The sequence below is a fragment of the Rhinolophus sinicus genome, linkage group LG03 (assembly GCF_036562045.2).
Source record: "Rhinolophus sinicus isolate RSC01 linkage group LG03, ASM3656204v1, whole genome shotgun sequence".
Taxonomy (NCBI): Eukaryota; Metazoa; Chordata; class Mammalia; order Chiroptera; family Rhinolophidae; genus Rhinolophus; species Rhinolophus sinicus.
Window position 1 is genome coordinate 172421634 of NC_133753.1, and position 144179 is coordinate 172565812.

The 144179-nt window shown below is 38.8% G+C and overlaps 2 protein-coding genes and 2 non-coding genes across 4 annotated transcripts; 3 read left to right on the top strand and 1 right to left on the bottom strand.

Moving 5' to 3' along the window:
- Positions 1–12486: 12486 nt before the first annotated feature.
- On the top strand, positions 12487–75142 carry MROH2B (maestro heat like repeat family member 2B). Its single transcript, XM_074328967.1, has 43 exons — positions 12487–12642; positions 17221–17551; positions 18691–18752; positions 19814–19924; positions 21226–21385; positions 22091–22189; positions 24820–24974; positions 27773–27913; positions 28274–28366; positions 28459–28528; positions 30236–30349; positions 31234–31307; positions 32850–32972; positions 33683–33796; positions 34642–34798; positions 34945–34985; positions 35494–35635; positions 36216–36259; positions 38164–38271; positions 42070–42186; positions 44778–44885; positions 45389–45541; positions 47918–47944; positions 49070–49189; positions 49396–49475; positions 54542–54677; positions 54770–54865; positions 55147–55236; positions 56139–56259; positions 59075–59172; positions 61401–61553; positions 63920–64077; positions 64569–64695; positions 65227–65414; positions 66542–66682; positions 67084–67198; positions 67836–67982; positions 68208–68390; positions 72390–72545; positions 72878–73012; positions 73423–73525; positions 74515–74580; positions 75018–75142. Exons 2-43 carry the CDS (start codon positions 17524–17526, stop codon positions 75122–75124), a joined length of 4761 nt encoding a protein of 1586 aa, XP_074185068.1. The 5' UTR covers positions 12487–12642; positions 17221–17523; the 3' UTR covers positions 75125–75142.
- Positions 75143–86489: 11347 nt separating this feature from the next.
- Positions 86490–86595, top strand: LOC141570976 (U6 spliceosomal RNA). Its single transcript, XR_012495401.1, has one exon. It is a non-coding gene; the product is annotated as a U6 spliceosomal RNA (small nuclear RNA).
- Positions 86596–95462: 8867 nt separating this feature from the next.
- Positions 95463–140335, bottom strand: C7 (complement C7). The gene is made up of 18 exons (XM_019737256.2): positions 140202–140335; positions 137067–137122; positions 135070–135145; positions 131880–132021; positions 129858–130005; positions 128526–128664; positions 124569–124742; positions 123086–123329; positions 120789–120899; positions 117552–117718; positions 114979–115207; positions 112881–113058; positions 110340–110427; positions 107985–108117; positions 105014–105205; positions 101067–101157; positions 98247–98431; positions 95463–96757 (listed from the first exon to the last, which is right to left on the bottom strand). Exons 1-18 carry the CDS (start codon positions 140205–140207, stop codon positions 96576–96578), a joined length of 2541 nt encoding a protein of 846 aa, XP_019592815.2. The 5' UTR covers positions 140208–140335; the 3' UTR covers positions 95463–96575.
- On the top strand, positions 111893–111975 carry LOC141570920 (small nucleolar RNA SNORA1). The gene has a single exon (XR_012495362.1). It is a non-coding gene; the product is annotated as a small nucleolar RNA SNORA1 (small nucleolar RNA).
- Positions 140336–144179: the final 3844 nt, after the last annotated feature.

The window sequence follows — 144179 nt, forward strand, 5'->3', positions numbered from 1 at the left end:
AAGATGAAAAGATATGTGAAATGAAGCATGTGAAGAGAGAAGGCCTAGCACTCAATGAGTGCCCACCAAATTCCTTTCTTTCTTTCTTTCAAAGTACTTTCTACAGTATAAGAAGTAGGTATTGTTACCATATCATTCTAGAATTGACAAAATTAAGCAAATAAAGAGCAGAGACAAGATATGAATCCAAGTCTGTTTAAATTCCAAAACCATTGATTTTTTTTCCCCAGCCTTATGTACTATAGGACCCACATTGAATGAGAATGCAATCCAGATGTTAGTGGTAGATGGCATTAATGCCCCCAATTCTTCACTGCTTCCTGTATGTGTGCCCTTTGCCATTTAACTGTATAGGGCCCTCTCACTGTAAACAGAGTAACCCCCATATCTCAAGTCTTGTCTCAGCCATGTGACTTCCTTTGGCCATTGGGCTATTAATAGATATAATGCAACAGTTTCATGGTTACCAGAGGTAAGAAGAGGGATAAGGGGATCAAATATATGGTGATCTATTATAGAAATGTACACTTGAAACCTATACAATTTTACTTACCAATGTCACCCCAATAAATTTAATTTTAAAAAGTAGACATAATGCAAACTTGGGGCTGAAAGAATTTGCATGACTGGGCTTGCCCTCGTGCACCTCTGCCAGCACCATGAGAAAGATTCGTTGGTCCAGAAGGAGGATGAAAATACATGAAACAAATTCACCCTGCCTGGGTCATCTGGCCACAGCAAGTTGCAGACACATGAGTGAATGAAGCCAAGACCAGCAAAACCATCCAGTCACGCCCAGCCTAATTTAGCCACTCTCACGCAATCTACTACTGAGCTGCAAAAACAAATTCTGTTGTTTTAAGCCATGTAGTTTGGGGTGATTTGTTATACAACAGTTTTCTGGCAATAGTGACTAGTCTGCCCTCCATACGCTGATCCAGTGTGGTATAGGAATTGGGTTTTGTTTTTCTTTTTAATTCTATGGGTTAAAAACCTAATCAAAGATCGAATATTCCTTCTTTGCACAATAAAGGAAAAACTTTCAATCAAACATTTAATCCTAGAAATGTTCCCTAAGAGTTCTTAAAATATTGAAATGTCAGCCACACTACAGACACAGTTAAGCAACTGTAAAATAGTAAGTCCCAAGATCATCAGCTGTTTGACTTTAAAGAATGTAATTACATTTGAGAGACAAAGGTGACTTGCTTTTAAGAGACACTGGCAAGCTGTGACTCTGAAAGAAGAGGGTAGGTAAAAATTGCGACCTACAAAAATCACACTTTAACTGATAGGGCAAGTTTGACTAGTTTTGAATCTTGCATTTCTAGTTTCACATCGAGTTTCTCTACTCCCAGAAAACTTACTTAATTTTCATTTATGTAAGAGTAAAAAGACAATATGGAAATAAATAGATCAATTTTAAGTACATCTTCATGTTTTGCTTATTATTACCCTCATACTAACTCTCAGGGTGTGCTTCTACTTTGCATATTCTTTAGTGTCTGCAGACCACTTCTTAGAGTAAAATGTTTTTGCTACACAGCAAACTTTTACTCCTTAATAAAGAGTTCCATAAAGTGTTCTCTCTTTCTATCCTAATGACTTGCCACTAACCAAAATAATCTCTGTCCCACATTTCTCCCCTGGCAATTTATTTACACTTCTTTTTAATAGCCTCTTAACACTTTCCATCTGGGTTTTGACGTATTTTTGTGCATTTTCACCCATCTGCTATACTACAGGTCATAAACTGAATTGCCTCCAGAAGCCAAAAGGGTAATGATGAGTAAAGAGGGCTGACAAAGCAACTGTGGGTAGTGAAGATTCTGGCTAACTGAAAAAGCATATCCCATCTGAAGGGAGAGAGCTATACTCAGGTCCACCTAATTGTTGCCAATAGGAGAATATAAGCTTAGCGGTGACAAATCTACTCAATTTTAAGATTTAAGACTTCAGATTTTTATGTAAAATTTTCCAACTTTATGTGAAAATCCAGACTTTGAAACGTTGTGGTAGAAATTTCTTTCTTGTTCTGAGTTACACACCCACTGCCTTGAGGCAGAGTATAGTTCCCGGCCCCACTGAGGAGGGCTTGGCTGTGTGGCTTGCTTCACTGAGTGATCACTGTGCTCTGTGTCTAACCAGAGCTTTAAACGCGCCACTGGGGCCTCAGATCCCAAAATGAGACACATGGAGCAGACGTCAGCCATGACCCGCAAGCTGAAGCAGAGCCACTCCAGCTGAACTGCAGACCCAGGAGGTGGTTCTGTCCGTGTTGGAGGGGTGGTAGATTGTGGGGTGGGGGGTTGTCACTTAGTGAAGGGTGTAAATGTCCAACTATTACATTGTTTTGCACACCTGAAACTAATAAGAAGAAGAAGAAAAAAAGAAAGAAAGAAAAATAGATGTTTGTTGTTGCATGCCACTGAGATTTCCAGGGTTGTATTTTATGTGGTGTTATTGTATCTGAACTCTGACTAAAACATTTGGCCATAAATTTAAAGAAAAAACTTAAAGCAGAAAAACTCAGGTAACGAAGCTTGGCTCGTAGTCCTATAAGGTTTCCACCTCCATTACTGGGAGTTTTTTGAGGGTAATTCATGAGTCTATTTCCATTTAAATTACCTGTCCCCCATCATTACAACATCTAATATCATCCATCACAGAGTAAACACACACACACACACACACAAAAAAAAAAAAAAAAAAAAAAAAAACCTAATATTTTACTTGGTAATAATCTGCCATTTTACATCAAATCTCTTAGGATTACAAGTCATCATTAAAAATAAACTAACTCCTGTTTCCATACACTGTTTCCCACACATAAACCCAACAAAAGTAGATAGCAGCCTGAAGGGAAATTTGAAAACATTCCTCCCAGCACTGACTTAACTCTATTGATTATTCTGAGCCACAAAGGAGCAGTTTCATTTAGCAACAAGTTGACAATTCAAAGTCAGATGCAATCCTAAACCTGCATAGCTAAAGATGTTATGCACAGAGTTTATTTCCCTCCATATAGGTTTTGTTTGGCTGTACTAGTTGGTACATGGACTCAACAATGCCTGGAACAGGCTCTTCTACAACGTTTTTCTGCCATCCCTAGGTGACACCCTTAGCCTCAAACTTAAAAAAGACTCCTCACAATAACCTATGTTCCAGCCCAAAGGGAGGAAAAAGAAAAGAGGTCAGCCTCCTTTCTTTCTAAAAGTATAACCTAGAAGTTGTACACAGCACGTCTGCTCGCATTCTATTGGCCAGAGCATTACCTCATAATTCTCCAGTGATAAGGAAAGCTGGGAAGTGTAGTCTTTACAGGCATATTGCTACCCAGCTAAAGCGTCAATGACTACAGAAGAAGAGAAAATGTATTGAAGAGAAAATTAGGAGTCTCTGTAATATGACAGCAAAGAAGGAACATTTTGACAATTTTTTAAACATTGATTCTGCTTTGGTCAGTACATGTGAATTTATAAGTAAATCTGTCTCTATACATGTTTCTTTAATAAAAACAGCCTTTACCCCTTATTTCCACTAGGTGAACATTGAGGAAAGCTAGTTAAAGAAATAAATTTAAAACAGGAACCATGATTTTAGACTGCCTGAAATGTCCAAAGGATTTGATCTAGCCTTTTCCTTGCTTATCACAGGATTGCTATTGGGTAAACTTCATTTTGAAATGAAAGGGGTGAATTTCACAAAGGATTCTTAGGTAGATGAACTGTGTTTATTCATGAAGTGGTTAGTGGTTATCTATTGAAGGACAACCATGGCAAGGCACTTTGCTAGGCATGAGGGGATACAAATGGATAGGCTAGACATTGATCACATAACCACACAAACAGGAGTATGATCACAAATGGATTTAAGTGTAATTAAAGTTGATACAGAGTACAGGGCAGTATGCAGTCAATAGGGACATGAGGACAAATAAGCCCTGAGAAAACAGAAAAGCTTCTTTTTTTAACATTCATGCTCCAACTAGCTCTCTTTTTATATCTTTTGTTTTGAGGGGAAGCCTAAGGGATTCCTGAAGAATATGCCTCCTAGAAATGTAGCTATTAGCCTCCAGGCACCCCAGTTATGTCTTTTAGGAGCTATTAATATAGCAATTAATTTTTACTCTAGTCTAGTTTTCTATAAAAAAAAAAAAGCTGAATAGTCTGTATAAATAATAGATCATAGCTCAGGGATGTGTTTGTCTCAAGCCATACTCTCTGCTTCTCTCACGGAAGCCTTGCTGAGCTGCCAAAATGGTAATCAAACTTATTAAAAGCATCCCAACAGTCAGTGCTCAGCAGAAATTGAGGAGGATGCTAGGAGATTACCATTGCTGTGCCAAGATGCTAGATCTCAGTTAAAAGGAACAGGTTTTCCCTGACAGGAGAGTAAGGTCCAAAATAAAGTCACATCTTGCAATTATATATGATCCAGGATATTTTAGAGAACTGTGGTTTTTATTTTTAGGGGTTTCCATTGTGCACGCTGGTAGTTTATTATTTATTGTTTTATTATTACTGTCTTATGACTATTGCTCTTACAAAATTCTACTCAACAGCCCCTGCTTCCTGGGCTAGTTGCCCCCTTTCTGCACCACTGCCTCCTCCATGACTCCCAGAGGCTCCAGGATGACATTCACTCGACTCGCATCTCTGCATTTAAACCCCCAGAAATGCCCTGATCCTGTGCAGCAAACTAACAAAATTTCCAAACACTCAATAGTTCCGTTTTCTAAAACACATTGAGCATCTGCTACTTCAACAAGGAAAATAGGAAAGAAGATTATTCCTGAAGTCAGGAGATGTAAGCACGCTGCCTGTGGAAATCTTCTCTTCAACAGTAAAATATAGTTAAGAATAGCTGCCCGCCTTTACTTTGTGGGGCTTTGATGAGATGAAATATATGAAAACATTTTGAAGATGACAACATATACTACATAAGCCAAAGGCATGAGAACCAGTGTCCCCTGAACACAGTGGATGCGGGATGTTTCAAAGACTGAAAATCTTGCTGTCTTCATGACTTCACTCCTCCCTTAAATATCGATAATCCTTTAATCCCTATAATTCATTTTACAATACATGAAATTTGCACACTAATATCTAAATTTGCACAATAATATCTAAAAGAATGATATTATTCTTTTAGATTGGGTCACAGGTCTCCAGAAGTCCCTCTGAAAATACACAGATCTACCAAATATTGGTAACAAATGAATCTAAGGGCAGACACAGAGAAGTTTATCAGATTACTTTATTTTGGTCTTACCAAATGGATGAGGTATCTTAGAGTATGGGATACAACATGAGTAAATTGGGACTGAATGGAAAAAAACATAACTTTGGCCGAACTACATATGTGATTGGGTAGGATACCAAGAAGATAAAAACTAGGATTGACCTCAATAAGGGAAATGCAATAGTAAGTACTCTAGAGAACTTTATCTACTTAAGTACTTGACTCGAATCGAGCCAATCAGGACCAAGTTTGGCTGTGAAAACTAATTATCTTTCTTTCTAAGTCCCTTTTGTCACAACCTCTGTGAGCATGTTTTACTCATTTTTGAAATAATAATAGTAACATTCATCTTATAGTTTTGTTGGAGGATTAGATATTAAAATAATGAAAATCACTAATATACAGTATCCACAATAAAGTATGTACTCAATAAGAGACTTTCCTCACCTTGTACTATCTGTGAAATTTTATTGTATGAAGTTTTTATTAGGGGTTCAGAAGGAAGAATTGTAACAGGGAGAAGAAAAAGACTTGGCTCATATAAAGACACTTTAATGAATATAATAATAAATAAATGTATAATCTCAATAAAAATATTAGGAGTGCAATAAAAAGCATGTTTTGATTTCAACCAAGCACTTAACAAAAACTCTTATGACTGTGTAGTCAAGAGAGAGAGCTATATGAAAAATACAGAAAGAAAAATTTGTAGACTTATTGGAAATCAATCAATTGATATCTGGATCATCATTGTCAATAGGGACAGAATAATCTAGGGTCCAGCTACAGATTTCAATTCCTGCTTGATTTTCTTTGCCTCTGTCTGCCCCATCTCTAGAAACCGACTCTCCAAATTTTCCCTATAAGCAGACTGAAAACAGTGCCCTTTCCCAAGTCAATCTTGACAGAGCATTATATACACTGACTTCTTGTTATGGCCTCACATGGTGGAAAGAGGGCTAGAGAGCTCTTTGGAGTCTCTTTCACAAGGGTACTAATTCCATTCATGAGGGCTCCACCCTTATGACCTAATCACCTCCCAAGGGTTCCACCTCTTAATACCATCACATTGGGGTTAGGATTTCAACATATGAATTTTGGGAGGACACAAACATTCAATTCAGTCCATCACACTGATACGCCTATCCTTCAAGGTTTTCTTCAACGTCAGTTAGACCCAGATCTGAAAAACCAAGGAGCAAATCTTGAACACCTGAGAAGTAGTCCTCAAATTGCAGTGGTAGTCCCACTCCCTTCCCCACTTAGATTACACTGGTCCATCTGAAAACTTACATGATCCGAAATGTTTGACCATTAATTGTTATTCTGCCCTGTTCCTTCTAGTAGCTGAGTTTTCCCCATTGAGTTGGGGCTGTGGGAGGCCACCTCCAACACCTGCCTGTACCTTCTGCTGAGCTCCTCTCTGGTACAGTCCCTGGTGCTCACACACTCACCTCTCCTACCCACAGACAAGGATCTTCCTCCCCATGTCATCCATAGTTATGACTTGTTTTATATTTGTCTGCCACCTGAAATCCCGAGATCCAGAACTCTGCTCACCTTCCTGAGTAAGTATATTTCTTAGTTCCTCTAAAAACATTTATCTTTCTTCTCAAAACACATGTCTCTGGTCTCCTGCTAATCTCTCCCTACCGGCTGGCCAGTGTTACCAATTCCTAAATATTCCTATGACTGAGACCACGTAGTTCACAGCCTCTAAACTATTTTAAAATGTTTATTTTTAAATTTTATTTATTCAGCAAATATTTATTGAGCACCTAGTATATGCCTACCACTATTCTAGGAACTAGGAACGGAGAAATTAATAAACAAGGAAAATTCCCTGCTCATTTGAGATAGATACATTTAATTTGAGTTTTTTCTAAAAACTAGGAAGCACATTCAATAAGTTAGGAGACAAAACAATTAAAATAAAGTATAATGATCAACCTAAACAAATAAGGCTAAATTTAGCAGAATAATATATCTTTTTAATTGGCTTTAAAAACTCCTTTGCTAAAATGTAAGTTGGGGAAGATCTGATGTGCTGGCAGTTCAAGCAAAAAAATCTGTGAGTTAAGTAGAGCATAGAAACCCAATATGATGGAGCTGTTAAGAACAACAACAACAAGACAAAAACATAAATCTTAGGCTGATGTAAGAGAAGTTCAATGTCAACATTAGTATGGAATATTGTAATCAGTTATTGACAACATAGAGGGGCTTTTAAACACTAAGAGGAAAATGAGAAAGTTGCTAAGAGACGTGGAAACCACATTACTGGGAGAACTATTAAAAGATCATGTAGAGACTTCTTCCTAGAAAACAGAAAAATCTGTGAGGTGTAGAATGGCCCTGAAATTCTTTCCAAATATTTAAAGTACTGTCATAGATAATGAGAATAGTTTTCCTACTACAAAGGACAGATCTTCAACCAATCAGAGGCTTTCAAAAATCAAAGAAATTGGCTCATAAACTGGGCTTTCTAATAATTTGAGTGAGTCAAAATGGAATAGTCTCACTGTGTAAAAGCAGTAAAGCCCCTGTCTCTGGAAGTTTTCCAATAGAGGCCAAGGTGCCACCTGCTGAGAAGGGGAGGGGGAGTGAGGAAGAAGGTAGGAGTCCTACAGTAGGACATAGATGACTGTACGACCATCTAATATGCCCCCCAATTTTAAGGTTCTCTCAGCCATCCATACCACTCCACTGATACCAAAGGAAAGAGAGGTACTTTCCAGGCATTAGAAAAATATTCTGACAAGCTTGTTGATCCTCCTGCAGTGAAGAAAACTATATGTAACAACACATTCAGCACAAATTGAGGCAAAATGGCCCTTGTGAGAATTGCTAATTCAATTATTTAAAAGCTGTCTAAATTTACATATGCATATGGCACTCATTTAATAAATCTTAAAAGTGACACTTCTGGATGGAAGGAGAATTAACTCTGGGTGATGAACACAGAATGTGATATATAGATGATATATTACAGAATTTTACACTTGAAACCTATTAATTTTACTAACCATTGTCACCCCAATAAATTTTAATTAAAAAAAAAAAAGTGACACTTCTCGACAGGCAAGGGAAATATTTAAGTGCCAACAGATTTAAGAACCACAAATCTGTCTAAATACTATAACTTTTGAATGAGATACTTTGTCAATTCATAGTGCAAATAAGGCACACGTACAAGACACACACATGCTTTTTAAAGTATTCTTTCTTATATTGTATATTTTTGTCTTTATAAGGCAAGTGTATAGCTGAAATTATACAGCACTGCTGTTTTTAAGCTTATTTTCTCTTTTTTCTTAAAATTTTTTATTTGACACCAATGTTTTATAATTAAGGAAAACAATTATTCTGATGCAGCCCACATATTAAATCACAGTAGGCAGTAGATTTCATGTTAACCTTAAAACCATATGCAGTATTGTGATATATACATATATATCAGATGACCAAAATATATTTACCATATAAATTTGGTCTTCATCCATGGTTCCTGGCTCACAGCTTCCAAAATCCTTGGAATTTTCTAGTGTTAGGAGTGATAAATATGTCTTATGTTATGTTAATGAGGTGACTTTGGAAAACACATAAGCATAGGGGCTGGTTGCCAGGGGAGCTGAGCAGGTTATTAGAGGGTTGGAATTTTCAGTCCTACCCCTGACCTTCACTTTCCAGAAGGGGAAAGGGGCTGGGTACTGAGTTCAATCACCAGTGGTCAATGATTTAATCAGTCATGACTATATAATGAAGCTTCCATAAAAAAAAATAATAATAATAATAACAGGATTTGGAAAGCTTCCATGTTGGTGAACACGTGGAGATTGGGAAAAAGTGGAGTGTCTGGAGAGGTCATGGATGCTCCATGCCCTTTTCCCATACCTTGCCCTGCCATCTCTTCCATTTGGCTACTGCTGAATTATATTCTTTCATAATAAACTGGTAGTCTAGTAAATAGAATATTTTTCTGAGTTCTGTAAGCAAATTAATCAGACATGAGGAAGGTTTCATAGGAACCTCTGATCTATAGCTGATCTTTATAGCCAGTAGGTGATTACCTAGACTATTGACTGGTATCTGAAGTAGGAGAGAAGGGGCAATCTTGTGATACTAAGTCCTTCACCTGTGGAATCTGATTCTATCTCTGGGTAGATGGTGTTAGAAGTGAGTTAATTTCTCAGACACTATTGGTGTCCAAGAATTGCTTATTGGTGTTTGGCAACCACCTGTCCACACACCTACATAAGAATTTGGTGATCAGTCCACCGGAAGACCATATTCAGCATTTGTTTCATTCCACCAAAAACATGTTCCAAATAGTACAAGTAAACTATGTAGATTTTATTGATTGTTTAGTTAGGAAATTGGAAGAATTTATATCATTCTTTATATAGATATCAAATTTTTAAAATCAAAATCTACAGATTAAAAGAGGCTTAAGAGGCATATCAACTAATTGCAATGAAGGGATTATAATTGGGTCATACTCAAACAAATGAACTTTACAAAATATAATGATAGTATGAGGAAATTGAACTAAATATTTAATAATATTAAGAAATTATTGTTAAGTTTTTTAAATAATGGTATTATGCTTACATTTTCTTTGAGGACTCTTTTGAATCCTTAACTTGTAGAGAAACATTCTAAAATATTTGTGAATTAAATCATATGCTGTCTGGAATTTGCTTCAAAACAATCCATTAATGGAAGAAAGAGTAGGGGACATAGATGAAACATGATGGGCTATGACTTAATTATTGAAAGTGGTGATAGAAATATATGAGTATATGAGCATTCATTATGCAATCATTTCTACTTTTGTAAATGTTTGATATTTGCTATATTTTTAAAAATCAAATCTAATCTCACTTAGACATTTTTCTTCTCTCCCAAAGTCTTTCTTCAACAACCAGCCATGAAAATTTCCTATTTCACTACATTTTCTCTCAAACTCCTGTGTTTTCTCAAGCAATTCAACTCTCACCTTACACTTACAATCCTCAAACAGAGAAACAAAAGCCTTGAAGCTAATCATGCCCAGTCTATAAAGGACACATTAAAGATTATTAATTATGTGTAGAGTCTATCCTTGGGATCTTGCTTCTTATGCCAAAACAGCTGTTAAATCATGTAATCTAATTGCAATTCTCTTTGTATACCATTACACTGAAGGTTTTAAAACAAAGGACATGTATTATCATAAATGTTGTCATCTCAACAGCACCAAAATTCACGTGTGTGCGCATATGTATGCATCTCTGTCCACGTGTGTGATGGAGAAGCACAGAAGCTTAAGTAAGAGTTGAAAAATTAATTTTGAGAGCTTCTGAATTAAATAAAATAACAAACAAGTCAAAATGGAGTAAACATACAAATTAGGATAATGATATGAGGTATAGTCTCCATTTGAATCTATCTTTTATACCCTAAACTAATTTTATCATCTAGCCTTTACTCTCATTCACTATTTATGATTTACATAAGGCCAACTGCTAAACAAACACAGAAGGAAAATGATATCAAACATAGGAACTAAGTGGCTATATCTGGCTCTCACAGATTTAGGCTTAGGGCAATTTTGTGTACCTTAAATGTTTGGAACATAATAGGATTATTGTTCTGGCAGACACTCCGGACTATCTATCCAAAAAAATCCCCATAACTGTTTTCTTTCTTACCTCCCTCTATTGAGAGGCATGGAAGCCAAAATACATGATTTCCCAGACTCCATTCCAGTGAAGAGCCGCCAATTCTTACTAATAAAATGTGAATGAAATTCACTGTGGATATCTCCTTTCCCAAATTAAAAATGCTAATATCTCACATGGAGAAAGTTTTGTACTCTTCTACCTTCATTCTTCCTTGAATGCAAATATGAGTTCTACATGAAGGTATAGCAATTTTCTGGCAACTAAGAGGTCAAACACACACTAAAGATAGTAAAGCAAAAAATGAGAACGAGCCTAGATCCATAGCAGCATTGCTGAATGGCTGCTTTAGCTCTGGCTACCTGTTCCAGATGGATTTTTATATTTGAACAATAAAACACTATGTTTAAGCCACTGTGAAGAGTGTTTTCTTGCAGCAGGGGGGTGGGAGGTGGTGTTTATTTGCAAGGAAACATATTTCTATCTTACACACTCGTATTCCTAAGAGCAAAATAGGAGGCAGCAATTCACAAGATAGACACAACAGAAATACATATAAAAGAATGCTGGCAGACTTCTGCTTCTCGCAAAAATGAAGTAACAGGAATTGAATTTACCCTTCCACCTAAAATAACTGAAAAAACAGGCACGATATAAGAAATGACAGTTTTCAGATATGGAACACCTGTTAATGCAGAACATTGATTTCTAAGAGTGGAGGAAAATATAGGTTAGCCCCAGTGATTACCCAACCTTACTTCCTGAAGAACGTTTCTAAGCCCCCGAACAGGGTAGAGGAAGTCAAGTGGAGTTTGGAGGTCTCCCTGACTTTACGGTACAGTGTTGGGGGTCCAGCAAGCAGAATACTAAGAGAGGGGAGCTTCAAAAGGTGAAAGCTCTAGAGATTTGCAGAATATTCCCCTCCAGTCTTCAGTTGAGTGAATAGGGCATGTATATGAGGAAAATTGTGACTAGGAAATAAACCATGCAAAAGGAGAATAATCCCCAAAGCTCACACAGGCCTGGGAGTAATCCACATTTTCAACCAGCCAGAATGGAAAACTTCATAACTCAGGGAACATCAGGTAAGTATTCAGAAAGACATCACCTCATATTGGGGCCAAATTAGCTATATATTTAAGGCTGTCTGGTCCTTACACGTTACAAAACTTAAAATCAAGCTTGGAAAGAATCAAATTATTTCCAAGTAAATTAGCCATATCACAGAAGAAAGCTCAAAAAGATTCAACACCTGACAAGAAAAAAAATCTCGATGTCTGCCATCCAGTGAAAATATATATATATACAACCAATAAGAGGAAGAAAAAGAATCAATAAATAGAAACAGATTAAAAAATTGCATACTTTAGGTTGTAAAAAGCAAGGAAAATGATTGGTATGTTTGCTTTTGTAGAATTAATATACCATCAAGAAGCAGTAAGAATTTAAGGAATACTATTTTATAAAATAAAATAAAAAGAGAAATGCTTAAGAAGTAGTTAACATGTGAATAATTAATAATTAAGTAATTAACAATTAGACTGATTATGTTATAAGTATGGTTATTTCACAGAGTCCTGGAAGAACACTTTCTCTTAAAATCAGAAACCATACTCTTAAGACCGCAATACACATAATGCTGATGTAGGTGATGTTGGATCTGCCGGCAGTTTCTGAGTGTGGGCCAGGATCATATCTTGTGAAGCCGAAGAATGGAAACACGGACCAGGGAGAGGTAAAAAGTTTTAAAAAGAGTTTAGTTTATTGAGACAGGAGAAGAGGTTGCAGCTCCCGAGCGGGAGGGGGTGCGGAATGGGAGGTGCCCCATGACTGAGGCAAAAGCTCTTACTTTTATACCTTCCCTTGCCTGTTTGGGGAAGGGGAGCTGTTTGGAGAAAGGAACTTGTTTGAAGAAGGGAACTGGCACCTTCTAATGAAATTCCTCTACCAGGTTTGTTCTGCTTGCCCATCCTGGAGGAATTAGCAAAGTAACCCACTGTTTATCAGATCAGCTCCATTTGTCAGGCCAAAATGAATTTTATGATTAACCTCAAGGCCTTGTCACATTATGTCCTGGAGCAAAGGAGTGATTTCAAAACCTGAAGTTTTAGGGTATGGCTGTCTTTTGTTTATTCCACCAGGGACCTCCCTATCTACCTAGGGACATGCTAACTCTCCCGTATCAATGCTGCTGGAATGATGTGGTCTGCTTAGTCTGATTTTTGGTTAAGTAATAAATACGACAAGAACAACAAAAACAAATAGCAGATAACAATAAGTTACTGATAACTCAGTGCAACATCTTTCCCTTGCATTACTCATTTAATCTACACAGCTAACCATTATATAAGATGGAACTGAGGCTTAGGGTAAGTAACTTGATTACTAACATCTCTAATATTTATTAATGGATAGATTTACTTTTCTGCTTTATAAAGCACAAAATGGTGACATGGGCTCCAGGTTCATCTCCTCGAACTTCTCATCTTGGTGCACTAGAGAAGCAGATGAAGAGTGACATGTACTAACACAAGGACCAGCCAGGAAATTTACGTTAACCCAGAGCATGGTTTTGTGATGTGCCACCTTTCCAACAAAAACCGCTACTCGTATTTGAATGCTACTGGTAACCAGAAGTTGTATTATTTAAAATTTTATTTAATATTATACCATGGCTTCTTGACTCAGATGTTTTTGAAGAGTTTCATTTAATAAGTTGTTTTTATAGAACTCATTGAACAGCTGTAGGATTTTAATAGTTTCTATGTATAACATAAAAATATGCACATTTTAGGTTCCTCAAAAAATGAGGAAAAGAATTACCATATGACCCTGCAATCCCTCTCCTGAGTATCTACCCAAAAAATCTGAAAACATTTATACATAAAGACACGTGTGCTCCAATGTTCATTGCAGCTTTGTTTACGGTGGCCAAGACATGGAAACAACCAAAATGTCCTTCGATAGAGGAATGGATAAAGAAGTTGTGGTATATATACACAATGGAATACTATTCGGCAGTAAGAAAAGATGATATAGGACCATTTGTGACAACATGGATGGATCTTGAGATTATAATGCTAAGCGAAATAAGTCAGACAAAAAAAAGCAGAGAACCATATGATTTCACGGATATGTGGTATATAAACCAAAAACAACAAAAGAACAAGACAAACAAATGAGAAACAAAAACTCATAGACACAGACAATAGTTTAGTGGTTACCAGAGGGTAAGGGGGTTGGGGGGTGGGAGATGAGGGTAAGGGGGATCAAATATATGGTGATGGAAGGAGAACTGAGTCTGGGTGGTGAACACACAGTGGGATTTATAGATGATGTAATACAGAATTGTACACCTGAACTCTATGTAATTTTACTAACAATTGTCACCCCAATAAATTAAAAAAAAAAATCCACATTTTCATGGTACATCTAGAGACCACTGAAACTACCAAAATCATAAATTGGAAATGAGTTCTTAAAATTATTAAAGTAATCAAAAGACAACAGAGATATGTTTGTTTCTCTAAAAATTAAAAAAAATAGAAAGAAAAGTAAGAGGGTTTTTTTTTTTTATTTCTAAATATAAGATAGTAACCTAGAGGTAATAAAATTGTCTTTTAATCCTTAAAAATATAACACTAATGACTGTTTCTTTTAAGAGTTATTTACTTAGGAATTTACAGGACCACCCAAGTAATGCATTATGAAAAGCTGAAATTATGAAAGGATCCGACTTTAAATTATCTAGCAACTATAAAAGCTGAATTCCTCAGTCAAAAATATGATGTTTCATTTCACATTAACAGGACCTGATGGTTAAAACTTAGTCCTTCTAAAAGCTCTGGCCAAGGTCGAATGAGCTCCAGAAAGCAGAAAGCCAATTCTGATTCCAGGCCTCTAGGCAAAATCTTCAGAGATAAAAGGTTTCCTCTCTTCAAATTATAAAGTCAGGCTGTATTCTTCTCCTGGCACCTGTTAGTAACAAAGCTAGAAATGGCTGATATGAGAGGCATTTGAAAAACAATTTACTAGGAAATTACTTACTTATCTGCAGGGGCTTGAATTATCTGTCACTTGAGGGTGAAACCATTATATAAATCCATCTGCAAATTCTCAGCCCTGGGTTAAATTCTTAAGAACCTTCTGAATTCCTGAAGGGATGACTTTAAAAACATAATCTCAATTTTCAAATGCAGCCTGCTTAATAATATGTAGAACAGTAACTGCTGTTTACATGTGTTTCAGATTAGCAATTCATGGTTAATATCCCTTGAGGCTTATTAATCAAGAAACATTAATGAGGCTCAGGCATTATATTAGGCTTTGAGGTTACTCATGTGTCTTACTTTGCTGTCCACAGTGACAGGTGTCTTGCATTCAGTCCCTAGAAACTTCTCTGACCTCCTCTCCCTATAGTACTGGCTGCTGCTATCAGTGCAAGGAAGAAGGAGATCTCCATCCAGGGTGAATATATGGGTAAAAGTGTAAGAAATACCCTATCTACAAAAGATCCCAACACATAAAAATTCATTTATAAGTTTATCATTTAGGAATTAAAAACAACATTACAAATGATTTGGGTATTACCAAGAAAGTGAAAACAAAGTTACTTCATGCGGGAGATAATAATCCTTAGGTCAACTAATCTGATCTTCTCATTTTGCCATTGAGAATACAAACCTCTCAAAAGTCCAGAGAGGTTGACTTTTCCAGAGTAATACTACAACTAGTTTGAGGCAGAATTTAGATACAGTTCAAGTTTCTGAACTCCAAGTCTTACGTTGTTTTTTTCTCTTCCCTTTTACTTCATACATAAATCCTTCTCTGGAAAAGATTTCAGTATATATTTTGTCATAAGAACATAACTGAACACTACATACGTGCACTGAAAATAACAACTGTCTAACTCTTGACAAATAAGTAAAAATTCGATCATCTCCTAACTTCCCTAATCTCTATGAAGTCAAGCAAATCTTCATGCACAGAAATTCAGAAAAATGATTTGCCACCACTTACAAAAAGAGTAGTAAATTGATTATAACAATTACTTAAATGGCTAACTTTCTTCTTATTGATTCTATTGCACATTGTTCTTTAAGTTTCTAACAGCACAAAATTTCCAACATCTTAAATTTAATCCAAGAGTTTTAGGTTGTTTCTCATCACCTCATTACCTCTCCAACCCACTGATTCTTGGCCTAGGGTGAGGGAGTCGTGGTGCTGGAGATGAGCCACTGCAATTCTTGCCCAACCACAATGTAGACCCTTCAAATAACTGCTAAATTTTCAATTGTCCACTGATGGGTGATTGGGGAAGAATCTTTGCTTTTCTGACTTTAGTAAACCAAAGAATCACCAGCGATACTTGTTAAAAATACATATTTCTCTTCCTCATTCTAATTTACCAGGTCTGAGGTGGGCCTGGGAAAAGACATTTTAAATAAGGACACTGGGTGATTCTGTTACAAGGCACTGTGGACACACGAGAAAATAGTGATGCTGACTGAGGAAGCTGAAAATGTTCTTAACACCAGCGTACTGAGAAACTACAGTAAATGCAGTGCAAAATGTCTATGGAAAGAATGATGAATTCAAAGATTTAGTTGGAAACATTTGGCCTTTGAATCTGAAATAAATTATTGAAGGGAAGATAGCCAGAGAAGCAGCAGCATCTGAGAATTGTCCTGAGACCCTCCCCTCAGTCCCTTTCACACCCATCCTATAGCCTGCTAGTACCCCCTTCCCACTCCCTCTAACAACTGCCCCTTAATATATACCATCTGGACACACACTGGAAATTGTGGTCATATAGATTTAGGGTTAGGGAGGCATTGAGACCAGATGTAGGTTCATACTAACAAAATTAAAAGCATTATAACCAATACCAGGTCAGATAAAAAATGATTTGAAAACCAGAAGAGAAAATGGAGTCAGAGAAAAAGCCTGAGCCTGGACTGAGGCCAACTCAATGATGGGGATTGGACTGCGGGGGCGGGGGGGGGGGGGGGGGGGGGCGGGGCAGGGAGGGAAGCAGAGAAGACTTTGCTTTGCTGCTGTCAGTTGGACATTCCATTCAACTGCCCCTGGCAGCGATTCCAGTCCACTGAGCATGCCCAGTTTGTGCGACTGACTTTCACCAAGTAGAACAATCAACAAGATCACCATAAAGGCTTTACCAACACCAGGCCAGTGAAGTGACCACTGAAAATCATTCCCAAATTTGTGATCAATGGACCCAAGTTTAGGGAAAGGAGCGCCTTTGGTCTACAAAAATGGTTTGAGTTCCAGTCTCTAATTTCTACCTTCTCAGACAGATACTCTGGTCTCCACCCAAGGAACAATATTCAGTGAGATGCAGCCATTTTGTTGGTCAGCAGGAACTCAGAAGCAAGAAAATGTCATAGTGGTAGAATACAGCATCATCCTCCTCAACAGCAGCCCATCACTGGAAGCTTCCAGATCATTGTGCCGATCAAGTGGAAGACGGACTTTCATTTAGAGAACCTTATGTGAACTTTATATGAGAAACCTGCCAACCTGCTTCTTCAATCTTTAGCCTTACTATTTCTGATACTTAGGTGCTATCTCTTAGAAAGCCTGAAATAGCCAAGATATGACTCAGGGCACGGAAGAATCTGTAGGTAAGCACCATGGTACCCTGAGGAGTTAGGTGTTTTGTGTGTGTGTGTCACTATATGCATATGTGGGGTGGGGGGTGGTGTGCGTCACTTGGGAGGTCTGTACACCTTAAAGGTTTTATGAAAAGCTGTGCTAAAGTAAGATTGTCTCTCTCCACTCCCCTTATTCCAAAATAATAAAATCACACTGATTATAAACAACCAATAATAGACTAGGAGCCTGAGAGATGATTGTGCCTTACCTTCTATCTGAGGAGAAGTAGCTGCAACACAAAAAAAGACAGCTTCTTGTTTAATCTTAAATACTGGAAGAAACCTTTGGAAATATTTTCTCCCAATTTTCAAGTATGGTTGCCTTTCTGCTTTGCCAAAACGACAGCGCTAAAGGACTACATTGTTTGATTTGGAGGCTTGTGGGAAATCACCACCTCCAAAAGTAGCTCTCCTACCAAGTTGCCAAACGGCCTAAAATTGCTCCATTTCTTGACTCACATATTTTTTTTTCACTTTTCCAGAATACTTTATTCAAATACAAATACTCCTTGAGAATGCTCCTGAAAATGACCTAAAAGTTAAAATCTTTTAGGTCATTATCAGAAAAGAGTAAGTTTCCATGGACTTGGAACTATAAGAGGGACCTGGCAGGGCCAGAAGGGAAAGCAGAGGGAGACAGGCTATGAAAAAAGAAGACGGAGGGTATATTGAGGGAAGAGCACAGTACCACACCATTACCTTGCCATGCTGAGGCCAGGTTTAAAGGATTCAGCACATGGAACCTGAGGGCTGACCCTTGCCAGAGGGGCTGTAAGGCGATGCTTACATAACTGGAGAGATAAATAGGAATCTAACATCTTTTATCTTCCCCTCCACATATAATTTAGGTTTTGAAAAAATACTAAGCATCAGCTATTTTCAAGTATGTCAAGTATGTGAAATATGAATAAGACATAGATCCTGACAAGAAAGAGCTGGCAGTTAAGAAGAAGAGGGGGAGAGCAAGACAGAGGGAGAGGGGATAAGGGAAGAGAAAGAAAAGGGGAGAGAAAGAGAAATCGAGAAAGAAAAATTTCCTGTGACTCTTGCATAATAATGAACAGGAGAACATTTTGGCACATACTTAATTTTTTTTCTGTGCATTTTAGAGACTTTTGGAGATATTAACCTCACTCTCGGCATGCTGAACAAGGAAGATAATATTAGCAAGGTAAGGAAAATAGAGAAACATCTCAAAAGTCCCTAAAAATCTCCCTTACTCATCTGTAATGCTATTTCACAACTGGAGATTTTTTCCCTCTATTTGAAGGCTATTCCAGCTTCATTAACGTTTCATAAAATAACAATAGCTACGTTTCATTGAACACATCTACGAGGTAGAGAGCTAGATGCTTTCCAAACAATAGTGAATTGTATTATAGTCACTCCTCAAAACTTTATGAGGTAGGTATCAAGATTTCCACTTGACAACTAAGAAAAGTGAAGCATAGAGAAGCTACATGACTTGTCTAAGGATAGCAGGGCTCCATCCACGCACAAGTCTGTCTGACTCCAGAAGAATGCTCCTAATCATTATTTAATGTAGCTTCCCTGTGAAGGGCAGTGTCTACACATTTATCTCAATCCAGTTGACATACCTTACTACATATTAAAATCCTTTATGCAGAGGGAGTTATTCACATTTCAAACCTGGGTATAGTACCTCGAGGTGGCATGTTTGCAGTTGTTGGAGATTTCAGAACACCAGTTTTTCATCTTCCAAAGGCCACATCGCTACCTAAGCAATTTAGAAGAGCCCTCACACACAACATCCGGTCAAGCCGTACAATTCCCAGAGGCTGCAGCGCTATCAAAAAAGATCTCCCTTAGGAACAAGCTTCTTAGCTTAGCAGACCCGTTGGGAATCACACTGCATTCCTTAGCACCACAGTCACAACCTAAACAATTAGGTTGATGGACATTTCCATTCCCGAGTGCCCTACAACAGTGATTTTCAAGAGACTTTGATGAGTCAGGTAGCCTACCCCGGCAGTCAATTTGATTTTGGATAGAAATGTAGTCACGTTAAAGGTTTTAGAATGAACTTTGCTCAACATAAAAGCCTTTGTCTCCTAAAGAAGCATATTACACTCCGGAAGTCCCAATTAAGATACATTAAATCCATTGTGTAGTAGAAACACATTGTTTATTTTAATGGTGTTACTCATTGGACTTCATCTGATTCCTTTAGTTTTCAACTCAAATTTCTGTGCATCCTTTGTAACTTCACAGGAAGAGATTTATAGTCATCTCACTCCCATTATTCAGAATGCTGACATCTTGGATGACGCCATTGTCCACAGGTTGATTTACTATGCTTCTAAGGACATGAGAGATGACAATGTAAGTTTGATTGCTGATAATGAATCAGTGTCAGAACTAGCAACAAGTCTTTAAGTGGCCCAACTGCACCCATATAGACATATATTAGCTTTTTCTATATCACTGCAGAACCACAAATCACTTTCATTTGTTCTTCATGATAACTTGGATACAGTACCTATTATTTACCTTTTCACAGATGAGGAAACTGAGGCAAAGCTAAGATAGCCTTTAGAGATAATATTATCCAATCCACTTTTAGATGAGGAAATTGATGCTTAGAGAGATTTTTTTTTCAAAGTAACACAGTTATCTATTCACAGAAATAATAACTAGAAATTAGTTTTCATGTGCCTACTTATCTATGCACACCAGGCATTGAATCTGACAAATTAATTGTAGAAATAGTTTGAGCCCTAGGAAAATGGTATTTTCTTCCAGAAAGGATGTTTATTTGTTTATCTGCCAAGTGCAGTTACAAGCCACGATTAATTTCAGAGCTTGAGATTTTCTGGGCAAGTTCTGTGACTCAAAGTTGGACTACAGTCCTTGAAGGACCAATTTAACCTTTCTTCTGAATGCAGCCTGTGGGGTCTTATCCCAAAAGATGGGAGGTGGGATGACCAGGGTCTCACCATTGGTTGGTCCTGAATTCTGATTATTGTCCCAAAATGCTGCAATGCAGCCTTAAACAAAGGGCTTATCTCTCTGGATTCCCAATTTTTTCCAGATCTCAACTCAGTAACTTATTCCACACCAAAATGTGAGGTCTCTGACATTTTTCTGAGTATATGTTTTTAAATATCTTGTCCAGCTCTTTTTATTCTCCTCAGGAGTAGGGTTGATCAAATATACCTACTTCATTATTACCAAAAGCAGAAGTCCCTCCACTCATCTCCAATACCAGAAGTATTATTAGGTCAGGACAGTACTAAAACCCAACGCTCTAGACTCCTAGCCCCGCTTTTGTTGTAGTTGTTGTTTTCACCATAGCCTTAAGACTTTCAACCATAGTAATTCATGTCACTCAAAACATAAAACATAAATTCTATGTTCATGGTACCTGACCCTTTAGCAAGAAAACGTGTACTGACCCCAAGCTTATAAGAACCCTATTAAAATCTGGTTTTAAAGTGCATAAAAATTACCTCTGCTTTCCCAGCTACTGACATCTACCCTAGGTACTCTAGGTTTGTAAACAGCCCATTCTCCCTCTATTCCAAAATGAGGGGAACTTATAATATTAAGTATTCTACTTCCTGTCTGCAGACTCACTCTGCTCTTTCTCTAGTTGTTATTGTTATTTTTCTTTTCTTCCTCAGATCCTCAGGGAAATCAGAATGCTAGCTGGCGAGGTTTTGGTGTCTCTTGCTGCACATGATTTCAACTCTGTGATGTATGAAGTACAAAGTAACTTCAGGATCCTCGAGCTACCAAATGAATTTGTTGTGCTTGCCCTGGCCGAACTGGCAACCAGCTATGGTATGGAGGGAATACTCTCCACGTACTCCTGGGAAACAACTACCCCAACTAATTGTTGAAAACCCCAATGCAAGCAAATGGCAAAAGGGAGAGCATCTCTACCTTGTGCCAAACTATAGAATATATAGGTAAAGGGATTTGGGCAGTTGTTTATGAGCATAAACAACTCTGCAGACTGCCATTGGTTTATGCTGCTCGGAATTTGGCTGGACTCTCTCCCATCCTCACCTTCCCTTTCATCCCACTTTGTGTTTGTAGAAGCACATTTTCCACAAGGTATATTCTGCAAACCACTGAACACTTGCATGAAGTAAGGGTTCCTTATGATTTTTTTTTCTACACCACTTTATTTGACAGATATTCATTGAGCACCAATTGCCTTTGCTGGGCCCTAGGGATACAGGAAAGTTCTGGTGGGAGGGATGAACACTAATAACATAATTATCCAGGTAAAAAATTGCTACTGAACATAGGTAAAGGTACTTGTATATACCAAATGTACCTTGTTACACCAAATCATTCCTTGATTCCTTAACGATAGCCCGGAATTATGGCAGGGGAGGGACAGAGGAGAATGTGTTCCTACTGCACCTTACCTACCTCCCCCACACAGCTGTGCATTGCTTGTTGGTGACATGAGGAGCAGTCCCAGAATCTGCAGAGTGAGAAGATAATGCTTCTCTCCTCTCGTGCTCCTCACTGCAGTGTCCCAGAGTATTCCCTTCATGATGATGACCCTGCTTACCATGCAAACCATGCTCAGGCTGGCCGAGGAGGAAATGATGAAGGGAGCCTTCTGTATCGGTGGGTATCCCTGTTAGTTTCCTCTTGGTTAACACCAGACTATGATTTTTTCTTTTATCTTATTTTTCGTTTTACTCTAGTCTTGTCCTTTCTAATAATAATGGCTACCATTTATCGAGTGTTTACCCCACAGAAGATTCTCTGCTGGGAGTTATCTCTCTCAGTCCTCACAACTCTACAAAGCAAGTACTTATTAGACCATTTTACAGCCAAGAAACTGAGGGTCATGGAAATTAAGCAATTTTCCCAAGGTGTGACACAGTCAGCGAGATGTAGAGGTGGCATTCAAACCCAGGCCTATATAACCACCCAGTCTATATTCTTTCCACTGCCATATACGGGCTCCATTTCTATTAGCCTCCTTCTTTCATTGGATCACAGTTTCTCCACAATCATTATGAAAGCTTACCTGCTCTTACCAGTTGGGTAAAATTTAGCATCTCTTTATAATGTAACATTGTAATAATAAGTAAACAATCTAATCAAAATATAAGCAATCATAAAATCAAGAAAAATAGGTAAACAAATTATAGTCATAAATCCCCTCCACCCGAAACTGAAATGTATCTACAGTAATCAAGAGTCTACAGAGAACATTCCTAGGAAAATGTATTTATAGTACATGAGGGGCTTCCTGGATGAATCTGGAGACCTGGATTCTTGTCTCTGATCTGCCAGTGAGCCATCAGCTGCCTCTGCCCTCTCTCAATCTCAGTTTCTCCCCTACAAACATCAAATAAAGTGAGTTCTAAGATTCCTTCTACCCCTAACATGCCCAATACTACCATTTATATACTATTTAAAAGCCCATGCTGTCAGGAATGTCTTCTTTACCCATCAACCAAGTTCTTCCTGTTTTACTTTGTTCATTTCCTCTTGTTCTGTCCTCAATGAAGGTAATATTTGTATCTGACATATATTGAGAATTAATTATGTGCCTGGGCACTGCCTTGGGTATTTCATTTAATCGTCACAGCAACCTCATTAGGTAGATAACATTTTTCCTTCATTTTAAAGATGAGAATATTAAGTCTTAGAAAGGTTAAACAGCTTGCTTGAAGTTGCTCAGCTAGCATGTGGCAAAGCCAAGGATTGAACTACAATGGTCTGATTTGAACAACTAGACTAGATTAGCACACTTTTCAATACTTTTTACTATCCCTACTTTCAATCACAGCTAACATTGTGTTCTGCAGATAAACTTTGGCACTTCTAATAGCATTTTTACTGCAAAATTAACAACTGAAAAAGTAGAAGGAAATAAAATCAGAAATGATCATAGCAATGAATAAGGGAATTCTCTGTCTTTGTATTATAAAGTTATCTGGTGTCCTTGGGTCCTAAAGCAACTTTTGTCTTGCTTCCACTAAAGAAAAAGTAAAAAATTTAATAGCCATCATTCCACTCATCTATCTATTCATTCCATCAATCAGCAAATAAGCAGATATTGTACTCATTGCTTCGTATACCATCAATGGACAAGACATCATTCCTTCTCTCATGTTCCTTATAGGCCAGGGCAAGACATACACAAACACAAAACATGCACAAAAGATTATGTTTAAATGTAGCAGAAGATGATGAGAAAGAGTTTAGAGGGAATGTGAATGAACCAAAAAGTGGCCAGATTTAAAGGTAAGATACTTGACTTCTTTTCTAGAGTTTTCTTTGCATGTGAGATATCTTTGAGAGAGCAAACTATGAATTTTTTTATCATCAATAAAAACAGTAGAATGAGGGCTAAAGCAAAACATAGTATTATTTGATGCATTTGATACAAATATATAGGGGTTAGTGGCCCAATTTTTGTAGGCCCCAGCTCTTGTTAAATGTTATTGAAGGAAAACAGACTCATAGGAAGATATACAAATCAGAAGTATACAAGTTGATGAACTGTCACAAAGTAAGTTTATCCATTTGACCACCACTCAGGTCAAGAAGTGGGACCTTAATAAAACCCTAGAAGCCCCCCTCATCTTTTTCTTCTAATCATCACCTTCTCTATCCTCTCAATCTTGACTTCTAATACCACAGATTAGATTCAAGCATGTTGTTTTATGTAGCTGTAGTCTATTTTCATTTCTATATACTATTACATGTCTACACTATAATTTATTTTTCCATTCTGCCTATCAGCAGATATTTGGGCTGTTTTCTGTTTGAGGTTCTTATTTAAAAACAACAACGTAATATGGATATTCTTGAACAAGTATTTTAGTGCCTATATGTATGCATATCTAATGATGTAGGAGTGGAATTTCTGGGCCACCGAGAACACATACTCAACTTTGGTATATAATGTCAAACAGTTTTCCTAAGTGTTTGTATCTAGTCATACTCCCAAGAGCAGTACATAAAAATCCAACTATACCTTAATCCTGCCAACACTTGACATTGACTGTCTTAAATTTTAGCCATTCTGGATGGTATGTAGTAGTATCTCATTATGGTTTTATTTTACATTTCACTAATGTGGCTGCACACATTTTTTATGTTTATTTGGTATAGTCATAAGATTTTATAGAAACTATTACACTATATACTAATTATTAGTACTCTCATCTCAAATTATTTTATGGTCCTTCCCATCTTTATATTTTTCTCAGTCTATGGTTGTTTTTAAAATGCAGCCCTTGAGAAGTTCAGCAAGGCCATTTACAAGTATATCAACCACTGGAGAGATTTTCCCTATCCTAGATTGGATGCCAACCGACTATCTGACAAGATCTTCATGCTGTTCCGATATATAATGGACAAGTGGGCCCCCATGATCTCACCCACGCAAGTGAGTGGGGGCCTCATCATGCCTCTAATGAGCTCTCCTTCCATGCTTGTTGAACTTCTTCTTTTCTTTTCACATGATTATTTATTTCAGTTCTTTTGGAAAGCTATGGGTTGTATTTCATCAAGTTTATCAACTCTTTGGTTTTTCCTATTTCAAAACACTATTGATTCTTTCAACTAATATTTATTGAGTCTCCATGACATGCCAGATGCTATTCTACATGTTGGTGGTGCAGCAGAGATTAAACAGACCAAAATTCCCACTCTTATGGAACTGGCATTCCAGTATGTGGAGAGCACAATAAACAAGATAAGATGAGTAAAATACATAGAGTGTTAGCTATTTCATGTCTTATACATAATAACCCACACTTGGGCTGAGTCCTGATTTGGAAAAACAGTATAACAATTAAATGAAATAACATCTAAAGAATATACTTGGCTGTTTGAAAATATTGTAATGCCTTACCGAGAATAGATCACAAAGTGCATATATACATATATCTATATATCTATATAGATAGATGATGGATAGATAGATAGATAGATAGATAGATAGATAGATAGATAGATAGATATAAGCCTATCCTTAACTTGCTTATTTGCTATAATTTTTTAAAGTAGGCTAAATTATATCCTATTAAGATCTCTTTATTGCTATGTTATAAAAGATTTAACACTTAGCTACCTTCTCTAGTTCAGTTTCTTTTCTATACTTTAAGCTATTAAAGCATTTATTTTTTAACATGCTTGGGTAGTTAAATCATTAGCAAACATGGAACTTTTAAAATATCCTGTAGAAGTCTTTTCTTCAAGACACTTGGAAAATAAAATTTAATACACATTTGATGACAACATTCCTAGGTTTTCACAAGAAGAGTTAGGCAAGTGACAAGAAGGTACACAAAGTGATAAGAGAGCACAGAGAGAAAAGCTCTTAACTCCCATGGTGAGCACTCTAAAGGCTATAACATTGGAAGTGAGCTTGCAGCCCATGAATTCATTTACTACAGGGAAGGTGCATTCCCTAAAGAGGGAATAAAAGCTACTGAAGTACAGGTAGGAGATGGGATTACATGCACACTTGAATGAGAAAGGGAAGGGGACACAGGATAGAGGATATAGAAGCAGAAAGAAATGAAACCAGAAAGGTCTTAGCCACGTAATGAAGAACCTTGGATGCTACTCAGGAACTTGAATTTCCTTTTTAAGAAATGAGACACCTTTAACAGATTTTAAACCAGGATTTGAGTGACAGAAAAAACATTGTTATATCAATGTTAAAGATGGATTGAGTATAGAGATGGAGTAAGACAATACTATTGGAAGGCTATAGAAATATTCCAGGTCATAAATGCTAAGGGAATCAATTAATGTAATATCAATAGTTCAGATCAAAGGAGTCAGATGCTGAAAAATAAAATCAACAGGACATGGCCATTAATTGGCTATGTATAATGAGGGAAATGGAGGCACCTATGATGATTTTTAGATTTCCAACTTGAGTGATTTCTGGAGCCATTAATCAAGATGAGAAAAATAGGAGAAATAACACATTTGGAGCAATAAAAACATGGGTTTAATTTTAGACATTTTGACTTGAACATCTATGGGACATCCAAGTGGAGATATTAGTACATTTGGAGACAGTCAGAATTGACATTAAAACGAAAAGCAAAAATTGGATATACAAATTTGTATGTCATCTTTATATAAATGACAACTGAATAAATGATTGTGGATAGAGTTATTCAAGAAGAGTAGATAGTGTGGAAAAGTGTCAAAAATAGAGTTCAAGGAATGGGCATCAATATTTAAGGGAAAGGCGAACAGAGAACTCTTGATAGAATTGAGAATGTGCTGGTAAAGGTGGAGGAAAACCAAGTAGAACAAGATCTTACTAACTTAGAGAAGAGGAATTTTTAAGAAGCAAAGAGAGATCTAGAATCCATTGACATAGTGCTCAAGCAAGAAAAATCTTGAGAAGTGTTAATTTCATGGAAATGTGCTAGAAGAACCATATAGCTGACACACAGTCTTGAGTGAAATAAATGGTTGTCATTATTAGCCACTCAGTTTTGAAGTGGTTTACTATACAGCAAAATTTAGCTGGTAGAAAACAATTCATCACATAATACAAGGTAGAAAAAGCAGAATACAGAACTATATATTAAAGAACTATGTCAATTTTTAAGAAATTAAAATGTATAGAAAAGAATAAGTCAAATAAAAAACATATTAAAAATAGACCAAGCAGTGGTTGTCTATGAGTACTGTGGGTACTACGTTTTTTTCTTCATCATTCATTATTACGTTTGTATTTTACGCTTCTTCATTTTTTTATGTCAATGCAAGCCAGATTATAGTGGATTGAGGGAAGTGGAAACAACAAATGTAAATCACTCCTTCAAAAAGCTTTGCTCTGAAAGAAAAGAGAAACAGCAGTGGGTGAGGATAATAGTGGGGTCAAAGTGATACGAAATCAAAGAATTTTTTTAATATAAAAGAAAATTTAAGTTTGCTAATATAATGAAAGAAAAAAGGAGCAAATATTGAAATGAGTATTAACATAGATATAAATATAAATACAAATATAAATATCTCTGCCTTATGCAATGATCTTAACCTAAACATTTTTTAGTTTTTTAAAGAAATCTTTCTTAGTTGAAAGCAGTGAGGAAAGTTTTTCTTTTTTTTTTCGGTGGTGGGGGGGGTGGGTCTAAAGCTCCTGGTACTCTAGGAAATGTACAAAAAGCATAATGAAGTACTAAAAACAGTATTTGTTTGCTGCCTTTACAGACTTTGTCCATCATTAAGGCCCATGGTCCCGCAGTGAGTCTGCTGCTCCATAGGGAAGACCTCTGTGAATACGCCCTGGGCCAGGTACCCTGGCTCCTGAACCAGTATAAAGGCAAAGAGATTGATTTCCATGTCACTCAGGTACGAGCCACACTCTAAAGGAGTGTCAACTGCCAACCATCCTAAGAATATTAAGTCCCAAGAAGGCTTAAAAACTTAAATACCTGTTTGGGCAGGTGAACTGTAGTAGCTCTTGGGGAATATGAGGTAGACAAGAGGGTGGCCTAGCTGGATGATAGAAATTCCAAAAAGAGATCATTTATTTTATTTTCAAGCTGCTGAGGCACTGAACAAGGTAGAGGGGCCAGAATCATTAAAGAAAACATAACTGCAGGAAGGTGATCGGTTTGTTCTCACAAAATATAATCATTTGCCTTTCACATCCTGTGCTTGCCGCTTCACGGGCCGCCTCCAACTAACCTGTGAGAGCTTTCATTCTAGAGTCTAAAACAAATACTGACTGCAGCAGTCCTTTATGACATTGGCCTTCCAAAGGGCTTGAAAAGAGCCATCTTCATCAATTTACTCGACCAGGTGAGAAAGCTACACTGTCCAACCTGATTGTTTCTTTTTCACTGGTTTTCTGTTTTTAACAATCTACAACCTAGTTTTTCCTTCTCATTCAGGTGTGCAGAGTTCAAGAGCCTCCAGTCAAGGAAAATGAAATTGAAGCTTCAAGTTGTTTCCTCATTTTAGGTAGGAGCAAGCATCAGGAGGGCACTTAGGAAAAATTTCTTAAAGTGATGACGACGACAATGATGACGGGTTTGCAAACTCTCCCAGTAGGTGCTTTCACACATATGCACAGTATGTGTTTCAACGCATAGTATTCTGTGCCTGTCCCTTCCTACCTGTTCCCAAGAGGAGCACAATATATAAGGTGACCAATCATTTCAGGACTAAAGGACTTCCGAGCAGATAAAACTTTCATTTCTAAAACCAGGAAAGTCCCAAGTATATTTTGGATATTAACCCCTTATTGGATATATCATTAGCAGTTATTTTTTCCATTCCATATTTTACCTTTTCATTTTGTTGATGGTTTCCTTTGCTGAGCTGAAGCTTTTTAGTAGTCCCATTTGCTTATTTTTTGCTTTGGTTGCCTCTGCTTTGGGTGTCAAATCCAAAAAATAAAATAAAATAAAAAATAATTGCCAAGACCAACGTCAAGGAGCTTGCTCCCTATGTTTTCTTCTAGGAGTTTTATGGTTTCAGATCTTCTGTTCAAGTCTTTAATCCATTTTTATTTTACTTTTGTGTATGGCGTAAGGTAGGGATTCAGTTTTGTTTTTTTGCATGTAGCTATCCAGTTTTCCCAGGATGATTTACTAAAGAAACTATCCTTTCCCCATTGAATATTCTTTGCTCCTTTGTAAAAAATTAATTAAACATATGTGCATGGGTTTATTTCCAGGCAAACCAAGGGGAACTGGTAACCCTATGAATAGGCAATGTGTTTTTTCTTTGTATTTGAGATTATTTCAAAATGTGCAAAGCCCAAAATCACGCTTTTTTCTCCTGATCATCTCTTAGTATCTATTTCTTGTCTGTCTGTCTGTCTGTCTGTGTCTGTCTGTCTGTCTGTCTCTCTCTCTCTCCTTCACTCTTTCCCTTTTCCTCTTGCTCTCACATCACAATCTCATCCATTGCCTGGTTAGAATACTTGGCAGAGGTTGTAGAGAAGGCACTGAGGTCTCAGGGTCAGGATACAAAACTATGTTCCAACATAGTCCCTGAGGATGAAAGACAAGAGCAATCCTATACCTCCTCCCACACTGCCACGCTCCCCAAAATATGTCATTTCTACCACTTCATTGCAGAGTTTTCTCCTAAGTGACATCTCTTTTTCTATACTTTCCTCTGCTCTATGCCGCAGCCTAATGAACTGCTTCACTTTATCTCTGACAATTTCCAACCCAAACTGCTTTACTCTAGCCAGGCCTTTCCCACCCTTCTTTACTTCCTGCAGGGGACCCATGTTTCTTTTTATCTCCACAGCTGGTAAAGCATCACTCCAATCTCTGTCTCTGTGTTCACAAGGGGCTCTCCTTGTGTCTCTGTGTCTCCTCTCCTTTTCTTATAAAGATACCAGCCATATTGAATTAGGACCCACCCTAATGACTTCTGTCAATTAATCTTAATTTGATTGTATCTGCAAAGAACCTATTTTCTAAATAAAATCAAATTCACAGGTATGAACAGAGGTGGGCCTAAGTATAAAAAGCTCTCTTAGGTGACCAAACTGCTTAGTTTTGTGATACTAAAGAAGCAAGGATGTAGTAAAAACTATTACCAACCTAAAAGTGACTTTGAGAATCCTCATGAAATTCCCCTCTTCTCCACAAGTATTTTACTTAAAGTGAAAATGAGTTCTTATGACCTCTGTATTTCTTAAACCTGCAGCTCATTCCAACCCTGCAGACCTGATGGAATTTTTTGATGAACAAATGAGAAGTAATAATGAAGTCATTCGAAGGGGAATCTTGATTTTGTTAAGATCAGCTATCAGTGCTGAAGGTAAGCAATAGGGATAAAGCCAGAGGGCTTGCTTTGTACCAAGGAGAAAACCAAAGCTTATGCATGTTCTAACCCTGTCCTATGTCTTTGGGATATTTACAGAACATACTCGAGTGAAGTTCTACCTTCTTGGTTGCCTACAGTCTATTTTTAAACAGGCATTTTCAGTTACTTCTCTTCTTTCATGACATTTATGGAGGCATTGAGTTGACAATGACAAGTAGAATATTTGAGAATTGAATTCAGAATTTAGAAGATCTAGTAAGCTGGATAAGTGGCCTAGTAAATAGGGGGTGGGTGAGAGGAATGCATACTATTCTAGAGATTGGTACATTTAGAAAAGAGCAGAATTTAATAAACTATGATACTTCATTAATTCCAAGAAGCACATATTTTCATGATAGTTAAATGAATCTTATAATTGATAGCATTTTTAATTATAATCAGCCACTATGGTTTTTCTTTTCTGATGCAATATGAAATAATAGTGCCTCATAAAATTGATGGTAGATTAATAAAATATGATAATTTCTTTTTGCATTGCATTATAATAACTTTTAAAATTCTGTTAGCACTGGGACTTACTGAAGAATCAAGTAAGAAATATTGAAGCAGAAATTTAAATCTGATGCATTGGGCATGACGTGTTGAATCCACTTTGGACCTTAACATTTTAAACAAGATGAAACCAATATAATAGGGAGCAAAAAAAGCAATCAACATCTTTAAAGAGTTGGAAAAGAAAAGGACAGGAGGGAATTGAACGACATAAAATGTTACAACTTTGCAGTTATGTATTTTAACTCTAATGGGTTTTCATCAGTACTAGAACATACTATACTCCTACAGAATCATGCCTCCCAATTCTTCTGTCTGTCTTTCAGAGCCCAATTTGAGGGATCACATCACTTCAATTGAAAGAATAGTCAAAGTCGTCATGGGTGACCTCAGTATAAAAGTAAGAGAATTAATGAGAACTTTTACTTGGTTGATGGTAGTTTTAGGAGTAAACAAAATAGTTTTGTCTGTTTAAGGATCTACTTCTCAAATTGCTTAATGACGAACTCGGTGAACAATTCTGTTTTTAAAAGAACTCCATCCTTCCCCAAAAGATAAACCAAATCAAGGTAAAGTTCTTAAAGTACATTCAGTTCAAGGGCTTCTCAGTAGAAAAAATATTTTTGCCCAGAGTATCACTATGCCATGCTCTTCAAATATAGGATTTAAAAATTAATTATTCATTATGAAGATAATATATCTTTCTCCAAAAAATAATAACCCCTGCATCTTGTTCTGAGCACAGACATCCAATTTTCCAACCCGGGAGCACCCAGAGCAAGTCTTGCCCATAATAGATATAGAACTGATGCAGGAACAAATTTTTTAAATTAGCAATGGTATTTTTTGTACAAAAGCCCTATTTTGTTTGGATCAAAGCCCTATACAGAAGCCAATGAAAACGAAATTCTTGTAAGAAGTTTTCATTGCCAGTGACTGTGTTAAAAAAACGAAAGCTATGCAATGAAAAACAACAAAGTGATTATACAGAAAAGTCTGATCCAGCAACTGGCCAAGCCAGGTGAAGAATTGCTAGAAGATTTTAGTGTAGAATAAAAGAACACAAAATCTCTAAGGAAGGCCAGATCCTCAGGCAAAAATAGAGAGATGTGTACCTCTTCTTCCTCACTCAGGGAAAGTACTGGGTGACCTTATGCTACTTGCCAATTGCCACCATGTAGCTCTGCCACCCTGTTCCAAGACATTCTGTTCTTCCTACCCTCCGTTAAAAGACCCATTCACTAAGGAATTGAATCTGAGCTTTCTATCTCCCAAGGAAGCAATCCAATAAACTAATTGAAGCCAAATTACTAAAAACTTGTAACACGGGTTCATAATCCTTGTTTCCAACCCCTAGGGCCAGATATATTTCAGAATTCACAATGTTTCAGATTTTAGAAAAACGTAACTGTGACAGTAGCCAACAATCAGATCCATTAATATACCTTCGAGAAAATGTATGGCTAGACTAAGTAAAGAATACAAATAGCTTTAAAACCGCTCAGTTTGGGTTTTGCCACCAATGAGCTGGCACCAAATTTAATAAACAAAATCCTAGTTTTCAGAGTTGTTTGGATTTTGAATTGGTAGGTAGGGATTGTGGAACTTTACCTCAGTGTGCTATCTTTTTTCATTGAAGATTTTAAAAGTGAAGCAGTGATTTAGCCCAAAGTTACCAATATTTCATAATATATAATTCTAGAGGATATATCCTGAGAGCTAGGGAGAAAGATTTTGGCCAAAGGTAGTTTTTCTAAGGACCTTTTAATCATAATCTATGGATTATTTCCTGTTCCATCTATTATAGTAACATCATTCAATATAAACTCTTTTTTTAAAAGATTCCCAATAATGATCTGTGATGGTTAAAAAAATAGGTGAAGCTAAATTTCCATTCTGCCCAACATAGTAAAATGTCGTAAATGCACTTTGCTTACTCTAGGTAAGGAATTCCACCCTCCTCCTCATCCAAACCATGTGTGAAAAATGCTACATTGAAGCCGGAGAAGGATGGCCACTGATTGATTATGTCTTCTCCCAGTTTGCAATGTCCAACAAGAACCTGGTATGAAGAGAGTGTGGTTTTGAGTGCTGAGTGGTAACAATGGCAGCTGACTCAACTGGGTTTTAAAAGAAATGGGTGGGGTTCGATTTAATAACGGATGTAAATGTTATATTTCAGTCTTACCACTTTTACTGATCAATTTTTGAACCTCTGGTGCCCTCAGTTCCTTTTCACTGATGTCACTTCTAACTTATAATACACACAATGTAGATTAAATCATAGTTTTCGCTAAGGAGGAGGAAACCTGGCCTCCCAGGCTTGGGGGTGATTTAGAGAGGGGAGGAGAAAGTAAATAGTTCAGAGAAAATAAGGGACACGAGGACCTGCAGCCCTAGAGTTGGCTCCCATTGGATGAATAGCCTGGAAAGCATCAGGGATCAAGTTTGTCACAACTGAAATCACAGTCCACTCCACTAGGAAGCAATGTCTTTGAAAATTTTTGCCCCAGAGAAAATGGCAAAGGCCTGAGGGAGAGAGAGAATATCTACAGTTCAAGGATCCTCAGAATTTTTGCTTTCCTGCTTCAGCCATCCCTCCAAGGAGCATTTTAAAACAAGGATTAGACGTTGAAAACCAAGATTATTGGGTTCCACGAGCCCCTTAAATTGACTACATTCTTCACCCCAGGGTCTGAGGACACACCCAAGTACAGTCAGAGGGGACCAACAGGAGGGATTATTAACAGGGTACCTGTTTCATCTTTCTTAAAGGAGAAACCAGTGAAGCCTAACTCCCATGACTATGAAAATGGAGAAAAATCTGTCCGAGAAACAAGTCTTGAGGTCTTAAAAACTCTGGACCCGCTGGTCATTGGAATGCCTCAGGTAAGGGGTTTTTTGTCACCACTTACAGTTACTTTGATCGCCTTCCTGAAGCTCTGCTTGTTTAGGAGTAAAGACACGAGTTTGTACGTTATGTGCCATCGACTATTGATGATCTGACTAGAGGAAATTTATTGTGATGCGCCGTGCCCAGCATATAGTAGCTTCTCAAAAATAGGTGTGAATTAATTAAATAATCTCTTACATCTGGATAGCAAATCACAGTTCATAAAGACCTTAATATATTATTTCTCTTCTTCTCCTAACATACCTAGATATATTGTTAAGTGGTGAAAGGCGATTCTGCCACAGTGAGTGCTAAAATCTCCCCATTCATCTGGGAAGGTGTTAAAAATATAATCTGACCCTCAAAGGGAGGAGCCTTGGAATCTCTATTATCCTTAAGCAAAACAACCTGAGAAAGGATTTAGTGGCCAGAAATACAAAGCACAACCAGCAGACAATCAAAGACCAATTTAATTTAAAGAAAGCAATTTAAATGGATCAGAGGCTTTATCTAGATGGGGTCAATTACTAAGTGGAGCCCAGGGATGCCAAGACTTCTTGCAGTGCCTAGAACACTTCCTCAGGATGAAGAATTGTCCTGCCCCAAATCCCAGCAACAACCCCATGGAGAAACACCGACCAATACTCACTACAACAAGCACCTGAAAATAAATGTGCTGTGCAGAGGTTTTATTTGATGATTTCTTTTGGATTTGGCCAGCAGAGCATAATAACAAGTGAGAAAAAATGTTCTGCATCAGAGGTAAACACACAGTGAGGACCGAGGAGAAATAATGGAAAAGAATAAGCAATCCTTGCAGCTTGCCCTATGTTTTCCACAGGTGCTGTGGCCAAGAATTTTGACTTTCGTGCTACCTGCTGAATACACGGGAACGCTGGAATACCTGTTTAATATCATCAGAATCCTGATTATGGCAGAAGAGAGAAAGAAAAAGAATGCCACAGAGTCAACAGCACTTGTCATCTCTACAGGAGCTGGTTTGTACATTCAAAAACAAAGCAAAACATTTTTCTTATGAGAGACTCATTTCCAGAAAGGCTACAGTGTTCTGATCATATGCCCAACCCCAATCTGAATTTTGCTCGCCCCCTCAGCAATAATGAAAATTGCTTTTTCTTTCTAGTGAAACTTCCTTCACCACAACAGCTACTGGCCAGACTTCTGGTGAGTGAGTTGCAAAAAAAACAGTGTGGGATAAATTTAAGCTAATATAGCTCATTCAGTTCTAAATAAACCAAAAGAAACACTGAAGGAATAATAAAAGTTCTGCTGTACTAATGACACTCATGAAAATGTATAATTGGCAAGATTATTTTCTCACTCTAAAATGCATGTTAAGCTTCATGATTTTAAAATAAGCATGGACGGAATTTGATCCATAAATACCATTCAAACAACTTCCACATGTATGATTAGGTTTCCCTCTCTCCTCTTTGCTCCATATGTGTCATTTACTCAAGCATTATTTCCCAATGCCCTTATTTAATTAATACATATTTCTAAGTGTCGGTACCTTTATTTTTGCTCTAGAATAAGTAAGAATAGACTGTGATGATTTGTTAAAAGATTAGCTAATGTAGGAATCAATGGAATCCAGGACAATAGGGAAAAGGAACATGTATGTGGCCTTTTAAATACTCCTAATCATAGCAATTTCTCTTCTATTCTTCAGGTAATATCTACGCTTGCGAGTTCAGGGAAATTATGTGGGGCTGGTGCAATAGGGCTTTTGAAGATATTGCCTGAGATAATTCACCCCAAATTGATAAACCTATGGAAAGCCCGCTTACCTGAACTCCTGCAGCCACTAGAAGGTACAAGGTAGTAGGATCAGGTCTTTATCCAAGGAGTCAAGAACACAAAGAAATGAGGCACCATTTCTCTGTTTAAAGTCATTATTGTTTATTATAGGCAATAAAAACAATGAACTTGGTATGCAAGGAAGACAGCTATACTTTTTTTCTTGATTCCGTATGTTCTATTTCTCTACCAAATACTTGTACGACAAGAGGCCCTGGTGGGTAACATCCTTAGCAGGATGTTTTACTTTGTGGAAACATGTTTTGCCCTGGTCTTTTTCTTGTATTTAGAGGAACTCTCTTTCAGTATTGTCTTAAAAAGTTATACTTAGCCATGTAAGAGTATTGAAATGTGATCATTTCAGAAGTTATTGTTAAAATTAGCAAAAAGCTTAGATTTTATCATGGACTGAAGACCCTCTGTCCACCTGACCATCACTTTAAAGTTGGCAACATAATAAATTTCATCTGAAATAATCATCCTGTGTAAGGACAAAAGTTGAAATAGAACACCAGTATCCACTGGTGACCAGGCAAGGGAAAAACTGAGTCTTGATTTTTTGGGGGCAGTTATTGCATTAATTTCTTTTTCTAGGAAAGAACACTACTATCACGCTATGGGAAACCATGCTGCTTCAGGTAAGGATAGCTTCCAGGTTAATTGTTGATGATGGGGTGTTGAAATCAGCTAAAGTTACCCATCTTAACTGAAAAGAACTGGATTCCAAACAGCAGTAAAGCACATTTCCTTTTCTTAGGAAAACGACTAGAATGTTAGAAGTGATCACTTAAGAAGTATGCTCTTTATTTTTTAAAGATTTTTATTAAAATATAGCTAACATACAACATTATATTAGTTTCAGGGGTACACCACAGTTATTCAAGTGTACCCACCTGGCACTATGCAGAGTTATTACCATATTACTGATTATATTCCCTATGCTACAGAAGTAATCACCATGAAAAATTATGCTCTTTAAATTACGGTAATTTGAGCAACAATCTTTAGTCTCCAATTTAAGTTTAAGACAGTTTTGAAGATTTTGGTTACTAATACTTTTCTCTGTGTGTTTCTTAAATCTTCTTCAATTTTCAGAAGTCTTTTCTCTCTTCGCTGTTGCATTCGTTTACCATTCATATAAAGACACGCAGAGTTACATAATTTCCAATTCTATGGTCTTAAATACAACTCCATTTCCTCCTCTATCTGCTTTTCCCTGTCTTTTCCCTGATTCCTAAAAGCCAAAGGGCCACATTGTAGCCCTTCTCCAGAAAAGAATTTCCTTCTTTCATCCAAAACCTTTTTGGACTTTCACAACTAAACAGTGCCCCAGGCAATGCCAAATCCCCAAAACAGTAATTTGCAGACAAGAATTGGACATTGGCTTTCTAGGGGGGGGGATTTTGATTTCAAGAGCCTACAGGTCAAGGAACCCATCAGGAGGGAGCTTTTAATCTAGCAGGGTTTCAGTTCATAAACCACCTACATAGGAATTCCCTATGACTTCTTTTAAAGTGTCATTTTTCAGTGACCTCTCCACAGCATCTCCACCTCCCATCATCACCCTTTCCCAAATCAGAATCTCTGGGAGTGGTGGAATGGTACCTGAGAACTGACATGTTTCAAAGACTCCCACGGGTTATCCCTGCTACCATTTTAAAATAACTGTTTTTCTTAGGAAGGAAGGTTCTTTCTCAGAAAGAAGCTTTGAGAACGGTTTCCCTCTTCCAATTTGAGTATGTTTCTAGCCTCCTTCTTCCAAAACCGTTCACATGTGCCCTCTTCCCTTAAATTTCCAAGGCTGTTTAATTTCTTCTCTTTAAAGGACCCACTCATTGAATGAGTTCTTAGTAAGAAAATGCATGCAAATATTTTCATTTGCTTTAATATTAAGTGTCCTTTTCTAAGCTTAAAATAGAGAAAATATAAGAGAAATAATAGATTTTAGAAATTGCAATAGAGTTTTGACCTCCAAAAAGATAAAAACACCTTTTTATGTATTGTTCAATGAAGAAGGACATGGGTCCAGATGATGGATTGTGGCTTTGGCTCAAAACAGTGGGTGAAACTAATAATATTTAGTTAGTAAAAAGTGTCTGTACATCTAATTGGTTCTTCAAGACATTTAATTCTTTATTCCAAAAATATCCCTTCTTTTAGTACATAATAAAACAAACATTGACAAATGGAGTTTTTCCCAATCTACTCACAACTTGAAAAACATTAACTTCAATTTGAGTCTCAGAATGGATTAGTTTCTATTTTAGGTCTTTAAGCAATTTTTATTTAAGAAGAAAAAGGAAGGCACTTGTATGGAGTTACTTCCACATTCTGTGTAACCTATTCTTAATGGAATTCAGAGCATAACAGAAGATGGCTTTTAAAGTAAATTAAAATGAAAAGTTCAAAAGTTTTTTAAATGGTAAAAGGAATAATCCCATTTAATACATATTTATACTTTTTGAAAAATATGTAACAAAAAAGTACCAAGAAAGCATATTAAGTAGTCACATTCATATTTAAATTCCACTTCCTACCACAGTTGCTCAAAGAAAGTTTATGGAAGATCAGTGATGTAGCCTGGACCATTCAACTGAGTCGGGATTTCAACCAGCAAATGGGCAGTTACAGCAACACCTCCATTGAGAAGGTTGGTTTTCAGCTAAGTGACCTTAGCGCTATCTCATGACCTAAAATGGCTGCTCAAATTCCAGCTTGTCTGCACTGCAATCAAAAGGAGGGAGGAATTGTTAGAAAGATGCTACCTTCTCTTCACCTCACATTTGACGAAAAGTTACTCACAGAGCCACAGCTGTCTGTGAGGAAAACTGAGAAGTATAGTGCCTTCAAGATAGATATATAACTGACTAAAATGTAGGGGTTCTGCTCTAGAAAAGGAAGAAAAATGAACATTGGAAGGCAAAAAACTAGCAGCCCCTGCCATAGCACTGGTTTAATGTCAGCTCATGTGTTGGTTTCCACACAGCCAGCTGTTCGAGGCAAACTACAAGAAAAAATATCTACTACAATTTAACAAAACACTTAGAGCTAAAAGAATGCTCAAAGGCCAGTTCTTTCATTGCTCTGTCTCCAACTGGCCTCTACCTAACATTGTAGCCATCCATTCCTAATGGGAATTGAATCCACTTTCTGCTACTTAGAACTTATGTAGCTTTAAGTAAATTACTTAATCTCTCTGGAGCCTCAGTATACTCACCAAGAAAATGGAAAAGTACCCACCTCTGAAGGTTGTAGTTTTGTGAGTGTTGAATGAGGTAAAGTATATAAAGCCCCCATATGAAGTGCCTGGCACAAGGCATAAACTCAATAAAAAGTAGATCAAGGTTGTCATTATGTCATTATGATTCCTAAATTTCTTTTCCTGGAAAAACATTTCCTAAGTCATCCATTCTAGTATTAAGTGTCTCTTCCCACAAATTATTTATTATTAACTTTCAATTCTCCTACGTAATATTCAAAATTTCCCTCACTGATTGACTTTCTAAGTTGGTACAGACTACTGATTCTCTAAATTGGTCTATCAAGCCTGCAGACGTACCCATCAGGAAGATTTGGTGAGCAATGCCTTATCTTCTTACACACAAACTAGCCTTGTGCATCTCATGTAATGCTATTCACCCAATAGCTTCCAGACTCACAAGATTAGTCCAGGATAATTGTCACATGGGTAGGCAGTGTAATTCAAGCAATGAGCTGCCTAGATGGCTCTCAACTGTTAAATTTAAGAAAGTAAGAGCAGATCAATTAGCTTTAGCTACATAACTACCTCTAGTGGATTAAAATAATCACCATCTATTTAGCTTACAACTTTGCAGGTTGTCAATTTGGGATGGGCTCAGCTAGGCAGTGGTCTGATCTCAACTAGTCTCACTGGCATATACTGGGGATTGGCCAGTCTGGGATGATCTTAACTAGGATGGCTAGTTTCTGTTCCTTGCGGTCTACAGTTCACCAGCAGGCTAGCCCAGGCTTGTTCTCATGGTTGTGGCAATGAAATATGCAAGGTCTCTTGAGGTCTAGGCTCAGAACAGGCACACTACTACTCTGCCACATTCTATTGGCCAAAGCAAGTCACATGACCAGTCCAGATTTGAAGAGTGTTGAAAGAGACTTTCTGATGGAAGTTCCTGAAAACTCCCATTGCAAAGAGGAATTGCGAAGAGGCATGGACAGAGGTGGAATGGAAAGGTTGTGGCTATTTTTGCAATCAACCATATTTTTTTTCCCCATTTCTGGGTTTCTGATTTCTGGTATTCCTTGCCAAGTCACAAAACAGGAAGGTACTACACACTGAATCTGACCAAATTTGGCAGAGAAGCACCAGGTCCTCAGTACTGGGAGGCACGGAGGCTAACTGCCTAACATACAAGTCATATTTTCCCCTTCATAACATCAATTTTTTCTGCAGCACAAGACTTCCAGATTCTTTCTTATCCTTCCTCCAAGGTAAAATTAAATAGACTCTAGCAGTTTGGACCCTAAGTAATATTTACTCCTGTGCTTTACACAGTATTTCTCATTATAATTCCATTATCATAGGGGCCTTTTGCCTAAGCAACCCGGAGTGCAGTGGGTGCTACCTCATCAGATTCTCACTATGACTGAGGCTACTCTCACTCTCGTAGCTGTTTCACCTGTTTTATCACTTTATGTCCCCCTCAGATCCCAAGTCAGACTGATCTGTACAATTTCTCCTGAATGTGCTAACTCCATGTATTACTATTAGTTTTTCCTTTTCTCCTGTGTTATAGATCTCTTCTAGTAATAAGCTGTAACTTAATAGCTATAATCCTTTGAGCCTACAGAGTCCTTGGGATGCAACTCCCACTGGCCAGTTTTCATTCTTATATGTGACAAGACGGACATTCTTAATAAGGAGATACCCATCTGACACTTTATAGCTGTAAATGATTCTAACCCTACAAAACAAATCAAGTCTTCATGACCTAATTTTTCTAGCCATATGAGTACCTCCTCTTGTGAATTTTTTCCTTGTATCTTAACTCCATGAGAATATAGATATGTCGATTTATATGTACCCACGTACACACACATACACACACACACACACACACACACACATACATATTTATATTCAGGCATGTGCTGTAATGTTCAAACAAGCCACTGCTGGGCTGCCCCACTCTCCCAGCCCTAGTTCTAATGTTTGTATGGCTTTAAAAAAACAAAGGAACAGGAAGCCATGTCTGTCCTTTTCTCCATCATGACACTGCAGAAGTATCGAGGATAGGACTAGCATAATGAAGCCAACATTCTCACCAACTGTAAAGGATATGGAAGCCACAGAATGATTCCCCCATGCTCCCTCACCAATGTTCCTCCATTTAAGAGCTTTCCTTTCCCAATTCACTAAGAGTTTCTTACAGCCACAATGTGGGTGGAAAACTTCCTACATGACTTTTCTCCTTCACCCTTGACACCATTCTGACAGCATTTCTGGACAACTCACCTTACTCCTGAGATAATAGCAGAGCTGACAAAATATTGCTTTCCAAACTATTATAGGTTAAATCTCCTAAACTATAAAGTAAGTTAATATACTTTGAAAATTGAGAATATCTGATGACACCATCTTCAAATAACCCTATTTTCATTGAACATGTTGTCATGCGGGAGACCCTGCTCATTGCGCCATTTGTCTTGCAGGAGACCCTGCTCGCTGCGCCATTTTTCAGGCGGGGCGGCCTGCGGGGTCTCTGCTCCCGCTCCCCACACAAGAACACAGGATATGGTGAGGCCAAAAAGGAACACCCACGGAGCCATAGGTAGGGGAGTCATACCACTATGGTCTCACTGGAGGCTGGGCCCACTGGACGCACGACCTGCTGTCCGCTCCTCCGCCAACCGACCGACGACTCTCCTCCGTAGCCGCAGCAGTTATACCAGCAGCCAATCGGCTAACCGGCCACAGCCGACGGCCAATCAGCCACAGCCGACGGCCATCCACCACCCGAGCCAGCACCTTTCCACGTGAGGCCGAGAGCCTGTAAACTACTTTCTGGGGCTCTGTCCCCACACATGCTTATTCAATAAGCATTTATTGAGCATTTATTAGCTGCCAGGGACTGTACACTGAAAGCAATCAATCGGTAAGACCATCTGTTACCAAGAACTAAAATTCTGAGCACAGAGACAAAGAAAAAAATTAAAGATTACCCTAGGGAGTGAAAGGTTGGAATGACAGTGCACAAGGCACAGAGGAGTGCAGAAAAAGAGCATAGGCAGAGGACAGCCTGGTGCGGGAGGAACACTCTCAAGCAGAGGTAACACTTGAAGTGCAAGGTTACTAAGCCATCATTTAGTCACACAAGTTTCTTTCCTTCGAAAACTGTTTTCACTCTGTCCACTTTTCATCAGTCCTGCTTTTCAACCTTTAACATTCTGTTGCTTGTCCTTTGTTTTCCAGAAATTCCTTTGGAAAGCATTGGGAACCACCTTAGCATGTTGCCAAGACACAAACTTTGTAAGCTCACAAATTAAGGAATTTCTGACGGCTCCCAGCCAACTGGGGGATCAACGACAGGTGGGACCCCTTTCTCTCAATTTCCTCTTAAGATGATGATAATTAATTCCATCTAGAGAACCTGTGGCAGACTGATGATAATGTCTTACTTATCCACAATTATCTGTGAACACATTCAGAATAGTCCAACAGAATTTTTCAGAAAAAATGAGGTTCCCCTGTTTAAATATCAATGCTTCTTTATTTAACCAGGTTTATGAAAATATTGAAAAATGAATTTTAATCATTCTTACTTAACAAGAGTATCTTTAATATATGTTGACATGGGCTTTATATTAATAACTTAAATATGATCGCAAACATCAAAATCATTGAGTTTACAAGCTGAAAGCAACTTTGTATACCATTGGTTTTCAACCTAGAGAGAATGTGAGTATAATCTGGAGAGCTTTTGCAAAGCACTTTTACCTGTTTCATACCCTAGCCTAGGCTGGAGCGCATATATGAATGTGGAGGAAGGAAAGGATATATACTGGAGAGAGAGAGAGAGAGAGAGAGAGAGAGAGAGAGAGAGAGAGAGAGAGAGAGAGAGAGAGAGAGAAAGAGAGAGAACTTCCCCACCTAGTACATCTAGTATAAAATAAATTATGGGGTTGTGTTATATACTCTCCTCAGAAATTCTGAGGTGTTTAGGGTGCTTTGTCCCATATTAAATGGCCAGATAACCATAAGACTTACTGAACTTTTAAAACTGCTTTTTTTTCCTTTTTGCTATTCTTTTATTCTTGTCATATATTCAGTTATCATATACTGCTCTTGGTATTATTTCTAACACCATTTTCCCTATCTTAGTTGTCCTTTTAGTTCTGCTTTGTCTAGAAAACAAAGTAAGTTTATTTTAGATATAAGCATACCATAAGGCTCTCATTCAAAGCCTGAGGATTTTGCAAACTGTAAAAGATAAATTTTGTGACATCTATTTGAACTTCTCAGATTCCTTTGTCTTACTTCAAGTTGTTGAGTGTGTTCCACACACTCGAGTCACTTAGTAACTGACCTCTGGGTACGTAAAGTATTGATACATAACTTTCTTAATCCTATGAGCCTGTTGACTTTCCATCTCCTAAGCATGACTCTTTCACCCACATAACACCAAAACTTGGATTCTGGTGTCAGATCAACTGGATTAAAATCTTGGCTCCATAGTATACTATCTATGAAATTCCTCAGTTTCTCCAAAGTAAAATACGGGAAAACAGAACTCTTCTCAAAGCTCCTGTTCATGGAGAGGGCTTGCTGAGCAGTTTCAGGACAGAGAAGATTTGAGACCATTGCTACTGTGAGAAACTGGAGAGAGAAGTTGGACTAAGGAAAGGTAGTAGAGCATTTGTGTAGACTTAAGGGTCCAAGTGAGGTTGCAATCATCTTCCACTGCCACCGATTGCCTCTGTGGTGTTACTTTTTTTCAGCAGCATCCAGCAGACTGGGTGTAGGTACAGATGGTAGGTAAGTTGGAGAGTCAGATTTACCCAGTGCTTGGGTTTTGCCAGACTTAAATGACAGAAGGACAATGGGACATAGGAAAGCTAGGGAAGGAGACAAGTTAGGAAGATGGGCTGGGAGCGGAGAAGAAACACAGAGAGCATTATGGTGTGAAAGCACAAAGAGGATAAAAGACACGGAGAAGTATACATTAGGCCATGACCAAGGAACACAACAATGTCAAGCTACAAGCCTTTGAGGGATTTTTCTTAGCATTTCTGGTGATAGAGGGTGTGGCCTGGTATCTGAGGACTAAGAACCGTGCTGATTGAGACCTTGGTGACAATGGCTAGTCCCTGGGTTCTCATGGTGGCTCTAGCAGGGTTATGCAACCAAACAAAATATAACAAGATTCGTGAGCAAATTACCATGAAGGGACTGCAGTGAAATCAGCCTGGGGCAAGAGACGTGGGGAGGGGAGAATGGGTAGCATAACCTTAGAGTGTGGAACACGAGCCACCAGCTTTCAAAAATTCAACCCCTTAAGATATAATAAAGTTTCAGGGTGCTCTTTTAAAAATGTCAGTCAACTCAAGCTCAACACACCCATCAATCTAAGATTAAAAATCCAAAATCTTGAGTATGAACTGAAAAGTTCTACTTGAACCAGCCTAGACCTCCCCTCTACCTCCTCTTGCATTGCTCTCCTCCTTCATCATTAACTCGGCCTTCCTCAGTGGACCACAAAGCCTTTGCACTTAACTTCTCTCTGTTTGGAACTCTCCTTCCCAGGTAGTCCAACAGCTCAGTCCCTCACTTATTTTAGGGGTCTGTTTGATGTCATCCTGTTAATGTGGCCTTCTCTGGCCATCCTATTTAAATTGCAAATTCCCCCCGCAATCTGGAGCAGTTATGCTCTCTTCTTGTTCTTCTTATCTCCATAACACTTATCACCATCAAAATATTAATATTTTTACTGAATTTATGTGTTTATTTAATGTCACTTCTCCTGGTTATATGCTCCACAGGGATGGGGAGTTTGGTGTGTTCTGTTTACTATTGTATCCCCAGCACTCAGAAGAGTGCCTGACACATAACAGGTGCTCAATAAATATTTGTTGAATAAGTGAATGATTAAACTCAAAATCTCATATCTTTTCTGATTTTAGGGAATAACATCTATTTTAGGATACTGTGCTGAGGACCACTTGAATATTGTTTTAAAAGTTCTTAAAACATTCCAAGATCGGGAAAAGTTTTTCATGAATCGCTGTAAGGTAAAAAAAAAAAAAGAAGAAGCACTTCACCTCCAAAGCCTTTGGTCATTGTAAGGGCAAATGACAATGATTCCTTCAATGAGTACCGTTTCTCTGTGCTATACTTAGTTCTGTCCCCAGGCCTTTCTTCCAAGTCAGAACTGTGTGAGCCCAGGCCCTGTAGAACGACCAGCTAGCTAACAAGGCTACTCCATCTTCTGTCACTAATGCTGATCTAAAGTGTTCCAAGAGCTCTTTGTGCGCCTGGGTTTGTCCCTCTGCCAGGTTTTCAGGCCTTGTATATAATTTTCGTTGTATACACTTCCCCTGAAGGAGAGGGATTTAGTTAGTAAGTAAAAATTAACACAAGTGTTCTCACAGGTACCTCTGTTAAGTCCTGATAGATCCACAACACAGTCCTGGGTGTTTAAATTTGGACAAACAACAGTACCAGTTATAGACTAATTTTAATCATCCCAGTCTCATTTCTTAACCCCTTCAGTCATATTTTTCATTGCCTTCAGGGTCTTTTTTCTGGGAAAAAGAGCCTGAGCAAGACTGACATCATCGTAATCTACGGAGCCGTGGCCCTCCATGCTCCTAAGGACCAACTCCTCGCCAGGCTTGATCAAGACATCGTATCCCAAGTCCTGTTTCTTTATGGCCAATGCTCTCAGGTAACGGCCACGACACAGCTGCCTCCATTTGCAGGCTAGGGTCCTCATACGTTGGAGGAGCTCAGTCCTTGGGAATCTTTATGTTCAAAGGACATGGGCCAAGGCAAGATAGGATCTCATATTTTTTAAAAATGAGAACATGTGGGAACAGAAAAATGTATTATGAATCAGGGTCAGGACACTTATTTCTTGCTGAAGGCCATGGGCAGTTCAGATCTTGCCACATCCATGATGTCTTCCCAGATCAATTGAACTCACAGTGGTCTCACCCTCATTTGAACTTCAAATAATTACTACCGTTCTACTTTAGGGTAGCTGGCTTATTAGTTCCTTACAATACTCTCTGAAGTGTTACTAATGATAGTTGCCTAATCTTCTGCAGGGTAACGTTGATAAACCATGTATAACAGTGCCTCACAAATAATAGGAGCCATATGTGTATTTTTTTCAAATGCAGTTGACATTCAATATTATATTAGTTTCAGGTGTACAGTACAGTTTTTAGACATTTATATAATTTATGAAGTGATCTCCCTGATAAGTGTAGTACCCACCTGGCACCACGCAGTTAGGTAAAGTACTTTAAAGTGAATAAAATACGTCATTCATCAATCTAATCAATCTACTTCATGTTGTACTATTTTCCCCCTCCACATTCACCCCAGCCACCCTGACTGACCATCCTCGACGCTCCTCAAACATGCCAAGAATGTTCCACCTCAGAGACACCAAACTGAGTTAGAATTCATCCGACCATTTCTAACCCCCATAGCCCTTTTTGTATCTTTAATAAAGTGCTTTATACATACTGTCAGTTCAGCCATCTTGCTGACGAGTACCAGGTTAGCCACCTAAGAATTACCTAGGGATCAAATTTAAAACATAGCTCCCCAGAGCCATTTTCCAGAGAGGTTGATTCTGTAGGTGTGGGTTGAAAAACACATCTGTATTTTTTTGAAGGTTTATGAATGATTGTCATCCACAGCTTTCATTGACTATGTGCACATCTTCTCCTAGTAGATTGTCGGCACCTTGATATTAGGGATTGTACTTTATGCTCCTTTATCTCCTCTTCCATACTCTTCTATAAACCAACTACCTGTTTGATAAACCTGTGCTCTTGACATTTATTCATATGTGTATGTGAGGAGAATGGAATCTCAGATTGCTCATGATAGCATAGAATCAAGTAGCATATGCTAGTGGAAGAATATAGGGCAGTGATCCTCACACCTCAGTTTCATGAGCATTACCTGGAAAGCCTGCTAAAAATAGAAATCCCTTAATGAATCATCAGTCTTCAGGGAGGGATCACTGAATCTGTATTTTTAAAATGCTCCTCAAAAGATGATTTTGACAGACCCAAAATTTGATATGCAATGACTAGAACAGAAAACATAGTCCATCCTTGAGGAAAATTATGATAAAAATAAAAAGAAAGGGAAATAAAGATGTTTTAGATAATGATGACGGTACACTTTCAAGGTACAACAATTCTGCTATAATGCAATACATGCGCAAAATTGTACAAGAAAAACCACAGGGATTATGGGAGAAATGGATTAAGGAGCACAACATTAAAAAACAAACAAACCATCCATGACACATTTTTAAAAATCAGGAATCTAATTTTTTTAAAAAGCAGCTAAGAAATATATAAATACTACAAAAAATTATGGCACTTTTCCTTGAAAAACACCCACCGTCAACTTTGAAAGTTTTGAAATATTATGAAATAGTGGCAAAGGAGGGGTATCTGAAATTTGAAGGACAGTTATGATGCCAGATTTGGATGGGGAGCAGCTCGTAACACAGCAAACTGAGGCAGCTAGCAGATGTTTGAGGTGTGTGTGTGTGCGCGTGCGTACGTGCGTGTATTTCTACGCAGCTCGGTTTAACTGGTGCACTCTTGTGCTCTCACGGATGAAACTGCGCATGAGCAAACACAAATCTCAGAATATGCTACAATTATTGCCTCATATATTGATTTCATTAGAAGAAATTTTCACTTTCAGCAAAAGCATTATAGCAGAACTGTATTTCAGTTCCAAAGTGAGCTGCTCTATTAACTTTCATTTTAGAACCCTTTACTGCTCGGGTAGAGCCTCTTTAAATTGATTGTGAAATCTGAAAACCCAAAAGCCTGATATCTTGATGCAGCCTTCTGTAGCTTAGTCATGACTCATTTGAAGGAAAGAATCTGCCAATGTCCATGGTCTCACTTTGAAAATAGGGAGGAAGAGATCAGCCCCCGCCCTTTGTCAAGACTAAACGTCCTGCTTCACTGTTGAACTTAAGCTTGATGGTGGGTTTTTTGTTGGGGTGAGGGAACTCTAACTGCTTCTCTAGTATCTGTTTTTGCCTTTAAATTTTCAGATTCTGGGCATGTCTGTGGTGAACAAGGTATGTGATACTTTTGAATACATATATTTGAACGTAAGTCATGCTCCTTTGAAGTGCAGTAAGCATAGGTATCCTCTTGATTTGATTCCAGAGGAAAGGATCGTAATGTAGAGGGTGCCAAAAAAAAAAAAAAAAAAATGCATACACATTTTAAGAAAAGAAAACTGTACTAAAATTATAATACTCAAAATATACCAACAACAAAAGATGAACACAAGTCATGTTTGACTTCTGCAATTACAAGAGGTGCTCAAAGCGGTTGCCATCAGCATCCAGACACTTCTGATTATGGCAAACTACTGCTTGAGCAACGTTGATCAAACTGTCCACTTATACACACTTTTTGGCACCCCCAGTATAACTAATTAATCCAATTCTGAAGCCAGGATCCTGGAGCCTAATCTAGGACAGAACAAAGAGATGTATTTGGTTCCATGTGGCTTGGAAGTTAGGCTGTAAACAACAGCAGTGTTTTTAGAACTGTGGTTTGGAACCCACAAATAGACCATGAAATCAATTTAATAGATCAGCAAAATTTTTGTAATAAAATAAAAGAGTACATTGCATATAGCAATAAGTATCATAAAATTTTTATTTCAGTTATATATGTGTGTGTATATACATGTATATATATACATATATACGTGTATATATACATACATATATGTGTGTGTGTATACATACACCGGGGGGGGGGGTCCAAAAAAAAAATATGACTTGTATTCATCTTTTGTCATCGGTATATATTGAGTATTACGATTTTAATACAGTTTTTTCCTTTCTTAAAATGTGTATACATTTTTTGGCACCCTCTGTATGTAGCATATAAATACTGAGTGGAATTGAAAACTTTTCTACTGTGGTTTATAGTCAAAATGTTTGAAAACCACTGCTCTAGAGAAACCTCAATCTATTAGGCGGGGTGGGGGTAGGAGGGGGGAGTGGAGATTGACCTTTGTTTTTCAACTTCCCTGAAACTTACATCCTAGACTGAGGTAGAGATGGCAAAAGGAGCAGAGATTCTCGCTCCTGTCTGGACACACATTTCAACTCTAGATCACATGTTTATAGAACCAGGAGCGCTGCCTAACACGCTGGCTTGTACTGTGAATTGCTCCGCTTTAGGACATGGATCTGCAAATGAGTTTCACAAGAAGTATCACTGAGATTGGCATTGCTGTCCAAGATGCTGAGCATGAGGGGTTCAAGTTTTCCTACAAGGAGGTGCTACTGGGTCACATGCTGGTGAGTGAGCAGAGAGGACTCAGGCAAGTCTGTTACCAAAGGTGCAGGGTAGTCTTTTTTTAAATGGGTAAAATTCACCAGTCCCAAGGAACAGATCTCTGTCATATTTGTATCTGAGGGCACCCAAGGGTCCATGTGGTTGTGTCTGCATCTGGAAAATCCCCAGATCCTTTCTGAAACGTTTCACCTCCTCATTTGTGTGGCAGGACTTCATCAGGGACGAGCCCCTGGATTCCTTAGCTAGCCCTGTTCGGTGGAAAGCCTTAATCGCCATCAGATACCTCAGGTAGAGAATTTTTTGTTATTCTCGTTGGAAAATTATTTCCTCCCCTATATCCTCCTTCTGTCAACTGATGTGTCAATCAGTGCACTCTCCCTAACATGAACACAGTTATTTCAAACAGGGGTTTCTTCTCTTTCCAGAGTTACAAAACTGAGAGATTGATCATTTGACAACTGACAGGAACTAAAGAGCTACTTAGAGTGAGATTTATTATGAGGAGTGAAATTTCTGTGCAAAAGGAAATTTCTCTTTTGAGATCTGGTCCTGTAGGCAAATTTTAATCTTCCTGTTAAAAATTTATTAAAGCTCTAATCACATTCCAGTTGGTTGTTAGCAGTATACCTGAAGAAGAAAATAATTTTAAGCAAATTTTTAAAATAATATTTCCCCCTGCAATAAAAGAAATAGATGTTCATTGTTAAAACTTGGAAACTATAGAAAGTTTTTAAAAACAGTGAAAATCACTCATTTCCCCCACCTATCCCGCCCCCCATTTTCAACTTTTTGTATTTTTCCTTCAAGTCTTTATATTTAGTGCTTCATTTTGGTTACAGAGTTGAGATCCTAACTTGCGTATGATTTTTTATCCTGCTTTTTGTCAATTCTCCTTATATATTCCCACATTATTACCAATTCTTTACAGACATCATTCTCTTTTCATTAAAAAAATTGTTTTAAATTTTTAACTGTGGTAAAATACATATAACATAATATTTATCATCTTAGCTATTTTTAAGTATGTGGTTCAGTATTGTTAAGTACAATCACGTTGTCGTGCAATCTATCTCCAGAACTCTTTTTATTTTGCAAAACTGAAACTCTCTCCATTCCCTCCTCCCACCAACCCTGGCAACCACCATTCTACTTTCTGTCTCTATGAATTTTGTACATTAGGTACCTCATATAAGTGGAATCATACAGTATTTATCTTTTGTACCTTGCTTATTTCACTTAGAATAATGTCCTCTAGGCCCATCCACATTAAAGCATGTAACAAAATTTCATTATTTTGTAAGGCTGAATAATATTTGATATTATATATACATCATATGTCTTTAATCCATCCATCCAATGGACACTTGGGTTGTTTTCATGGTTTGGTTATTGTGAATAATGCTGCTAGGAACATGGATGGGCAAACCTCTCTTCCAGACCCTGCTTTCAATTCTTTAGGTTATATACCCAAAACTAGGATTGCTGAGTCATATGGTAATCGTTTTTAATTTTTTGAGGAACCACCATACTGTTTTCTATAGCAGTGGCACCATTTTACGTTCCCACCAACATTGCACAAGTATTCTAATTTTTCCATATCCTTACTAATACTTGTTACATTTTTTAATTAGATAGTATCCATCCTAATGGGTATGAGGTGGTACCTCATAGTGGTTTTGAGTTGCATTTCCCTAATGATTAGCAACTTTGAGCATCTTTTAATATGCTCATTGCCTACTTATGTATCTTCTTTGGAGAAATGTCTATTCAACTCCTTTGCCCATTTTTTATTGGTTTTCATTGTTGAGTTGTAGGAGTTCTTTTTATATTCTGGTTATTAACCCTTTATCAGATACATGATTTGCAAATATTTTCTCCCATTCCACAAGTTGGTTTTTCACCCTATTAATTGTGTGCTTTGATGCCCAGAATTTCTTAATTTTGATGTAGAACCATTTCTCTATTTTTACTTTTATTAGCTCTGCTTTTAGTGTCATATCTTTAAAAATCATTGCCAAATCCAATATCATGAAGCTTCCCCCTGTGTTTTCTCTTAGAAATTTGATATTTTTAGCTCTTACATTTAGGTCTTTAATTCATTTTGAGCTGACTTTTGTATATGGTATAAGGTAAGACTCCAACTTCATTCTTTTGCATGTGGATATCCAGTTTTCCCAACACCATATGTTGGAAAAACTATACTTTCCCCCATTGAATGGTCTTGGAACCCTTGATGAAAATCGTTTGAACATAGGCTGGAATCTATTTCTGGCTCTCTATTCTATTCCATTGGCCTATACGTCTGTCTCTTTATGTCTATACTGCACGGGTTTGATTACTGTGGTTTAGTAATAAGTTTTGAAACGAGTAAGTGTGAGACCTCCAACTTAGTTCTTTTTAAAATTATTTTAGCTATTTGAGTTCACTTGAGACTCTATATGAATTTTAGGATGCATTTTTCTATTTCCACAAAAAGTGCCATTAGGATTTGATAGGAATTGCATTAAATCACTAGACTACTTTGGATAGTATGGACTCTTAACAATAGTAAACCTTCCAATCCATGAACATGAGATACCTTTCCATTTATTTGTGTCTTCTTTAATTTTCTTCAGCAACATTTTGTGGTTTTCACTGTACAAGTCTTTCACTTCCTTGGCTAATTTATTTCAAAGTATTTTATTTTTTTGATGCTATTGTAAATGTGATTGTTAATTTCCTTTTGGACGGTTCATTGTTGGTGCATAGAAACACAACTTATTGTTGTGTATTGATTTTGTATCTGCAACTTTGAAGAATATATTTATTAGTTCTAATAGTTATTTTGTAGAGTCTTTGAAGTTTCTATATATAATATCATGGCATCTGCAAAAAGGTAATTTTACTTCTTCCTTTCCAATCTGGATGGCTTTTATTTCTTTTTCTTGCTTAACTGCTCTGGCTAAGTCTTCTAGTACTATATTAAATAGAAGTGGCCAAAGCAGGCATCCTTGTTTTTTTCATTATCTTAGAGGGAATATTTTCAATCTTTCATTATTGAATATGATGTTAGCTGTAGGGTTTTTATATATGGTCTTTATTATGTTGAGGTAACAAATATCATTTTTAATGCCTTCCTAATAGCTTATTATATAGATATGCCCTATGTTACTTAACCACCCTCCTCTTGCTATATCTAATTGTTGCCTGTTTTTAAAAACTATAAATAATACTTTAGTGAACACCTTTATGCAAAAAGTGTTCTCTGAACCTCTAATTATAAAAGTTGACAATTTGGTTCAATAAATATTGTCATTTATGTATCAGGCATTCAAGTAGGTTCTAAAAGAATAATTATGAACAAAGTATGATTTTGCCCTGAAAGAATATAGTCTACTGAAGAATACAGATGCAAAACACACCCATATAAATTCTCTAGGGGCCGGCACGGTGGCTCAGGCGGTTGGAGCTCTGTGCTCCTAACTCCGAAGGCTGCCAGTTTGATTCCCATGTGGGTCAGTGGGCTCTCAACCGCAAGGTTGCTGGTTCAGCTCCTTGAGTCCCGCAATGGATGGTGGCCTCTGCACCCTGCAACTAAGATTGAACACAGCACCTTGAGCTGAGCTGCCACTGAGCTCCCAGATGGCTCAGTTGGTTGGAGGGCAGGCTCTCAACCACAAGGTTGCCAGTTCAATTCCTCGATTCCTGCAAGGGATGGTGGGCTGCACCCCCTGCAACTAGCAATGGCAACGGGACCTGGAGCTGAGCTGTGCCCTCCACAACTAAGACTGAAAGGACAACAACTTGACTTGGAAAAAAGTCCTGGAAGTACACACTCTTCCCCAATAAAGTCCTGTTCCCCTTCCCCAATAAAATAAAAATAAAAATAAATTATCTAAAATATGGTAAGAAGAAGACAAGGGAGGCATAGTTTGCCATGTTTACAAAGATGAGGAAAGTTTGAAGAAAGCTTGAATAAATAATTCTTGATCATGAAGTAAGAATTAACCAGGCTCTAGAACAGTGCTGTGAAGTAGAAATGTAATGCAAATCACATATGTCATTTAAAGTTTTCTAGTAGCCACTTTCAAAAGAGTAACAGGAAATAAGTTAATTTTAATAATTATTATTTAATAATTATTATTTAATTCAGTATATTCAATATATTATCATTTCAACATGTATTCAGTACAAACATATAGTAATTAGATAATCTACATAATTTTTAATACTAAAGATTCAAAATCCAGTGTGTCTTAGAATTGCATCATATCTTAATTCAGACTAAGCACAACTCAAGTGTTCAATAACCACATGTTGCTAGTAGCTGCCCTCATTTGGACTGGACACTTGCAAACTAATTTCAAATGACAGAAAGCAAATCAGTGTTTGCATGGGGCCAGGGTGGAGGAAGAGATGAAATGCAAAGGCGCATAAGGAAAAATTTGGGAGTGATAGGGAATGTTTCATATTGATTATAATGGTGGTTTCATGGGTATAAAACTCATTTAATTGCCCCCTTTGAATGGATGCAGCTTGTTGTGCATAAGTTGTACTTTAATAAGTTGATTTTTTTTTAAATCAGCAGGACAATAAAGATGAGAAGACTATTCAGCATATATCAATACATTTAGCCTTTCAATAGAGCTGTCCCAGCTGGTAATTTTACTTCCCTGTGAGAGAACAAATTTCACTCTGCCCTGAAAGTGTCATCATTTTTTTCTTTGCTCATTTGGTCACTGACAAACGGTATTATATTGTATTGTCTTAATTTACATTTATTTAATAACAAATGGGGTTTTTCATGTTTTATTGAACATTTGCATTTTCCCAAGATATGTCCAGGTTTGTTCATATCCTCATGATGTCTATAGTAAATGTAAGAGAGAGAGAAGAAGAAGAAGAAAAGAGAGAGGAAGGGATTGTTTTTTCACTTGTGCATTTATAAGAACCTATAGTATGTGTGACACTACATATAACATGAGAGGACAGATGAAACTGATAAAACTCACTGCTCCGAACTTAGAATCAATCTGTATGTGTGTGTGTCTCTTTCTCTCACATACACACACAAGCACTAACTAAAACATGTTATCACAGATGTTAATGTTATCACAGATCATATAATAAAGGGTTAAGTAACTCAAAGCAAATGATTTGTTTATCACTAATAAATTCGAATTGAGGCACGTTGATTACACTCACCGGGACAGTCTGATCTGTCCGTACTCCTGTTCCCGCTTCCTTCAACATCCCACCACATCAGAAAATATATCTGACCCCCTCAGGAGCAATTGTCAGTTCTTGGGAACTCTACTGGGTCATGTTTTGTTTGTCACCATAATATCCACTCCTCTATGTGGTTCTCGTTTCAGTAAACTGAAACCTCGGCTCTCACTCAATGACCATCTTAATATTCTTGAAGAGAATATTCAGAGGCTGCTGCCCCTTCCACCTCTGGAAAAACTCAGAAATGAAGGCGAGACGGACAAGGACCAGGAGCACATTACTGTACGTGGGGAGAGGCCTGAAGAGAATGAAGAACTCAGTGGGGCTTTCCTCTCTCACCTCAGCATTACACTCCCACTCACGTTTCATTTCAGTTTCTCTATGAACGATCCATGGATGCTCTAGGAAAGCTGCTGAAGACCATGATGTGGGATAATGTGACAGCAGAGGACTGTCAAGAAATGTTCAATGTGAGTAAGGCCTCCACTCAAGCTGATTCCCATATCCGCTAATCTGTGCTCCAATACACCACTCCAAACTCTTCCTCATCCTGTTCACACGGAGACGTCCAGCCTGATCCACTTACCCCACCACATAGGGCCAATTAATTTAAAAATTGTTTGTGGGGAGGTAAGCACCTGTTACATAAGAGGCAGAGAGAGAGAATGAGAGTGAAAGCAAGAGTGAGAGAATGCAAATGAGTGAATTATGAAGAATACTAAGGAAAGGACACTTACTGTTTGACCAACAGCTTCTCCGAATGTGGCTAGTTTCACAAAAAGAGTGGGAAAGAGAAAGAGCCTTCCAGATCACTGCAAAAGTGCTGACAAACGACATTGATGTAAGTAATCCCCTAGAATCAATAGGTTTCACTGCTTGCTAACAACCAGGATCTCTGGAGGCATACTCCTACATGATGGATCTCCAATCCCCTGATGGAGTGTTTTCCAGAGAGCCACCTGAGAGGTCTAACTCCAGAGTGTGGCAACTACACTAGGATTTAGCTCTTTGGTTCTCTTTATGTGATTGCTTATTTATTTTTCCACCGCCCTTAAAAGGAAAGTTCAAGATTCAATTTCATGAATATTAAATGTTGACTACAATTTAAATATATATATATATATATATATATATATATATATATATATATGTATGTATATATATGTGTGTGTGTGAGTATATGTATATACGTATATGTATACATATACGTATATATATATATATACGTATATATATATATGTATGTATATATATACAGAGGTGCCAAAAAAAATGTTTACAAGTGGACACTTTGGTCAGTGTTACTCAAGCAGTAGTTCACCAGAATCAGAAGTGTCTGGATGCTGAATGTAACCACTTTGAGCACCTCTCGTAATTGCAGAAGTTAAACGTAACTTGTATTTATCTTTTGTTACCAGTATATATTGAGTATTAACAATTTTAATACAGTTTTCCTTTCTTAAAAATTTTTTTGGCACCCTCTTATATATCGTCACGGGACATAAAGTAGAGCATAGGGAAGATAGTGGTATTGTAACAGCTATATACGATGTCAGAGGAGTAGTAGATAGGGGTGTGTAAATGTCTATTATGTTGCTTTGCATACATGAAACTAACACAAAAAGATTCAATTTTGTTCTAAAGATTTGCAGGGAGAAAACAGGGACTTAATATCCAGTGTTGGGAATATTCTGGTATATCATTAAGCCACTCCATCACCTTGGGGTCTCCTTTATCTTGCAGGCACCAGTGAACTTTAAAATTGGCTCACTCCTAGGCCTCCTGGCTCCTCACTCCTGTGACACCCTGCCCACCATCCGTCAGGCCGCAGCTAGCTCGGCCATTGGTCTGTTTTGTATAAAAGGTGAGTAAAAGATGAGAAACCCACAAATGAAGAGAAAATATCTATTTTCTTTTGTTTTTAGTTTTTCTCCTTGTACGTCTATGTCTCCGTCTCCTTTCTTCCTTCCTCTCTCCCTCCCTTCCCATGCCCCTCCCTTTCTGCCTCCCTCCTTCCCCAATTCAGCCATTTCTGAGTTCTAATATCTTCATTATGTCACAGAATTTGTCTCTTGGATCTTTTTTCCTCAGTGGCTCTGTTTTTCTGTTTTTTAAAAAATAAAGATAATAACACCAAAACATCTTAAAGAGCCATTAAAGTGGATAAAATAAACATTTTGAGAGTGTCTGATTTAAATCACTGAGCAATTGGGCATATTAGCAATGCTTCCTCTATTACATGGTTTTCTTCAGGAGGAAATTGCACTGTTATTATGGTGCTAAGTGACTTTCAAAGTTCTCTAAGAGAGATAACTTTGTGGAGGTTTTCCTAGCTTGCATAACAAGAACTCTCTCTGCTCACGTGAATGACTGTCAATATCTGTAAATGTAAAGAATTTTAAAACCGGCCGACCAGATGGCTCAGTTAGTTAGAGAGGGAGCTCTGAACAACTGGGTTGCCGGTTCAATTCCCACATGGGCCAGTGAGCTGCACCGTCCACAGCTAGATTGAAGACAGTGAGCTGCAGCTGAGCTCGCAGAGGGGCTTTGTTGATTGGAGCATGAGCTCTCAACAACAAGGTTGCTGGTTCAATTCCCACATGGGATGGTGGGCTGTGGCCCCTGCAACTAAAGATTGAAAAACAGCCACTGGACTTGGAGCTGGGCTGTGCCTTCCACAGCTAGATTGAGGGACAGTGACTTGGAACTGATGGGCCCTGGAGAAACACACTGTTCCTCAATATTCCCCCAATAAAAAAATTTTAAAAAAAAAGAATTTTAAAACCTCAGTCTTGAGCTGAAACCGACAAACAGGGCCTTCTGCCCAGGTTAAATCAGGTTAAATCAACAAGTGTTTCATGGAGCCCTGCAGTGTGTGTGTGCAGTTCTATGTAGACCAGGGACAGCCAGAAACACTTGGTGTTGGTTTAGTGCCTGCTATGCCTGCGTTCCACTCTTCACTCTGTTAGGTGCTCAGAAAATATTTACTGAGTGCCTTCCCACATGTCAAGCACTGTTCTGATGCTGGAGACACAGAGATATTACAAGATTCACATAAGAAAAGTGTGTTAAATCCAAAAGGCAAGATTTGGATTTGGGGTGGGGGAGTAGTCAGTCAAAAAGAAAAAAATATATATATTCAGCAGAGCCAGAATAGGTATGAAAGTCCCTTGGGATACGGAGAGATTGTTCATTAAGGATATACTCATATGCTTTTACTGAACCAGGAGGGAAAAAAAAAGTGAATTAGGGAAATAAAAACTAAGGGACCATTTCAGTAAGAGAAGTAATGTGCCAGAACGGGACCTCATAGGAAGAAAGGAATTTGAATTCTATTATTGTTGTACCTATTCTTCCTTTAGCCGACTTTATTTCCCTGAAATGAGCAAACTTCAGGTCCTCAAATACTCCTTGTTAACAAGAAATTCCATACTTCATTAATCACTTTAACTCCTTTTCTTGATTGATCAAATAAGCATGGTAAAGAGAGAAAGAACATGATTGTTAAACACCCACTACATACAAGTCACTAATGTGATATTAAATTAAATACCCATTTAATATTCATGGATGTTGCTCAGTCAGTTTTGAGATGAGGGATCAGAGGTTAAGAAATGTACCAGTTGCTTGGATCGCTGAAAATTGTGCAGCTGGGCTTTGAGCTCAGGTCTGTGTGACTCCAGAGTCCATGTGTTTTGTTGGGCGAGGCTGCCGTCCACCAAATGGCTCCGGTGGGAGTTTCCACAGTTACTATACATACCCACAGCAAACAGAAAATCATTACTATTTAGGTCTACGTTTATAAATTGTTATCAATAATCACGCATGTGATGTTCCTATTGTAATAGTTACCTTTCCATTTCCCCAAAAGTGGCTCACCGCAGAGTGGAATTCCAACAGAGACAGCAGGGTAACAAAGTAGTGAGAGCCTGGGCATTGGTCTCAGACAGACCAGAGTTCAAGATCTGACTTTCCTATTTTTACTCACAGTCATGTGGCCAAATGGTTTCACATGTCGGCCTCAGCGCTCTCATCAGCAAGATAGGGGCAGTGACGGAGAGTCTACCTCAGATGATCTTTCTCAGTAGTAAATGAGCTCATTATATGCAGAGGATTTAACGTGGTGCCTGGCAGGTATAAATTACTCAATATATGTTTGCTCTTATGCTCACCATCTCATCAGACAGTCTTTAGTGCGTTTGTTAAAGGCATCCAGCAGCTGAATTAGTGTCTTATTAAAATATAGCCAGCCAGATGTTAAGAGCCTCGGGATGGCTCTTAACAAGGTTGCCAGTTCAATTCCCACATGGGATAGTGGGTTGCGTCCCCTGCAATTAAGATTGAAAACGGCGACTGGTGAACACACAATATGAGATATAGATAATGTATTACAGAATTGTACACCTGAAATCTATATAACTTTACTAACAATTGTCACCCCAATAAACTTTAAGTTAAAAAAAATAAAAAAGAAAATGGTGACTGGACTTAGAGCTGAGCTGCACCCTCCACAACTAGATTGAAAGCAATGACTTGACTTAGAGCTGATGGGCCCTGGAGAAACACGTTGTTCCCCAATATTCCCCAATTTAAAAAAAATGTAATATATATATAGCCAGCCTCTTCAACTCCAATCATGTCTTTGAACTCTTACCTATGTCTCCCTTTGTTGATTTTAGGTATTCACCTGGAAATGGAAAGACTGCAGGGTTTGCAGGAAGGACTTCAATGTGATGATGTACAGGTCCAGATCAAGATTTCTTCTAAAATAGCAAAGGTAATAGACATGGAAGACTGGCCAAGGGAAATAAATATGATTTTGGATTGGTTTCCAAATGAGTAAGCTGTGTACACCCCACTACCAAGGAGGAGAATAATCTAGCCAGCCATTCAAGCTGAATGAAGACCTTTGTCCTATCATTTATGAACTCTGGGTGCAGGTGCCCAGTCAATGCCTGCTGCTGATCATTTCATACTGTGAGAAATCTTGTGAATCAAGCAGCCCTCTCCAGGTTGAGGGAGGCAGTCAGGTGAAGTAGAAGGACAGGCTCTGGAGCCAATCAGACAGACTCTGTGGGCACTACTTGAAGCTCAGAATCCTCATCTTCAAAAAAAAAAAGGTACCTAACCTATCTCTCAGAGTTGTTATGAGGATTGGTCAATCAATTCACTCATTTATTCAATCATTCATTTACTCATTTAATATGCCCTGTGCACCTACCATATGCCAGACTTTATTCTAAGCTCTAAGAATAGAAAAAGACAAAATGCCTGCCCTCGTTGAGCTTCCATTCTAGTGGACAGAATCAGTCAAAAAAATATCAAAGCCCCTGAGGTGGACAAAGAACTGGGTAATGAGATCCAAGAGGTAGCCTGGGGCTGATCAGGTACCCTCCAGACCTTGTGAAGGACCTTGGTTTTTACTCCAAATGAAATCCAAAGCCAGCAGAGGGTTTTGAGCAGAAGAGTCGGGGCCACTACATACAACTGTGCTGGTTTTGAAATGCATAAGTGGCATCTTTCCTAAAGTAGACGTTGTAGATTTATGTGTACAAGTATTATGGTAACTATCCACAGATGACAGTAAAAGGTCCAACAAAATCCGTCATTATGACAATATACTTACAGAGAGAAATGAACTATCTTAACAGAACGCCTTTCCCTAACTTGCAAAACCCCCCTATGGGGTGTTGATGGTTCTGCAAGGAGAACCATGATTAGACTTATATTTCTAAAGGGTCATCTGGAAACTGTTTTTAAACTAGAATATAAACTGGCAAGAGGGAAATTAGTGAGGCCACTTTGGAGAAAACTACAAGAATCCAGCTGTGAGATTACGTGACATAGACTAAGGTGGCAGCAGCGGTGATGAGAAACTGATCAGAATATGGGAGAGAAGCAAGTTGGAAAACTGGGGAGAACATATGTCAAATGCCTAAGAAAGTGTCAGACACATCATAGATGCTTCCTTCCTTCCTTTATCCCTAAACCAACATCTATCCCAGTGTGATTAAGGAGAAAAAAAAAAAAAACAGGTTACCATTCCATTGAACTTGAACTCCAGGCAGGCAGTTGGTGTCACACAGAAGAGACAGGCTAGTCTAGTCCTTTGATCTTGGAAACGCGATAAATTACAAACTGGCTGGGACATGCAACTGCTCATGAAAAGAAACTCAGAACTCTACCAAACATCATCAGGCCATTTAATACAGGGAGAAGTCGGTTGTGAATAGGAATGTCTTCATACCTACAAACTCTTGGTTAAAACCCATGATCACCTTGCTTAGTTAAAGCTCCAGGTAATACTCCTGGAATTCATTCAAACTGCTAACTTTTCACCTTCCTGCCTGCCTTTTCATTAGCACACACACGCACACACACACACACACACACACACACACACTGCTATCAACCAAACAATCTGTATAGTTCTTGTATGTACAGACCAAAATTGCAAAGTTTTTATTTTTCTCAACTTCTTATTGACTGCTTTCAATACTGAAACATGGAAGAGCAAAAGACAGAGCTAAATAATTCATATGTACCAAGACACCAGTATTTACCATAGCACTTAGTACAGGGTGATAGATTTTCCTGGATTCTTAAGCCTTAGCTATGCTTTGGCAAACACAAGACATTTCAATGTTACATGAAATGTGTGTGAAGTACTTTGCAATAAATTACTATATAAGCATTATGCATCATTTTTTCCTTATGGAGTATACTATAACTTTAGTTTGGAGAGGAAAATGCCTCAGCAAGCCTGGGGTTTGATAAATATGAAATGATAAAAAGGCTATCCCAGGGAAAGTTTGCCTAGAGTTAAAAGGTCATGTCTATGTCTTATTTCAGCATTTCCTCTAGTTTCTATGGCTCCAGTCATATAGTCACTCTTTGGCACTCTTTGGTCTCTAATATCCTAAAACAAATAGTCACAGCATGTTGTAGGTGTCCAGATATGAAGGGAGGTGGTTGATAACATGCATTTTTCTGGTATGTTCTCAGATTGTCTGCAAACTCATCCCAAGTGAAGAAATTCTCACATTCCTGGAGGAAACCCTGGATGGTCTGGAGACCCTCAACTCCACATGTATAACAGCCTGTGGCACATGGATGATTGCCGCCCTGAAGGAACAGGGAGCTGCTCTGGAAGAGCAGGTGAACTGACAGCCAGTTTGACACCTGAGCAGAATTTTAACACTTCTGAAACACCAAGTCAGTCGCCCTTTCTCCCTTCACCCTCTGATGGGCAATAGGCAGGAGAATGCACAACCCCAAGAGACCTCAGCAGAGACCCAAGTTGTGTATTAACAGCCAGGCTCATGTTGAGTGTCTGTCTCAAGCAATCTCAGTGTGAATCTCTAGTCTGTGATCATAAAAAATTTCCCAACTATCTATCACTCACTGGCCAGAGGAAGCAGCTCTGAACCAAGGACATTTGGATTATGGAAAACTGGGTTGTTAGATCTGCGAGGATGAGAGTGATTGTGGGAATGCCTCTGAGATGGCCATCTATGGCCAATAGAGTCTCTAATCCACTGCCACTCTTCACTGCTCTTCCACACATCTTAGAATTCTGGTAAGGAAGGCTGTCATTGGGAAACTGATTGCAGGGAAAGTCCTCAATCCTTCTCCCAACCGGAAAGGGAAGCAGAATGAACAGGATTTAAATTAAGGAAGCTTGGTTAAGCACTCCAAATGGAGATGCTCTATCTATCCTCTCTCTTGAATCAGAAACAGAATACAAACAAGTCAAAGATTAATAAAGAGGAAAAGAATCTTTAACTCAATGAAGGTATCTCAAGGAGAAAGAAGTTTTTGTCCCCACTGCCCAGAGTCAACCACCCTAAATTAAAGAATTCTCCAAAGCATGACTTTTAGAAATGACCTCTGTGCTAATTACTTTCCAATCAGTTTTTTTAAAAGACATGTATTTAGTACATACAATTGGCAGGCACTGGGTTAGGCATGGGACAGTGAAGGGTAATAAATTTAGAATGTTCATTTATTTGTGTGTGTAGCATAAAAGGGAGTTACTCACACAATAGATAAAGGCTTACAAAATGGACTTAAATCCTCTCCAAGAATCACTGAAATGAGGCTCTATAGTAATCATGTTATGCTTACCCTAAAAATGTCTATCCAGAGAAAGCAAGAGAAACATCTACAAGAAGGAAAGTTACTGTAGCATAGAGACACGCTCTTCTCCATGCAAATATTCTAATATATAATATCCTTCTATGCTAGCCACAGATTTAACATCCAAATACCGTGTTTCCCCAAAAATAAGACCTACCCGGACCATCAGCTCTAATGCGTCTTTTGGAGCTAAAATTAATATAAGACCGGGTATTATATTATATAAAACCTAGTATTATATTATACGTGTTAGAGCTGATGGCCCGGCTAGGTCTTATTTTCGGGGAAACACCGTATATTGTGATGGAAAGAGAACTGATTCTGGGTGGTGAACACAAAATGCAATATATAAATGATGTATTATAGAATTATACACTTGAAACCTATATAATTTACTAATCAAATTTAATAGAAATTTTAAAAATATCCAAATCCAGAAAAATGGCCTTCAGTGCCCTCTAGGATCTGGCTTCATCTTTTCTATCAAACTATCTTCCCTTTTTCACCCACATTCTCTCTGTGCTCCAAACTGGACTATGCTCTGATTCCAGAAATCTTTTATGCATTTGCTTGTGATCATGCTTTCATACTATTTTTTTTATATAGGATTTTAATTCTTAGAGCCATTTTAGGCTCATAGCAAAATTAAGCAGAAGGTACAGAGTTCCCATATACCTCCTCTCCCCCCCAACACACACACCCTCTTCCACTATCAACATCCCCGCCACAGTGGTATATTTATTACAATCGATGACCCTACACTAACACACGGTATAATGGCCCCAAGTCCATAGTTTACATTAGGGTTCACTCTTGATGCTGACAAATGTATAATGACATGGGCCCACCGTTGTTGTATCATACAAAATAGTTTCACTGCCTTAAAAATGCTATGCTCCACCTGGTCTCTTTGCATCTGTACCTGTGTTCTTTCTGATGAGGATGCGTTTTCCCACCATCTCCAACTTGTCTTTTGAAGTTGCTATATATCCTTCCAGACCCAGGCCAGATGTCCCTCCAAGTGACCTCAGTTACTTCTGGATTCCCCTGTCAGTTCTGCATACCACTTGTATACCATACACAGTCATGTGCACAGGCCTTTGACTATATGCCTAATATCCTTTATTAGTCTACCCATTTCTTTTGAGAAAGGGCTTATTCATCTTATTCATCTCACGTAAATTCCCCCACAGTACCTCGCACAATACCTGGCATAATGCAACCTTTCACTACATACTCACTAAATTGATTTAAGAATAAATACCCAACTAGACAATAATTCTCTTGAATAAGAGATAGGCCATACATGCCCGAAGGCTTTCATGTAGAGGGAAAATGACAACTTAATGCTTGATTTGGCTTTTTTTGTTTTTGTTTTTTTTTAGTTGTTGGAGATCTTGGGCATGATTTACTATCACATGCCAGTCCTCAGACAAAAGGAGGAAAGTTTTCAGTTTATGCTGGAAGCCGTTTCCCAGATAGCCAGCTTTCACATGAATGCAGTTGTCACCAATCTTCTACAGAAGACTCTGCCCCTTGACAGGTAGATTCTAACTGAACTGGTTCCTTCCTTCCCCTAGGAAAGACCACTCTGCAAGGCATCGGGGAAGGATTACTGTTTGAAAAAACAGCAAATAAAGGTTGAAAACAAGCCACCTCAATAATAACTTAAAAATTGGTATTGAATCATACGTACTGTCTTTCCAAGTGGTTTTCATGTGTGTATGTATGTGTGCGCTCATTGAATGGTAATAAGATTTTTTTATTTAAAAAATATACTATAGGAATAATTCTCTTTCTGGTTGCCTAAAATACACCTATTTGAGAGATTTCTACCTTGATGGACATAAACAAACCTCAGTAACCCAAGGCCAGAATTCTGGATTATTAAATAAAATAAAAACATCCCATGTTAGTATGTCCATCTGTCCTTGAAATTTTAATTCGTCATAATGTGGCTTGAAAGTGAATCAGATGGAAAAGCTCATATTCCAAGGAGCTGTGCCTCACCCGTTTCCTGCCTTGCCACCCTAGGGACTCAAAGACACTGTGGAAGGCTTTGGCTGAGAACCCGGCCTCCAGTGGAAAACTCTTGCGAGCCTTAATAGACAAACTGGAGAACAGTTTAGAAGATGACCTAGCCAGCCTGGATGCGATTTCAGTGAGTTGGACAACCCATCAGATGCCTGAAATTGGGCCCCATTCCATGATTGTTCCCACCGGGAACTTGGTGATGTGGCATTAATCACATTTCTTCTCCCCTCATGCCCTGATTTTAGATCAACTCCAGTTTATAGAGAAAGATGGCAGTAATTTTGTCTGTGGCTGATGATTTTTAGAAGCAAATTTCTCATCAGCTCAAAGAAAATCTGTGTGTCTGTATTTCCAAATTAGTCTTCAAGATACCCAAGTAGCCTTTCTTGTTGAAAGACCCCAGTGTTGGAAAAAGATTTCACTTTACCTGACTGGTGCCCCCTGGAGTTTGGAGTCACTTAACATAGCAGGCCTGAGACTCCCAGTCTGAATTGAGAAGTTTCCAGACAAACCCTCCCTTTTCTATGTGTTTTTACCATGTGTGGTCAACTTGGAAAGCAATCATATGGGGAGAAAACAAACTTGAAGATCAGCCCAGTGCGATGATGTCCTTGGAGGAAAGGAGCCTGCCTGACCACAAGGTCCTCTCTCCCCTCAGGTGGCGTGTGCTATCCATGAAGTGGTATCAACAGGCATCCCTGTTACAGGCTTGTACCCAGAGCTGTTCACCCTTCTCCTGAAGCTGGTCAGCTGCACACTAGGCCAGAAGATGCCAACTTCTAGCTTGAGCCACAGGAGGCGCGTGATGCAGCAGGGAGAACGGCAGCAAATCGCAGACCCCTGCAGGTGAATGGCCAGGCAGGGGGGGCCTTCCAGAGCTAGCCTGATCCCAGACTTTAGACGAGGGTCTGCGGAACTCAAGGCCTACACCTTCTAGCATGGCCTCAACTAGGAAGAAATCAGGCTCCACCGTCCTTAATTCTTGGAGCAATTCTTCCCTGAACCAATACCCAGAATGGTCACATAACAAATAAGTCTTCTTCCCTTGAGGGCCCATTCTATTTCCCTTTTTTCTTTCTATGAGACCTTTCAAGGAAAGCTGGAATTTAGTGATAGTCAAGGTCACCAGGGAAAGAAGAGAAATAAAAATATCATATTTCATCAAATCTAAGACCAATTGAAGGAAGCAACCTTATTTTGTGTACCACTGAGAAAGAAAAAAAGACTCCCAACTAAGCCATGAATCAATACTTCTAAATTTTTATTGTATATTTACCCAAAGAGTTTTTTTAGGGTTATTAGGTATACATTTTTATCCAATATCACATTGCTGTTTCCCTGCCCTTTTGCATAACTTTTCAATCCAATGTCAAATCAACCTTTTAAAATAGATGATGTAATACAGAATTGTACGCCTGAAATCCGTGTAAATTTTACTAACAATTGTCACCCCAATAAATTTAAAAAATAAATTGAAAAAAAACAGTTTAAATAACAGTTGGTGCAACACATATCGTTTCCATAATATGTGTAACTTTACTAAAATGACAACAGTATAAAGAAGTCATACTGATGTTCATGCATGGACATTCACAGGGCCACAGTGACTATGTCACCACTACTGTCTGGTCAACAACTATACACACTACCCATTGCAAGATGCACCCTGATTTCCAAGGTGCTGTTTCAGAATCAGTGAAACACGATATTTTGCCCTTTCCATCCTTAGGGCTTTATTTTCTCATGAGAAGTTGACAATATTCTGAGGCATTATTCACCAGCTCAAATCATCTCAATGCCTCCTTTGGCCTCAGAACTAAAGTGTGAGGTCAGGCTGCCTGTTTTTTCCTTGCACAACATCCATTAATCCAGGCGTGAGGGAGAATTGTGGGAAACAGAAAGCGTGAACTTGGGAATTCACAATTCCCTGTATGGGGTTGACTTACTTTTGTGATGGTGACTGTCTCCTTCAGGCTCTCAACTACAACTCTGAAGTGCGTGCAAGCCCAAGCCATGAAAGAAGGCCTTGCCAAAGAATCTGACGAGGGGGACAACTTATGGATGCTACTCAACAATCCCAGTACCCACCACACAGGAGTATGCGCACTGGCCAGGTAATGTGCAGATATTCTAGAACTGGATACAAAGGAGAAAACTAGAAACAGTGAAAATGCAATACAGGCAACCTCACTGAGAGCAACTGACCCACCAAAGACTGACAGTCAAGGAGAAGAAACAAGGAACAAAGAGCAAATGAGGTTGAGAAGAGGTGGTAGGATCAGCCCCAAATTCACCACCCCCTCAAAAAAATAGTGATACAATGAACAGTTTTAGGTAAACTGCACTTAAATTGGGCAGTTTGTTGCCAATTTTAAAGTTTAAGCCGTGTTGCTCTTTTCTTGAACATTCCTTTTTTAGAGAAGTGATTTTCCTGATAGAGAAATAGACTAAAATTTGCTCCATTGTTTAGAAAGAAAAGAGTCTCTGCTACAATCTGGAGCCTTGCATTTTCTAGGAGCATGGCAGTGTGGCAACATGGCGTCATACTGGACATCATGGAGCACCTATTCTCATCTCTCACCTCCTCATCAGAGAACTACCGGATAACTGGCACAGCTTTCTTCTCTGAGGCAAGGGAGAGCAGCCACCACAGCAGGCTTGCTGGGTCCCCTGGGGGTGTTTCTCTCAGGGTCAAGAGTTTAGTGGGAGCCAGAACCACAAAAGAGGTGGGACCTCCAAAGGGAGCTTTGGTAGTGGAAAGATGCTGGTACTGCCGGAAACATGGTACGTGAGCAAAGAGTGAGAAAGGAGAAAGAACCCACTCTCAACCTCCTCCTTCCCTCTGGTCTGCAAAAGTCAACCTCCCAGGACAGAGAAGGTGGAGAATAAACATGAGAGGGAGAAAACAAAAAGTAACTAACAAATATATCACTGCCTCTTCACTCTTGGACAAAGGCAGTCCCAGCTGATCCAGAGAAGGAACACTGTCAGTCATTCCCTGTTTTCCCTGCCCATTTTTTTCCCATTTAGATTAGAAGCATCTTCTTAGGTAGGTAGTTTGTTCTCATCACCCCGTAACCTTGATCTGTGAGCTGCTTACACCTAGCGCTTAGTTTCTGCAAGACTTGCTCATTCACCAGCAGGCTTCTTGCTCCTCCACTCCAAAAGCAGCTGGGCCCTACTCTTTAAGTGTAGTTCTGGTGCCCTTGGCACTCTCCCGAAGGGAGGCTACTCCTTGACTAAAGGAGAGGAGTGTCTTGATTTCAGCTTATGAAGGAGCCAATCCTCTGGAAGCATGGGAATCTGCGCGAAGTGCTCATCTTGATGGATCAGAGCGCCTGGGACCCCAACGCCACTTTGAGACAAATGGCCATCCGAGGCCTCGGGAATGCAGCTTCTGGGGCCCCTCACAAGGTAAAAGGAGTTTAAAGTGGAGTTTGAAATCCTTCTTTACCAACCCACACTTCATAGTTGCATAGAAATTAAGTAGAAATCCAAATAAATTGTAGTGATGGCACTTGAGTTAAAGTACATGTGACCTTAACAGAATCTCAGGACCCTTGTCCTGAGGGTCTCTTACCCTATTCCAGATACACATACAACAACTTTTGAGATTAAGAGAACTTATCTTCAAAATAGGTGAAGAAGCATAAGCAGATAATACTAGAATCTACCATCAGAGGTCTGTATCATCTGGCCCGCACTGAAGTCGTCTGTGAAAGCCTGAAAGCTCTAAAAAAGATCCTGGAGCTGCTCACAGACCGAGATGTGAGCTTCTATTTCAAAGAAATAGTGCTGCAAACAAGAACCTTCTTTGAAGACGTAAGTGAGCCTGTTCAGGAATCTTCCCTCCCCAGAAAAAGTGAGCAAACAGGAAGAGGTGCAGGTAGATGATACCCGTGTCCCATCCATATTCTCTGGCCTACCCCAGAGGTCACCTGCCCCAGAGGTCACCTGCACAGAGGTCACTTGAATAATTCCTGTGCAGGCTATTGGCTTCCTGTGTGTTTCTGTGGGTACTCTCTGGCCCTGGAATCATCTTTGGTGTGAGCAGGGTGAGCCAGACTTATTGGGGCAGGACCTTCAAATGATAAGAAACAAGAGTTTATAGATAAACTCCCCAGCTTCCTCATCCCTCAGAGGAGTGAGCTCCACTTCCCTACAGGGTAACATACTCATTAATATTCTCTTTTGTAACGTTCTTCTCTTTCCTATCTCATTCCCACTCCCAAGATGCTTCCTGGGCTCACCTCCCAAATACATTATGTATGCCTAAATCCTCATCTCAAAGTTTGCTTTGGGAGGAACACAAATTATGACAGTAAAGACATTGCCACTTCTAACACTATCATTTTCACATCCAAGATTCAAAGACTCAAAGCGTTTGTGTGGGTCATTTCATCCAGAAGTCAGTATAAACTACAGCTCATGGGCCAAATCCAGCCCAGAACATCGTTTTGTAAATTAAGTTTCATTAGAACATAGCCATGCCCATTGGTTGTGTATTGTTTATGGCTGCTTTCACACTTCATCTGCAAAGTTGATTAGTTGTTAGAGAACCTAGATGGCCCACAAAGTCTAAATGATTTACTGTGTCAACTGGCAAAAAATAACTCTCCAGAAAATCCACCAAAACTGCAATTTATTCGGGAAAAGAAAAAGAAAAGAGGTCACCCCAGGAGTGTGCAAATGCACACACACACCCCCTCCCGCATTCCAAGCAGCTGCCCACGTGAAGGAGAAAAAAAACCCAACCCCAAAATGGCTATTCTATTTATTAGCATCCCTCCCCCAGAAGTTACCACAAAGTTTTAACAGGAAGTCAGAACTAGAGAGTTAACAAGGGGGCCCAGCTCCACCCATAGTCCTCCCAGCTCTATGGTTAAGCATCTTAAGATGCCAGTTCACTTTTATCAACTGTCTGGCCTTTTAAGGGAAAAGGTTGTTAACCCTCTGATCCAGTTGGTAGCCCTAATCTCAGAAAATATCCGTCAGCAGTCCTGGGCAAGGGAAGGTCATTTTCCTTTATAATTTCTGGGAAACTAGATTTTATTATTTTCGGTTTATTCACTGTCTGTGTAAAAGTCTATTTCATGTCTAACTTGAATCTTTTTTTTTTTTTTAATCTAAAACTGTTTTGTCATGTTGTGTTGTCAGAGGGGATAGGAAACTGCTACTTGCTTCCTCTAGGGCAGGGGTGTCCAAACTTTTTTCAATGTTTTTTACCAAGGGCCATATCTGGTAAAATACACAAACAGCCGGGCCACTCACTCGAGGTGAAGTACGTATTGCCTCACCTGGTTTATTTAAGTAAATTAAACATATTTTTGGAATTTGCTGCGGGCCAATTAAAAATGGATTGAGAGTCGCAGTTGGCCCGCGGGGTGCAGTTTGGACACCCCTGCTCTAGGGTATCCTTCTAGAACATTAAAGCTTTATTAAATTACCTATTTACCCCCATCTCCAGACTGGAAAGTCTTCATTTCCTTCATTATTCATCATAAACCTAATTTTTCAGCTCTTTAAGTATTTAGCAACCCAGTGACTGTGTTATATCTCTAAATGAGGCCTAAGAGTATTGAATAGATCTAAAGAACATTACCTTTCAGATCCACTCTTTTCCTGTTCATTCACTCCAATTTAGTTTAATCTTGCTCTTTCTTCATGACTCTGCAGCAATTTATTACCCATACAGACCTCTAGATTTTAGCCTACAATATATGCCCACAGTCAATAATTCTCCAGTTTTGTAATTTTCAGTTGCCCTAGTTCACGTGCTAACCTAAACCTGACCTTTGACAGCAGCTTTCTGCTTGTTTCCAGCTACTTTCTCCAATATATCAATATTACTTTTTCTTCTCATTTTATCCTCAAAAGTGCTTAGTTGGCTCCCATTCAATTTAGTATCTTCTATAAAATAACAAATATGTGTGTTTTTTTTCATCACACAGATAAGTTGATGACAATCTTTAACAACGGGCTGAAGTTACCCTGACAAAGCTCCGTCCGTTTGTTAGGTTTTCCTGGGTTGTTGTTGATATAGTAATAATAATTCTTTTGGATCGGAGCCTTCAATAATCACAAGTTCACCTACTTGTGGTCAAGATAATGCTTCTCAGTCTATTGAAGAAGAAAACGATCCAATGTCTTGCTGGTTGTTAGGGTAGACCTTTCTCCTTCCTAATAGGTATCAATTCTATCACATTTTCGTAAAAGTAGAGTTTGATAAACTTGGGTCTTAGCAATGACATGCTATTTATTCTCCAGTAATGCTTTGTTTCTGCAAATATATTTAACTATATTTTATGATACTTTGCCCCTATAGTTTTTTATAGATTAAGCGTACAATTCTGTAATCTCTAAATTCTCCCACCTATTTTTTCAATGTTTAAGTACTTTCTTGGAATTCTCAAATATATGGCAATACTTTGATGAAATGGTAAAACAGAAAATATGGCTGCCGTCCCTTGCTCCAGGCCCCATTCACCACTATTTCCCATGCTGTCATGCGGAGCAATCACTTTACTCCCTGTGACTCCATTTTCTCAACTCAAAACAAGGACATGAAACTCTAATGTCTCTCCCAGTACCTAAAACATTTTTGTCACTTCTGTTTTCTGCTTTTTCTTTTTCATCATCCCAATTGCTTGATTCTTCTTTAACCTATTGTTAGGTCATTAATTTTGGAAATTCAAAAGACTTTTTTTCTAACTACATATGTCTCTACTTTGTGGGTACTTTATTATTGCTTTCTTTTTCTTAAAAAAAAATCACCTTTTAAAATATATGTCCTGACCTCATTCCTAATATATTTAAAGAATGTTTGTACTTCCATTTCTACTATATGAGGTCACATTTCATTTAACTTTTCTGGGCTTTTCCCAAAAAGCATTCTTTATTTTTTCTAGATCTTTATTAACTTCTTTATGGCATTTTTGTTTATATGCCCACTTCTTATACATTTAACTTGCCATGAAAATTAACTGCTCTATCTTCTCCATTGTTGGCCCTTGTTTATTGCTAATCTAAATAATATTCTGCTACTCAGGATGAATTTCCCCTTCATCCTTGTGCCTTCATATGAGTATTTTAAACTAGTATTTTAAATTAGACCTGTAAAAAACAAAAAACCTCCAGAAAATTCATCAGAGTTTGTTAGAACTCTGAACCATATCAGCAAAGTATCTGAGATAATAGAAGGCCATCTTTCTCCGCAACATACCCTTTGGTTTTTTAAATCATTGCCTATCATCCAGGACAAAAAAGGAAGTTCCAGAATTTCACATAGCCAAGAATAGGGATAAGTATTTGTGTGCTTATTCTTTCCCTCTGAGACCCAAAGCCCACATTTCTGAGCTGCCAGTCATCCCTTTAGAAAGTGTTTAGGATCTTTGACAAGAGTCCGAGGCCTTGGGCGATTTAGATTAGAGACCGCATAACTCTAAGCTAATGATACAATCAGGCTAGTTTGAGTAAAACAAGTAGGAACCCTCCCTGGCCTTCTGCTGCCAGCACTCCCTGTTTATCACTCCTGTGGTCAGGTTTCCCCATTAGCTACTCAAAGACAGAAACCAGTCTCCAGTTCTTTGGTATCACTTAAACCCTAGACCCATAGTCATTTAAACATGTATAGAGTGTGTTAGAGAGCTGCTCGGAAAGGAAAAGCCTGCTTGGATCACATAGGGGCTGTAACCAAAGCGCACCTGCTCCTGGGTTCCAACCTTCCTTTGCTGAAGTGGGGCGAACATGGTGGGGGGGTGGGGAGGTGCTGCAGAATGACCTGAAAGGAGACTCAACCAAGACATGCATCTGTTACCACAGGAGCAGGATGATGTGAGACTGACTGCCATCTTCTTATTTAAGAATCTGGCATCCCTAACAGGAAGAAGGTGGAAGATTTTTTTTGCTGAAGAAATTAAAAAGAGCATGATTTCATTCCTTCTCCACCTCTGGGATCCCAATCCCAAAATTGGAACTGTGAGTGGTCCTTGCGCAGACACCGGCCCCGCCTCCTCTCCCCGTGGCTGAGAAGTGCCAGGACACCTGGTCTGGCTGGACTAGAAGCCAGAACTGAAGTCGCCACACTCAGTTGAACCTGAAAATCACTTCTCCAATCCTGGGTTCTTTCTTGCCATCTCTTCCCGATTTTGCTCTTCAGCCCTTGAAACTGGGAAGATGTCATCCCTGACTATAAAACCCTTTAAATCACTGGCTTTCCCTGCGCCTTTCCCAACACTAGTCAGCATTTCTTCCCTTTTGGAAGGGAATCCAGCACTACACACTATGACACAGAAATCTCTGCTTTTTAGGCTTGCCGTGATGTCCTGACCATCTCCATTCCTTTTCTGGGCCTCCAGGAACTCTATGGGGTGTTAGACCATCTCCTTGATGCTCAGGACCTGCCAAGGGCCAGGGATTTCTATAGGCAATTCTGTGTGAAACTGGTGAGTGTGCAGTAAATGCTGCCTGAAAAAAAATGCAGGCAAGAGTCCTGGCAAATCCCAGAAAAGCAGGCAGCATGACAGGGGATCTCTGGCTACATGCAGAGCTGTCTTGGAAGGAAAGCAGTGATTCTTGGTGATTCTGTCACATAACCCTCTGCTCTTTTCCCAAATCCTGACTAGAATCTGTTCTCCTAGATTCCTGAAATACATCTGTTGATTAGTCCTGTAAGCCTAGTACCTTTCTGATTAAATTTAGGTTAGAATAGCTATAAGACATACTCCAACAGAATAATTAATGACTGTGTGAGTGTTCACTGGCCTTTAGACTTCCCTCTTAGGACCTATAGGATGCTGAATTTCATAAAAGGTCATTTTCCAGGTGCCCTCTTTGTAACACATATGTCTTCTAGGCCAAGAAAAACCAGGAAATCCTGTGGATCCTTCACACACACTCATTCACCTTCTTCAGCAGCAACTGGGAGGTGATCAGGAGTGCAGCTGTCAAACTCACAGGTGAGGGCACATGCACATTCCCTGCTCAGGTATGTCCCCTCTTTGCCACCTATTTCTGCTCTGACTGGAAGCTATTCCAGTGTGAACACTGGAATGACTGGTATGACCAAAAACAAAAAAGAAAGAAAATGTTATGGCTTGCAACCTCTTCCCTCAAAGGAACATGTTCTCTTTTGCAAATGAAAACTTACATCTTACTTTCCAACACTCACTCTCTTGCCATCAGACCATTCTCCATACTGGGCCCTCTGTGCTTCTTCTGGTTCCAAGTTCCGGATCCTTCTTTTCCCCAAGTCTTTGCTCCAAGCCTGCTGCCCCTGCCTAAATGTTTTCCTTTGCATCATCCCTTAATATAAACTATAGTAAACCTTCTAAGCTCAGGTCAAACAGACAGCTTTCGCAGCAGCATGACTAAGTGGAAAGTGTGTGGGTCTGGGGGCCAGCAGACCTTGTCTTTGCTATGTGATTCTGGACAATTAATTCACTTAACTTCTCTGTGTTGCTCCTTCATCTGAGACATAAAATAAAAGAGGAGAGTAAGTGAATCTCTGAGGATCCTTCCATTATGATATTCTAAGTCTCATCATGATGCCCGTGCCAACTGAGCAAGCCCACAGTGAACAGGCCCACTAGCTTGGCCACTTTTTAGACTGAAGATTGCTTGTTGGATCATGTGTGTGATCCCTCAACTACGCTGTAAACTTTTTGAAGGCAGGGACCATATTTTACACACTTTTGAAACCCTGACAGCCACTGGCAGTACATTTTCAAGTACTCATCGGGTGAGCAACCGCTACCAGACATGGCACTCAAGACGCAAAAGACAAGATCCTCACATCACCCTGGGGGTGCAAGGGGAGTCATGTAGTTTGCTCATTCACTAGCTAGACCATTTAACCTCTGACCAGGTACAGAGTCTGACCTGAATCGTTTTCCACAGCCTCTTCCTCTATAATGAAATCAGTACCTTTTTCTCCTGTTGATTTTAGAGGCCATTGTTCTCAATTTGACTAACCAATATGTGGAGCTATTAGACAGAGAACAACTGACTACACGTAAGTACCAAGCCTAGTGTTTGCCCAGTCTATTGTGATAGTCGTAGAGAAAGAGCAACTAATGCTGCTCCTAGTTCCATGTTAGTCCAGCGATTGAAAATTGTAGAGCCCTGTTGTCGTCTCTGGTGTTCCCTAGACACTGGAATTTTTCCGTAGAATAAAGTGAGCCCCAGCTCCTCCTCTTTGTGGGTATCATGCCTCAGAGACTACAGTTTTCCAATTGTTTATTGATCACGAGGTCAGAATTTTCTCTTCCCTTATGTCAGCGTTAAAGTCAATTCTCTGTGTGCAGCTCCCAATCCTACCCATCAGGGTAAGATGTGAGCGTGGGGGCCTACCCCACCTAGGGCTCACCCTCCATGTGGCGCCTCACAATGCTGCACAGCCTGGGCCTGGGCTTTCCTCACTTACTGGCTTTGCTGTTCTTTCCCTTTCAGGGCTCCAAGCACTTCTGAAAGACCCCTGTATGAGTGTCCAGAGGGCAGCCGGAGCTGCTTTGCAAACCCTCCTGAGAAGATGTAAAGAGATAAGCATCCCTCTGTAAACCATCAGGAAATAAACTGCTAGGCTTTTTCTATAACTGACTCCTGTTTTCATTCTCATAACTCACAAACTTGCAGGATACTAAGGAAAGAGATGGTGCCTGGGATGGGGACCTTGAAGTGGTGGTATATTTCTTACCAGGGTCTCCCTGGTGGTTTCCACCAGTAAAAAGTAAATCCCACAAATTCACTTGAGGGATAACCTGTGATTTGAGTGGTGACGGCCACGTGGCTTTGCACAGGTTAGCCCTCTATCTTGGGAAACTCATATCCCAACAGATACCAACAAATGACAGAACTTGAAACAATTCTGCTGCCATTAAGAAGAGAGCCACTGCTTTCTTTCCACTCACAGCCCTTTCCTCACATATTTTTGCCAACTTTGAATGACTACCCACACTCTTTCTAACAAGCAATCTTATGATAAATTTTAACCTGTCTATTCTTTCTCAGGTTGTAATTTACATGTCAAGACTATGCCAGCTACTTTTCTATATAAGACCCTTTCTAACATTCTATTAAATCTCATGGTTTCCTCTCCATTTTTATCCCAGGGCATTCCTCCCTTGGAATTGTATGTGTGCATACGCATGTATGTGTGCGTATATGCGTTTACCTTCTTCATAGCATCATAGAATAACTCCTTACTCTTGTCCAAAATGCATACCTGAAAATTTACATACATGAAATTATATGCAAAGAAATTTCTAACGTAGAACCTGGCACTCATTTAACAGCACCACCATCACTGCTATTCATTAGCAACATTATTAAGTTGATGTATCCCTTTACAAATTTCTATTCCCTATATCCTAATCTCTTAATCCTCAGACTCTTTGGGGAAGCATCTTTTGTTCCTATAAAATCTTCTAAGGACCAAAGGAATATTTTAGGTTAAAGATTTTTTAGGCCGGAGTCCATTTATTTATTCATGACACTGTTATAACCACTTGGGCTACAATTATCAGGGAAAAAAATTTATTCTACCCTCTTTGAGTTTATATTCTATGAAATTTGTGTATAAATTCCAGAGGATGGAACCAACCTCCAGGATGGTCCTCAGTGATTTTTGGCTCCTGGGATTAATTTAATCCCCTCTTACAGTGAATAGAAAAACAAAAATCACCAGCACAATCAATACAATATTTCAGAAATGACAAAATGTAACTTCCAAGGCAAGGTCATAAATGATATTGCACTCTCTTGAATCACTCACACTGGGGGAAGTCAGCTGCCATGTCATAAGGCTGCTTAAGCAGCCCAAAAAGAGTTACAGGACAAAGAACTAATGTCTCCTGCAAACAACCAGAGCTAACTTTCTAGGCATGTTAATGTGTTATCTTGGAAATGGATCCATGGGCACCAGTTAAACTATTCAGATGATTGACACTTCAGCTGACACATTGACTGGATTATAAAATAAAATACAGAATGCCAATTAAATGTGAAATCCAGATAAATAATGTTTTTTCAGTAAAAGTATGTCCTGATTATTGCATGGAACACACATATACTAAAGAATTATTTATTCTTTATCTAAAATTCAAATTAAACTGAGAGTTTTATAGTTTTACTTGCTAAATCTGACAACCCTACTGCAACCTAATCCTGAGAGTCCTGAGCCAGAATCACTAAGCTAAGCTACTCCTGAATTCCAGGAGATCCAAGATGGCAGAGAAGCTAAACACTGTGCCTGCTTCCTTCCATGAACACATCAAAATTACAACTAAATTATAGAACAATCAACCTGAAGAACCATCTGAAGTCTAGCTGAACAGAGGTTTTATAACTAAAGATATAAAGAAGAAGCCACATGGAGACTGGCAGGAGGAACAGAGACATGAAAAAGGCTGCCCCAAACCTCTGTGTGGTGGTTGAAAATCAGGAAAAATATCTTGGTGACAGAGGTTCCCTACAAAGAAGCAAGGGACCCCAGCCCCTCATACTAGGTTTCCCAGCCTGGAGTACTGCTGCAGGGAAGAAGAGCCCCCACAACATCTGGCTATGAGAAACAGTGGGGATTCCAACCATCCAACTGGGATGGAAAGTGATGGGAAACCCAAATATCCTTTTAAAAGACCTGTGCAGGCACTCACCCTGAGCTCTTATGGAAGGACAGAGACATTGGGACATCAGAGATACATGGGAAGAGACTGCGCTGTGTAACTTTGGGTCGAGTACTAGAAAGACATTCCCCATTTTCCCTGTGTGAGGACCCTTTACCCATGCAGCCCACAGGCAAGCACCAACTTTCCTGTGTTGAGCCCACCCCAACAGGCCAAATCTGAATCTGACTGGTCTCGTGAACTCTGTTGCTCCAACCCGCTGATTCACTGAGACCCTGCATATTGCAGGCTTTATCAGCAGCTGAAACTTATAGGAGCCAGCAGGTGGCAGCAAGTCTCAGACTGTCCTGGCTTTTTGCAGAGTTAACCCACACCTGGTACTGGTAGCAGCCACCCTCCGTTCACAGCGTGTCCTTTCCCACACACCTCCAGGTACAGTACAGGCAGCAACCATTCTATAGCTCCTACCAGGTAGTCCCCAGCTGATCACAGGTAGTAGCTGACCGAGGCCTGCACCAGAGCTCCTCCTAAGAGACCCCAGAACCAACATACTTGGAGGTTGGCTTCAAACCACAGCAGAGCACCACCCAATTAGCCCCATAAGTGGCACACACAATGGGTGGTCTTAACAAGCACTAGAGCTCATTGGGATGAATCTTTCTCCATGGGGTAAACTCACCAGACAACAGTCGGTAAGTTGTGGATGTGACCCACAGCCAGTCAGCCTGAGGGTCAATCCTATCTGCTGACATGCCAACAGCAATCAAGGCTCAACTATAACAGGGGGGCACACACAACCCACACAAAGAACACTCTAGAGCACCCGACTCAGGTGCCACTGGGCCCCACAGGTCACCGAATACATAAGGCCACCCGACAAGACTGGGAGACATAGCAGCCCTACCTAATACATAGAAATAAACACAGAGAGGCAGCCCAAATGAGGAAACAAAGAAATACATCCCAAATGAAAGAACAGTAGAAAACTCCAGAAAAAGAACTAAACAAAATGGAGGCAAGCAACATACCAGATACAGTTAAAAACAATGGTTATAAGGATGCTCAAGGAACTTAGTGAGAACTTCAACAATAAGATAGCAAGAATAAAAAAGGACAAAGAAACCATAAAAAAATAACTAGTCAGAAGTGAAGAATACAATAACTGAAATGAAGAATGCACTAGGAGGAATCACCAGCAGACTAGATGAAGCAGAGGATTGAATCAATGATTTAGAGGACAAGGTAGCAGAAAACACCCAATCAGAACAGCAAAAAGAAAAAAGAATCCAAAAAATGAGACTAGTTTAAGAGACCCCTGGGACCGCATCAAGCATAATAACATTCACATCATAGGGGAACCAGAAGGAGAAAAGAGAAAGCAAGGGATTGAGAATCTATTTCAAGAAATAATGACTGAAAACTTTCCTAACCTGGTGAAGGAAATAGACATGCAAGCTCAGGAAGCACAGAGTCCCAAAAAAGATGAACCCATACAGGCCCACACAAAGACACATCATAAATAAAAATGCCAAAGGTTAAAGACAATGAGGGAATCCTAAAAGCAGCAAGAAAAAGCAGTTGGTTAACTACAAGAGAGCTCTGAAGACTGCCGGCTGATTTCCCAACAAAAAACTGCAGGCCAGAGGGATTGGCACAAAATATTCAAAGTGATGGAAAGCAAGGATCTATACCAAGGGTACTCTACTCAGCAAGGCTATCATTTAAAATCAAAGGACAGATAAAGAGCTTCCCAGACAAGAAAAAGCTAAAGGAGTTCATCACCACCAAATGAGTATTACAAGGAATGTTAGAGGGACTTCTTTAAGATGGAAAAAAACAACAACAACAAGACTACAAATAATAAAATGGCGATAACTATGTATCTATCAACAATTTCTTTCAATGTAAGTGAATTAAACGCTCCGATCAAAAACAGGGTGGCTGAATGAATAAGAAAATAAAACCCTTACATATGCTCCCTACAAAAGAATGAAAAAACACACACAGACTGAAAGTAAAGGGATGGAAAAATTATTTCACAAAAATGGAAACAAAAACAAAAAAATGGGGTAGCAATACTTATACCAATTAAAATGGACTTTAAAACAAAGGCTATAACAAGAGACAAAGAAGACCCAGTAATCCCATTTCCTGCTATTTATCTGAAGAAACCCAAAACAGTACTTTGGGGTGACATTCACATCCATCTGTTCATTGCAGCATTGTTTACAATGGCCAAGATGTGGAAGCAGCCTGGGTGTCTGTCCATGAATGGATAGAGAGTAGGAGGTACATTATAAACAATGAAATATTGGTCAGCCATGAAAGGAAATGTGTGCTTGCCATCTGTGGTGGCATGGATGGAGCTGGAGGGTACTGTGCTGAGTGGAGAAAGACACACGCAATGTGATTTCACTTACATGTGGAATCTAAAGAAATAAACAAACAAACAAAACAGAAACAAACTCATACAACATTTTGATGGTTGTCAGATGAGAAGGGGGTTGGGGGAGCTGGGTGAAAAAGGGGAAGGGATTAAGAAGTACAAATCAAATCGGTAGTTATAAAATAATCATGGGGCTGTAAAGCATAGGGAATATAGTCAATGATTTGGTAACAACTATGTATAGTGCCAGGTGGATACTAGACTAGTCAGACATATCACTTCTTAAATTACATAAATGTCTAACCACTATGCTGTACACCTGAAATTAATGTAAAACAATACTGAATGTCAACTGTAATTGAAAATTTTTAAAAGGTGGGGAAAGTAAAGGGGAATAAGAGGTTCAAATTTCCAGGTATAAAACAAATAAGTCATGGGGACATAATGTACAGCATGGGGAATACAGTCGATAATATTGTGATATCATGGTACAGTGTCAGATGGTTGCTAGACTTACCATGGTGAGCAGTTCTTTAGGTATATAAATGTTGAATAACTATGGTGTACCCCTGAAACTAATATAATATTGTATGTTAGCTGTATTTCAATAAAAGTTTCTTAAAAATTAAAAAATAAACTACTTCTGAATTCCTGAACCACAAAAGTGTATGAGATAATAAATCTTTGTTGTTTTAAGCCACTAAGTTTTGAGGTAATTTATATGCACCAGTGGGTAACTATTACACAGAAGGTTCGTGATCCTACCAAAGTTGTATGCAAATTTATGTGTATAATTGCACAGGTGCATTTTCTGGGTAATGGCTTTCATTAAATTCTTAATGGAGTCAGAAGTTATTCCCAAGCCTAACATATGAAGTAGAGCAAGAAAACAAGGCAAGAAATATGGGTTTAGTTGGCTTCTTTTTGCAGGTTAAGTGAAATGACTTTTCAAAATAGCTCTGTCCAAAAGAACTTTCTGCAATGATGGAAATAGTCTATATCTGCACTGGCAAATATGGTAGCTATCAGCCACACGTGGCAACTGAGCACTTGAAATGTGGCTAATCTAATTGAGGAATCAAATTTTTAGTTTTAAGTTTAATCCAATTTGTAGCTAGCAACTACAATATTTCACAAGACATTTTCAGAGCATGGAGCAAAGCATCGTAATAGAATTTGGGGGGAAAAAAGAAAAGAATTTAGGCTGAGCCACTCAAGCACTATAGGACATTGTGAACAGGAGTACAAATTCACTGACACAGGACTTTGTCTGATACCTCTTTATAAGTCCCTAATATTACTCTCTACCCCTCTGAGCATTCAAAGATTCTTCCTCGTCATTAATTGATGGAAATTAGGTAGAATAGCCACGTGAAACACACATTGTCCCTGAAGTTTTATCTGCCTAAACCCTAATCTTAAAAGGATTCAGCCTGACAAGTATTTCCGAGACTTTTTTTTAGTCACGTTGCAGTTCCACCCCCTATAGCCATGTTACTTGGGAAAATCATTTGACCTCTCTGTGCTTCGATTTCCACATCTGTAAAATTAGGTTAATAATTATCTCCCTCAAGGTTCCATCGTGATGATTAAATGTATTAATGGACACATAAAGTATTTACAAACCTGGCACAGAATCAAGGTTAAGTAAATGTTAACTATACAACATAAATATAATACTGTTAACTAATGTATCATGAGAATCACATATAACAACACAAACGCAGTGATTGGTATAAAACGCCAGCTGACCATCCGATCCCCATGTGGCCATGTCCGTGGCCCTGTAATGTTGCTGCCCTTGTTGGGAGGCTGAAGATGAGGCAAACCCTCTAATCAGAAAACCCCAGCTCAGCAACTCGGACTCCTGCTCTGGCTGCCTCTTGGTCGCTGCAAAACCCACCAGAACCTTCTTAGTTGCTCTCATATCATACAGAATAAACCACAGTCAGGCTGTGTGACAGGAGAAATTTAGATCTATCTGCTCTCCCAAACAATTATTTCTATGAATCCCAACAACTATTATTCACTCTCAGAGTGTTACCACCAGCCCTCTTAGATGCCTGTCTTCCGCGGCCCTCTGTGGTTCATCAAATTAACCAAGTGAGAAAGACTTCTTGAGGGTCTCAGGGAAATAGAGTTACTGAGGAAAAGCACATCCAAGTACTATTGAAGAAATTACAGATTCCATTTAGTCTCACGCCTGTTGCTTGCCTCACTATTGTTAGCACATGTAACCATTTTTCAACTCGTGTTTACTTTAGATTAGAGATTCTGTGATGTTCACAGACTGCTTAATGGGCTAGCACTGTTTTTCAGGGCTTTGCATCATGTTATTTTGCAATTCAGTACTCTACCCTTTAACCCAACAATGAGAGCCAGTGTTCTTCTGGTAAATCAGGGACATTTAGCTTGGCTGACCCTGCTAAGAATGCAGTTTCTTCAGAAAAGAGGAGAGCAAAGATCACAGATGGGGAGAAAGAAATAGGCTTCCAGAGAAAAAAAGCCAGGGAATTGCTTAATTGTAACTTTCCCTGCAAGACCATAGTTTTAAAGGATAAAATGCACGACCAGCACTTGCTCTGAAGCCCTCAAGATACCCCCAAGATTATAGCAAATATTTTCTAATAGTGTCTTATTATTACTTAATTTAGGCCCAACCCCATCATTATCCTTCGTATTACCTGAGTATAGGAGCAGACTGAGAGTACATGGTCAGACATGGTAGTAACCTGTGAGTTAATCAGGAGATCTAATCTAGGCCCCTGACAGAGAGCAACTTTCTTTTCTGTTTTCTTTTTCTTTTTTTTTTTAAGGAGGGCACCACTCACAGTGGCGCCCATGTGGGGATCAAACCAACAACCTTGTTCCTACCAGCACCATGCCCTAACCAACTGAGCTAACTGACCACCCAGAGAGCAACTTTCTGACAACCAATTTTCTATCACTGTAGTCTGGGCATTATTGTTTCTTGCAATTTCTCTTTTTTACTCATTTATTGCAGGTATCCTTAAACTGGGACAGTACAAAACATGGATCCAAGAGCAACATGACGGAAGGACCAGTAGGCTTCATTACAAAAAGTGTGTGTGTGTGTGTGTGTGTGTGTGTGTGTGTGTGTAAAATCACCAAGTCGTGGCCTGAGAAATGGAATTTGCTTCTTTCCTCTACTTTGTCAAACTTTATTTATCCAACAAAGCATCCTTACTTATTTGTATTCCTTTCGGACAAACTGTCCTGGATTTTATTTATTGAATTATGTGGTTATCCTGAAAGCAAGATAAATTTGAAGAACACAATTTTATAAATACTCATGACTCATAGCTTCCTTTTCAATTTGAACGCCATGAAAAACCATATGATTTCACTGATATGTGGTATATAAACCAAAAACAACAAAAGAACAAGACAAACAAATGAGAAACAGAAACTCATAGACACAGACAATAGTTTGTTTAGTGGTTACCAGAGGGTAAGGAGGGTGGGGGCTGGGAGATGAGGGTAAGGGGGATCAAATATATGGTGATGGAAGGAGAACTGACTCTGGGTGGTGAACACACAATGGGATTTATAGATGATGTAATAATACAGAATTGTACACCTGAAATCTATGTAATTTCACTAACAATTGTCAGCCCAATAAATTTAAAAAAAGAAAAAGAAAGAAATCTGACTAAATTCAGGGGCCTCTTCCTCACTGAAATTTCTAGGGGTCCAATGGTGTGGGGGCATGTTGAGATATCCCATTTAAGGTGAAGATTAAGTTGTTGCATCTGTCTCCCCGCCCCGAATCAAGAAAGGGACAATGTCTAATTGGCCTTTTTGGATTTTAGAGGCAACATGTTTCTCAATTGGGTATACTATTCCAGCCCATTTACTGACCCGAAAGCTGCTAGTTTTGAGCAGGGCCCAGAATAAGAAAAAGTTCTGCAAAAGATCAGGGCTGCTATACAAGCCACTGTGCCACCTGGGCCATATGATCTAGCAGACCCAATGGTGCCTGAAGTGCTGGTGACAGATAGGAATGCTCTTGGCAGGTCCCTGTAGAAGTCTATACCCTCAAGATCAAACCTGAGTAGTCCCATTTTCAGGTGGGGTACACCTAGACCCGTTTAAATACACACACACACACACACACACACACACACACACACACAAAACGCATGCACGCACACACACACTATAGGTTCATGGAACACTAGAGCACCAAAAATTTATTTCAATCCATTTTATAAGATCAGTTTGAGAAATTCATCAATGTTATATAGCTGAATCTTTTTTAAAAGAGTTACAGAGATTAACTACGGTGTTTTTATTTCAGTAACCAAATCTTATCCTGAATGTTGTCTTATTTTGAACAGGACCAAGCATAGCAAAAGATTTAGACCCTGTTAAGGTCTTATGTGAATAAGAAGTGTTATTACCAGCTGCAACATATCAGAATAGGGGTTAAGAGTATTTACTGAACTAAAGGGGGTGGATTTGAATCCTGATTTTTGCGTTTGCTATCTGCATGAAGTTGGGTAAACTTCTTAGCTTCTCTAGGCCTCCCTTTCCTCATTAGTAAAAAGAGATAAATTATAGTACTTACTCATAGTGTTTCTGAGCTGATTAAATTAGTTAACATAATCCCCAATGTGATGGTATTTGGAGATGGAACCTTTCTTTGGGAGGTAATTAGGTTTAGGTGAGGTCAAAGGTCACAAGGGAAGAACCACCATGATGGGATTAGTGCCCTCATAAGAAGAGGAAGAGGCCAGAGCACCCGCTCTTTCCACCATCTAAGGACACAGAAAAAAGGCAGCCATCTGCAAACAAGGAAGAGGGACCACACCAGACAACCAATCTGCCAGGATCTTGACCTTAAACTTCCTAGGCTTCAGAACTGTGAAAAATAAATGTTTTTCTGTTTGTTTTCTAGAGATTATTACCTATTTCAGAATCATCTTTTTAGTTTCTGCCCCCCTCCCCAAAAAAATGCCTAAGCAAACAAAAACAAACAAAATTTAAAAAGCAAATTCCAATTCTGTTGATATTTGCAGGGCGAGGTTACATTGAATCTATACATTAACATAAGTGGAGTGTTCATATTTTTGACGTTAAAACTTCGTATTAAAGACTTCTATTGGTTCCTCACAGTGTTTTCATGTATTTTTCTCCTAGATCTTCAATGTTTCTTGGTCTAATTCTATGTATCTGCTCTTCTGTTGCTATTATAAAATGGAGTTTTCCCATTATATCTTCTAACTGGTTATTATATATATATATTATAACCAGTTATAAAAATAGCTAATTTTATAACCAGCCAGCTCTATCTTATTGTTTGTAACATTTTTCAGTCGATTGAGTTTTTCAAGTAAACAATCACATCATACAGGCAGGACTATGATGGCGGATTAGGTAAACTCTATGCCTGCTGCCTGCCAGGATCATATCAAAATTACAACTAAATAATAGAACAATCAACCTCAAGAATCATTTGAAGATTAGCTGAACAGAACCCCTGTAACTAAGGCTAGAAAGAAGAAGCCACACTGAGACCGGTAGGAGGGGCAGAGATGCAAAACGGGCTGATCCCAAACCCACAGATAGTGGTTGAACATTGGGAGGAACATCTTGGTGGCTGAGGTTCCCCCTAAAGAAAGAGGGGTCCCAGTCTGACTCTAAGCTGCCCAGCCCAGGGGTCCTGTGCCAGGAAGAGGAGTCCCCACAACATCTGGCAGTGAAAAGTAGCAAGGACTCTGTCTGTCCAGCCTGGTGAGGTGGAAGGTGGCTGGAAACCCAGATGTCCTCTTAAAGGGCCTGCACATAGTCTCACTTGGAAACACCTACTTGGGCTCCAGTGGAGGGGCAGCAACTTGAGAGGTACTAGAAACATGGGGAAAGACTGAGTTGTGCGTGTGGCTTTGGAGGGAGAGCTAAATGGACAGCCACCATTGTCCCTGAGTATACCCTGCCTGACATGTAGCCTACAGGAGAGCACCATCTTTTCTATGTTGAACCCTCCCCCAAAGGGCCAAATCTGAAATTGCTTTGGTCTGGTAAAATACACACATAGGCACCACCTTGGTGACGCCCTGGGTCTCCACCCCACCCAGCTAATGCTGCATCACCTGGGACACTCTCGGCTACTGGGCAGCTGGCCCTGCCCACAAGCTGTGCAAGCCTTGTGCAGCAGTTGGATGGCCCGTGGCAGCCTACAGAAATTTCAGTGGTTGGCAGTCAACCACAACTCGAACTGCAACCTCTCTTGGGTGCCTCTCAAGTGTCTGTAGGCCCAAGGTGAGCAGTGGCTGGCTACGGTGTTCTCAGGGCATTTTATGAAGTTTGTCACAGGCCTGGCACTGGAGCAAGAACTGAATCTGTATTAGTGTTGTAAAAACCACCAACTACGCCTCGTGACTCCCTGGGACCCTGCCCAGCTAGTTGCTGCATCACCAGGGACACCGTCAATACCAGGTAAACCAACCCGCACATGCACCTAAGAAGGCCCTTTCAATGGCTGAGACTTTACGGGCAGCCAGCAAGTGGCAGCTGGGCCTTTTGCTAAGATGCCCTAAGCCCAATAGCAATGGCAACTGGCCTCAGTTAACAGTGAGGCCACCCACACACACTGCCAGTCCAGCATAAGCAGCAACCAGCCACAAATAGTTTGGTGTCTCCTACCAGGTAGCCCTGGCCCAGTCACAGGCAAGGCTGAAATTGGCCCACATGGGAGCCCCTCCCAAGAGACACCAGAAAAAACATATCCAGAGGCCAGCTTTGGACAACACCAGAGCCCTATCTGGTTAGACCCACAAGTAGCAAACCCAAAGGGTGGTCTCAACAGGCCTAAGAGCCAGAATGAGGAAATAAAGAAACATGACCCAAATAAAAGAACAGGAGAAACCTCTAGAAATAGAACAAAATGAAATGGTGCTCACTTCAGCAGCACTTCTACTAAAATTGGAATGATACAGAGAAGATTAGCATGGCCCCTGTGAAAGGATGACACACAAATTCATAAGTAGTCCATATTTTTAGAACAATCAACTTGGAGAACCGTCTAAAATCTAGCCAAACAGAAGTCCTACAACTAAAAATATAAAGAAGCCACATTGAGACCGGTAGGATGGCCGGAGAAGCAGAACAGGCTCCACACCTGCATATGGTTGAGAATCAGGAGGGATGTCTCAGCTGCTTTAGTTCCGCCGAGAGGAACTAATCCCAGCCCCCACCACCAGACCCCCCAAACACAAGTACCGGTGCCAAGAAGAGAAGCCCCCACAACATCTGGCTGAGAAAAACAGTGGGTATTCTGACTGTTAAGGTGGGCCAGAAAGCTGTGGGAAACCCAGATGTTCTTTTAAACAGCCCACGCACGGACTCCCTCGTTCGCAGGCACTCACCTTGGGCTCCAGCGGACGGATGGTGATTCGGGGTCCTCGGAGACATGGGGGGAGCAGGGGGGGCTGACTGAGGTATGTGAGTGACTTTGAGGGAAGGGCTGGAGGATAGTTGAAATTTGCAGCCGGCAGACAGGCGCCATCTTCCCTGTGTTGAGCCTGCCCTTCTGAACAAATCTGAACTGTTTGACTTAATGAGCTCTGCTGCTCTTTGCTGCTGATTCACTGAGAACCCATCCCACCCAACTCGCACACCGCCAGAGGCCTTTCTCCCTCAGCAGCCTGCCCCACCCGCACTGCACTCTTTCTTGGAAAACTACTGGAGTCTGGCAGGCCCCAGGCAGGTGTCAACTGGACTCAATGTTCTCTGAGACTTTTGCTGAGTTGCTCCAGGTTCAGCACTGGCACCAAACCAGAATTTACATTAACCTGGTGGCCACAGTTCTTCCCACTCTAGTAACTCCCTGAGACCCTGTGTCACCCAAATCATGTACCACACAAGGCATTATCAGTGGCTGAAACTTAAGGGAGCTGGCAAGTGGCAGCAGGCCTCAGGGCGTCCTGGCTTTTTGCTACCTCAGACCCAGCACTGGTGGCAGCCATCCTCAGTTCACAGCATCACATCTCCTATGCACCTCCAGGTCTAGCACAGGCAGCAAATAACTTTGGATCGTATTGTAGCTCCTACCAGGTAGCACTGGGCCTGCACGAGAGCCCCTCCCAAGAGGTCCCAGAACCAACATACTTGGAGGTTGGCTTTAGACACAGCAGAGCATGGCTCAATTAGCTCCATAAGCGGCACACACAAAGAGCAGTCTCAACAGGCACCAGAGCCCACTGGGGCGAATCCCACTCAGTGGGGTAAGCCTCCCACAGAGTAGCCCATAATCTGTGGATGTGACCAAACCCCACAGCCATCAGAAGCAGTATGGATGGACCTGGAAGGTGCTGAGTGGAGTATATCAGACAGAGAAATACAGGTGCAATGTGATTTCACTTATATGTGGAATATAAGAACAAAATTAACAAAACAGAAACAAACTTAGAGATATAGAAAACGTTTTGATGTGATCAGATGGGAAGGGGATTGGGGGTGTGGGTGAAAAAAGGAGAAAGAATTAAGAAGTACAAAGTAGTTATGGAGATGTGGGGTATAGCATAAGGAATATAGTCAATAACATTGTAATAACTATGTATCAGATGTACAGATTTGTTGGGGTGATAGATGAGAGGGTGTTGGGGGTCAGGGTGAAAAAGGTGAAGGGATTGAAAAAGTACAAATTCGTAGTTACCAAATAGTCATGGGGATATAAAGTAGAGCACAGGGAATATAGTCAATGATATGATAGTAACTATGAATAGTGCCAGGTGGGTACTAGACTAGTGAGGGGAATCAGTTCTTAAATTATATAAATGTCTAACCACTATGCTGTATACCTGAGATTAATATAAATAATACTAAACGTTAACTGTAATTAATAAATTTTAAAAGGGGGGGAGGTAAAGGGGAGTAAGAGATCCAAATTTCCAGGTATAAAACAAACAAGTCATGGGAATGTAACATACAATATGGAAAATATTGTCAATAATATTGTGATAGGATAGTATAATGTCAGAGGGTTGCTGGGTTTATCACAGAGATCACTTCTTTAGGTATATAAATGTTGAATAATTATGGTGTACCCCTGAAACTAATATAATATTGTATGTTAGCTATATTTTTAATAAAAATCTTAAATTAAAAAAATGAAATGGAGGCAACCAACCTACTAGCGACAGAGTTTAAAACACTTGATATAAGAATGCTTAAGGAACTTAGTGAGAACTTCAGCAAAGATATAGTAAGTATAAAGAAGGACATAAAAACCATTAAAAAGAACCAGTCAGAAATAAAGAATACAGTAACTGAAATGAAGAATCCACTAGGAGGAATCAACAGCAGATTAGATGACGAAGAGGATCAAATCAGCAATTTACAAGACAATGTAGCAGAAAACACCCAATCAGAACAACACCAAAAAAAAAAAGGATAAAGAAAAATGAAGATAGTTTAAGGGACCTGTGGACAACATCAAGCATAACAACAGTCACATCATAGGAGTACCAGAAGGAGAAGAGAGGGAGCGAGGGATCAAGAACCTATTTGAAACACAAACACGTGGAGGCTAAATAACATGCTACTATATAATGAATGGGTCAACAATGAGACCAAGGAAGAAATCAAAAACACCTTGAGACAAAAGAAAGTGAGAGCACAATGACCCAAAATCTATGGGACACAGCAATAGCAGTCCTAAGAGTGAAATTCATAGCAATGCACGCCGACATCAGGAAACAAGAAAAATCTCAAAAAACAGTCTACCTTTACACCTAAGGGAACTGGAAAAAGAACAGCAAACAAAGCCCAAAGTGAATACAAGGAAGGAAATAATAGAGATCAGATGAGAAATAAATGAAATAGAAGCTTAAAAAAAAAAAAAATCAATGAAACCAAGAGTTGGTTTTTTTGAAAAGATAAACAAAATTGACAAACATTTAACCAGACTCATCAAAAAAATAAAATAAAATAAAAGAGAGAGAGAGAGAGAGAGAGAGAGAAGGGACCCAAATAAATAAAATCAGAAATGAAAGGGGAGAAGTGACAACCAACACCAGAGAAATAAAAACATTTTAAGAAAATACTACAAGAAATTATATGCCAACAAATTGGACAGCCTGGAAGAAATGGATAAATTCATAGAAGCATACAATCTTCCAGGGCTGAATCAAGAAGAAACAGAAAATCTGAACTAACTGATTACTGCTAACAAAATCAAATCACTAATCAACAAGATCCCAACAAGCAAAAGTCCTGGACCAGATGGCTTCACAGGTGAATTTTACCAAACATTCAAAAAAGAATTAACACCCATCCCATCCTTCTCAAACTATTCCAAAAAATTCAAGAGGAGGGGAGGCTCCCAGGTTAATTTTATCAGACCACAATTACCCTGATTCCAAACCAGACCCTGCCCATCAATAGACGACTGAATAAAGAAATAGTGGTACATATATACGATGGAATATTACTCTACCATAAAAAAAAAAGAATGAAATCTTACCATTTGGAACAACATGGATGGACCTATAGGATATTAGGCTAAATTAAACAAGTCAGACTGAGAAAGACAAATACCATACGATTTCACTTATATATGAAATCTAAAGAACAGAATAGACAAACAAAACAGAAATAGACTCATAGATACAGAGAACAAACTAATGGTTGCTAGAAGGGAAAGGGGTTGAGGGGATGGGTGAGAAAGGTGAAGGGATTAGGAAGTACAAATTGGTAGTTATAAAATAGTCACAGGGATGTGAAAACAGTATGGAGAATATAGTCAATAATGTAAAAACTATGTATGGTGTCAGATGGGTACTAGACTTAGTAGGGGGATCACTTCATAAATTATATAAATGCCTAACCACTGTGCTGCACACATGAAACTGATATTAAATAATATTGAACGTCAATTATAATTTTAAAAACTATAGTCATAGAATGTAAAGTACAGCATAGGGAATATAGTCAATGGTATAGTAACAGCCATGTACGATGTCAGAGGGGTAGTAGACATGTTGGGGTTATCACTTTGTGAGGGGTGTAAATGTCTAATCATTATGTTGTTTTGTACACCTGAAACTAATGACTTTTTAAAAATTACATCAATTGAAAATGATAATTTTACCTTCTCCTTTCTAATCCTCACAAAATGAATGTTTGCTGTTCAAACTACCCAGTGTATAGTATTTTGTTATAGCAGCCAGAACTGACTAAGACAGTCTTGTTCTTTCTCCCACTAAAATGGGAAAGAATGTTCATCACAGGATCATAATTCCCTGTCTGCATCCAAAGGAATTGTCAGCTGCAGCCACCTCTACTGTTAGAAATAGGAGCAGCAGTGTTTTAGGGGCAACTCTCCCAGAACTTCAGCTTGTTTGTCCATATTGTTTAGATCTCAGGAATTGCTAAGTTTCCTCTAAGTCCTCTGTCCATTCTCTATCCTGGTTCTCAACAACCAACTTCCTCACCTCAATCAATCCTCCACAGGAAATGTGAGAGGACATCCCCTAACTATATTCAAAAGAAAAACAGCAGAAAATTAGGAGGGACATACTTCCATGGCACAAAAGACAAAGCATACCTATTTAAGTCCAAGTTAGTATTTTGGAATACCAGCCCTGTAAATGTAGCGAGAGACCCCACCCCCAACCCCCACCACACACACACACACACACACACACACACACACACACACACACCTCATTAACTCTGCCCCTGTCTGGCAAGACAGCTCAAACATGACGTCCACAGGTCCACAGGACAGGAAAGGGGACAGTGCTGTAGTGAAACAGGTTAAGCACTTCCCTGGGAGATACAAGAGCCATTTTCAGATTAGGTCTTCTGCTAACTAGCTAGGTGACTATGGAAAACAGACATTCTGTTGATTATATACAAACAGTGTGCTGAGCAACAGGGGGCACAGAACTACATGAGAGAAGTCATGACCCTCACTAGTCTAGAGAAGGTTTGGGGGCCATATCATCTAAACAGTGCCTTTCTCTCACATTTAGTGAATCTGTACCCCATGTCCATGGTAAACAGTCAATCATGGCATTTTTCAGAGACTCAGGGTGCTTTGGAAGGCTCCCTATATCATCATACCAAAGTACTTAATCCTATAGGACCACAGTCATCCAATTAGTGAGCTTGTCCACAGTTTTCTATCATGCCTGACATGATGAGTTCCTCTTGATGCTCAATATCTATGCAGAGAGAAATTTCTGAACTTAGAGTGTAGTTGGGGCCTTTTATTAAATACTGTCATAATGCACTCTTGGGTTGCAGGTGGTCTAACATTACACCAATCTGGAGCCTTTTGTGTTAATCACTTTCTCTTGAGGATGTCAGGTAAATTTTTCCTTTGCTGAAAAACTTTCATTTCACTGTTACAACAAATTCCTTTGACCTCTCTGTGTTCCCAGCTGATCTGGCTAGGTGGTGACAACATAATAGACCCTCATTCGGTGTCACATATGCTTTACTCTTCCAGCCAAAGCTTCTCTGCCTTGAACCTCATTGATCTGTTATGTACCTAATGCACCTCCCCTGGAATTGAGTACAAATCTCCTCTCCTCGGGAATGCATAGAAATAAGTCATAGCAAAGCAGTTCTTTATGTTTGTCCTTTCACAGGAAATTGACCTCAGCCTGTGAATCAAAAAGAACATTTGATTGTTTTTCTTCTTCTGCCCACCTTATTGTCACCGTCAGCCCATTTTTTGTGAAACAACGACAATCTTTCCATCTGGTCTTGTTAACCCTTGGCTGCAAAAGCAAATTTTTTCTATGTGATTGATGCTTTGGGTGTAAATCTGGAGTTTTGCCTAACAGGAATAAATAAAAAGACAAAAGTAGGCGCTTTGGTTGTCACAGCAGGGACTCCTATCATGCCATCAGCTTTCTTGTGTCGCCGGTGTGAACTGACTCAAAGGCCATGATAATCGAAAGGCATACATACACCTCTGGTTTCTCAGGTATTAACGGAAATTGCCTCCTGCTGTGGTTGCTTTCAGGCTCAGTGTTCTGAAAGAGAAGCAGGTCATTCTGTTTCTGGAATAAGTATTGAATACACTTTAACCAGTTCATTGAGGAAGAAAATACTTGGGCCAGTCAGCAGTAGGACTGGGGCTGCTCAAGTTTGCTAATCCAACACTAAGAATGGTTCTCTTTCACTCTCTTTCTCTCTCCCTCCCTCCCTCCTCCTTCTCCCCCCCTCTTCTTTTCATTTTTATTCTTTTCTCTTGCCTCTCCCCCTCCTCTCTCTCTCCTACTGCAGAGAAAGAGTCGTAGATACACTTGAACACACAGTTCATCTTGTACCCAAAGTATGTAGCATCTTAGTTTATTTTCAAGTTTATGACGATCACCTCCAAGAACTATTATGTTTGTCTTACAAGGAATTCTAATGCTATGGTGGATTAGGGTGTTTGTGAGTTTGTAAATGTAAGAAACTCTGGTAGTTAAAAAAATACATATATAAAACAAATGATAAACCGTAGGGTTCAAAAATTTTGATTAATACACATACTTATCTTAACCAAAAAGAAAAGTGATTAATGATTGATGTTCAGGAATATAATAAGCTGTTTCAGGGAATGCTGGTTAGACCAGCTGCCCAGCACCTGCAGCTCTGAGTGGTTGCCTTACAATACGACAGGTTCACAATTCCCATACGAAGCTGAGATTAGTCATGACCTGATCAGCAGAGAGGGGAGCCCTCAATCAAACTAGTTGCTTGGTAACTCAGAGTTCCAGGGGCCATTTGTCAGATACTACCGCTTGCCCTCCTCAACCCCACTGTACCCCACATGAAAACAAAGAACCTTCCATTGTTTCAAGGGGATTACAAGTGCCCTGGACTAGTGGGGGGGGGGGGGTGGAGCTTACATGCAGAGCCATTGGATGGGGCTCACTAAATCTCAGGGTATTGATAAGCAGCACTTCCGTTGGTCAATTATTAGGAAGTGTGTGGAGCATCACAAGAAAGCACTCTCCAATGCAATTAGGGTATCTTCCAAAGCAGCTTTTCAGCCCAGGTGACTTGCAGTGTCCAGCAAAATTGTGAGTGATGGTCTGTAGGATGTGGCTTGGCTCCCATGTCGCTCTCTGAAGCTAATGATGGTTAATGAAGCAGCCAACCCCTCCTCTCCTTCTGTGCCCCTGTAGGTCCAGATGGCTTTGATCTCAGTATTTTCTGCCTTCTCCTCCAAGGTTCCTTCCATCCTTGCTCAAGTGACCCTCACTTAGTTTGAGGCAGAGGAAAGGGCAAGCTAGGAAATTCTCACTCCCTCTATTTTCTTTGCAATCAATTTTCATGGTATAAACAGTCCTTCTAACTTTCTTCAAGGCCCTCTCTTTCGCTATTCAAGAACTTATTTAATAAATTTCAAACCTTTTTGAAGATTTTGTGTTAAAAGTTACTTTCTCCTGCTGCAACAATCCTAAGTCTCTTATAGACAATTGTGAATGTCTCTGTCAAACTAGAAGAAAGGTCAAATATAACAATGATCAGAAAAGGAAACAAGGCACAAAATTTAGTATTTCAAGACAGCGCCTCTCTACAACCTCATTCACGGCTCCTCTCCTTCTCCACCAACTAGTCACCAGTCTCTTACTTATTCTTCACTGTGCGAAACTTCTTTCTCAACCCTCAGTTGTCAAATCTGCTGGTTGATCTTCTCCAGACCTTTTTCTCCTGTAGCATTTGATAATGCTGACGGTATCCTCTGCATTCGTTAGGAAAGGGGGGCGGTGGTACATCAGGAATAGGCATCTAACTCCATAATAGCTTAAGACAAAGGGAGAAACTTTTGGAAGGATACTGATTTATCTCCTCCCAAATAAATTACCTGTTCAACTATTTGTTTGGGAATCTGTATCTGGGCCTGGCATTTTCAAATTTATCCCCCTACCCAGGATAGAAATTAACTCCATGATAACCTCTAACAAATGCAATTGGCCTCAATTAAACCTTTCTGAATATTATTGTTTTCAATTAACTTAAACCTACCTCCTTGTAACTTCCACAAATTATATCTGAATCTTCACTCAAGGGACAATTTTGTATGTAAAGCTGGACATGGATCAGACCTAGATTTCAGATAAGAACACATTGGTACAGCCATTGTGGAAAACAGTATGGAAGTTCCTCAAAAAAATATAAACAAAACCACTATATGAAACAGCAATTCCACTTCTGGGTATTTAGGATCTTGAAGAGATATCTGCATGGTCACTGCAGCATTATTCACAATAGCCAAGATAAGGAAACAACCTAAGTGTCCACAGATAAATGGATAAAGAAAATGTGGTACAGACATACAATGGCATGCTATGCGTCTTTAAAGAAAGGAGGAAATCCTGCCATTTGTGACAGTGTGGATGGACTTGGAAGACATTATGCTAAGTAAACTAAAGAAACATTGCATGATCTTGCTTATAGGTGGAATTTGAAATAGTCAAATTCATAGAAGCAGAGATTAGAAGGGTGGTTGCCAGGGCCTCAGGAGAGGGTTAACTGGGGAGATGATGGTCAAAGTATGTCAAGTTTCAGTTATATAAAATGAATAAGTTCCAGAGATCCACTATGCAGCATAGCTATAGCTATGTGCTAGCTGTAGTACCTATAGCTAACAATACTGTAATGCATACTCAAAAATTTTCAAGAAGAAAGATCTTTCTTTTTAGGGAGTAGGAGGAAACTTTGGGAAGTGATGGATATGTTTATGGCCTGGAGGGGAATGTACTTATCCCCAAACTCATCAAGTTGTATTATACATTACATATATACAGCTTCTTATATGTCAATCATACCTCAATAAAGTAGTTTAAAAAATAAAAATATATTTAAAAAGAACACATTAGCCAGTCTTTAAAATTAAACATAATACAGATCAAAAAATTCCAAAGGATAGTATCTTTAATGAGTATTTTAATCATTGTCATTTTAAGTTTTGTTAAAATGTATTTATAGTATCACAAAAATACAGAGATATTATTTGTATATAAAAGCATATTTTAAATTCCATTAAGCCCACTCATTTCATCTCCCACAGCTATTTTGTGGTATGGTTTGTTTGTTGTTGTTTTTTCATTTTGATGAGGAATGAATAAGGAATACATAGAACACCAATGCTTCAATTCAATCTACTTTCACAGCCCTCTGAAAAATATAGGCATGTATCCACAGTAAGAGAAAACTGTTCTGGCAGATACGAATCACTCAATAGCTTAGGCATGAACTGATGATTCCTACAAAAGGAAAGGGGGTAGGGGGCAAAGTGCAGGTCTTGTGTTGGACAGGTACTAAAAGAAGACCCATAGAGAAGACTACACTGTATTCATTCTCAGACAAGAAGGCAGACAGTACCCATGACTAAAGCATGATGAATTCAACTCTAACAATTCGGTGGTTCAATCTCCCGACAAGATTAGGGATCCTGACATGAAGTATTTGAGTCAATGGGCTGAAGTGTGAGATTATTATTTGGGATAGAATAATGGTACCTGTCTTTATCCATTCAAGGCCCCTTTGTATTCAGTGTCACTAAGGGAAGCCAGCCTCTCTAATCTGTTTGCCTAATCAACTTGGAGAGTATATTCTTGCCCATGGGCAGAGTCCATCATACTTCAAAGAATCATAAGGTTGAATGGAGTATTCGAGTTTCTCTAGTCTAGTCCTCTAATTTTCCGATTAAAAAGTTAAGGTCTAGAGAAGTTACTAATTCTTCCAAGAACATACAGTTAGCTCACACAGAGGTTCATGAATATTCTTCATCCTGACTGACATTTTAAGAAAAGAAAAAGAAAAAGAGTATCTGGATTCAGGTTAGGGGGAACAAAGGGCCATGTATATGAAGGTGGCTGGGAGTTGAGGGGAGAAGTGGGCACCAGAGGGGAAGGAGAGGAATGTGCCTCCATGCTGGAGATGTGGTCTAAAGCATGTTAGGCGAGTGTTTTCACTCAGACACAGCGGGCTGCTGGATTCTGTGCAAACCGATGGGCACCCAGGATCCTACTGGGTTCCCTCCTCACAGGGCCTCAAGCTGGTGATGGAGACGCTCTGCCCTCGGCAGCTCAGGGTGCCAGCCTCACACTCCGTCATCGTCCGCACCTCACCATTCACTTCCACACAGATGCTAATCCCTTCTTCCTCGCACTCTGTTGCTTCTCTGCAGACACATTTGCTGCCCTGGGCTGGAAAAATAAGCAAGAGAGGCTTAATGGCGCATCATGGAGATGGGAACGTCAAAGCACATTACCTCCAAAGTCACGATGTGGTGATTGGATTGCTGTCGAAGCTCCTGCCTTCAGTGATGGAATCAACTACCCCCGGGGAAAGCCTATAGGACCAGGAAAGTGAGGTATTTTGCTCCACTCAAAATAAGCGGATTTCCAGGCTGGTGCCAAGCCTCCTGTTGGTTGGACCACGTGAGGCTGGCGGTTCTCCCAAGTCCAGCTCTCTCCTGCTCCGGGCTGCTGTCCATGTGAGTCAGAATCTGAGTGTGACCTTTCAACGCCCAGACCAAATGACAAGATCTCAGTAAAGAGCCGAAGGGTCAAAAGAGTAAGGGTCAGAGACAAAGAACCAAAGAATTCAATGTTCTTTGAGAGAGAGAGCATGAAGCACAAAAGGCCTCATATCCCACAAAAACAAACCAGAAACAAGTTCGGGAGGATAGCACTGTGTGCTCTAAAGTTTCAAGGCTTGAATACATCAGCCAGGTATCTCCAGAAGGAAAGTAACAAGGTCAGCCAGCCGACTGTGGTGACTGCCAAACCCAACATGATCCAGAAATAGCTAGAATCACGAATGTCATTGTCTGTGTTGCAAACCACGATGGGAGTGCGGGGAAAGGTGCCCAGTGGGTACAGGACAAGATGGGGAGGGCCTGAAGAGCTGGCAGTCACCTTACAGATCACACAGTCCAACACCCAAATTGACAGATGGGGAAACTGAGGGCAGTGATGTGAGTCTGGTGACTCAGAACTTCCCCCTCGGTGATATACCTGAACCCATGGGAGGTGGGTCATGCTGGTGGCAGTCAAGATATAGCACTAGCAAATATTGAATCACAACTCAAGAAAGTAACTCTTTCTGTTCTCTTCAAATCCTCTGATTCCCTCTAGGAGAAAGTATCAGCCTGGCACTTGTATGCTTTTAACACCTTCCTAACGCTTGCTCAACTCCCTTTATCCCAACGAAACTATCCCTCAAGCTCTCAGCAGCATCTAGCTGGGATCTACAACCTTATTTTGTTTCATTCTATGTATTTTGATAGTTACCTGATATTTATGGCAAGTGAGACTTCCTTTTAAGAAAGTGATATAAAGTTTCTTTTCAAAAACAGTTATTTTTGTATGAGTCTATTTTTGAAAATGAGAACATAATATGGATAATACAAGGACAGAGCCAAAATCATGAACTTGATTGGGCATCACGGCTTTGAGACATGCAGACCGTCAGACTGCGTGTGGCGACCAGAAACTTGACCTGACCTGCTCCCCAGGAAGGCAGGGAGTGGGGACAGCAGTTCATGTCACACCAGTTTGAGTCTTGCACGTTTTCAGGGATCTGCTTTGATCTGCTGCTAAACTAGAAAACTGCATTTTTTGTTGTTGTTGTTTAAACCTCAGCACTATTACTTTAACATTTGTATAGTTACAAGTATGAAATGCCTCTTACCATCACATTTTCCCCACAGTGGACACAGGCCGCAAGCTTTCTCAGCTGAGGCAGGCAGAGCACAGCTCTCCCTACCCATAAGAGTGTAATTTTTACCCTGACAGTGGAGAACATGCATCTTGCAAACTGTCAGACGCAGTATCCTTTTGCTTCTCTCATCCCGAGCACATACATCCAAGGAGGAGCTGAAACAGATGTTTTAAATTACATTATTTACAAGATTTTATTCTTAATAGCTGAGGATGAGAAGTGAAAGGTCAGGCTCCGAGCTCAGTGCCTCAAATGTTATCACCCAAAGCAAAAAGATGGAACAGAAACTCAAATCCCCTTCATTACTAAGCACCCCCCAGCCAGATCTTCAAAATTAACACATTTTGCTCTTTATTTGCTCACAATTTTTACAAGCTTGGATATCTAGTTTCATCTAGAATAGATCAGACATAGCAAATTGAAGGAGAAGACAATGTCTGCTAGGGACAGCTGGTGGGTTGATGACTAGGAAGGAGACAGAAAATGTGCAAAGATAAAAACTCAGAGGTATATAAAACTGAAAACAACAAAAGAATAGGACAAACAAATGAAGAAACAAAAACTCATAGAATAGACAATATTTTCGGGGTTACCAGAGGGTAAGGGGGGGGGAGGCTCTGGAAAAGGATAAACAGGGTCTAATATATGGTGATGGAAGGAGAACTGACTCTGGGTGGTGAACACACAATGTGATATATAGATCATGTATTACAGAATTGTACACCTGAAATCTATGTAACTTTACTAACAATTGTCACCCCAATAAACTTTAATTTTAAAAAAATCACTGTGATGATAATAAACTTGAGGTGAACTGAAATAATTAAATAAATAAATAAATAAAATAATCAAATAAATAAATAAAACGCAGAGACTGTAGTCAAATGCGACCATCGACTGCAGGAGAAATTAGCTCTCCCAGCCCAGCAGCCCCGAGAGTTCAATTCCATAGGATAGCACCGTCCAACAGATGATGACTGAATCCTCAAGAGAAGATGAAAGTATTTTTCCATACTATTTGTTAGTGTCTATGTTTACAGAGTAGTTTAGAAATATTTCCATAAAAATTACTTTTTTCTTAAGATTGCTGCTAAAATGGTAAGATCCTTCTTTTTAGAAATGTTGCTAATAAAAACAACCACATTTCTGAATGCTGATGAATAAGGAAGGCATTACTGTAGTGAAACCTTAGACAAAATATTTTTATACAGTAGATGGAGTCTAATTAAGTATATGTGTATATATGTGTGTGTACATATATGTGTGTGTGTGTGTATATATATACATATATATGTATTTAGCTCTAACATTTTTTTCTCTGACGGAGAGCTAAATTTAAATGTAGTAATTTACATAATGTAAACAAATCCTTATATCTCTTTTTTATCTGCTTACTTGAACCTTAAACAGGACTACTCAGAACAGCTGAAAAGGCAGAGATTTTACAAGGCCACCTTGTCATTAGTAACTGATTTGAAAACATACCAGGCCTATAAACAGCAGGCAGCAGACCAACTAAAAGAATCAGGGAAGGTGGAAAGAGGATGAAGGTGAATCAATGTAAACAAAGGTTAATAGGAAATAACAGCACATTCAGAATATTCTGGGCCGACCACCACTGCCATTTACACTGTTTAGTTGTCCTCGTCACACAAGAAGTTACTTCCTATAAAATGCCACCACAATCACCATTACCCACTGCAGGTGTTCATGGAGTGGGATGTGTGCTTGGATGACAATAATAATTGAAAGCAAAGTAATTGGCCAGTAAATTTGTCTTTTGATTTTTATCGTTAGAGATAACCAATAACTCCGGGCCCTGGATTTCTCCCATTTGCCTCTCCAGAGTCAGTCTCCACTCTCCTCCGCCCCGCCTGGAAGGCCGACATGTATGGACCACGTCAACAGATTTCCTTGTCCTCTAGCTTTGGGTGCATTTGATCAATGGGGAGCACGGATAGGAGACTGGAAAGAGGGAAGAGAGTGCAGTTGGGGCGTTTATTCCCTTGGCTCACTCTGGGGGGACCTTTGAGGTCCCTAAAATGAGGGACTCAACTCCTCCTCAGCTGCCCTCTTCACGTCTCCCTCTCTGTCTTCAGGTTTTCATCAGTGCTCCTCCCCTCGCTCCTTTGGGCCTGGGCATGAATATATGTACCTAGCTGTGACCCACCCAGGACACCGCCATGTGGCTGGCAGTGCCCTTTACTCTCCCACACTTCAGTCAATAGTCCCACTTGTAAACCTCCTCTGTTTGAGCTTAATCATGCCATCGGTATCCGACCAGGACCCTGACACAGACATCCACTAACGACTTCAGATATCCTCCTACAATGGAGTGATGTCAAGTTGGGTCGCAGTCTTACAACGCAATCCAGAAACAGATATTTCAAGAATCAGAAAAGCAGCTGTTTTTTTTTTTTTTTTTTTCCCACTATCGGTATTGCTTTAAGAGTTTATCGCTCAAGGGAATGTCAGTCTTAATCCTCTCAAGCTCTAAACCCACAGATGACAGTTTTGTCATTTTGCACCATCTTATATAGAGAACAAGCAGTGCTGGCGTAGTCCTTCAGCCTTTCTCCAGCCAGATTAGAGCACTGCCTAATGCCACAAGGTGTCAGCCCTGGTGACCCAGGCAAATATAGGCAGCAGATGGAACAGATTAAAATGCAAAGGTCCTTAACCCTTGGTAAGTGACACCTTCAATCTAACAGAAACTAGCATCTAAGAAATCATTTTTTATTTATCTTGAAGAAAATAAAACAAAGAGAAATGAGCAAAGTCAGAGCTTACCCACATTCATAGGGCAATTTACAAACACATCTTGAGTTCTGCAGTTTCTCCCAGTGCTGACATTTAGGCACTGCCTGTGTTAAAGGGGCTTCTAAAAGAAAAGGATAAGGGAGATGCAATCATTAGAAGAGTTTCTTAGTGATAAACAACGTATTATTTTAATTGTCGAACTGGGCTCTGTAATATGCTCAAATACCACAAGTTTGTACAGTAAATGTTAAAGCTGGAAAGCATTTCATAAGAAACAAAGTAAAAAAAAGAAATACAGTGTTCCTAGGAGCACCCAATAATTTCATTGGTCATAGTAGCTACCATTTCTTGAGCATTTACTATTGGCTGTGCATTTTTTATGCATTGTGATATTTAATCCTCCTTAACAGATGCCCACTTAAGAGATGAGGAAAGTAAGAGTCAGAGAAGTTAGGAAATTGGTGCTAGTTCACAATTAATAAACTGGTCAAGCCAGGGGTTAAGCCCACGTTTGTCTGAATCAAGGCCAGTAGAGCAGGCTCCCTTTCATCAAGAAATTGGTGTTTATGAACTGTCGTGTGAACTGCATTTTGCCCACTGTGCCTACAGAAAACAGTCATATAACTAGACCTCTACATGGAAACTCTCTGGTATCCCCAGGAGATTTATAATTACCTCTTACATGTAACGTCCAAGTGGCCTTCTCTCAACAGTTAGTAAATGTCTGGAGGTACTTATGCTAATAAAAACCCTCTCCATTGTTTTGTGTTTTCTACAAACTGATCAAACATCAACCTTCATTCCAATTTTGGCAGGAAAACATCTTGGTCCAATTTACAAGAGCATAATTTGACTGTCATTGCTTTGGCTGTATACCCGACTACAATGAGAATAATCTACAACACCCTCCTAGTTTCACCTCCTGCCAGTTTCTTTACCATGGGGTTCAGTAGCATATGCTTTTTAATCATAATACTAGTTACCTGTTGGCTAGATCTACAAAGCAGTAAAGAAGAGCTGAAGAGCACATTTTAATACGCTCTGTGGAATACTTTCTTACTTTGGAAAACTTAAGAGCTTTAGGCATGACAGGAAAATCTCGTGAACAAGTCATAAACTTGTAAAAATAGTGGTAATGTGAGGTACTCCTGCCATGTCCAGCAACATCTGTAACAAGTATCATTCTTTAAGCACTACTTTTTAAAATCGTATTACCCTAAATGCAATGTAGTATCTTGAATTGTATCCTAGACCTCAAAAAGGACATTAGTGGGAAAACTGGTGAAATATGAGGGGCCGGCCCAGTGGCTCAGGCGGTTAGAGCTCCGTGCTCCTAACTCCGAAGGCTGCTGGTTCGATTCCCACATGGGCCAGTGGGCTCTCAACCACAAGGTTGCCAGTTCAATTCCTCGACTCCCACAAGGGATAGTGGGCTGCGCTCCCTGCAATTAACAATGGCAACTGGACCTGGAGCTGAGCTGCACCCTCCACAGCTAAAATTTAAAAAGGACAACTTGATGGGGAAAAAGGCCTGGAAGTACACACTGTTCCCCAATAAAGTCCTGTTCCCCTTCTCAAATAAAATAAAAAAATAAAATAAAAAGAAATATGAACAAAATCTGTAGTTTAGTCAATAGCATTATAATAATATTAATGTCTTAGTTTTGACCAACTACATTATGGCAAATTATGTGAGCTATTAATATTGTGAAAAGGGGAATAAAGGGTATATGGAAACTATCTTTGTAACTTTTCTGAAACCTAAAAGTATTCCAAAATAAATATGTTTTTTAATAACGTTATCTAGATCAGTGCTCCTCAACCAAGGGCAATTTTTTTCCCACCCCGGGACATTTGGCAATTTTCTGGAGACATTTTTGATTGTCTTGGTTGTCACCACTGGGAGGGTTCTACTGACATCTAGTGGGTAGAGAGCAGGGACGCTGCCAAACATCTTAGAATGCACAGGACAGGACCCCACAACAAAGAATTACCAGTCCCAGAATTCCAATAGCACTGGGGGTGAGAAAGCCTAATCTAAATGTACCCAAACTAAAGTTCAATAATAAAGCCACATAAATTAGTTCTGTATTATGATTAGAAGTTTATTTGCTAATCATTCTTAAGGATGAAATGTGAGATTTTAAATGTTTTCTAAAAGTTATTACAACTTCTTTGTGAAATATCACTTATAGAATTATCTAGACCCAAGACTTCCGCATTTAAGAAGAGCATAGCTTTGTTTTCTTCATAGCTTGATTATAGCTTGATTAACCAAATAGTCTCTTGGGGTCCACCTAGGGTATGTACCTTTACTATTTTAAGAACAAATTATCTTCACATCAAGACAAATACTGATGAGGAGCGATGAGAGTTTACTGTTTAATAGGTAAAGAGTTTCAGTCTGGCAGGATGAAAAAGTTCTGGAAGTAGATGGTGGTGATGGTGGATAGTGGTGATGGTTGAACAATAATGGGAATGGACTTAATGTCACTGAACTGTACATTTAAAAATGGTGAAAATGGTAACTTTATGTTATGTATATTTTACCACAATAAAAAAGACTATTGATACAGTAGGTGTTTTAAAACATTAACTTTGGAGGCTGAATAACCTGGAATTTTTTATTTATCACGGGCTTATTTTAAGGATAGTTCTGTTATCCACATCTTCCAAAAAAATACGCAGGTCTGGAAAACATCCATAATTAAAATTTTAATAGAATTTGCTACTGAGTGGGAGAAATTTCATACCAAATTGTGCTATAAAATGATGGAAACACACATTTAGAAAGACAAGTATATAATCTCATCTGGAATTAAAGAGCAACCTCATCAACTGTACATTGGTCTCTTTAATTTTAGAATTACTGGCACAGGTCCATTACTTCCAATGTCCCAAATAAATTTATATTTATGCTTTAGTGTATGTAGAAAATAAAACAATTGCCTCCAAGACAGGCCTTTGACAGCTAAAAGCACATGGGAACTGGCATGGCGAGCATTCCCCTGGACATGTTGCCCTCATGTTCTGTCGTCTATGGTCTAGTTAACACCACAGCCCATGTCTGCTGTCAGTCACAGGGCTCCATGCAGCTGTTCTTAGTCGTGACCATCTAATTCACCGAAAAGCATCACTCATGGAATCTAGTACTTCATCCTCACTATAGAGGACAAATGTCAGCATTGAACTAACAATTATACACTAGAGAAATAAAAATACCATATAAAATAGAATGCAATTGAATTTTTCTTTTTTCCTGCTTTTAATTGTTACAAACATATATTTTTCATTTATTAATAATTATAAACAAGGAAGAAAGAGGTTATTTTAAAAACTCCACCTCATCTCAAATATCTATGAAAAGAAATACTTTGGCTTTCCAAATCTCTTCCTACCTTCAGTTCTTAAAAAAACATTTTAATTTGCCTGATATTCAAAACACTAGACTTTTGGATTTCCACAATTGAGAACAACTTCACAAACCACAACACTTTTTCCTTCAATAATTTCTGCTTTGCAGTGTTAAATGAAAATGCTTTTAAATTTTCTATTTCAATAATACTAATAAATTCTCTGAGAGGCCAGAAATAAAACACACAGAATTTTATAAAAATTATGATCTCAACTCTATACTTAATAAAAGTGCATGTAAAAAATTAGAAGGAGACCAGAAATTAGTTTTTAAAAATCCTTTTTCTTAGCACCATAGAAGATACAAAGCGGATCTTTGATATAAAAGATTTCAGTTAAAATTCAAGAATCACCAGGGTATTTTTACTTTTCTTTGCATTCTATGAGTCTATCTGTACCATGTTAAAAAGATTCTTATCCAGTCCACGAACTGACCTCCTTCTTCTATAGGGGGTCAAGGATGGAGGGAAGAACTCATGGTCACGACAATTCAGTGCCATAAAAGACCATCACAAGACTCACCTAAGTGCAGGTGTCTTAGGACAGACCTGAGATCCACTCACCTTTCTGTACACACTGGATGCTCTTCATCTCAGGACTCCACTTAAGGCTGGATCCACAGAGAAATACTGAAGGACCTTCTAAGGACATGCCTCCGGAACAAGAAAAGGTCACCTTCTCGCCAACTGTGTAGGAAGCTTTGAGGGGATGACTCTGTATGCCATCCATCAGTGCAGGTAGAACACAGGCAATTTCTAAAGATGAAAAAAAAAGAACAGAATACAAGGGTTGCCTTCCTTAACCATCTTTAAAAAAAAAAAAAATGACACCCTTGAATGGTACTGATATAATTGTTCTGCTTTTTCACAGTAGAGGGCAAGGTGGAAGAAGTGAGTTCACTCTTAGGGTGTCCTAAAAGACATGTCCCACAGTGCCTGGCATGTAATTGGCCAATGAATGAGTGAAGACCAAAACAGTTTCCACCCTCCCATGCCTAGCCTCAAAGCAATGTGACAACTTAAAATGAATAAACCTTATAAACAGTGTCCTAAAATGTAGCCTTCTTTCAAAACCAGACTTTCCACAGCTGCCACTTATCTCTCTGGTTTGGTTAAGTCTCACTAGAATTTTCCCAAGAGCTGTACGTATTTGCATATCATTAGCATATATCCAATTAGACATCTTACTGTCTGAATTTTTAAAGAACTGCCTTTAATCTTGTAACCATAAAAGTGTTAAATGTTATTTGGTTTCCCATCTCTAGTTTTTCTTGCTCAATTACATTCATTAGTTCAAATCTACTTGAAAAAACAGCAGAGAAAAATAAGAAGCATGCACTTATGGAAAGCACATCAGAATTCACAATTTCTTAAAAAATCTTGGCAATCTTTCTAATGGATTTTGGACAATATTCTACAAAACACTGCTCTACGTTTGCACCAGTTTCATCAGAAAATCCATTTATTCATTCATTCAAAAACCACATCTATTGAGTGCCTATATTTTGCCAAGTGTGTTGTGTACTGCTGGGGATACAAGAAGATGCAAGTCATATCCTCAAAAAGCTAATAATCTAACATCAGATTTAGATGTTAGATTATTATTTGGCCATGACACAATTGCCACCTTTACAATCGTGCTCCCACCAAGACAAAGAGAAAGGCTGTACAAAAGTAAAGGAAAAAATATTCCAGAGAGCATCAGAAGGGTACCAAGGCAATGGAAGTTTTGAAGGTCCAAGATTCCAGAGAGAAAGGAAGTCTCAAGTGGTGATTACAACATTTGGTAATGTCTTTCTCCTTGAGGTATTTGTAAATTAGAAGGACAAAAAAATACTGAAAGGCTGCTAAACTTAGGAGAAAGCTGCAGCTCAAAGGTAGAAAAGCTGAGTAGAGCTTTTCACTGTCTCACAGGGTTAGGGGATCAAAAATTAGGATACAGTCCTGTAGAAAAGGAAGGACCTAAGTAGGAATTCCATACTAAAATTTCAGTTGGGATCCTTTAATGGCCACACACCAGGAATAAAGGTAAAGTGGGCATAAACCAGCCTCATTGCTCGCCGGAAACAAAACTGAATCTTCTCTAGAGAAAGATAACATCACCAGAGCCTCAAATTATTTCTTTACTGTTTCACACATAAAGCCTGGAATTCAATCAAAACTAATCTACATTGGGAAAATAATTAAATGACAAGATGGGGAAATTCAACAGAGAATTAGAAAGTATAGAAAAGTAGACAAGGGAATATCTAGAATTTGAAAATGAAATTAAGAACTCAATAGACCTCCTAAAGGCAGATTATTCAACCGTACAGAGAATTAATAAACTGTAAGATAGATTAATAGAAAATATTTAGAATGAAACATAGAGGGGGAAATGATGTAAAACAAAGAAACCAATGTATGATATATATTATATATATTATATGTATAGTCTAAAAAATGTATCATTTGTGTCTCATGAGGAGAAATGAGCAAGAATGGGACAGAAACAATATTTGAGGACACAATGATTAAGAATTTTCCATTAACATGAAACATTAAAGCACATAAAGACAAAGAAAATCACACCGAGACACATCAGAGTAGTGTTGCTTCTGGAAAACAAGGACCAAAAAAAAAAAAAAAAAAAAAAAGAATCTTAAAAACAGCCAGACAGAAAAGACATGATTTTCAAAGAAGAAACAGGAAGCCTAAGAGTGGACTTTTCACTAGAAAACAATGAAGTCAGAGGCAATGTAATAAAATCTTTAAAGAGTTTAAAGAAAATAATTGCTAACTGATAATTCCTTACCCAATTAAAATATCCTTCAAAATGAAGAGGAAATAAAGACATTTTGAGATGAACAAAGACTAGGACAGTTTTTTCACTAGATTCACAATAAAGGAAAAGGAGCTCTTCACCGGAAGTATCTTATTAATCTTTTCATAGAACCATTACTCCTAGCAAGAGAATATGTGTATTCTATTTCAGTAATCACAGCTCAATGACGACAGAGAAAGAGAGACAGAGAAAGAGGCAGAGAGAAAGAGGAAGTCCTACAAATCGATAAGAAAAAGACAGACAAACCAATTTTTAAAAATGGGCAAAAGATTGGACAGCTGCTTCACCAAAAAGGGTATCCAAATGGCCAATAAACATGTGAAAACAGGCTTAGCATCACCATTCATAGGAAAAAATGCAAATTTACAAATACAAATTAAAAAGCAAGATATCACTACACACTCACCAGTATAGCTAAAAAATATTAAAGATAGATGATGTCATGTGTAGGTGACAATACAGAGCATTCTTAACTTCTCAGATTCTAGTAGGGATATAAATTTGTACACTCACAAGGAAAACTTGTAGCATCTACTAAACCTAAACATATGTGAACCCTACAACTCACAAATTTCACTATATATTTTTTAATAAATATACACTTAAAAATATACATTTTTTTCATATGTATATGAAATCATTTATCTTGATTCATTCTCTTCCACAGTATTCTCTCATCTTAAATTTTATACTACAACCGAGGCCACTCACTCTGACAACGCATTTCCCCAACAAGCCACTGTAAATCTTCTCCACATCTGGCAACAGGGTCTCCAATAATAGAGTATCCTTCCTTACAAGTATATACTACATTTTTCCCAACAGGAAACATGGCATCTTCACCCTAAACAGAAATAAGAAAAAGAGTATGTGTATTTTGCATTAACAACATGTTTCTTTAGATATATTAGGCCTATAGATCATGCCTTCTTTTAATCATCAGGAAACCTACGTTCAAATAACTGATTTAGAAAATTGTCTATAAAAACATTTTCCGTGTATAGTCCTAGCCAACAACACTGGTCCCACCATTAATTGAAATAAAGCCATTAATGCCACTGTACTATACTTTATTGATTGCTTCCAAAATACCAAGCACTGTACTAAGCATTTTACTAAAATTACTTAGTGGACACTACCCAAGTAACCTCTTTCCCTTATACTTTCAGTTAAAGACAGTTTGTTATCATATTGTGAAAATGTTCTTGTCAGTTAACCCTTTGTAGCAAGATGTTAATGGGCAATACTACCTAACAAATACTATTCATGGGCAATACTACCTAACAAATGCCAGTATGAACAGAGAGATATATTCAAATTCTATCAACATGTTTATGAGAGTTTAAGTTTCCCCCTGATGACCTTTAGGGAAAGCAGAATGTTGATCTTCTCCCACCTCACCCACCAACCCTCACCCTGTAAGGGAAGTAATGCTGGGCTGGATTGAATTCATGGACATTAGCTTATAATGCCAGGAGGTGTAATTTTGTGATAAAAACAAAGAAGAATTTGAAGTCTGAGCCTTGAGTGGGGCATCATGCTCATTTGGGGCTCTCATAAGGTTCCTTTCCTTATCTGTCTGGTTCTCTGTCACCCAAGAGGATGGTGAAGAAATAGGCCTGGGAGAGGGTTTGGAGCTGGAGCTGGACCAGCTCTGCTGCAGGCAAAATCCCAGGGCACCTCCTCTTTCTCATTGTCAGTCCTGGCCCAGTCTGACTCCATCACGGAAGATGGTAGGAAACAGAGTGCCCACGCAGATTCTGAGGTTTGAAGAAAATCGGGGAGGACATTTGATCTGCTTTTTGTTCTAGCCCTTAGGCCTTCCTCTGCCTCACAAAAGGGACTTCTGTAAGGGGAAGGTGAGCTCCACGGTGTTCAAACGTGGCTCTATATCAGAACTACTAGTAGCATTTTAAAAAATTACAGAGACTCTCAGGCTCTCCCCTAAACCTACAGAATGAGAAAAAATGGAGGGCAAAGGGCAAGCAAGCAGTAATCTCTAGTATTAAAGTCTTGGGTGACTGTGAAGGAGCATGTCCATGGGGCAGTGTTTGAAACCCCTAGCTCCTTACAGGACACCACATGCACTGGAGTTTGGGGAGCAGCTACACAGTGTGCTAAAGTACATGAGTTTGTTTGGTCTCATTCTCCAAGCCTATGTTACTTTCAGGAACTTCGTGGATCGTGGTGACCATAGTGGGATAGTATGAGTGTTAGAGATGCTAGGTTCATCTTCTCTCTCTACACACACACACACACACACACACACACACACACACACACACACACACCCCTTCCATCTCCCAACAGTACCTACATTAGGGAAAATACAGCAAAATTTCAGTAGGTGTATGTGCTAGGACCTGGAACTTGAGAGGCAAAATCATTCATGGAGAAAGCAAGGCTGGCAGCATTAAGGTGGTCCTGATGAGCAATATGTCCTATGTGAGCCAGGAAGAGACTACGCTGGGGCCCAAGCCTCATCGTAACAAGGAGTGAGAAGAGCATGAATTAACAGGGCCCCAAAGCCAAGAAAATTCCCTAGAATGACAAGAGGCAGGTGCCTCGTGTTCCTTCTTAAACAAAAAAACTGCCCAAAGTACAGTGACCCATATCTCACCAATACTGTCTTACTGGCTCCTGGAGTAAACCTATGCTTCATCCCAAATCTCATATTTATGGAAGATTTTTTTTAAAAAAGACTCTTTCAATGGCAAGAATAGGAAAAGTTCTCATGTTGAAGAACTTGCTTATAGATTTCTATTTTAGTGGGAATGGAAATGTTTAGCAGTCCTCTGGCATGATTACATTTCTAACACTTTGGGCAGCGGTATTGATTTACCTTATCACAGAAGACATACTGCCTTCTGCAGAATTCTAATCACCGTGGGCCAAAAAATAAGTCACAATCGAGAACCCTCACCACTGAAACTAAAATACACACATAAAATATTTTTAGCATTATTTCACCATGGAAGAAGGACATGGATTATGACAACAGTAAAGAGGCAGAACTGGGAGGAAAGAATATATACAAAGGAAAAATATATATCTTTCATAACCAACTTGAACAAATCCGTTTTCCAAGGCAGGAGGTGATGGACAGAATTCCTTTGGAACCAAAGACAAAGAGAAACAGTGAGGTTCAAGCAATCTGGAAGGAAAAGGAAACAAAATATAATTAATGTGATGGATTTCCACAATATAATAAATGTTTTGCACCACAGTGAATTTTTCATTTGCATCTGAAGGGACTCCATTCATGTAAACATTGTGATATTTTTGTCATTGTCAGGATCAAAGATCTGATCACATCTTGTGATAGAAAACTCAGATATAAACTCAAGTCTCCAAAAGATAACTACTATGTTAGTAGTAGGAAAAAACAGTAGAAAGAAGAAAAAATTAAATAAAAGTGATTGGACAACACACCTCCTTTACGTGATTTCTAGAGGTCACCTGTCTCAGACGTACTTTTTGTCCTATGATTTGGTTCTGAAATGCCTTTAACACAGAATTAGTTCTGTGTTAAAAGTAAGGTAATCAGAGTTAGTGATTCTGCAAGAAAGGTAACACAAAATAATAACTACTTTTGATTGAGCCTTTACTGTGTGTTTGGCACCTTGGCAGTTGCTCTACAAATGTGTGTTGCCTCACTTCACATTCACAGTAACCCTATGAGATAATGTGGAGAAAACAAAGGCTCAAAAAATTTGAATAACTTGTCCAGGGTTATAAAATAAAAAATAAAAAATGCCAGGGCTGGATTCATGTCTAATCACTTAGGCTCCTAAAATCATGCTTTTTCTACCTCTCACAAGGCAGTATCTAGGGGAAACTAATAATAATGATGATGATGATAACGATGACATCCCTGATTAAAATATGGTTTTCAATAATGCCACTGAGGTCAATACCACCAGCATTACCTCCACTGCAAAGATATGAAATCTGAGGGAAATTCTTACAAAGAGCCTGTGAGTGTTGCCTCCTTCTGAGCTGAGTTCCTTATATTCTTGCCACACTCTGAGGAAACTCAGAAATGTGAAGTATTGATCATCGTTTTCCTCTTTGGGCTGAGGGAGAGATTTCCCCTCCTTGAGCACCAAAAAGAGTGGAAATTCCTTCAATGCCTTCCTTAGGATGCCCCTTCTCTCCAGCTCTATGTCTAAAGGCAGGGAAATATACCCAGATGGGCAGAGGCCTCCTCTGAGACCTCACCTTCCCAGAGATGTGTACCCTGAAGCCAGCATTCCCCTCCTACCATAATCCATACGCTTGCCACCTTCCTCAGGCAAGAGATATACTGCTTACTGGCAGGTTATGAGGCACCAAAGACCTAGGAATACGGCGTTCCATCTCCCTGTGCTTTCACCAGATGCACAAGTATCACATCTTTCTTCAACTCACATGACCTTCAAATTATCTGACTAGAACTTTTGCTAGTCCCTGATCAGAAGAGGTTACTAAGGATAGTGTACAACAGTGGGGTGTGTCATAAAGAATTCTGACTCCAGGGTATGATTCAGCAACTAAGCATTTGTGAGATACTTTTTGCGAGGTCCTGCTAAACGAGTGTCAGACAACCGGGCTAATCAGTCATGATATTAACCATCTCCAGCAGCTACACTGAGACGCAGGTAGGTCATGCTTCCATCACAGTAAGTATATTGCAGTGGTGACAATGAGACCTGTAACATTTCAGCCAGGCTCCTGAGTAAAAACCGGATGTAACAAGACTTATCAATATTAGAAAGGATTAAGGAATAATACATTTTAGATCATGTGCCAAAATAGCAATGTGCTTCCTAGAATTTAACTTCTAGGGCCCTAAAATAGATTGCTTAAAGAAACTGGATCCCAAAGATTACAGGTGGGGGGGAATTTTTGGAGTATGTCCATATTCGAGTGGAGATCAAAGAAGCGCAACTAAGAGAATTGTGGACTGACAGACACGACAACTGCAGATTGAGCATAAAGGGCTATCTTGAAGATTATAATTTAAACTCAGGATAAAATACAGCAGTGGAAGGAATCACATGTGAAATTCCTTCAATAAAAATTTTTTGATTAAAAAAATATATATATTAGCTATGTCAAGCATCTGGCCTTAATGCTTAATCCAAAATAAATAAGTAAATATAGAAGTAGTGTGTATGAAAAGTAATACAACTATTATTGAATGTTTACCCTGTGCCAGCAACTGTACTAATCACATTACATGCTTAATCTTATTTAATTCTGACAATGATCATTTTATCCACTATTATTATCCTAATTTTAGAGGTGTGGCAAGTAACCTGCCCAAGGTCCCGCAGTCAGGAGGTGGCAGATCAGTTGATGCGGCAGCTCACATCTCCTGGGCCAGACTGTCTCCCTGTTGCCCAGCCTTTTAGAACAACGTGTCAGGAAAACTTGAAACACAAGTGCAAGGTGGCTACAACATGCTTCCCTCCTTCAATTGACCCCAGTGCTAAGGGCAAAGCTGTCACTGGTAAAAATCACCATTTGTCTTTTAAATCTTTTAGTAGCAGCAATCCCGTATCCCACGCATACTGCAAAGGCCACCGTGTTCTATGTAATTGCAGAAAGTCTGGTCTCCATTACCGAAGATGCTTCAGCTCCTCGTCTTCGTCTCCGCACTGCCTGCTTTCCGACGTTTCTCCAATACAGGACTTCCCACCCCCACTGGGAGGTGGGTTATTACATTCTCGGCTCCTTGTTTTCTTCCCTTGAACACAGGGGCCCCAAGAGGACCAGCAATTCCACTGTCCATCAACCCCTCCTACACGATAAGAGAGAGGTTGTTCAGAAAGTACTTGGAGAGGAAGATGTCAGAATTTCATGCTAAGCTTTCTGCTCATGTGGTCATTGGGGAGAGGACAGTCTGGGGATTTATTACCCTCACTATTGACTGAAGTCGTCGACAATGGCTAAAGTGTCTCTGCACACTGACTAGGTTTGTGCATGTTAAGGCTGCATTAACGAACTTCTTGCAATAATATCATAAATTTGTTTATTATTTTACAACCACTTCAAAGCACGTTCACATACAGGATATCATTTATTTGCTGCTCATGAGAATGAATCCAGGTGAGCAGGAGGTCTGCTACCATTCTCATTTGATAGGTGTAGAACCTAACACAAATTAGTTAAACGTCATGCCCAATGCTATAATGGCTGCCAAGTACGACATCCAGACTGTAACTCTATCTTATGGCTGAGTTCAGGCTCTTTTCATCACTCCACAGTCTCTCAGTAAGGCAAGTAACTTCCTATTGTTCAAGAAGTGATAGGACATGAGAAGGGCATAGTGTCCTGTTGGCTTCAGGCTGCCAACCCTGGGGCTGGCCCAGCACTGTACAAAATAAGGAAATGCGTAAGTAGGAGACATGCTTTTACCTTTTGTCAGCATTCTTCTCCAATATTATAAAAGGCACTTCTTGAACCCATCCTGGCCACCTTCCACCTCATGTGCCAATTCATGAGTCACAGCTCATGACTCACAGTTCTTCCCCCATCATATTCCTTGGCAAATTGAAATTCCAAGGCAAGAGGGAACTTGTCCCATATTCTAAGAGCTTTGTTTTCCTAGTTAGGAACTGATCTCAGAAACTATTCCCCAAAGCATTGTTTTCTGATAATAGATGGGTGTGTTTACTGCTCCTTAGCTATTTCTACTGTGTGACCTAAATCTCTTTTTGCCCCCCACTCCTTAGTATCACAAACACCAAAAGTAATTTGTATAATATTTTCCCATGATCTCCCTTCTGCTTTCTTCCATAATTAGAAACTGAGTTAATAAAGTAGTCCCCTGAGTATATTAATAGGAGGTAATAATAGCTTGACATATTATAATTGCTACCCTATTCCTTACCAGGAGGGCAAGTTTCCATTTTATTAAATAACTGGAAATTCAAGCCACAACAGAATGAGTCGGTGGTGGAATTTCAATTTGCCAGGACAGTTCACTTGGGAAGACATCTGGAGGTAAGAATGCTTTCCTGATGCTTGTCTACAAGCAACCATAATTTATTCGTTTATTGAACATTTATTAAATGACTTCTATGAATCAAGCCCTATGTCAGGAATATAGAAAAGAATCAAATAGTCTTGATCTTAAGAAAGGAGCTTTCTAGAGGGGAGAGATATATAAATAAATATAAAAATAAGTATATAGTCTCATACTTGCCTATTCATAAAGTCAGCTTCACATGCCCTGCAGTAACGTGCTTAAAGCACCAAGCACACTGTTGAACGTACAGCAGATGTTTAACAAATACATGCAAAGAATTGATTAACAGGAAATAATTCAAAATAGAAATCGAGATGTTTCAAAGCACTTGCCATCGGAAAGTTGGTCAATGCAAAGCCAAGCTCCATAGACCTATGTTATAACAAAACCTTAATGAGGTGACTAGGGAAGGACAGAGGTGTTTTAGGCACTAATCGACTCTAATGGGGGATGGGGAATGGTGGGCACGGTGAGTCTGTTAATTCAGATGGAAAAATAGGGACAGCAAAGGGTCTTGACCCCAGTAGCTATAATCCAGAAGTGGAAAAGGGAGAGAGATACTAAATTAAAATGCCCAGTGAGACTTCCTCCTCTCCATATACAAAGAAGCACAGTCTTGGGGGCCAGAGGGGAAGGGTAATTCCCTTCTCAGTGGGTCCAGCATAACTAGAGAAAATTCAGTGCACTGACCTGCTTCATCCTCTACAAGGACTCCTTTCTCACATGCCACACCAAATGTGTATGGTTTGCAGTGGCACTGACACTGGGTCCCCTCAACAGTGGCAATGCCACCATTTTGACAAGGCCGGCAATGGCAGGGGTCAAATTCATCCAGATATTCCTCAAGAGCCCGTTTCAGGTATAGCTTTTTCACGGCAGCACAGGGTATTTCCTTTACCAGCTCATACAAAGGTGTCAGCTGTACAGATAAAGACATCACAATCAAAAATCAGGATTTTAGGCAAGAATATTTTCCTTTTGGCATTTAGGCTCAATCCCCATTAAAACAGAATCAAAAGCCACTCATGTTAATTCCAATTATTTCTTGTTCAAATAAGGAGAGAAAGCAATTAACTTTCTTTGCAAGACAAACCTAGGGAAAATTACAACCAGAGAGGGAAGGAATATTTTTGTATCTTGTGTGCATGCATAAAATCTTTAAAAACCAACAGGACATTCATTTCCTAGTTACTGAAAGATTATTGCCCCCTTTCAAAGGACGGAAGAAAAGGAAATGCACTTAAATTACAGTAAAGAAACAAGTACAACTAAATTTAAGATTAAATATCCTGACCTTGAGAGATTTAACATGTCTCTCTAGTGAGACTATGACTCTTCCTCCCTGAAGAACTTTAAAACAGGTAGGCATTATTTCTCTGTGTTGGTTATGTCTGATGAAAAGCAACTTTGAGACCATAAATATGTTGACTAAGCTTTAACAATCTGCTTTCCCAAGAACAAAAAGTCTCTGTTTTGTAGCATTCGTCAGTTTCTGCAGTGTAACTACGGTCCCCATGGCCGATTTCAGGTCTGCTACCTCATGACATCACTGAGCATGAAACTGGGAAGATGTAGGTACCACTGGCTTTGGAGAGTCAATACAAGCTGGCTGCAGCACACCACGGCGAGTGTGGAGATGAACTCAGAGAGTCAGTCACATTTCCCTCCATCTCTGCCCAAGCTCTTCTGAACTGGATGGCATTGTGTGGTCATGTATTGTGTTTCTACTTTCTCTGTTCCTTTCCTGTCCAGCTAATAAGTGAGCACAGCTAACTATGACAGTTACAGTCCTAGGTGGAAAAGTGCAGTTGAGAATGGTAAAGAATGTCAGTTTTCCCCTAATTAACAACTTGGGATTTTTAACGATTTGTATGGGATACTGACAATGAAAATAGGCCATTTTGAATATTAACAAATGGCACTTTAAGATAAGACTTCCTGGGGAAAAGTCCCCTCCCCCTTTATCCTTATTAGGAGGCAAGTGGATGCAGTATGGTGTTAAAAAGGTAACTTGAGAAATACTGCAATTTTTTCTAGAGTCAGAAGTTTATTTTTTCATATTTAAAAAAAATTATATTAGTTTCAGATAGAAATATTGCAATTTTTGAGTTTATAAAATACGTCTAAGTTTCTTAATCTCTAAAAGTCAAACTTCACCTGGGACATTGCTCGACTTCCATGGCAGGGAATCGATCATAGAATCAATTCTGCTATAGCATTTTTTTGAAAATGTGAATTTGTTCCATTGAGATTGTTACATTATGAACAATATGAGCATAACTCAAAGTTTGTGTTTTCTTGCATATAATTTTGTCCACAAAGAAACACCAGGGAAACACAAAAAAATGGACACAACTGAACCAAACCACATAGGAATACACAAAACGCAAACAAACACCTCAAACATCCTCTAGTTTTACAACCTGTATAATAAACTACACCCATCTACATCTGGTGTTACAACCATCTGTCATTTCTGATTGTTCTTCTATCACTTCACAATAATTCACAAGCTGCAATTGTTCTATCACCCAACAAGCTTCAGATCTTTTTCTAAGTAATGTGCCACATGTTTTGTAGTATATGCATTTCTTAACAATTTAACATGTATAAAACTGTGCTACTGTTTTTTGGTGGTGTTTTTGGGGCCTATCTTTCTTTTTTTTAATGAGTGTTACAGATCAAGTTTTTGAGTGTTGTGTCCCTAACCCCATTGTTCCCATAAATCTGATGGTCTTTCTATTGTGCAATTTTGCCTTGCTCTCTGAATTTTAGGAACTCATTTGTTGTCTTACAAAAGAACGGACTGCATCCAAAACATCCTAAAATTCTGCTAACCAAGTTGGTTCTATCTTAATTTACATGACTCTAGGAGCCTACAAGCCATGACCACAGGAAGAAAGGTGATCTGACAAATGTAACAAGCCTAATGCCTCCTCCTGCAAGAACCTATAATTCCTCTGAATTAGACAACAAGAGAAATAATAAAATTTAGATCAAAAGCTTAAAATGCAAATTTTGTCACTAGTTTCTCTTGGGATTTACAGGACATTTAACCTTTACAACTGAAATATGGACATATAAGATAACAAACCTTCTTTTTCTTATTATTATGGATGCATTCATTTTACCATACAAAACATATTTGGGATACAGGAAATGCTAATTACAGCCTTTCTGTTTAACCATCTTGATTTAATCTCATTTTCCCAGAGCAAATCAACATGACTACATTCTGCTGCTTTAAACAGACCATCACATACCTTTTGTTTTATGACTTGGGGAAGATCAGTCACAGATCTTGCCCAGGAAGAATATCGTTGTTTGTTTCCAGCAGGATTGTCCAGCTCCAGGAAACTAAGGCCAGACACAAATTTTGACTCTCCCCCTCTGACAATTGGGCTCCCTCGCAACACATTGTCCTGAGTTCCTACACAAGGAGAAAACAAATGAAGTAAGTCAGGATACACAAATGAAAATGAAAATGAGAACATAAAAGTGAAAAAAACCTATCAAGTATTAAAACACACCCCACCCAACTGAATGGCATTCTGAGAAAGGCAAAACCATGGAAACAGTAACAAGATCAGTGGTGGCCAGGGGTGGGTGGTGGGAGAAATGAATTAGGTAGAGTACAGAGGCTTTTCAGGGCAGTGAAGTTGTTCTTTATGATACTATAATGGTGGCCACATGTCATCGTACATTTATTTAAACCCATAGAAGATACAACACCGAGAGTGAACCTTCATGTGAACTTCGGGTGATGCTAATGTGTCAGTGTAGGTTTACCAATTGTAACAAATGTACCACGGTGGCCCTAGATGCTGAGAGCGGGGAGGCTGTGCCTGTGTGGGGAAGGGGGTACAGAGGAACCCTCTACTTTCTGCTTAATTGTGCTGTGAACCTAAAACTACTCTAAAAAATAATACCTATTCAAATAGAAAGAGAAAGGAAAAATAGTCATTGCCTGACAATAGATGACATTAGGGATTTATTGTTCATATTCTTAATGTTCTTAGTGTAATAAAGAATATTATGGAGACATTCTTGCTTCTTGGAAGATACATCCATATATTTAGGGATGCAGCATCATGATGTTATTTCCAAATGATTCAACAAATATTTTAAATACATAATATTTGTATATTGCTAAATAGTCAATATTATATGTAGATACAATATTGTATGTAGATAGCAAACCGTCAAAATAATAAATGTTACATAGTGGAGATAGTATATCGGTGTTTATTACTCTGTTCCTTCAACTTTCCTGTATGTTGAAAATTTGTCATAATAAAATGTTGTGGGTTCATTGTATCTGGGATACTAACTAAGCAAAAAAGCTATTAATTAACAGGCATACAGTAACACATGAAAAGTGTTCTAAAAAGTTGAAATACTCATTTAATCCTTTTTTCCATTTATGTGCCTAATAATTTCAGAAATACTTTTATCTCCATTTTTAATTGGTTTTTATACTGGTCATGACCAGAAATTTCTAACTTGCAGGTCAGATTTGGGGTGATTTTAATTTCCTTTCTTTTAACTGAATTATACAATTTCATACAATTTTCATGAAACTTTGCAAATTCAAAAATTGTACTTGTATCATCAGAAATTATGAAAGCCTGATATTTTTAATAAATTCCCTGAAGTTCTTCCTCATCCTCATTGTTAGCTATTTTTTAATATGCAAGTAGTCACCCTTTTAAGGAAGTGTACCGCAAAGTTCAGTCCCTGAACTACCTGAGTCAGAATCTTCCGGAGTGACTGCAGATTTCCGAGATCTACCCAAGACCTGTGACAGAATAACTCAGAGCAAAGCCTTGAAATCAGCATTTTAACAGGCTATCCCAGGTAATCCTCGTGCACACCGGGATTACCTCGTCTGATAATCCCTGCCTTAACTGGAACCCCTGTTTACAAACCACAGACTCTAAAAACTCTGTTTTTGTATTTATTTTTAAGCCTGTCACCTCCCTGTCCACACCCCAGTAAGTGCTCTGCTCCAGCTGGTCCTCTTCCCTTAGACAATCAGCTGGGTACAACAGCAAAGAACCCAAACTGTGAAGCCAGATGTATGCATCTCTGTCTCGTGTCTGATGCTTACCAACCATGATATTGGGTGACCTGTCTGTTCCTCAGTGTTCCTGTCTGTAAAATGGGAATATGAATAATACCTAACTCTCAGGTAGGAGGATTATACTGGTTCATTTTTGTAAATCACTTAGTGTTATGTTTTGTTCAATACAAAATAAAATGAAATTGGTGAGCAGCTTCCAATCACCGGGCCAGCTAGTGACTGATGTCAACATCTTTCCAAAGCTCCCATTTCCACTTCTATTTCCAGATCATTATATTTCCATCTTCTTCAAAAACTTGTCCTCCTCCTTTGTCATGTCAGCTCCTTGAAGAAAGGCACATTCTCTGGCATATTCATTGCTATATCCCCAGTGCCTAGGACAATTCCTGGCACATCCTATGGCCTTCATAAATAGGTGAGGAATGAAGCAATAGAGTAAATAAATGTGGTTTTACTACTCTCTCCCCCTCCACCTTGGAGTCATCTACCAGTATGCCAAGGACCCCCACTTCTTCAATGAGAACTTTGGCACCTGGATCAGTCTTCACCTTCTCCGCAGCATCTGCCATCACCCCCGGGAGAAGCTAAGCTCAAATGTTGCTTAATCCATGGCCTCACACGATGCCCTGCAGTCTTGCTTCCATCCCTACCACACTAAGAATCTCTTCATTTTAAGGCAATTCAGTGGTATTTGCCAAATCCAGTGAAGAGTCCTCAGTCCTTTTCTTATTAACTGCTCTTGAGCATTTCTCTCTGTTGACCTCTTTTTTTCCTTTACTTTCCATATTACTGCTCCTTTCCGGTTCTTATCCTTTCAGACTCTTCCGTCTCAGTCCTGCTTCTTTCTCTACAACTTTATCCTTGTAACCTTTCGCTTAATCGCTCCCTGTGTTAAATCCTTTAATGGCACCCTTTCTCATCCGAATGAAATTCAAGCTCTTTAACATGGCATCTACACACAGTCTAAATCAGCTCACGCTTCCAGTTCCGTCTTCAGTCACTCAAAGACTCGCACACCATATTCCTCAACACCCTGTCGCCACCAGGAGCAGCAGCAGCAGCAGCATCCACCAAAAGCGTCACTGAGCATCCATGTCACAGACTGGACCTGCATCTTCTCCTGATGGTGTCATTTTTCTAGGCTTGTTTGCTAACTGCCACCATGGGGGAGAAAGGTGTTGTATACTGAGGACATATTTACAGTAGACAGGAGATAACTAGTGGACTTTCCACTCTTCATGAGTCTCATTGCCATGACATATAAAATAGAGATCAGAGGCAAAAATAACCAAATATATGAAAAACACAAAATAGGATACCTGCTAAAATTTCCAAGGCCCTTGGAGACCAGGAATTAACCATAAGACAGAGGGACGGAAGTGAAGGTTGTAATATATATTGCCCCCTTCTCATTTACCTGAAGCCTGTTTTAGGGCATTTTCCAGGTCCTTGCATTTGCTCTTTGAGAATTGAAACAGAAAATTAATATCTGTAGAAGAACATTTCTTCATAGTTGATGAACTGAGACCTGGGGGAAGAATTAAAAAGTGCTTAATTTCTGCATTTGTTGAGGACCTTTGAAATGCAGCCAAGAGTGCAGTTAAGAGGTTGTTTCCTACTACTGTGCCCATCTAATCAAGAGTGAAAGGATACGTACATTTTCAAGTGCTCTAGAAGAGACAAGGGTCAGTGAAAGTGATATTTAATTTTTGTTGTTAAACAAAATAACAGATGCAAGCACCTATTTAGGAATGAAGCGTCATCTGTCTGAAAGTTACTTTCAAATAGTTCAGCAAATATTGGCTTCCATTAGCTTTGACCAGACAACGAAGGATATGGAGGTGATTTCCACATAAAATAATGGAGGGAGCAGAAATTAAACACCCCAAAGAACGATATCGTTCACCCATCCATAGTCAACACCTCAAGCAAATACATAAAAATAGGTATGTGATGGCCTCCAGCATACCTACTGGAGAAGCTAAAAGCTGGGTTCTTGTTCTACAGTAATTAAGTCATAAAACCCTACCTGCTTCTACTATCTCCATCTTTAACATCTTCACTATCTCTGGTGTCTAACATTTCTTTTCCCTGACTCATCACCTTAGTATGTGACAATTTCTACTCATTATCAAATGCATTTTTTAAAGGAGGATAGAAAAACAAAAAAAGTAAGGAAATGTATTTTTCTTGTGTAATTTTGCTAATCATATTATAATAACCTCAATATTTCTGAAAAAACAAATGGGGGCATATATTATATCCCAGGAGATTTGATTATATATAAATTAAAACTTTTAAGAAGAACAGAAACTGCTCAAGAGTAAAATTATTACTCAAAATAAACTTTTGCCAACTTGGGAAGCTTAAAAAAGTTTCTCCCCATTTCCTTTAAATGCTAAGGGGAAAAAAAAAGGGCAGTGAAAATGAGTTTAGATCAAGCCACTTGCTGGATTCATTTTCCAAAGAAACATTGTCTCTGTCATTGCTTTAAAAACAAAAACAAAACAAACAAAAACAAAAAAACAGAAAAGAAAAAAAACCTGTGCTTGTGCAATTTATTCCCAACCTGTGAGGTTAGAAAAATTCAAATTCTACTTAAATCTTGATTGGTAAAAATTAAGTCCAATGGAAAAAAAATAGCCAATGGAAATACAGAAAAACATTGTAGTTTACCCATAAGAGAAGGTTACAAGATCTCTGAATCTCATGTAAGAAGTCTTACTCTCGTCTAAGATTACAAGAGCATCACATCTGATGAAAAAGATCCTGAAGAGATGATTTGGAATGGAGAAGGCAGTGTAGGCATCATCTTAAGGACAAAGTTGGGACAGAGGGGGTTTGACTTGGAACATTCATAAACCAGGGCCAAAAGTTCTCTGGCGAAAAGGAATGGATACTAAGACACCACTCTCTCCCTTCCCACATTGGGGCAGCTGGTGAGGTTTGTACTATCTTTGTGAAATCAACAAAGCATGAATTCAGTGGCATGCCCTTATTCTAACAAAAATCAGGCATTTCTAGCAGCAACATAGCATAAGAAAAACTAAGCTGACTTTAGAGCCCATGAAACCTCCTTATGATCTATACGCCCTTTGATGAGTCTTCTCACAGCACTGAGTCTCCGTTTCTCAGTCTGTAGGACAAGAATTATAATGGCTATCTCACTGGGTAATAGTGAGCATCATTGCTAACATACGTAACTTGCCTGTCGTAAGGAAGGCAGCCAATAAATTTAAGCCATTGTTACAAGTATTATTAGGTAGCAAGCAAACTTGTGCTATCCAGAGCACATTTTTTTAAAAGGAATGTTGAATGTTAAACAGAGATAAATGAAATACTGCTTTAAAACATCTTGATTTCTGTAATAACAGTAAATTCCTCATTAGTTTTCATCGAGGAATGTTATTTAATCTGAGAAATGTGAAAGGTTAAAAACTATTCTAAACATCCAATCAATACCCTCTGGAGATAGCCAATAATGATAATGGTTTAATTCACACTTCACGGCACTGTCTAAAAGAGTAGGCAGGCTTTCTTAAAGCCTGTAAGATTTTGAGTAGAGTATAATGGATTCTTGCAGCTTTGGATTCCTTTGCAATTTCATTTCTATTTCTCCTATTTTAAAGTTCTAAAGTATAAGTTAGCTACATGTTATTTCCCCATTACAACCCCTGAAATGTTTTTATATAAGTTTTTTTTTAAATACTCTACCATGTTGTTTCATTAGTTCTGTGTCCATATAAAATAGAACTTTGTATTCTCCTCCTAAGGATCCAGACTGCAGATAATGTGTCCCGTATGTGTCGATTAATTGTCGGTAGGCACTGTAGTCATACAGAGAGGGAAGATGGGAGAGTTCCTTCCAGAAGGGCTCAGCGAGTTGTAAAAATTCCGGATTGTTATTGATAAACTGAGCCACTTCCACTGTGTTCTGAACAACCAACAATTGATAACTCTGTGGGAGGAAGAAAGAATAAAAGGAGTTTTAGTTTCCCTATCCATTGTCTCCATCAAGTGCCATCTTCATTAATTTTTATTTTAGGTGCATGCTTAGGTCTCTTCTGGGCCCACTCACTTAAGGCAATCAAAGGGATTTTTTAAATCCCAAGTAGGAATAATATCTGAGGAATGTCATGGTAATTTCTTTTAAACCTTTAAAACCCAAGACCAGTTGTTATGCCATCCTCAGCTACAAAAAAGAGAATCAACTTCACTAACTGCTAAATAATCTCACAAATAAGTATATAAAATAATGTGTCCCTACAGTCCATATCTTGACAATGACTAATAGGTAGGGTGGCTGTATAATTATCTCCAATACCGGTATATTTGCAAGTTAAGCCACTTTATAATGAGGTATTTTAAATACTTCTAATTAAACATCTTTTAATGAAATCTAAGACAGATCTACCTTACACCAAATCCTCACTTATGTGAACAATATAAGATGAAGATGATAAATGTTTTTACAGCTCGTATTTCCACAGTCAGCTTCTTAATCATAAAACAAAATCAGTATTCTTTTATACCTCCCTTGTGTGATTTATGAGTTAAGTTACTGGCTTTAAGATAAAATATGCATATTGTGAATGATGATCAGCCTGAAAATGTTTTCAGCATTACATGTGTATCAGTTAGTACAATCCATGTCAACTGTTCAGGTTGCCCAAGATGAAAATTTTGAAATTTCAAAACAACAAAATGTCTCAAAATAAGCATTTTAACTTCCTCATATGAAAATTTGGGTATCTCAAAAGTAATAAAGTGTTTTAAAAGTTTTTAATTTCACACACCTTCTAAAAAAGATTCTAGTGTTAGCATTTAGGAAGCACACCTTAATTGGATTTTTAAAATTATAATTTTAACACTAAAAAATAGTAGCATCAGTTACCATAGGTGAGAAATTCAGGGCCGTTTTAACCAGAAGATTGGAAAGTAATGGGTGTGTTTTTTAACAATTTTCAAATTAAGTACAAATACTTTAATGAAAATATAAAAAGTATAAATATATCAAAGAGAGTTAAGAAGACCAGATTGTACCTTTTAAAGAATTATATTGTATTATCTCTTTACAGAAGATACTATTGACCTATTTAAAAAGTGAAAGCTGATCCTCTTGGTAAATACACTTTTGTTAATGCTACAAATACTTAAACCAGTAACATGAGAAAGTTAAATAATATTTCATACTAACCTTTTTCTTCTGGTTTTCAATGTAATTTGAATTATGATTATATGAAGAAGAAGAAGATGAAAATATAAACAAAAAATTTTTCCTTCCAGATGATGACTGTTCTGTTGATGTACTCTTTACATAAGACCAGCTACTGTTGTAATATTCATAATTAAAATCATTATTTATTTTCACCTATAAAGAAAATGAAAAATTTTGCTATAACTAAATTAACGCCTTGGATATAATCAAGAATCTTTTGTCATAGATCCTTTAATGTGGATACTTTCTTCATACAATCTTCTCTCAAAGACAAAGCTCTTCATTGACACAAAACAACTGTGCCTCTCATTAAGATGAGGCCTGTATGAGTATAAGGAATAGAGTTCATTTTATAATTACTCTTTGTTAAGCAGGAAACATGGTATCAATAATGGCAATCCCAAGTGATTCCACAAAATTTTATCTGTGTACACAAATCTTCCATTTTCCTTTAATGTCAATATTTAGGCCAGAAGTGAGCAAATTAACAAGGCCACACTAGCAAAGAACTACAAAGCATTTGGCTCTTGATTTTTTTGTCTAATAGAGAGGAACAGAGATGCAAACAGGTTACGTGAAACAATCAAATTCTTTGGACTTTGTTTTGGAATGTTCTATGTGATCCAGTAATAGATTTCCAGTTCTCTTATAATTTATGCAAATAAGCTCCTAAGCTGTTTAGTTCAGCATCTCCTCCCTCCCATCTACTCTACACACAAGAATCATCCTTTTTCAAGGTAGTATGATAGTCTTAAATTGTCCTTAATTAATCCTCTCTTCCTTCCAGCTTAGATCCTGGATGCCCCTGAACTGATCCTTCCTCTGAAACCATAAATTCAAACATTCTACATTCTGATATCTCTTACTTTTTTTTGACTCTCATTCTATTACGGCCACATCTGTCATTCAGCTTCATAGAGAGAAGTTAATCAATGTATTTTCCCTCTTTCTCCCTATCAGCACCTTCATTTTCTCACTTCCTTCCTGTTGCAGTTAAGCTTTGTGGTTTATGACTTCAACCATTTCATTCTCTTGCCAGCGAACTTCACTTCCTTGCCTAGATATGTCCTGCCACCATATTTGTCTGGCAAAAACTCAACCCTGGATCAATGCTTGCAGCCAAACTACCTAGCACGACTATAGGAAAATCACACAACTACAGACTGGTGTCACTATAAGTCCATACATGACTTCCAACCTCAGTGAAACCCTCAACACATTCTAGCAATCCTATATTTGAACTATGGGGGACATTCATTGCCTCCATAGCTGCACTGGGGTTTAGCACTTTAATGATTGACTTACTGCCTATTGCTTCCACCTCACTTCCCTCAGGCTGGATCCTCAAAACATCTATATACTTCCCTCAATAGCAGGCTGTTATTTCCCTCCATTGTGACAAACACCTACAAATTTGGTGACTGGAAAGGCATTTCAGATGCCAATCCAAAACCCAAGCCATGCTGAGGAAAACAAATATTAGCATTATGCTGTTTTTAAATTATTCCTCTTCTTCAGAAGCTGCAGAATTCCAGCATGTCTACATTCCAACTATGTCAGATATTCTCTTCCTTATTATTTTCTCTGCTCTGTAACTTTCTCAGTTTGTTGCAAATTTTGCCATTCTTCCGCTTATCATTATGAAAAGACTACCAACACATCCTCCTAGGAATAAAAGGAGAAAAATTCTCTACAAATGCTTATCTCACTTTCTCCCTTCTGACCACAGGTTAAATTACAATAGATATCATTCGCCATGTGGAATTTAGAATTGAAAAGCAATTAAATATAATACATTGGGAGAATAAAATATAGTAGAGAAATAAAGGGCTGTGAAGCCTGACAGACTGGATCCAAGCTCTACTACTTATTAATTTGGTGACTTGGAGCAAATCAGCTGAAGTCCTCTGAGCCTCAATGTCAACATATATAAAATACTAAAATATTTACTTACCTTCCAAAGATCCTGTGAAGATTTAACCTATACAAATTGACTAAAAGAGTGTAGACGCCACAGTAAATATTCAAAAATTGGTAGCTACAATAATTTTTCAGATCAGTTTCACTTTCCATTTTGATGATTCAATAACTCTTCAATGTAATTGATTCTATTGTAAATTGGAGGATGGTGTGTTTGCTATTTATAATCAGAACTGCTTTCTGCAGAGGGTTAATTTTGGTAAACAAGGGCTCTTCTGTCTGAATACCCTAATAGTTTTGGTTTACAAATTTGAGAGTAATAGATAAGGAGTACTGAATTGGAAATTTGGGGCGGTCTGGGAAGAAAGGTGGAAAGCAGTGGGAGAGGAGATCTTGGAAGAGGACAACAAGAAAGAGGCTGGGAGGAGGTGGAGCCGTTGGGAAGCTACTCAGTGGGTGCTCTCAGCTGATGTGTCTGATAAGCTTTTCCTATGCTGAGATCAAAGCAATCTCAGGAGGTTGAAAAGAAAAGAGAGCAGAAAAGAAAAGAAAAGAGAAAAGAAAAGTTAGAGGCTAAAACAGATAAGGCCAAACACTGCACTTTTTGAGATGGTGGAAGGAAAGACATGTTAAGATGGAGGATGTCAACTGCTTTTGTTGAATGTGTTTGCAGTATTGCAACAGAAAAAAAATCTCTCCTCTGTATCTTCAGGACTGTCCTCCAAAGCCATAAATATTTTGGTGTGAGTAGATTTTGTGTTGCAGTCAAGAAACAGGATCAGTCTAGGTGTGTATGACAGAAAAGGCATGCAAGAAGCAAAAGCCGAGAGCCAGAGGCCATCCTGAGATCATAAGCAAAATAAACGTAAACCTCAGGCAATGTGGAAGGCCACTGGAGCACAGACCATTCTTCCACACTGTTGGTGGGGGTATAAACTGATACATCCGTGTTGGAAACTTGGCCTAGTAAAGCGTACCACAGACAAGGCAGCAATTCAAGTTCCGGGTGTATGCCCTAGAGAAATTCTACCTCATTTTGCATGGAACTCATGCACAAAAATGTTCAAGGCATTTTCATAAGAAAAAAATTGGAACAGCAATAAAAATGCCATCTATATCAGCATGAAAAAACTTCAAAATCATAATTTTGAGTGAAAAAATAATCCATAGAAGAATATAGAGTATACAAGTTATTTACAAAATGGCCAAAAAGCCAAAACGAAATTACAAGTTTTTATTTAGAGACAAAGATGTATGGGATAAACATATACAAAAAAACAAGGAAATGATTAATACAAAATATGAGATAGTATTGCCTGGGAAGTGGGGGTGAGGAGAATGTGATCAGAGAGGGGTAAATGGGAACATTTAAGTCACTGGTAATATTCTGTTTGTTAAGGTGGATGATGGGCACATATGGGCATTTGTTTTATTAATTTTCATCAAACTAAATGTATATGTCATTCACACGCATATGAAATATTTCACAATTTAAGAATATGGTGATGGAAGGAGAACTGACTCTGCGGGTGAGCACACAATGTGATATATGGAAGATGTATTACAGAATTGTATACTTGAAACCTATGTCATTTTACTAACCATTGTCATTGCAATGAATTTCATTTAAAACAATAAATTTAAAAAAGAATTAAAGCACTTTTAAGTGAGATTACATTGTAACAGTGTAAAGGAATTGATCATTCCAGTCCTGGCCAGGGCCTTGATTTCTAACACTTATGCAGGGACAGACCATAAGGTCTTGGGCCCACATGGAACAGGCAAAATGAAAATGAAGCAAAAGTGTATTTCAGCTTAAATGACAAGTTACCATGACCCTGTACTTCAGTTACATGATATGTATTCTTTTTAAGCCCATATAAAACATTTATAAGAACTGACCACATATTAGATGAAAATAAATTTTCAACCAATACCAAAAAATAAATATATAAATAAGGATCTCTGGCAATAATTCACAGATTAGAAATAAATAAAATAAATGTAATTAAGTACCTGAAATGTATAGGAGAGGATATTTCCACTCAGTCTGTAGAAATCTTGTCTATCCCCACTAAACACTTTTCTGCATTGACCACCAAAACTTTTCGTGTTGATGACTCTGTTCCTAAACTGGCCAGTGAGTGCATTGTAACTGTTTGAAGAAGGAGAAGGAGGAGGAGGAGGGAGAGGAGGAGGAGGGGGAAGAGGGGGAGGGGGAGGACGAGAAAGGGGAGGGGGAGGGGGAGTGGGAGGGGGAGAAAGGAGAGGAGGAAGAAAAGGCAATTAATAACCAGAAATTGAACTTGCTGGAAAAGGCATCATTAAAGAACTCTAGAAATTCCGGAAATACATTACGGTTAACCATATCTTGAGAGAGCTCAAATAAAGAGAACAGTGTCCTAATGCACACCATACATTATCCAACCTCCCTTGCTTCGTATAATAGCTAAAACTAACACCTGCGAAAACCCAACATCTTTTAAGCCTAAGAACATGTTTGGGAAATATACAGCCCTTTTGTATCTATGGCAACAGCTCATTTTGAACTGAATCTATGGATAAAACCAATACAATTGAGATTACTCTTGGCTCTCTGCAACGAATTTCAACTAATTGTCTCTTAGCATGCTGACTGGCATCCTCTAATTTTACCTTCTCTGTTAATGAATTTTTAAATATTATGTAAAAAAATCACATCTATCATTCTATAATACATTGCTTTAAAGCCTTGAAATCTTGAGTCTGGCCCTTAAAATTTCTTCAGAATTCTTTTTGAAAAGGCATACATGGGATTGTCCCAACTTTACTTGGAAATGAAAGTTCCCAGCTAGTTTGGGCAATTACTTTTCAGCCTGAATATTCGAACACACTACTTTATCTCTTCTTTCCCTGCTCTCATGTTATTGTCTTCATTCTCTTGAATAGCCCCACCTCACTGAATCAGTTCTCTCTCTCTCTCTCTCTCTCTCTCTCCCCCTCTCTCTCTTCCTCTTTCCTTCTCTCTCCCCCTCTCCTCTCTCTCTCCTTTTTTCTCTCCCATAGGATGACCAACCATGCAGGTTTTTCCAGGTCTGAGGGGTTTCCCTGGATGCAAGACTCTCAGTGCTAAAACCAGGACAGTTCAGGAATAATTGGTCAACTCTATACCTACAGGTATGATGATATGAATTTAAGAATTGTTTCAGGATATGGTAAAGACATCTGAGGAAAAGCCTTAGTTATTAGGCAATTTGTTATTAGACTTACAAATAAATAAATAAATAAATAAATAAATAAATAAATAAATAAATAAAAATGAAAAATCATAACCCATCAATGTGCACAAGAGGCTGCCCTGCACCTTACCCATTTCCAGTAAGTTCTATGTTGGGAGGAGGTTTATGAAGGTCACAGGCATGTCTGCTTTCTGAGTCCTCACATCTGTCTTCATCAGCGCCATCTTCTTCACAGTCAGAATCCCCGTTGCAAACCAAAGATTTGCTGATGCATTGACCTAACCACAAGAAAAGCCGCCACACAAAAATAAGAGGGAAGAAGGGGGATTGAAAAGATTTTGCCCCCAACCCTCAGCACTGACATTCTAATATGAATTTGACATAAGTCCTCAGTGTGTCCAGGAAAGGACTAGTGATTATTTTGGTCCTCCTTTTACAACACACAAAATGGATTCTGACCTTGGCCGGACACAAAATTGAAAATAGAACCCAAATTCCAATTCCAGGCTCTCACCAATAAGCATCAGGCAATTTGTCTGAATCCTCCAAAATCATACAATGTCAAACACTGTGAAGATAGATTGACTTCTTATCCTTCGACTTTTGGTTTCTTTTCTGTAATCACTGACCAAAATGCCCAAGTCCTGCTTTCCGTGGTGATTTAGATGTGCAAGCTTTGAGAGCATGGGAACTGAGTCAAAAGTTTAAAATTCAACCTTTCTTTAGCACCTACTCTGTGTAAGACACTCTTCTGGGTGTAGGGATACACGTATGAATAAAAATAGTATTTGTCAGGTTTTTCACACACTTTCCAATCTAATAAGAAAGACTATGAAGACATAGATAAATACAATTCAACAACATAATTGTTGTGATAGACATAAGCCCAGGGTACCAAGGAAGTGCTCGAGGGTACAAATGATCTAGCCCCTGCCCACCTCCCCCCATCATGTGCAGCCATTCTACTGGATTCCTATGTCGTAGTCATACTGAATCATTTACATGAATAAAAAGCCAGGCTTTCTGACATCTCCTCTGACCTTGGACTTACAGTTCTGTCAGCTGAGAAGGGATTTCTCTACCTACACCTACTCGTCCTTGAAGAATCAAATCACACATTATGTCCTCTCAGAAACCATGCCTATCCCACATGCTATGACGCATGTCCTTCCTCTCTGTCCTCATAGCATGCACTGTATACAACTGTCCTGATAGTATAGCATGACACCCTCGATCCAATACAGCAAACATTTGTTGAGAGTTGACTATGTGCCAGGCACTTCTTATGCAAAAATGAAATATAATCCATGTCTTCAAGGGGTTCAAAGTCTACCAACAGACATCCAGGCCCACAAATACTCCAGATTACAGATAGTACAATGTACATAGAGCTAATTTATTAATTAGCTCCATCAGTTGAGGGTTTAGGGAAGGCTTCCCAAAGGCGGTGTCATCTAATTTGGGTTTTGAAAGTGAAACAGGACTTTGACAGGTATTGTTAAGGAACATTTCTAACATAGAGATTATGTATATACTATTCTGCCCACAAAATTTTAAATACTTTTGAGGGAAGACGCTATGTATTTCATTTCTAAATCCACAACTTTCATCACTATAACTGAAACATAACAAGAATAATAAATGTTTGCTAAAGATTGTTGAATTACTCTGACTGCACAAATGTACCATAGACAATAAATCAAATAATAATGACGAAACTATGTTTCAGTTACCCCGTGCATAGGGGTGACCTGTATTGCTCCTTGATTAGCTATTAGAGTTGCTTTTCTTATAAACATAATAATAATTTTGGTAACACTGTTTCGGCCCAATCTCAGAACACATACCAGACGAATTCTACGTCTTCCCCAAAAATGCAACATGAAGAAGTATTTGGGTCTGTCAATAGCCATATTTCTTTTCAAAGAAGCAAAGAACATCCCTGCTTTTATTACCAGATGCCTCCCCATGCATTTGAAAGAATGATAGTTGAGTGTGTGATTATGAAGCCAACAAAAAAGCCGACTGCTATTTGGGGAAAATTTATAAGCCAATATAAATTCAGTAAAATTCAACAAACATATACTGAGTAGTTTAAACAAATAACATTTGAATTTACATGCTTCACGCTAAGGCTATGGAAAACAAATACCTGAAAAACACCGGAAACGCTCTCCACATCCATCTTCTGTTGGACATCCTAGAGTAGGTTCACACGATTGTGTTTGAAAAGCACTGCCGCTGCAAGGTTGGCCACCATACTGCCCATAAACAGCAACTGACCGCCTGCGAGTCTAAACAAAAACCAGCAGTGCTTTTCGCTAGCTCCAGATTCCTTTATCTAAGAAATAAAATCTAAGAGAAATTAATACAACTGGAGAAGCAACATTTGGGAAATGGTTCTGGTGTCCTACAGAAGTAAAATCTCCAAAATCAACGAACCCACAGACCCACCCGTCCTTGAACCCAGTGACACATGGGTTATTATTTATAGAGCGCTTCCAGCTATGTATTTACTCTCAGTGTTTAGTGCTAAAAAATAAAAATAAAAATAGTGAATCTTTAAGAAAGTAACCAGAAAGAGTTAGCTGGGTAGATATATAAGAAAATAGACTGTAATATAGAATAATTAATGTGTTTGCCAAAGGTATGGACCAAGAGCTAGTTAGAAAGGTGAATATGAATTTCACTGGAGGGAGGGTAAGGGTACTGGGAAGGAGGTTGAGATGAGGTGGAGTTTGGAAAACATTTTTAAAAAGTTGTGGTAACTCATTTGAGTTGAATGTTAAGCCTTCTTCAGGAAAAGCAAGGCAAGGCAAAACAATCCAACAAAAAATAAGTTAATATGGAAGTCAAATTTATAAAACAGAAGCCCAAGCAGTCCAGAGGTGAAGTCACATCTACAATGGAATTTTATGAGACAATCAAAGTCATTGACCTCTGAAATGGGAAATATGTCAAAAGCAAATGTGGCATGGGATGGAGTTGGGGGGAAAGTAGGGTAAGTTGAAGAAATCATCAAGCCAAATGAGAAACAAATAAGCATACCAAAGTTCACTTAATAGGAATGAACACATGTATCCAATGTTTAAACAAAAAGAAAGATCTACAAAATCCTTTTCCTCCCCAAAGGCAATCAAAGGTGCATCTTTTAGCCTCTTCCTATGCTCACCTCTTCCTCATTAATGAAAAGGAACAAAATCTGAGATTCCAGAGAATTTAATACTTAAGCAAAGACCAACAGGGCAGGCTAGATACATTGAATCTGTTCCTCCCTTTGACATTGGGTTAGAAGTGGGGATTCCTTGGGACAAAGAGTCACAGTAATGGGATTTGAACACTGAGCGGTTTGCATCAGCCTGGGTCCGGCTCTGGCACCCATTATTGCATCTAAGCAGAGGCACCATAGAGGAATGTCAGTGGGGAATGGAACTCAGGACAGTTTCTTAACAAGGTTTTGGTTTCTGTATTTAAATGGTGAAGACACCTTTCCTGTATGGCTCATTAATTGGTCATTTTCTGAAGTTCCAGAGCACAGTCTGTGTTGTTTGTGTAAGTAAAGTTTCACCTCTCCATATCCCAGGATGACCTTGACAAGGGATCACCCTCAGCAGTCTCATTCTCACCTGTCAAATTCTGGTCTTATGACCCCTTTTTCATTTTCACTTGTCTCTTTCTGGATGAAAATTTTCATTTTATAAGCTAGGGATATATCTATCCATGATGACACTTCACTCAAAGAAAAATATTACTAATATGAAAAACACCTTCTAGCTATTTCAATTTAGTGTTCTTTCTTAACTTGCTTTTAAATTATAAAAATGTTTTCTGTGATTAGTGTTTGTTTGATGTTTGCTTTGTTATTCATGTACTTGTTTGCCTGTAATCAGAGTCATCAGTATTATATTTGCCAGAAGCCAAATTCTGCATTTGTGTAACTTGTTTTGTCAATACCATTCATGGAGGTACTAAATAAATGATGAAAATGATAGTTATGGTGATGTTTCCAAATTATTTCTGTAATATGTTTCTGTTATTTCAATAATTAAAAAATAAATATTAAATACACAGCTGCATCCAAACTGATCCACCTTAAAATATTTTACAAATATTAAATTATGTTGTGTACCTAAAACTAATATAATGCTATCTGTCAATTATATTTCAATAAAAAATACTTAACCGCTCAAAGATTCAGAACCTTTAAAATAAACATTGTATTTTTGGAATTTATCCTAAGACAATTATCAGAAAAGAGGACATATATCTATGTATAAAAATGTTCATTAAAGTTTTATTTATAATAACCAAAAATGTAAATACCTAAATCTCAAACAGTAGGAAAGTAGATAAGTAAAATTTGTATATTCATATAATGAACCATAATCCAGCTTTTAAAATTCAAGCTGATAGTACAATGTGAGGTTAAAATACTAGAATACAAAACTATAATCAAATAATCCTATTTTTAAAAAATTGTAAACAAACAGAAAGAAAACAAATTGAAAGAAATAAATACCAAAATGCTGGTATATTGGTTTCTACTAAATGGTGAAAATATAAGTAGTATTTTCTTTATTTATACTTTCTGTTTTATCTCCAATGAATAATTTATAAGCAGGAAAAAAGATATTTTGATACTTTATTTTTATTTCGTAAGTATTAAACTTTAATATAAATAAAGTACAGCACAGAGAATGTGGTCAATAATGTTCCAACAACTATGTATAGTGCCAGGTGGGTACCAGACTAATCGGGGGATCTCTGCACAAATTATGTAAATGTTGAACCACTGTGCTGTATATCTGAAACTAATACAAAATAATATTGAATTTCAACTGCAACTGCAAAAAATAAATAAATAATTTAAAAAAAAATAATTGAACTTCATAGCATCAGAAAATATTTGACTTTTCATGGTCATTCACCATTTGTCAGGTAAAGAAAAGCAGTCATTTTGCTACTTGTTAGTGTTTGTTTCAAATAGTAAGAAACGTTGAACCCAATAAATATGAAACAGATTTTGAATTATCTACTAACTCTATTTCATGCTGTTTTCATCTCTCTAATAGCTCATGAGTTAGTGAGTTGCTTTTCATTTTTATCCTATGTAGATCTCTAGGCTCAAATGTAAGATTTAGAAAAGTCCTGCAAGAAAAGTTAGAATGCAGAAATCACTTTACTATAATATTCATTATTAAATAAGTTATATTTTTTCTTTAAAATTATTAATTATATTTTTAAGAAATAAAACATAGCATTCAAAAGTTAATGCCATTTTCTCCATACCTAAGCTATTTCTGCATGTAAATAATACACACAAAGTTTTTGCATGGTCCTACCTGAGACTTAGTACAACCATTGCATTCTGACCAAGGGCCAAAGGAATCCCACTGGCAATTGACGGGAGAGGAGGCACTGTCAGTGTTCATCACAAAGCAGGTAGAAAGATAAGAGACAGGGGACACAAAGAATAGTTAAAACTTGCTTCACAATTTTTTTCCCCAGAGGCACCAAAAGTATTAAAAAAATATATAAATTATATATGTAAAAAGAATCCACTGTTAGAGATTAACATTTATTAAACAGCTATAATGTACAAGGCACTATGTAGACACTCGAGTTGTAGACACATTAAGCGAGATAGGTCACTGACCATTGAAAGAGGGGAAGACAAAAACACAGATGCATAAACAAATAATCATAAAACAATAATACAACCACAATCCATAATACAGTATATCTAGTTTGAAAGATTTCATAACAAATGTGCACAGTATAATATGTTGTGGCAATATAGATAAGGGAGTGTTCAGAGTTGGGAAGAATAAGTGAGAAGACACAGGAGGAAGGTATTATAGCCTTTGAAAGGATTCTAAATGATTAGTGGAAGAGTTATACAGAAACTCTTAACTGGGAGACAAGAAGCTCTAGAAAGACCCTCTGAGAAGTGGGAAACTAAAAACTGGCCAAGGCTAATTGGACAGGAGTTTATTTTTCAACTCTCCCCTGTTTACTTAGGCCACTTCTTAAGCACACACCCATATAGGGGAAATTTGGGCTTAAACAATTCCACTCAAATAAAATACATGTGGCAGATGGTGAGTTGACTTCCATGCATATTGGGGAAATTTAAGCCTAAACAATTCCAGTCAAATAAAACACATGTGGCAGATGGTGAGTTGACTCCCATGCATACAGGGGAAATTTGAGCTTAAACAATTCCACTCAAATAAAATACATGTGGCAGATGATGAGTTGACTCCCATGCAATGCTTGACTCCAGTTGCGTCAAGGGGGTCACATGGCTTAGACCTAAGAAATTCAGGAAGCCTAGCCTAAAAGCACACTTACAAAGGGTAAAGGAATGAAGACTCTGGGTTTCTGCATTTCGAGCACATTTCTAGCCTTGGAAACATCTTAAGTCATGGTGGTATCTTAAGGATGCCAGGTGACCGTGGAAGTAAGGAGTCCCATTCTGGAGTGTGTACTCAGGTGCTTTTATGGGGCCAACCTTGCTAACCTGTAGTCTTGAGGTGGCCCCAGTGATCCAAATGCCTTAGAATTTTTAACCCTTAAGTAATCTGAACTTGCTATTTTTCTATTTTGTGTCCAAGGGACAGGCTGCAGCCTTCCCCAAACACCAAGGTTGAGGAAGGAAAGCTTGGTTGGCCTCACCTCTGTGCTCCCACAGCACCCTGTTCAGGCCTCTTGCAGAGCCTTTAGCAAATCTGTATTGAAATTGACTGTTTCAAGATCTGAATCACCCACTAGATTCTCAGTGTTGTCTTGGCCCTCTTTGTATCCCCAGTCACTAGCACGGCGCCTGACACATATTCTGATAGTTCGATCAAGTGAACTGACCTGATCCTGTCCCACCAACTGACAATGAAAGCAAAACAAAGCCATGGGTGAATGATTCCAGCTTTCTTTCAAGTCTCAAAAGTCAATAAAACTATTTTCCTACAAAACGCTCAACCTTTAAAATCCAAAGAATATTTTGCAATGACTACGTTTAAAGATCAAATTCTGCTTTAAGCTGTGTAGGGTGGCTGCAAATCTCTGAAATGCAGGTAAAATCTTGGAACTGGGACAAGGAAAAATCTTTGAGCTGGTTTTAATCTTCAGGTTTCTTCCTTATAGAGATAAAATAAAGTAAAATAAAGATAATAATACAACAAGCTTTTGCTTTCACTGCCTTTTCTCAAAATGTGGAAAGATAGTGTTGAATGGATAAACATGCTCAGGCTGCAAAGTAGAAATCTGGCTGTAAAGAATTTACTAACGATAAAAAAATTAATTGTTAATGATTTCCACACACAATCCAAAAAATTCTCACCTTGAAAAACCTGGGAACTCGCCTATAAATCCCACCAAGATGAATAAACTTATTGCCTAGGGAGAAATAAAAGCATTAATTTAGTTTGCAATTTTTTATGAGTTGAAGGGGAATACATTTGTACAAATCAAGATTTGTGATTTAGGAATACAAAGAGTGAAAGAACTATGAAGAAGGCTCAATACCTATGCTTGTCTTTTAAGTTTCCATTTTAAATAAAAATTTAATGTAATTCTGTTGCATGTGCCTCCTACTATATTCATTTCTATGGACAAACAAATTGAAAATGCTCCTGAGTTAAATGATCACACATACTTATTTAGGGTCCCATCATCTTTTAATTCCTTTCTCCACTCTCCTTCTCTCTAACTCCAGTACTCATGAGGACACTCAGAAAGCCTGGAAGAAAGAGTAGTGCCAAGGGCTGCAGAATTAAAAAGGAAACAAACTTCATAAATGAAGAATCAAAAGTCAAGACACATCCCCAGCTAGAGGGGCAGTGATGACCGTCATACTCCTTCATTCTGTGGGTGTCTCCTTCAGTCTGTGAAACACCTCCGAGACCTTTTATAATCATCTTTACATGATACCACCAGCCTAAATATTGGGGATCTGACAGGTTACAAACTTGTATGTAAAATGTGATTGCATATAAAAAGTAGGAAAAGAAATGGACTGAAACATTAACAGTGGTATCTTTCGGTAGAAAAATAATAGATATTATCTTAGTTTTGAACTTAGTTTTGCCAATAAGGTAGCATTGTAATCTGGAAAAGGACATTTTTTTTAGAGACAAAAATACCACCACAGTATAACTGGTAGAAGACAGGTGATAACCTGAGGTCAGTTCGGGGTACAGAGAGAAAGCAGAGGCCCTGACCTGAGACATCACTGTACATGACCACGTCCCAGCCCCATGAGAATCCTGCCTTAGGGTCACAAACCCCATGGTCATCTCAGTCCAGGGAGGAGAGAGTAAAAGGCTGGACCACAGCCAGATTAAAAGGAAGGACTTTTGGCTCTGAAGTCCTTCTGAAACACTTCAAACCCAAGTTATCTCCTATCCAAGGGACACAGAGAAAACCAAGGGGATGGTAGGACCATATTTCTGAATTTAGTTCACATGAGTGGGAGGAAGAGACAAAAGAATACTGCCCCTTAAAAGGCCAGACCTGGAAACCATTTCTCGTGGTATTTTCATAGCACAAGTTTCCTTTCTCTTAAATGTATCACAAAAGCATGCCCTTCACGTTTAGTGTAAAAATATGAATATCTACTTTCAAATATAGATGAGAACTCTGCATGCAACTTGCAGGAAAATAATTTATATTTTGGTATTCTGTCAGACAATTCAAGGATAAAAGTATATTTACTATCATGGCAGAATACCATAATAATCAATGATTGTGAACAAATTATTTTTTTTTAAGATTTAAAATTTTTATTGGGTAGGGGAAGAGGACTTTATTGGGAAACAGTGTGTACTTCCAGGCCTTTTTTCCAAGTCAAGTTGTTGTCCTTTTAGTCTTAGTTGTGGAGGGCGCAGCTAAGCTCCAGGTCCCGTTGCTAGTTGCAGGGCATGCAGCCCACCATCCCTTGCAGGAGTCAAACCGGCAACCTTGTGGTTGAGAGGACGTATTCCAACCAACTGAGCCATCTGGGAGCTCAGCAGCAGCTCAGCTCAAGGTGCCCTGTTCAATTTTAGTTGCAGGGGGCGCTGCCCACCATCCCTTGCAGGACTCGAGGAATCGAACTGGCAACTTTGTGGTTGAGAGGATGCGCTCCAATCAACTGAGCCATCCAGGAGGCAGCTCAGCTCAAGGTGCCGTGTTCAATCTTAGTTGCAGGGGGTGGAGCCCACCATGCCTTGCGGGACTCAGGGAGTTGAACCCGCAACCTTGTGGTTGAGAGCTCACTGGCCCATGTGGGAATCAAACCAGCAGCCTTCAGAGTTAGGAGCATGGAGCTCTAACCGCCTGAGCCTCCGGGCCGGCCCCGTGAACACATTTTTTAAGCACAAAACATTTAGTAAGGTGTCTCATTATAAAATAAGTAAGGAAATCAGTTGATGGTTAATACAAATATTAGGCAAAAGTGTATTGGCTAGATGATGGTAGGAAAAGCATCATATTCTTTTTGAGCTAACAAATATTCTAAAATTTTAAATGAAAATACAAGAAAGAGTAATAGAGATTAGATTACATCCTAATTCTAACTGTGTAGGGTTACTTAGTGTTCTAGCATAATAACGTTAAACAAATTAACGTTGTGATTTCTGTCTAACTTTTAATCATTTAATTCCATGTAATTTCATGCTTGAGTTATTCAAGACCCAATCTCGCTCCTCCTCCCACCCCATTGAAAAGTGAGCATAGATTCAGTATTGCAAATGGAAAGCGTAGAGACCACAAAAGCAATTGAAATTATTGTTCCAGCATTATAATGAAAAAGTTGTAGATTAACTACCAAATTTAATTTGCAATAATAGGAAATGCAGTAACAATTTCAACTTATTTTTGCATCCCAGACATATAGTTTATGATACTAACTTCCGTGTTTGATCCTGTCTTTTGTTGAACAGTAATTTTTTTTTTTTTTCCACACTTGGTCATTTTGCATTGGGTCAGCGTGTGTACTTGCTAAATCTTTCATTTCATTCCATCTGTCTGTAGCTTCTACTCTCACAATCCTGACACTTTCATCCAGAATTCCAAATTCTAAAGTTCCAGAGTCTCCAATTTCTCTTTTCTTGAAAGCTTTTAAATAAGTCAAACCATGGGGGCTCATTGCACTGTTCCAAATCAAACACACACAAAAATACACAGGAGGGAATTTTTCCTTAACAAAGAACAATAATATGTTTGTATTTCTCAATGGCTTTCTCTGGACTTTCATAAACATTTCTCCAGTTTCTGATTCCCAGACCTCTGAACTCATAGTTTAACTGCAAAACAAGGAAAAGGAATTCACTTTGGCTGAACTATTGAATACACTTAAGCAAAAATTTTTTAAATGTCACCCTCAGATCTTTCTCTTCCTTATGTGCCCATGTCCCTTCCTTATTTGAGTTCTTTTAGTTAAGCCTTACTCCCTTTTGAGATAGCTTTGTTTGCAAAAGTAATGAAATAATCTTACCTTCATGTTGGGGAAAACAGTCGAGGTAGAAGAGAGGAAGAAAATTTCTGCTGTGAGCGCCCCGTGAATTTTCAACAGCAGGAAGAGCCCAGCAACCTACACCCTCCCTGTGTCTCCCTACTGGGGAGTCTCTTGGCACTCTTATATAGAGCAAGTACTCCTGAGACTTAGCTCGTAGCCCAATCAGATTCTCCAGGACATAAAGAGCCCGCCCCTGTACTCAGGCTGTGTCTTGAAGCCAGATGCATCTTATCAATCTACACAGGCCTTAGCTCCAGCCAGCTGGGACTATTTGGAAGTTCTGAGAAAACATCTGCAAATCGAGGAAGGCAGCAAATGTTCTCAGTTCAACGTTTAAGTGATTTTCAATCAAAGGAGACTCTGTGTAAGGCAAGGAAAACGCCTCTTTCCTGTCTCAATCTACTAAACCAAGCGGATATTTTCATGATTCTCTTAAAGGATATTATACACTAGACTTTAAGAGTAAACACTTTGTGGTACCAAAGATCTAAATGCAAGTCTGTCACTCAAAATGCAAATGGAACATTGTGGGGTGGAATTCCCCACCCACTCCTAAAATAAATATGTATAGCCTAATACAATATAATATCTATCTTTCATACTTGATTTTCATAGAATGATCATAAAAAGCACCACTATTTGCAAACATATTTAAAGGCATCACTAATTTCCCAAAGAATTTCCCTTAATCCTTTGATATCCAGATTACACTGTTGGGAAATTCTTATCATGGTCATCATGTGTGTCCATTTTCTCTTCTTCAACTGTTACCTTGTCTTATTCTGACAGATCCTCATTTTCCATGGCTTTACATTGATTCCAGCAGTTCTCCAACTTCATGTTAATAGATTTCATGAAACGTTGCATTTTTAGTAAGATTTTCAGATTTTCTATTGACGTTGAGCTACAGTTTTGTTTGCATGGTTTGGCTAAATATTCTGACACCTGCTGCTAGGGCATTATGGGTAGGAGTGACATAAGTGTTACGTGAAAAATGAAATTTGAATTGAGAGTAATTTTATAACTAAATATTCCATTAGTGAATATTATCCATTTTTAATGATTTTTATATATTCAAAGAACTTGAATAATAGAGACCCACCCCATTCCCTCCCTTCATAAATTCCAGAGACAAAGCTTCCACATCTTTTATTCAAACTATTAGTGATTTGTGTGGAAGAAGTTTTGCCACAAACAAGATGACTTCTGATTTCTGAAAGCTATGCATTTTTTTATTCAACTCTAATTGCATGAATTCCAGATGTCATGGACTCTTCTTAAGTACTCAGTGTGCAATTCCACATTCAGTGGCTGTCTTGGTTTGGGTTCCCTGAGAAGCAGATGCTGAGACAAGAGTCAATTGCAAATAGGTTTTTTTTGGGGGGCGGGGGAAATTTGGGGGTTTTGTTGGGGTTGTATTATTTGCTTTGTGGATTTTGTTGTTGTTGTTGAGAAGTGATCCTAGCAAGCACTGCTGAGGGGTGGAAAAGTGAGACTGGGAAGGAAAGGAAGTCAGTAAAAGGTACTTAATCATGCAAGATCCTACTGTGGCAATTAGAACTCAGTCCCAATGAGGAAATCTGGGAGACATCGCAGAGCAAGTCTCAGAGTTACTCTAAGAGGTAAGGAAACTGGGGGCTGTAGGCTAAGCACACATCTGTAGCCGTAAAAAACAAAGGCTTTCAAGTACAGAATTGCAGGTATTTACAGTATTTGCAGGTATTTGCCTTTGTCATGTAGAGGTGAGTGCTGAGAGAACATCGGCAGGACACCAACAGTTCCTGCTACACATGATTTTCATTCATGCATGCATGCATGCATTAATTTGTTTATTCTAAATTTAACTAATATTTACTTAGGATATATCATATGATAGGTTATGGGCTTTGACAAATAGAAACCTTGAGCAATATCCTTCTTTATTTTCATTCCTTACATACTATAAGATCATACGAATAAGCCCATTTATAGAATACCCTTAGTCTAAAGCAGGGGTGTCCAAACTGCGGCCCGCGGGCCAACTGCGGCCTGCAATCCATTTTTTATTGGCCCGCAGCAAATTCCAAAAATATATTTAGTTTACTTAAATAAACCAAGTGAGGCAATACGTACTTCACCTCAAGTGAGTGGCCCGGCTGTTTGTGTATTTCACCGCATGCAGCCCTTGGTAAAAAAACGTTGAAAAAAGTCTGGACACCCCTGGTCTAGAGGATCAGTCATGTTGCATACAGATGCACCTACAATAAATTTAGAACTTGAATTGTTCAGTTCCCAGAGATTATTTAACTCTAAAAAATTTACAAAAATGTCCTTTCCCCAAGTGCTTTGCACTCTCACATCTCCATATCTTTGCTTTCACACAAACAGTGTTTCTTCTGTCTGGAATTTCAATGGACGAGCCATTGGAACAAAGCCTGTAAGTAGGTGGGAGCCACACTGAGGAAACTTTGACTGCCACCATATGTTATGTGGACTTTATTCAAAGGACAATGGGAACTCACTCACTGGAAGTTTTAAACAATCAAAGCGATGCTTGAGGATGGTTGAAACATTGCAGTGTACAGACTCCAATGGAAGGGGTAAGGAGGAGAAGCAGGAAGTATGATTTGGAATTCATTTCAGTATTCAGACAAAGGGGAATCAAGGCCTCATTTAAGAAGGGATCGACAAGGGACCAGAGAATTCACAAGGCTTAGTGACTGAACATAGTTTCATGTCTGACTGACTGAGAAAACTGGAAGAATTTAGGAAAAAATTAGTGAAAGAGAGAAATAGACAGTTGAAGAGGAGGAAGTGGTTTTGGAGAGGGGACATTTTTATTTTGGAGAAAACGTTCAACATATAACTGGAAAGGCAGATTTCTTCAAGAAGAAATATTTGGGAAAGGGATATGGGTAGAGCCACAGGCATGAGTGGACATCAGTGGACATCATGGGAGACTGATCACAATAAAGTATAAAGCCACAAGAAATGCCCCTGATCAGGGTGTAGGAAGATGGAGAAAAGCCAGAAAGGAGTGGGGGCGGGGGTTACAGTAGAAAGAAAACGGAAACAACGCAGTGTGAAGCCATTTCGGGAGAATTTCAAGGAGAGGTCAGTCAACAATGACAAGTACCATAAGGAGGTCAAAGAGGAGTATTGATGGAAGACCACACGGCCTGACAATTTAAACATTGTGGATAAACTGAAGGCAGTTTCCCAACATATTTTCCACTCTGGTGCTGCAAGACACTTCAAAACAATTAATTTGGGGGTTAAATAGGTGGAAGAAGCTGTATGTATTATAGAGCAGAGCTTCTCAGCCACTGAATTACTGACCTTTTTGGCTTAATCATTCTGTATTGGTGGAAGGGGTGGGGAGGAAGCTGTCCTGTGCATCTTGAGGACATTCAGCAGCATCCCTGGTCTCTACCCACTAGATGGCAGTAACACCCTCCCCAGTCATGATCAAAAATGTGCCCCGACTTGGCCAGGTGTCCCCACACGCATAAACAATATACACCTCCATTAAGGAGCACTGGTTTGTCTACCCCTAGCAAATGCCCAGCCTTAGATTCACAAAGCACAGTGTACAGTGCCTTATAAATTAAATGTTCTGAAAGTTCTACACCAAGTAAAACTTCTTGTTAACTATTTTCAAACCAGTTTCCTAAATTCATGTGACCCCAGAACTTGTATTTCTAACACCTCCCAAACTGGCATATGTTGCATGCTTTGGCAAATGGTGTCTGAACCAATACTGAATCAGTAGAGGGGGAAAGCAAATTTCTGCCAGACTGGGAAAGGCCCAGCCCTCTGGTCATCTCCTGCTGCAACACAGCGCCTGTCCCGGTGAGTCCTCATTTCCCTTGGTAGCAACTCAAAGACTGTTAACATCCCCAGACCCTAACGAAACTATTCATTAACGATACCAAGAAGCTGTTCTGGTCCACCTAGGGGAGATATTTGAAAACATTT

Bases quoted from the DNA above. Each gene is read 5' to 3' on its own strand.
- C7 (XM_019737256.2), bottom strand. The intron at 117,719-120,788 runs GTAAATGAGAAG...CTCCTTGTGTAG, and splicing joins TGCCCTAAAACAGGCTTCAG to GAACTCAGGACAATGTGTTG. The intron at 113,059-114,978 runs GTCAGTGCACTG...CTTATCGTGTAG, and splicing joins CCTTGTAGAGGATGAAGCAG to GAGGGGTTGATGGACAGTGG.
- MROH2B (XM_074328967.1), top strand. From the start codon at position 17,524: ATGACTCAGGGCACGGAAGAATCTGTAG. The intron at 56,260-59,074 runs GTGAGTAAAAGA...TGTTGATTTTAG, and splicing joins TGGTCTGTTTTGTATAAAAG to GTATTCACCTGGAAATGGAA. The intron at 72,546-72,877 runs GTGAGTGGTCCT...TCTGCTTTTTAG, and splicing joins CCAATCCCAAAATTGGAACT to GCTTGCCGTGATGTCCTGAC.